Consider the following 134,081-nt stretch of genomic DNA (forward strand, 5'->3'; position numbering starts at 1 on the left):
TTTTTTTTTTTTTTTACTTGTCCTGTCCAACAGCTAGGCAGGCAGATGAGAGCTGAGAGCCTCTTGTGTTGGACATATTTTACTTTAACAAGAGGGGTTATTAATCTTCAGACAAACCAAATGTATGACTGCATAAACCCCTTTTGTAATTAAGGCCAAACTTTATTCATTTCAACCATGATTGAAAATCTTTGGTGTTGGACCGGACGGAAAAGGAAAGAAGGGAAGAAGAGGGAGGGATGTCAGAGGGGGGGGTGATAGTGAGAGGGAGGGGGTAAGACCATGAAGCAGCATAGAGCAGACAGGTTTACTGGTTGTTTATCGTTACGGTACGGTTCAAATGTAGTACAAAAAGGGCGGGGCCTGTTCACACACACTCAAACACTATCAACACACCTGCTAGCTGCAAAAAATGTTCACATGTCAACATGTACACAAAACAGATAGTGTTCACGAACGCATACCCATGCCTTTAAACCAACTAGTGTGAAATCTTTCATTCATTCAATCACGCAAACTATTAGCGTAAAGGTGAGCTAACACCTGTGCTCAGGTGAGTGTTTATGTTCTTCTAAAATGGATGGTGGAATGTGAAAAGAAGGAGGAGGAGCACCCAGCCACCCCCACACCCAGACCCCCGCCGCAGCAGCAGCGGCAGCCGGAATTCCCCCAACGCCACACGGGAACAGGCAGGGAACAACCGCCCCCCGGGCGACCAAGACCGCCACCCAGGCCAGGGCCAGCAGGACCGCCGCGAGGCCCCCACAGCCAGAGAGCAGGGAGGCGCGGAGGGAAAGAGAGCGCCGCCCCAGCCCAGCCAGGAAAGCAGCCCCCCCGCCGCGCCGGAAGAGCCCAACGCAGGGCCCCACCGGAGAAGGACGCCCACAGCACCAGACGAGCACCCCACCACCACCCAGGAGTTCCGGGCATCCCCCTGCCCCAACCCCAGGTGCGAGCCAGGACCCCCCAAGGGAGACCCGCTCAGCACTCCAGGCAGCCACCCACCCGGCCCACGGTTGGTCCAGGGAGGAGCAAGGCAGGGGCCCGCCGCCCCCTCCCAGGAGGGGGGAACCCCGGGGAAAAAAGGGCGGCCCACAAGGGGTGTTATAAATATGGCCCGACCAGGCTCGGCCATGTTGGAAGTTTGGCGGGGCCCAGCGCTCAGGGGCAAGGACCAGGACCCACCCCCCAGGGACACGAACACCCCCGGCTCAGGTGTAATATGAACCCCCCCACCGTGCGGAGAGAGCACCGCCGGGCCCAGGGAGCCGGCACCCAAGGGACACGGCCGCCATCGCCAAGGGGCCCGCACCCCCCACCAGGGAAGGGGTAGGGGACAGATGGACCCAGGTCCCACCTTCCTTGCAAAATGTGTGTGCGTGTATGTGTGTTTGAGAGGGTGTGTGTGTGCATGTGTGTGTGTTTATGTTGGAATGTATATATTGAAGGGGGAGGGGTGTGTGTACTAAGGGGGGTGCAGTTAAAATTGGCGAGTAGGGCACTAAGGGGACATCTCCTGATTACTCACAGTGATGTCCCCTCACCCTCCCCACCAAGGGGCCCTAAATGTCTAAGGTGTGGTTAAAATTGGCGGGTAGGGTGCCAGGAGGACATCTGCTGCTTGCTTGCAGTGATGTCCAAGCACCCCCCCTACCAAGGACCCAGTGACGTGCAGTCAGGAGAGGCAGGTGAGGCTGTGCCTCACCTGTCATGGGAAGAAAAGAGAAAAATAAATTCAATTATTATTATATTTAAGTTCAGTAATTTGTGCTTTGCAGTCATTTTCCATTTAAATGTATCATTTTTGGGTGTTTTTTCTTTTCAAAATCGCTGAATTTCCGCATTTGCCGTTCAGATACTAAGAAGTGACGTGCGATGAGGCAGCAGCCCGCTGAGCCTCACCTTGGATTGCGCAATACCTATGCAGTCAGACGGTACTGCTGTCTCTCTGTATGTCGGTTCAATCACTTGTACTCTATGAGCTGAGTTTACATAATTTAACAGAGGTATATGATGTACAGTGTTTGTTTTTATAAATAACTGAGGGACGTGTTTCTTGTGCTGAGCGCTAAACGCCGGCAAAAAAGCAACTGGGTGAGGCCAGAAGTTCCCGTGCCTCAAGTTAGGGGGCGCCGGTGAGCCCTGAGATTATGACGCTAAAAATAATAGAAGAAGTGATAGCAAGCGGCAAGTCATTTTCTTCAGAAGGAGCGGCATATGGGCTTTATTTACAAGTAAAGGTAAGACGATAATAAGGTTTGTGCTTTTTTCTATGCTGCAGTTTGTATATGAAAAAACATGTTGAAATGATATTTTAAACAAAACACGTTAACTGTTGTCAATTAAATGGTGAATAAGTTACTCAGTATGGTTCATATGTTTGTAAATATGATTGATGACGTCAGTGCCTCACCATCCATTAACCTCACCGCACGTCACTGCAAGGACCCTACATGTCTAAGGTGCAAATAAAACCGAAAGAGGGGGGGCCCACTCCATACGGCAACCATAGGAGGGGGACCACTGCCAAGTAGCCCCCCCCCCCAAGGCGCATCGCAGGCTAGACCCCCCACCCCCTCACCCTAATATGAGGTTATATGAGGAAGGGGGTAAGTTGGGGACAGCTGGTAGACTGTCCCCCGGTGGTCAAACAGCCGTCCCCCAGCCCCCCCTCAGCAAAGGGGCCAGGGCCACCCAGCCCAGGGGCCCCACCCCCGGAGGCGCCGACACCCCAGGCCCGGCACCACCCACCCCACAAAGAGAGAGAGGAGCCAGAAAGCGTCGCCCCCCCCGGAGCAAGCCCAGGCCCCCACCCCCAGACGCCGGCCCTAGAGGAGCTCTGGTCAGGCCTTGACGGGACCGAGGAGGCCAAACGGCCAAAATTATAAATTTTACAAAGAAAAAGCCAGTAAGAAGAGAACAGCAACGATAAGAAATCTATAAAAACTTTATTCTTTGGTGAATTTCTTATGGGATCACAGCTAACCTGAACTAAAACTGAAGCAGGCTGTGTCCTTAAAAAACAGAAAAATCTTCAAATAAATAAAGTAAAAAAGGTCGGAGTGAACATTTGTCCTGAGATTTCATCTGAGGCAACTTTGAGGCAAACTGTTTCAGAATGTGAGTACAGACTCCAAATTCAGATCGGATCCTTTCATGTCCAAAAGCAGGATGTTGTTGCCTATCAACAGGAAACACCTCATCCCATAGCATTGAAAGTCTGAAAAGTCTGAAAGTGCATCTACTGTGGGGAGAACCTCCTGTGTCATGGTAAATACGATTAACATTTTCAAGTTCAGTTCCAGGTTTGGCTTTTGTGACTCAAGAGTCACGATCAACTCAAGGAAATCCTAAGCTCCTCCTCCCTCAGGCTGCGGTCCAACCTCTGTGTCTCAGACTCCAGGACAGACGGGATTGGTAGACGGGTCACAGCAGACAGCGAATCATTGAGGTCCCGTCTTAGTGAGAGCAGCCATTGGCTGTTTCTGGATGACTGCTGGATAAACTCCGCCTTCTGCTGCTGGTCCATAGCTAAAGAAAGACGAAGCTGACTAACCTGGGGAGGGAGGGGCACAGCGACATCATCAGTTTAGTTGAGTCAACGCCTGGACTGATCTTCTGCACATGCTCACCTGCTCCTCCAGCTCCTTCACTTTGCTGCGCAGACGATCTTCTTCTGTGGCATTAGCGCACACCTGAGCGGACATAAACATACACACATGACAAACAACCACACAAAGACACATCATTTCAGTAAAGCTCACTCTGACACACCTGTTCCACCTGAGATCCTCTGCTGTCTGTCAGCTGCTGGCTGAGCCTCCCACGCTCCAGCTCCACCTGAGGAACACCAGACAAAGTTAACTTAAGATCACATTTCTGACAAAAGCATAAAAATATGATCTTTAAAAATGCTTCTTTGTGTGTACCTGTCTCAGGGTGTCTCTCAGAAAGTCTCTGTCTTTCTTCAGTCTGTCTTTTTGCTTTTCTAGATTCAAGTTCTTCTTCTGCAGTCGTGTCCGTTGGAGCTCCAGTTCAGCCACCAGTCTCTGCAGGACCTCCAGTCTGCCCCCTACAGTCTGGAAACCCACATTTCACACACCCGTGACAATTCCATCACAGCCACTTTTTCTCCTCTCTCAAATGACAAATCAATAACCTCTCCTGGGTTAGGCTCCGCCCCCGTGCTCTGCTCCACCTGGGTGGCGACGTTTTTCAGCTGCGCCTCAGTTTGTTCCAGAGCCAATCGGAGCTGATTTCTGTCTTCCTGCAGCTCCTGGACTCTGAGAGTCAAACTGTCCACCTGCTCACAGGACAGACTTCATCTGAAACAGTTCTGGTGCTCAAACTCATGAGAGCAGGAAGACCTGGAACCTTACCTGAGCCTCCCTCTGCTGGAGCTGCCTCCTGATCTCCTCCTGCTTCACCTTAAAGTAGACAGACATGAGCAGCTTCTCTATGAGAACACACAGTACCTCTGTGTTAACACGAACCTCCCCTCTTTCCTCTTGGCTGCCTCTGCTCCTCTGCTCCCCCGAATCCTCTCTGTCAGCAATCGTGAAAGTTTTCTGCTCCTCCAACAAGGCTCTGTTCCGGCTAAGCTCCATTCTCGCCTCCTCCAGCTCCCTCAAACTGTCCTGAAGCTTGGACCTCGACTCCTTCAGTAGCTCCCCTTGCGTCTGTATTTCTGTGTAAAGAGTGCTTTGCATCGTCCCCTTCTGCCGTTCTACTTCCTTCACTTTGCTCCTCCACCACTCCTCAGCCTCCCTCCTCCTCTCATCTGCCCTATCTAGCTCCTCTGCCATCTCCGTCCTTCTTCTCTCCAGGGCTTTGACCCTGGCTCTCAGCTCCTCCAGCTCCTCTTGCCTCTCTTCCATCTGCAGGTTCTCCTGTCGAACCCTCCCCATCTCCTTCTTCTTCTCCTCCAGTGTGCTCCTCAGCAGTTCTCCTTCTGCATGGCTTTCCTGATTGATACAAGTAGAAGATAACAAGAAAAAAGATCTGGAGTTTGGTGCTTCTAGATCAGACTAACAAGTGGGGGATTACAAGTATCTAAATACTCGGATATTCACAATTTGTTTTAGAAAAAACGGGTACAAATATTTGCGACGTCTGATTTTCAAAGTTTATGAATATCGTAGAGTCTATTAAAATACACTTCAGGCAATGTATCAGTATTTGTTGTTCTAAAATTGCAGAATAATGTTGGATTTTAAATGTTGTTTCTCTTTCGGCTTTTCCCATCAGGGGTCGCCACAGCGAACGAGTCGCATGGTAAACTTGGCAATGTTTTACGCCGGATGCCCTTCCTGACGCAACCCTCTCAAAGCAACCGGGCTTGGGACCGGCACAGAAGTAGAGAAGGGAACAGGGAGCAGCCCGGAGTCGAACCCAGGTTTCACGGACGGAAGGCGCCGCATAATTAACTGTTTCTGGAAATAAAAATAAAGTCTCAAAGGTTCTTATTTTCAAAATAAAACTATTAAGTGTTTTTTGTAGATAAAAAAAAGTGAGACTGAAGTTCAGTTTACTGAAATAAGTTTTATAAAAACATGTTTTGTTTTTAATTTAATCAACAATTTTGGTTAAAGAAATTATGATGAATATGAATTTAAGAATATAACCAACATCTTGTGATAAATTATGTGATGTCATGTCCTCCTGACTCCCAGCAATGCAAATTTGTCCCCAGTAGAGGACATTTCTAAACCTGAATATCTCCCAACCACTGCATAATAATGAATTAACCCCTTTTGGTATTTATAGAGGACATTTGGTGCTTTTTTAATGGTACCAAAAGTGAAGGGGTGGGACTCTGGGAATTGCCGTTTTTGGTACATTTATATAAAAAGAAAAAAAAAAAGACTGGACAACATTGATTTTCTCTGGTAGTCTGAAGGTTAAGATGATTAAATACATATCATTATTAGAGTCTGGGTGTCGTCCTTGACAGTCCATTATCCTGTCAGTCTCACATCAACAGCATTACTCGGTCTTTCATTTACACAATATTAATTGTCTCCGCCCCTCCCTCACTGTCCAATCCGCTTCCATCTTGGTTCATAGTCTGGTCACTTCTCTCCTTGACTATTGCAATGCACTTCTCTGTGGCCTCTCTGATAAACTTCAATTGGTCCAGAATTCAGCTGCCTCCATCATCAGCAGAACTCCTTCCTTCCATCACATCACTCCCGTTCTCCAGCAGCTGCAATGGTTTCCAGTAGTTTTCAGGATTCAATTAAAACCTCTTCTCTACACGTTCAAAGCCTCCATAACCGAGCTCCTTCTTATCTTTCTGATCTCCTCCATATTAACACTCTCTCTCGCTCTCTCCAGTCTTCTTCTCTTCAGCTCACCGTACTGAGCCGTGCCTTCAGCTCCCCAACTCTGGAACCACCCCAGACCTCTGTAACATTGAGTCCTTTTCAATTTTTAAATCCAGGCTCAAAATCTGTTTAAATGTGCTTTTCCAAAATCACAATTTTTCATCTTCTGTAATCGGATTTTGTTAATTATCTCAACTTATTGTCATTTTGTGATTTTATTGTGTTTTACTTTTGAATCTGTGCAGTGTTCTTGAGTGTTTTAAATAAAATGCATGATTATTATTTTCATACGACCAGTAAAAAGACACATGCATCAACCATTCAAAAATAATGTACTGAATAGAAGGATCCGTGGTTCGATCTGTGAATTGTGGATCTTGATTCAAACTAGAACGCCACCTAGTTACCGATCCACATATACTTTGTTTATAAGACAGCAGGAGAAACGGTACCTGGAGGAGAACTTTCAGCAAGTCCATCTCCTTGAGCGCCACCTGCAGGCCTTCTCTCATCTGCTGCTTCTCCACCTCTACTCGCTCCTTGCTGATACTCAGCTCTGACACCTGAAGGAAAGTTTACAGTTAGTTTCACTCTAAAAAAAACTTCTGCCTCAAAGAAATCCTACAGAAGAGGCTAAAAAGTGATCAAAAACAGAATTAAATCCTTGGCAAACTTTCATCAAAGTTGTGATCTTGTGGTTCGTTAAGCCACTAGGGCTGCTGTTTCCAAGTTTACCTGACTCTGAAGGGAGCTCAGACTGTGAGACATCTGCTCCAAGCTGTGCTGCACTCTTCTTAGATCTTCCTGCACCTCCTCCTTCTTCATGCACTCCTCCTTCACCTCTCCTTCAAGCACAGTGACATCCTCTCTCCTCTTCTTCAGCTCCTCCACTGTCTCCAATTTCTCCCTGTGTTCCCTTTGCAGCTCCTCCTTTAGAGCGGCCAACTCTATCTCAGTCTTCTCTCTTGTTTGTTTTTCTGTCTCCTCCCTCTTCTTGGTGCTGCTGAACTCCTCCTCTATTTTCTGTCTTAGCAATCCAGCCTCTTCACTCCTCTTTTTCATCTCATCTTGAAGGTCCTTTTTTTCTCTTTGTTCCTTTTCTAGCTCCTCTCTAAGTATGTAGATCTCCTTTCTGCTCCTCTGCAGCTCCTCTTGAGCCTCATCTTTCTGCCTCTGTAGCTCCTGGGTGTCATTTCTGCTCATCATATCGTTAGTTCTCCACTCTTCCTCTTTCTTTAAATGTTTCTGGTGCACCTCCTTTAACACGGTCATTTTCTCCTGTGTCTCCTCATTCTCTTTTTGCTTTTGTTTCACCTCCTCTTGGAGATAAATCATTTCGCTTTTTAATGATTGGAGTTTTTCCTGCACCTCCTCATTGTCTTCTTGCTTTTGTTTCACCTCCTCCTGGAGATAAATCATTTCCCTCTTCAATGATTGCAGTTTTTCCTGCACCTCCTCATTCTCTTCTTGCTTTTGTTTCACCTCCTCTTGGAGATAAATCATTTCCCTCTTCAATGATTGCAGTTTTTCCTGCACCTCCTCATTCTCTTCTTGCTTTTGTTTCACCTCCTCTTGGAGATAAATCATTTCCCTTTTCAATGATTTTAGCTTTTCCTGCGCCTCCTCACATTCCCTTTGTACATTAAATGCCTCCTCTTTCTTTTCATTGAGCTCCTTGCTTGCAGTGATCCTCTGCCTCTGCACCTCCTCTTGGAGTTCTGTCACTTCTTTTTCCCTTTTCATTAACTGCAGTAAAAGGTCCTCCTTCTCCTCCTCAAGCTTTTTAACCCTGGTCTTCCCTTTTTCCTCCAACAGTAGATACCGATTTCTTTCACTCTCCAATGTTTTTCTATCCATCTTTTTCACCTCCTCAAGTTTTTCCTCCTGACTTCTAAGCAAATCCCTGCACTCATCTATTTCTCTCTCTTTTTCTTTTAGTTTGTCCTCCAGACTGCTCCTCTCTTTCCTTACTCTCCACAACTGCTCCTTCTCTGCTTTGATCTCGTCCTCCATCTCTCTCAAATTGCTACTCAGCATCATCTTCTCCTCTTCCATTCTTCTCACAGTTTCTCCCAGCTCCCTCTCTTTGTTTTCACTTTTTACCAGGTTGTCCTTCAATGTTTTTAACTCCTCTCCAGCCTTTGCCAGAGCCTCCCTATCTTTATCTCCAACTGCCTGCATCAGTCTCACCTCCTTCTCTAACCTGGTGTTCTCTTCCTCCACCTCGACCAGCTTGTTTTCCAGCCTTCTCCTCCTTTCTTTCTCTGTTTTACTCAAAGCCTCCTGCTCTTTCCACTCCTCTTCTTTTTCTTCAAGCATTGCTTTCAGCTGGTTCACCTCCTCATTTCTCCCCTTCAGGATTTCTTTGAGTTTTGCCACCTCCTTCACACTTTGTTCTGCTTGCTCCTGCCAGTCCTTCACCTCCTCCTGCAGTCTGTCATGGGCCTTCTGCCTTTCTGTGCTTCTTCTTTTTGCTCCCAGGTTAACAGCCTGGGCCTCCTGCAATTGTTTGATCAAGGAGCAGATCCTGTCTTCTCTTTCTTCTCGTCCTTTTTCCTCCTGCTTCAAAAGTTCCCGGTTTTCTCTAAGCAGCACCTCCAGGTGTTCCTCCCTCGCCTCTTTTTTTTTCAGTTTGTCAGAAGTTTCCTGGAGCTCTCTCTCTGCTTCCGCCTCCCGCTCCTTCACCAACCTCAGCCGCCCCCTCAGGTTCTCCATTTCCTCCTCCCTTTCTCGTACTGCACATATCTGTTTCTCCAGGCTGCGCTCCCTCCTCTGCACCTCCTCCCTCAGCTCCTCACTCTCCTCCTGAGCCACACTTAGTTTTACCTTCATCAGTTCCACCTCTCCAACTTTCTCTTGTAGCCTCTCCAGCACCTCCATTTTTTCATTTTGCAGTTTCTCTATTTGTCGCTTCTCTGACTTTCTGTGCTCCTGGAGGGAAGAGTTTTCTCCCCTTAGTCTGTTTATCTCATTCTGGCTCTCCTCATCATTTGACCTCCATCTCTCCTCTTGCTCCTGTGCTTTTCTCTTCATTTGGTGCACCTCCTTATCTATTTCTTCCTTCTCTCTTTCTAATTTCTCTATTCTGTCACAGAGAGCTTCAGTCTCCCCATCTCTTTGCACCTCCTCGTCTTTCCTTTTCGCCTCCTCCTCCAGCAGTCTGACCTCAGTACTCTTTGCCTCCTCCAGCAGAATCTTCTTTTCCTCTTCCAAGCCAACTATTCTCTCATTTAGGAAGCTGACTTGGGTAGCTCGTTGTGTCACCTCCTCCTTCAGTCTCTCCACCTGTTGTCCCTTTTCTTCCAGCTCCTCTTCCATCCTTTCAGTGCGTGTCTTCAGGGCTTCCAGCTCCCCGTCTCTCAGCCTTAATTCCTCCCTCAGTGTCTCTCGTTCTCTTTGGCACATCTTTTTCTCCTCTTCCTTTTCTGCCTTTCTTCTCCTCAGCTCCTGCACCTCTTCCGTCAGTCTCTGCAGGTCTTCCTGCAGCACCTCCTTCTCGCCCTCACTTCTCTCTCTGCTGGCTGTCTCTCTCTGCAGCTCCCCTCTCAGACATTTGATTTCACCTTCAGACAGACACAAACGCAGCCGTCACTGACACCATTCCACATTTGGTCACTCACGAGGAGCGTGGGTGCACCTCCCTCATTTTCTAGTAGATGAACAGACAGACCCTGTAAGGTGAGCTTGGCCTCCTGCAGCGCATGGAGGCGAGTGCTCAGCTGACAGCGGTCCACCTCGACCTGGGAGAGGAGCTGCTGCTGCTGGCTGAGCTGCAGCTGCAGGGACACTGACAGAGGCCTGCAACAAAAACCGTCTGTGTGAGCAGAACCAGAACACAAATGGACTGGACAGTTTTCAGTGCTTGGACAGGTAGAATTCAGCACCTGAGCTCATGCAGCTCCTCCTCCAGCTGCGCCCGCTGTCTATGCTCATTCTGGAGCTCCTCCTGCCGGCTCCTGCTCTCCCTTTGCTGCTCCTCCTGCTGCCAATTCAGAATCCTAACCTCCTGTTTCGCCTGTTGCAACTCCTCCTGCAACTCCTTCAGCTCCTGGCACAGCGAGACGTGATGAGAGCGAAGCTAAAAGCAAAAACACAACAAAGTTTTAGTAAATCTTCTCTTTTGACAGATGGAAAACATCCAGGGATAAAGGACAAAAGAATATAATGAATTTTCAATTCATTATTACATTATAAAGTCCAACTTTACACTAAAAATACATTTTTGTAAAGCTACATGGCAAAACTTTCTCCTGTTTCACTTTATTTTTTATTAAAGACAGGTGTGTAATGACTCTACAAAGCTCTTATGACAGCTGCAGCTGTTCTTCGTTACCTCCTCCAGCTGTTGTTCACCACTTGTTCTCTCCTCCTCCAATAGCTGAAGCTCTCTCTCCTTTCTCTCCAGGTTTTTCTCAGCCTCCACCTGCTGCTCTTTCAGCTGACGGATGACGTCGGCATCCTGATCCCTCTGCAGTCTGAACGGTGGTCACAGTGGGATCATGGATCAATCATCAGAAATTTGTGGACGGCTTAACTCACCTGAGAGGTCTGACGTCTCTCTGCAGACAGGTGAACTCTGAACTCACAGCTTGCAGCTGCGATTGGCTCTCTGACAGTTTGCCTTCCAGCTTTAAGAACACACGTGAGGCAGACAGACAGTTAATATGGAGCTTCAGATGACTGCTCAGACGCCTCTGAGCCAGGCTTACCTGCAGCAGCTGCTGGTTCAGTGCTCTCTTGTCTGAGGCCAGAGCAGAGTTAAGAGCAGAAACCTTCTTCAAAGCATCTCGACTCTCCTCCAGATCCCGCCTCAGCAGGCTTTCTGAGGATGAGAGGCGGAGTATGCTTCCCCTGCACTGAGGAGGTCACACATGGAGGGCGGGGCCAAAACTGTCATGACAGGAGCAGCCCGATGACACACAGCCATTTCTGAATCTAAGAAAATGGCTTACCTGCTGTAGGGCATCCCTAGAGCCTGCTGCCTCTTCCTCTGCTTTCTGCCTGTCCAGCTGTTCTCTCTCCAGCGCCCCCTGCAGGTCAACATTAAAAAGGATTTTCCTTCACTTGAGATAGCGAAACAAACTTTGATCAATTTTTGTAAAACTTCTGAGAAGTGTCCATCAAAGCCAGACTGTTTAGTTTAAATATGATGATAGATATTGAAAATCACAGAAGGAATGTCAAAAAGGAAGGTTGCCTCCACAAGAAGATAATATATATGTTTTTTGAGAGGTTGACATGAACCCGTTACCAACGGAGCTTTAGCTCCAATTTCGACATTCTCTCCACTATTCTAACTAGGGCTGCACGATATGAGGAAAACTTGCGATATGCGATATTAGTGATCAATATTGCGATAACGATAAATTTGCGGTAAATAAACAAATAGAAAAATAAACAAAAACATCATTCCCATTTCATTGCAACAGTTTAAAAATTATACTCCAAATGACCCTCATCGACATGGGGGACAAACATCTAACATAATAGGCCTCCATCTGATTGGTCAACAATGGGAAGGCGTCCATCTGATTGGTCAAAGCATAAAGGGATTTATTTGATTCGTTAAATGCTTCAAGCTGCTAGAAGATTGTTTTAACACATTTTGGGTTTGCGATTTATTGCGATATTCGCCGTCTTTTGCGATATGCATATTGCAGAGCTGGATATTGCAATAACGATAAATTTGCGGTATATTGTGCAGGCCTAATTCTAACTCTTCAACTATTGAGCATTTAACACAACAATTCCAGTAGATTCTGAAGCAGAGAAAGGAAACTTTGAGCGGATATTCAACACTTTACAGTAGTGGAATGTTCATGTAATCAACATAAACCAACTATTTGTGTTGCAAAGAATACCGCCGTAATTAACACTTGATATGAAAAGCGGCTTTTCTCCGCATCAGAATCAGCTGATTCTGATACTGTCAGCGTAAACATTTTAAGGGTTACAGTATGTCAAAAAGCGTGTTATTTATGTTAATAAATGCAGCATTTAGAGGGAGGCTGTGTGGTGGTGTAGAGGTAAGGACCCCTTGCCACACTGAACGGGTCCTTTCTGTGAGGAGTTTGGATGTTCTCCTCATGCATTTGTGGGTTTTCTCCAGGATCTCCAGCTTCCAGCCCAAACCCAAACGCATGCCTTATAGGTTTAATGATGACTGATTATTGTCTCTTCATCGTGAATGTGATTTATGGCCCTGCAAACTGTCTTGGGTGTACACCGCCGTCACCCATAAGATAGACACATTTAGCGTATATGAGAACTGGACTGAGTGAGGGATGTCATCCATGGAAAATTCCTCCTCAAACGACGTAAAGTCAATTCAATCGCCGTTTTTAATTTACTTTAAAAATCACTGTTCTACTGATTTGTGTGAAACTTTTTCAAAAATCCTGCGGTTCATAGGGAACAGCAGTTCTGCCAGGTTTTACCTTCAGACTGAGGAGCTCCATCTGGTGCAGATGTTCTCTCTCCGTCAGCTGGACACTTTCTAGGAGCTCCGCCTCCACCCTGAAACAAGGAGGACATGGTGAGGAGAACACACACAGAAGGAATGAGGGTGGGTGGTGCTGCAGAGTACCGTCGATGTGAGTCTGTTTCCAGTTGCAGATTCTTCTCTTCCTCTCTGTCTCTCTCTCTCCTCAGTCTGTGGTTCTCTCTCTTCACCTCCTCCTCTCTTCTTTGCACCTCCTCCAGCTGCAAGCGGAGGGAGCTGGAGACCTTTTTCTCGCTGTGTTAGACACACAAACATGTAGCAGTGACTGTGGGACGGGATGTGCTGCAGCCCACTGTGTGTTTGTTCACCTGCTGAGGACGCTCTGTGTGTGCGTGAGCTCCTGCTGTGTGTGTTGTGAGCGTGCCAGAAGCTGCTGGTGGTCGTCCTGAAGCTGCTTCACCTGCAGCTGCAAGCTGGTTCTCACCTCACCGAGACGTCGCAGGTTTAGCTCCGCCCCCTGACGTGAACACAGACAGACGATTGGAGCTCTGTGCGAATCAGAGCTACAGCAGAGGTCAGCGTTTCTGACCTGCAGCTCCTCGCTCCTCCTCAGCAGGACGCTTTCCGCCTGTGAGAGCACAGCCAGCATGGAGGACAAATCCGCCCGCAGGACGTCTTCTGGGGAGGTGCTCGCTGGCCGACTTCTGCTGCTGACGACTCTGGCCTGAAAACAATAACTATGAGTTTTGACGCCCTATGTGGGCAAAATGTTCAACTGCAGTAGGACTTCAATGAGTATATGTTCCAGAAAAATCAATTAGTATTTCCATTTATTACTGATTTACATGGGCTGCACAGTGGTGCAGTGGTTAGCACTCTTGCCTCACAGCAAGAAGGCCCTGGTTCAAGTCCTGGCTTGACCAAAAGCATGCTTCATAGGTTAATTGGTCAACCTAAATTGTGTGAATGTGAGAGTGCATGGGTGTTATTGCGGACGCTCTACCCTGCGACAGACTGGCGAACTGTACAGGATTTCCCCTGCTTATACCCAAAAGTGGCCGGGATAAGCTCCGGCAGCTCCGTGACCCCGAAAGGGAAAAAAATGGATTAGAAAATGGATGGACCTCAGCCAGATCTTCAGTTCTTCTACATGGCTTGTGTGTGAAGTAATTAGCACTGTATTGATAAACTGGAGAGAAGTCAGCAGCTGCTACCATTATATTATTTATAAATATAGTAGAGTATGGTCAAAAGTCAAAAGTGAGCGGCTGAGTAGCTCGGTTGGTAAGGTGAAAGACTACCACCCAGGGAACCAGGGTTCGATTGAACAATGATAACATTGGTAATGGGGCAATTACCAAATCAATGGCGAGCAATTAACATCCCCCAGTGGGGGCCCTTGGGCAAGACCCTTAATGCTACTGCCTCCCGGCTATCCTCCCGGCTTTATTTATCCCCCATTGTGGGATAAATAAAGTATCAATTATTATTATTATTAAGTACACATCAGTCAATGTAATTACTGCACTAAAATTGCAGAAAAATATTTAATTTAAAGTATTTAAACTGTCTAAACATCTTTTGTGTTTAATGGGTACGGTGACAAAACCATTTCTTTCAAAGTCTTTTTTTTTTTGTCTGTTATGTTGATTCTAATCTATTGTTCAAATAAAAGGTATTCAGTGTTGACCTTTGGCAACAAACAAACATTATCGTAAGAATCTTGGTTTGATCTGTGAATCAAATCAGATCACCACCAAAGTAACAATGCACAGCCCTACTTTGTGTTCATCTTTACATCCAAAGCTCCTTTTTTCCGTTGTGTATTGTATGGACACTCATTTATAAATAGAGTTTTTTGAGATTGATTAGCAAACGGAGCTAAGAGGGGTTAAGATCAAACGGACTCACCAGTCTGATCACAGCCTGACTGACAGACTGGAGTCTCCTTGCAGTTTCTTGATGTCTTTCCACCTCCCTCTCCTTCTCCTCTCTCTCATCCTGCAGTGAGCGAGCAAGCTCCACAGTCCTACCAGAGAGAGAGGGACGGAGAGGAGATGAAGGAGGAGCAAAGTCACCACCTCTACGAGCCTCCCAATAAACGCTCACCTCTGCTGCAAAGCTTCAGTCTTTTCATAGAGCTTAGGCTCAGAACCTTCTCCCTCCTCCTCTTTGAGTTCTAGCTCCCCCATGGAGAAGGATCCCTGAGTGGAGCAGGAGTCTGGAGGAGGAGGAGGGAGGATCAGTGTTGAGGATAGAGGAGGAGAACTGGATGGTGGGGAAGGAAGAGGCAGCAAAGTTGAAGACAAAGGCTTGTGAAGAGCCGCCAGGCTCTGGGTGGAGCAGACAGAGTCACAGCTGGAGAGGAGTGTTGAGGAGAGACGGGAAAACTCGGCCCTGAGCTCCCACAGGTCTCTGCGGACAAAAACAGTCGACGTTTAACCCCCACAGCCTGCAGAGGGTGGACGCTCCACCTGGTTAAACATTGGTCGGGACGGAGTTGACCTGTCGGCAGCTGTTTTCACGCTGTGACATTGTCTCCTCAGAGCCACCACGGATCTCCAAACTGACAGCCAGTTGTTCTGCTGCTGACCCACGTGACCCCGCTGATCCTAAACCGAAAAAAAATATATCTCTGAACGGGTCAGTGTGAAGAGGTAATGAGGAGGTAATAAAACAATCCAAAGACCTCTTTCTCTCTCTGCCAATCAGTTTCTCTTTGCTCCGCCTTCTCCGTGGATCTGATCCAATCAGCTGTCAGTCTGTGGAGTTCCTCCTTAAGCTCCTGGTTGAACTTCTCAGATTGGCTGAGCTGCTCCCGCAGAAGAGAGTTGGTGTCAGCCAGACTTACGGACCTGCAGGGAAATCAGAGTCGATGATGATCCACATCGTTTGGACCTCGGTTTCCCCACATCTGCAGCTCTCAGACCTGTGCTGCTCCTCCTCCAGCCTGATGAGGGCGCTTTCCAGAGAGTTGCTATGTTCATCCCGGACCCCCTGCCATTCAATAAACCAAAGGGGGTTAGCTGAATTTCTGCAGAAGGCCAGAACCACAAACGACCAAACTGACCTCCATGTGGAGCGTCTTCCTCCGTTCATCTTGCAACTGCAGGTCCAAATGCTGGCACTGATCTCTGTACTCCAGAACCTGCACACACATCCACCACCCTCTTTACAGAACACAGAGGCCCAGCAGCAAACAGGTTCAGAACAAGTCAAATATCACAGCCTCCTCTGCTCCACAGCACCTCTTGTGGCCCTACCTTGTTCTGCAGCCGATGTATCAGCAGTGCCTGCCTGGCCTCTCTCTCCCTGCCCTCCCTAAGCTGCTTCTTCCACCTCCTCTGCTCCTCCTCCTCCTCAAGTGACAGGCCAAGTGACGGATGTATGGTCTGACGGAGCTGCAAATGCAAGAAAAGCTTTAAGATTTTCTAACGATCGTGTGATTTCAACCTGCTTCTCCTCACCCTCACCCTGTCCTGCAGAGCTCGGGTTCTGGACTCCAACTCCTCCCGCTCCGCTCGACTCTCTGCCAGCTCCTCCTGCAGACGGCATACCTCCCGCTCGAGCTCCTCCTTCTGCTGCTGCCAGCCAATCAGCAACCCAGAATCCATGCTGGCTGAGACAGGTGTAACATTAGGAAAAGAATCCAGTAAAGATCCAACATGTTTGCAAAATCCCGCCATTCAAATAGAAACAAGTCAGCTTCAGTAAACAATTAAAAAACAGGTTTGAAATAAATTTGGTCATCAAATTGGACGACAGTAAAAACACCAGTAGGTGTAAATTCACCTATAAATTCTGGAAGAACATCCACAAAATCACCACCTATTCCAATTTTAATGAAATTCAACATAAAATAAAAACAATTTTGGTTTTTGTAATTTTAATCAAAAAGATCAAGATGTTTTCATATTTATAAATTTGTTTTTATAACTAAGTTTCATGTACATAAGAAAATTGGTTGACAAAAAGCCTGACTAAAAATAGAAATTTAGCGATATTTGAAAGTAATCTCTTCAAAAACCACATAGGCTGAAAAAACGAACGACATCTGTAAATTATAAGGAAAAGTTACATAAACTACACTTTTTTTCTTATTTCTTAGTTTTTCTTTCTCTTCCCATCTTGCAAAGTATTAACAATAAATCTGTCTTGAATTTATTTTTTGAAATGTATTGTATGCAGGATTTTTCTCCAAACATTTAATTACAGTTATGTTTTTAAAAAAAAAAGTTGTTAAAGCACCCCTTTAACGTGACATCCTCTTGTTTTAAAGTTAACTTGATCCTGAAGGTGGAATGTGATTTATGTGACTGCATTGGTGACGTCACATAAAGGGGAGGGGTCACTGATACCATTAGGATTATCGATTACTTCAGAATCAGAAATACTTTATTTTTATTTTTATTTTTTATCTTTTTTACTTTATTGATCCCATACTTGTTAAATGTGTTTGTCACCATAGCAACTGACAGCAGAGGGGGAAAAAAGACTAAGAATAATATAAAAAAATACTTATAAAGTAAAACGTTAATATATTAGATAAGTACACACCCACGCAAATAATAAAAAAATACTTCCGAAACATTTGTTTACCCCTTTTGACTGTATAAGACAACGATTTACTCTTTTTTTTTTTTAATAGTTTTTTAACCAGAATGAAAATATTAACCACAGGACTAATGGCACTTGGTGAAAGTGCTGCCTGTGTGACTCATGAAAAACATCAGTCATGTGCTGCTTGATTGAGTGCAGCCTTCCACTCCCCGTGGACCATAACGCACGGTGTGGGATTATTGGTATAATCCACAGTTGAGATATTACAAGTTCTACAGCTTCAAACGGCTGTTGCTACGCAACAGGGTGTAGGAAACAGGATAACTAAGTTAGCTAGTTTTCACAGTGTGTTGTCGTGGTAACCTTCCCTCATGCGTGAACTCATACGCGATTTTAAACCCACCTGACCAGGTGTTCCAACGTCAGATAAGGCGCTTATCCTCGACACTTATCTGGAGGTCTAGCAGCGCCAAAAGAACCGCTCAGGCACAGAAACAGAACCACTACTAAAGCGTAATTTTAACACTCGACCCACCACCACCGAACCGAGGACATTGCTGCACGAGCCGGGCTCAACCAATCAATGTTGCGTCAATAAGTTAGACAAATCAACGGACAAACCGACTTCAAGGCTGGGCGAGCCTGCCTGTTCTTCTGTCACGAGCGTAACTTAAAAGAGAAAAGAAAACGACAAAAAAAAAACCAGAGGAAAAAATAGAAAGCGCTCCGCGCGCTCAAAGCATCGTAACGTTCAAAACGTTATACTTTTTACGATCACGTGACCACTAACTATAGAGCACCCCAGGCTTCACAGCGACACCTGCTGGTGGAAGGACCTAAAAGCTCTGATCACAACGGTAAAAAAAAAGCCATTATGCTTAACTAATAAATATTTGTCCTTACATTTTTTTCTGTTTGTTGTTGTTGCAAAAAATACAAAAAATGAAAGTATTTCTATAGTTAATATCGGCATTTATACAAACATTTAAAGTAAAAAATGCTTTTATGAAAATTGTTGAAAAGAAAAGTTTAGATGCACTTTATTCACTAATAAGGTATCTTTTTTAAAACACGTCACAAAACAAATATTAACTTTTGTAGGACAGTAAAACAAAAAGAAATGTGACACACAACATTAACAGGTGATTTACTGATTTCATGACACCTTTCCGATCACATTAGTGTTTTTTAGTTTTCAACATACAGATGTACAACATGTAAACAAAACTAACTAACTAAAAATAAATCTTATTTAAAATAAATCTTTTTACATATTCTACACATAGAGGAAGAATAGTGTGAATTGTTTCATGTTTTACTATGCGATATAATCTATTTATGACTTGACAGCAGGACACAGTAGATAAATAGTTCAAGATGCTTATAAAAAATATACATTTAAGTAAAAACTACAAACAACTTAAGCTATTGAAATTTGTAATGTTTAAAGAATATAAAAGACAACATAGTATCAAATAAAAAAAAATTAAAATAAAGTTTGAAAAACCCCTTCTATTCAAATCACAGCACATAAAAGCACTAACGGGGTCATCTTGAAAATCCCCTCTTATACAAACAAACATATTTTACAAAATAAATAAAACAAGCTATGTTTTGGCTTTTGGTTAGAAGACCTAAAACCACTCAAAACCTTCGTTAAAGACTAATTTTCCAGATATGTTACTTAACAGGACACATCCATTGACAAACTTCAACAAAAGCCAATAGAATAAAAAAAAAGATTAAAAAAAAACGTAGCATTTTTCTTCTGTTGAAACCTGTGAATGTTAAAGGTCGAAAGACTTAACATCTCAATGTCTAAGTCAAAAGTGCAAATTTCAGCTAAAGGAGCAACATGACGGTGTTGCAGAGCGACAGCCCCAAAGCATCACTGCTCTAGAGCAGATCTGCATGGAGTAATGGACCAGCAACAGTTTGTGAAGACTAACAGAAGTCGTTTTACTGCCGTCATTGCCAACATGGAGTATAAAACAAAGTATTAAGTTGAGCTTTTGTTATTGACCAAATACTTCTTTTCCCCCATAATTTACCAATAAATTCTTTAAAAATCAAACTATGTGATTTTCTGAACGTTTTTTCTCATTTTGTCTCTCATAGTTAAGGCATACCTGTGATGAAAATTACAGGCCTATTATCTTTTTAAGTGGGAGAACTTGCCCAGCTGATGACTGACTAAATATTTTTTTACTTTTTTTTCATCAACTCCTGTTGCTGTAGAAATCAGAGAAAATGTGCTGAAAATGGCAACAGGTGACAAGGATCTTTGGTGCATTTTCACCAGCTGGTTGCTGTTATGGTTAACTACCTGGTTCATCTAAGTCAAATGAGTTTCTCTACTCCTTCACAGGAGTCGTTAGCAAAGTGCAAATTGTTGAAATAAAGTTTCTGTTAAAAAAAAGTCCTCGTGGAGGGCTCTGCATGCATTTTTGCATGGAGAGAAGAGAACTGTAGATCCAGAAGGCCACGAAAAAAAGTCAGGTTGAGGATGGGGTCAGTATGTCCGGAGTCGGAACACCTTGCTCAGGCGGGACGTGGCGCTGGAGTAGATGAGGAAGGAGCCTTCATCTGTGCGGAAGTGCTCCCAGTCTCTGCAGCCGAACGTGGGGAGACTGTGGACAGGGACAAAGCCCTCGTAACCCTGCCACCTGCAAAAGGCACACGGCAACAGTCACGCAGGCTCGGCAGGCACCTGTAGGTTGGAATGAATGCCACACACCTGTAGATAATGCTGTTCAGAGAGTAGGAGCTGCCGTCATGAGAGTTTGCAACAACCAAGAACTTCTCGTCTCCAATGATGAAGAACTCCCAGTCCAGAGCACTAGGGACACAAACAACCAGGCAAACAACTATGTGGATTATTATAGAAAAACATTAAAAATAAAGACAAAAATGCAGACAAAAACAAAAGAAAGATTGATAATCTATCATTATGTACATTTTTATTCTCTCCTCCCCCACTATGTTGGTTCCAGCAACCCAGTGACCCCGACAGGCATTAGCAGGTTCTGAAAACGGATGATGGACCATCAGCACTTCAGTTGAAAAAAGACCAGCAGGTGTCAGCATTGACTCAACATGAGCATCATAAGGGGGCAGCTGAATATCCACAAACAGACTTTAGGCACAAGAACTAACATTTTTATGAATATGTCCATTTAGCTACACTTGTAATCTAAATTCCTGTCATGGTGATACACAAAAGATAAAAGAAAATAAACATTCAGGGAAGATTGATGTTTGTTTTACTTAGCTTTCTCTAGAAATGTGCCAAATAGCTTCAAAATTCACTTCTTGAGTCTGAATCTTGTCATTAATGTCAGACACAGACCGTGTCTCCGAGTTCAAAGCCTTCTGGACCAGTTTCTAGGGCAGGGGTGTTTTTCTATTTTTTTTTAAAGAAATCCTGCCTTATTTGCTGCTGCTTACTTGGATCAGGTGTGTTTAGCCAGTAAAGGAACTTCATTGGCAGGTTATTTGGAAAACATGTTGGCCTGTGTTCTAGGATCTTAAACAAGTTAACATCTCGTCTGGATGTCAGCAAATTATTTGTCTATTTGGATTTTAAATTGTTTTCTTTGAAGACTATTCAGGAGTTAAATTAAAACAAAAAAGAAGATGTGCAGTGCTGTCCATCCATCCATTCATTTTCAAAACTCCCTGATTCCCTTTTCTGTGTCATGAGGTTGCTGGAGCCTATCCCAGTCACTGCCAGGTGGATTCACCTGTGTAATTTATTTTTAATACATTTTTTGCACAAACATGCCTTGTTCCTGTCAACATTTGCACAATTTTCACATTCACAGTAAGTTTAACCACAGAACCAGCTGAGCAGCCTCCACTGGACCCATGGGGATTGTTTAAGGACAGCACAAAGGTGAGGTAAGTAGGCACTGGTGGGTACCTAACCAAACCGGAGTTTAATCAGCGACCATCCAACTAGACGATTCTGTCACTTAACACTACAATTTGGATACTTTCTTGGGTTAAAATACATTTTACCGGATGAAGATTCTTAATTCTGAAGGCATGTCATCTCAAACTAAGTTTTCTCTGAGAACCAAACATGGTTTTTATGTTTTTTCCACTGTCCATACATATTCATCCAATTCATCCAACTTAGTAAAAACACTGCTGATTATACAGAAAGAGCAGTTGCAGTCTACAATCCTCAATTTTTCTTATCCTCAGGACCTGGGGTTCATCATTTTGCACAAAGCGTGTATATTTTCTGTCCCTTCAACCTCTGCTGAAGTTGTGCAGCCTCTACAGTGAGAACGTGCTGTGAACCTCTTTGAGTGAGCACGGAGCTGGAGCTTGGTGGGATCACCTGTGAGTGAGGATCTCCTGGAAGCGGATAAAGGTCTGGGTCAGTGAGTTGAGCTCGTACACTGTGGAGTTGAGACTGTACAAACTCTGGCCCGTGTCTGCAAACTTGTGGCTGTTGGCGACCACGAGGAAGAACCTGCCGTCAATCTGGAACGCCTCCCAGTCTGTGGCTCCGACTGTCTGCAGGAGGAGGAGGAGGAGGAGCAGAACCGAAAGATCAGAGCAAGGAGCTCGAGCTGTAAAAACAGTTCGCTGATGAACTGATCAATGGAAAAATCATTGATGAGAAGACAAAAGGAAACTTGGTAAAATATTACAGAGATTCAGTTGTGGGTTTTTGCGCATTTGAAGTAAGAATCAAAGAACTTTACCTACGGAATCAGGAGTTATCTTCCACGGCATCTTTATAAACTGCATGTAGTCACGATCAAGTATAACCTGTCTGTGGTCCAATGTCACACCGTCACCGTGAGGACTAGTATCTTTAAAGACCGACACCAGTAAAAATAGTGTTTTGGGTGTTTTTAATATGTTCTTGTGGCATTTCTCTGATGATGGAAGACATGTATTAAGAAAATTAACTTCAAAAATTGCATTTCTGAGTATTTATCTATTCAAACGGTTGTGAATCAGGAGCAGACAAAAACGTACTATTTGGAAAAGGGCATGTTTATTAAATGGAAATATGAGTGAGGGGCTGTAAACTAGGAGGACAGCATGTAAAGAGAGAGTAAAGGTGAGAGAAAGGAAATCCCTCCCACGACTCAGAGGCAAATTTCTAATAAACTCCTGACATTCTGCAGAAACTATGTTCTAAAAAACACCTTTTTTTATTTACCGTAGTCTAAAAACAGCATAATTATTATTAACAGACCACTGTGATGATCAGAGAGGTTCTTTGAGTTTTTTCTTTTTATGTCTTAAAAATATATGCTTATTTTCTCAGATTATGGGAGGTTGAACAGTTTCGTTTTTAGTTCCTGTTGACCAGGTCTTCTGCCATGACTGGAGATACAAATGCTGAGTAAAAAGAGGCAAGTGGATGAAAAGGAGGAGAAAATGGGGAGGTTGCAGAGGTGGGTCACCGTTTAAACGCAAAAGTATAAAAAAACAAACAAACATGGATCTCCTATCACATGAATGGCACTTACAACACCTAGCATCTTGCTCAGTGGAGGTTGAGATTTGAACCTCTTCTCATTCACTTAGAAAACAAGGATCTTAACCCAGTGAGCCACCAAATCTTCAGCTGTAACTTGGTTAAGTTAAAATCTTTGAAGTTCTACTGAAATCCTCTCCTACATCTCAGGATGTTTTCCATCAAGGTCAAGAGCAGAGGTAAATAGGAGAGGAGGGAATATTTTTGGAGAGTCTGCAGGTGAGCGGACGTGTTGATGCTGCTGTCTGGTGAAATTAAAGGTCCAGGAGTTTCATGAAGAGCTTTAACATGGTTTTGTGGTTTTTTAAAAGCAATAAAGGACTTTCTGAAGCTGGAAACCCCCAGTCACACTCAGTAATTATTTTGCGGGTTTCCTGTGCTTTACTATACATATTTTAATTCATATGAAGCTGATTTTAAGCTTCTGCTTTCATGTAGTTGCAATAAGTTTTAGCAAGTTTGTTAAAGAAAAACTAATGATGTGAGGTCCAGAACAGGGTCTCTAGCCTCTGAAAAAAGTACAACTTTTCTTTAATTCTTCTTCTTCCAGTGTTATAACAAGTTTACTTTATACTAGCGACTTACAATGCTCTACATCTGTTACATTGACTGTATCTGAGAACTGGATTGAGTGAGTGCGATGTCACCCATAGAATACGAGTTATTTCCAGCTCTAACCAAATAAAGTCAACTCAGTCAGCATTTTTTCCCAATAGTGACGCTGCCATGTTGGAGCCAAACTTCTTCTGTAAGCAGCGATTGGTTTAAGTCAGTCTGAGTCAACTTTTCTATGGCAACCACACTCCCCAATAAGGAGTGAGCTTGTTTAAAGTCCACACCCCTAAGACTTGAAACTGGGCTACAAGAAATCTGTCAAATGTTTCAAATGTTGGATGTGGGGGCCAGTGGGCACCACCTACTTTTATGGTCAGTTATCAACTTGAATAACCTGCACTAAAGAATAAATATTAAAAAAATGAGAATTATCAAGAACATGTTTAAAAAAAAAGGTGGCAGAGCAATAACAGTTATTTTGACAAATATCAAATTTGTGCGTCATGGGCGTCGAGTTTTAATGTTAAGTTAATGTACAGATGTGATCTGAGGTCCTGTGGTGCAATCCTTGCGTCAGGCATGGGGCGTCAGTCCAACAGCAGCTCAATTTTAGCGTCTAGTTTCGGGCCCGTGATGTTTTCAAGGACTTGACCAGCGGGTAGAATACAACTCCAATAGATCGATGCATTCTCAACTTGAACTTCCAGCAATTTTCTTATATCGGCTACCTTTGGGCAAAGGCAGGGTACACCCAGGACAAGTCGCCAGCCTGTCTATGAAAGCCACTGCAGCATTTGGAGGCAGACTGCTTGGATCTCGTGAGCCTTGAGATATAATAAATGATAAAGACCTCTAGTTTTAATCTTATTTTTATATTTCCCTCTTGGACAAATGCGGGACAACAAGTCTTCAAACTGGGTCACAGAGACATGGAAACACTACCGAAGCGGCTGTCATTCAGAAGCAGCTTCCACTTCAGGAGTGAAGCTCAACATACTGGGAGAGTGTCTGAATGATCTCATGAACCCAGACACGGAGACATGATGACAGATGCTTTTGTAGAGCTTTTAAAAATAAAAAAAGAATGATCTCTCACCCACCCATCATAAACTACCAACCCATCTGTCCATTCATCTGGAGCACAGGGGTCAAATTTCTGGCCTCAAGGGCTGGTGTCCTACATGTTTTCCATTGTAGTTTCTTAATAGCAAAAACACATCTGATCTAGGTAATAAGCTGCATGTGTGTGTGTGTGTGTGGGGGGGGGGGTATCTAAAGAAATTGGAAAATTTCCTTGAGGCCTAGAGTCTTACACATCTGAACTACAAGGATTGTTCTGACTTACAGTTTGTTGATGGTGCAAAGGTAAATAAATACAATTCTAATCTACTCCAGATCCACAAAGACAACATGCCACATACCGTGATGTTTTGGAAGCTCTTGAAGTGGCCATCCAACCAGACGTATATAGTGGAGCTGATAGTTGTAGTCCGACCATCAAAGGTATTGGCTACCACCAGAAAGTGGTACGGTCCAACGGTAAAAAACTCCCAATCAAATGCTCCAGTTGTTTGAAGAGTTTGGTTCACCTCAAAGAGCTAGGCAGAGAAAGCAAAGATCAAGCAACTGGACAGGTTGAGAGCTGGATAATTCTTAACCCGAGCTTAACAGAGAAGTTTTCAAGACAAGAAAAAGTAGAAAAATATGGGATCGAAATGACAGTCAACAGAAAAACTGAAGGATTCATGACAAAAATATTGGAAATATGACTAAAATTACATTAGGACGGTAGAAAATCATGAAAAAAAGAAAGATGGACTCTACCTTTGTGTCAGGGTTCCACCTGTAGATCACACTGTGGATGTTGTAGTTGAAGTCTCTGGCTGAAGACACAAAGAGGCAAATGTTTTTATGATCCACATGATCACAGATTTTGGATCCCCCTTTGAGATTGGTCAGAATACCAGTGTGTCAAAATGGATTCAAAATGAATCTCAGGAGTCTTCAGATCTTACATCAATGCTGCCATGGCAACATCTAGCTATCATTCCAACCAGATACTGTAAACTGATGATCTGAATTTCATAGCTTTTATTCACTAGCCTGACTGACCAGATTGAAAAGATTTCTCCAACTGTTAAATCCACAGGCATTACTGTCAGAGCAGGAAGGATTTGCAAGCCCACAATGCTGTTAAACACATATAAACATGGCTAAGTAAAACCTTTTTAGACTGTATGACAACTGAATGTTTGGCAGCCACCCAGTGTCCTGTTGCAACACAGGGCAAGGAGAAATATCAGTTCATCAATGGAGGGATCTACAAAACCGCAGGAGCATGGCAGAGGTTACCAAGGTGTCTAAAATAACGAGGGGATGTTCGCCTCCTTTTGGTATGATAACAATGCCAAAGCCCATGCTTGACACATCTGGTTTGCAAATCATATTTCAGCATTTTATCAAAACCTGTGCCGGTCTTCGAATGGACTGAATCTAGTAGCGTCTCTGGCATTAAAGGGTCCTTGAGATGATGTCTCACAGCCACTACGTATATTTTGAGCTTATAAGATGGTCCAGGAGAATACTAGATTCTGATTGGCTGCTGGGTGTGCATTAAAAAGTGATATCCCACAAGATAACCGCACGGTGAAAAAGAAGCTCCGGTCACCTAGCTTAAATGTTTTGTATCATTGCGCCGGCTTCTTTAAAACAATCTTTTGCTTCATCATTTGGACAAAAACAAGCGCTAAGAGGTGAATTTTCTCTCTGAACTGATGCCTTATCGGAAAGATCAGCATATATACATCGCATTTATCACCGTGTCTTGACTGCAGCGGTGGTGCGGCGCGACGCGGAAATAGTCAGAGCAGAAAAAAAATCTAAAACGTGATGAGTCTGACAATCTTGTAGATTTGAATGACGGTGGAACTGTTTTCCTGTAACAGCAAGTTTAAAATGATTTGAGGCCTCACTTTTTGTCTGGCATCATGAGTTGTTCCTATAAAACACAAGTGGTGACTCCTTTCAGGCCAATTCTGTCTGTTCAGTGGCCCCTTTTTGGTCCTGTTTGAGGGCTTTTATTGCCTGATTTGAACACTGAAAGATGGTGGACTGCATGACAAGCTGTGAACACATCTTAGATGTGATCACAGTCCACCTGCATTCCTTCCCCTCAGATCTGAAACTATCGCTTCGGATCAGTAAGAGTGTTTTAATCTTCACAGGAAAAACACACCCATCAGTGTGGGATCAGCGCAGGTGTAGATGTGTTTGAAGTGTTCGAGTCGAGCTGCGGCAGGACGACGGTCCAGGACAGACAAGCTCCCCGGTGCATCAAAGTGAGCATAAAACCACAAGTCTGTGCCATCAAAAGCTCTAGTTTAAATGCTCTGAACCAACAAACCCACCACAAAACCAAGAGCAGTTCTGATCCTAACAGCTCTGGAGTAATTAACAGCATCAGGCTGCAGCCTTTGCTCATGGTGACTCATGTTTGTTCTCTAAAACACTCGTAAAAGTTTAAGTGTTTTACCAGCAGATGCCTGTGGTTATGGATACCCTCTTCCTTTCAAAATGATGCATTACGATCATCAAAATAAGAGTCTCTACCTCTATGATTGGCCACCACCAGGAAGCTATTGTTGTGGATCTGGAAAGCCTCCCAGTCTTGAGCTCCATGAGTCTCCAGAGCCTGATAACGGACGAAACGCCGCCGCCTCTTGTTCCACCGATAGATGACGGACAGCTCAGGCTCCACTTCCCTCAAGTCTGCCACCACCAGGAAAGTCTGACAGACAACACAGCAAACCATCTGTTTGAGAACATTTACCCTTATGTGTTTAATCAAGAAACATTTAAACATCTCCAGGACTGTCTTGGTTCCAGAGCCACAAATTCTCACCTTACCAAAAAGTGCTGCATAAATAGTAAAATACTTTTTAAAGATAAAAATAAATAATCTGCTTGAAATATAAAAATCCTGAATGGACTTCTTTAAATACTTTGAAAGCCTATTGGTTATACAATTTACACTACTAATAGGGTAAGTGAGGGTGAAGTAGGTGAGACACACGCACATAGTACAGATTTCTTCAAGTCTTCCGAATCCTGCGCAGTGTGCACGGAGCCTGTTAGTGCTGTTCACGTGGGACAGTAAAAACGTGCTCCTTGGATGCAGTCTTGATGGTTTACTTTGGTTTGGAATTTAGGATGGATAAATCCTCATCTCTGCTAAAGAATCTTTCTTTGCATTCTTTGTAAGGAGCCCCCTGGTTTCGGTCTGTTTCTTGGACTGCCAGAGGTTTAGGACCAAAACCCCAAAATGAACAAACGGCAAACCTAAAATTACGTTGTTGTTTTTTTGTCAATAGTTATTGAATGGAATTGTGGATGTAATTTTTAAGATTTGAGGGGTAAACCTAGAAAAAAATTCTATTTATGTGGATAAGTAATCAGCTCCAAATACCGGTAGCCTTATATGGTACAGCTGTGCGGGCTGAATTTCTAAGGCCCTACACGAGCTTTTTGGAAGAAAGACGGTATTTTTTTAGGAGGGTGTTACTGCATAAATGCGTCACCAACAACTGCAAACAAAACACAAAGTTGATGAGTTGTTTTGAAATCTTTTGACCCCAGTCGTCAGGTAACAAACCAAAGTCAATAGACCCACCAAAAAAACCACAGAAAGACGCAAAAATGTCAGCGAGTCAACCTTTACAAAGACTCACAAAGGAACAAGGTGCCACAGACGTCAACAGAGAACAAACACCTGAGAAGGTGTGTGTGTCCAACAAAGTCTGAACTGGACCAAAGGTTTGAGCTTTTCATGGACCCGCTCATCATACATCATCCAGCGTGTGGGTCAAACCTTTTCCAGAGTCATTTTCTCTCTAAGCTGATGTCATTTTCTGCTGCCTTCCTGCCTGGCTCAGTACCTACAGAGCTTTATGGTAACACCTGTGTGTTGTGCCTGAGTAAACAAAAACTACACAATGTGAACACAAGGCTTCAAAACGAAGAGTAGACTCCACCTCAGATATGTTTGTTCCTTCTGCTCTAAGCACCTTTTCAACGTTCATCTGTCCTCAGAGCAGATGGCCTCAAGGGGTCCAATCAGACACTTGGCTCCACCCCTCACATCTGCAGGTCATCTAAGAGGTTTGTCTCACAGCTTTGTGCTTCTACAGTGAAAACGCTGTTGTGTAAAGTTGGGCAGACATGGGGGACTATATCTCTAAGTTGATGATTTCAAATCCTTCTATCTTGATTATAAGTCAAGCATTTTATATTAAACATGATGTAATTACAGATATGAAGAGATTTTGCTATATACAACTCATGCTTGAGATTTGGTTAGTGTTGTTCTGGTGTATGAAACTTGTGCTTAAACCTGAATGGCTTTTTTTTCCTTTTGCACAAACAGTCAGTCTACAGTTCTTTCTGAGGTTAGAACTCCCGACCATCACCAAACATCACCGGACTTTCCAGTGACAGCTCGTCCTCTCATTTTGTGCACTGAGTACTGCTCACCTTGTCATCAATGGTAAAGTGCTTCCAGGCTCTGGCCTCCTGAGTGCTGATGTTCTGGTAAAAGTGGAACGAGCCGTTTTTCCATCTAAAGATACCTGATCCGAGCCTGGAGTCCCTGCAGGAGGAGAAATGAAGGTCACTAATGAGACGGGATCAGAAATGACCATGACACCTGCTGGAGATGATTGCCCGTGCCTTTACACAAAATACTTTGATTACCTTTTTGAGTTGGAAAGTACTGTCAACTGATGAGGCAAATGCCAAGTCTTCCCCTTCCATTTCTGAATTTATTGCAAACCAGCTAGCACTCAATGACTGTATATGGCAACTGGACTGAGTACGTGTGACGTCACCCACAGAAAACGGATTACTTCAGGCTCAAATCAAATGAAGCCAATTCAGTGAACATATGTTTGTTATCCCCATGTTCTGATTTATTTATACAGGTCAGTGGCTTATTAAGTATTTTTTTAAGTATTAGTACTTATTGGCAGCCGCCATGAACAGGCCTTCAGATGGGATGGAGAAGACCTCGATGTCTAAGGTTTTGGAGCGAGTGTACAGGTCCTCGTAATCCTCCACGTAGTCCAGACGCTCTTTACCTGTCAAGTCAATTCAGGACAAGAAGACAGATGAAGCTGAAACAGCTTGTAACCATAAAAACATATTTTAAATGAACGTCAGGGAACAGCATCATATACTTTATGCTTCAGGCATATCATAATGTAAAATAGTCACAGTTGATCTGTTAAACGCTGTTCAGACTCACTCTGCAGCAGCGTTTTCCACATCAGCCCGTCACAGATGAACAGACCCTTGCTTTGGGTGTTGAACCACAGCTGGCCATGTTCTCGTTTTGAACATGGAGGATGGTCTCCCACTGTCACTCGAGTTTCAGCTTCTGGTGCACAACACCAGAAACATTAGTGAGCATTCAAAACAAGAAACAGATAGAGGTTAAAAAAAAATTCATTCAACAGACGTCAACAGGAGCTAACATTTAACCCTCCTGTTATGTTCATTTGTGAGGACCAGAGATGATGTTCCTGGGTCAATTTGACCTGGTGCATGTTTTATTAATTAAAAAATGTCAGACCCAAAAAATCCTAACAAGCAGTGTGAATATTTCATAACTAACTTCATTACTAATTATTCTATCAAAACTTAGTGAAATGGTGTTCCTTACCTCTAACAGGTAGTCATTCAATTATTAGATAATTCACTCGTTTTTCTTAAAAACATACATGCTCAAACTTTTTATTAATTTTTCACTACTGTATTGATTTAGAAAGACTAACATATAAAATACAATAGTTTTACATAACATTGAAACATAATCTTGAAATTTTGTTTTACATACATTCACTGTGAACCAGAAAAAAACAAAATCACAATACAACAGACAAGCAATTGCAATATGAAGTTGTGTGTGTGTGTGTGTAGATATACACAGCACAACAGTGACCAGTCATCACATTGTGCTTTGTACAAATTCATTTTGAACATTTCGCACAGGTCATGCTTGTCTTGACCTGGATCCTGTCTGCGGCTCGACTCGACCCCCGACCGTCCCTCCAACTCCATCTGGATGAAGCTCGTCTGCTGGACTTTATTTATGTAGTTGTAGATTTAGATAAATTAATTCTTCTCTATAGGTTCTGGTAAATCGCCTGTCCGTCCTGGGGGAGGATCCCTCCTTCATGTGGCACCCCTGAGGTTTTTTCTTTTTTTTCCGGAATCCATTTTTTTTTAGGAGTTTTTCCTTACTGCGAAGGGGGGTCTAAGGGCAGGGATCCCAGTTTAGTTTAGTCTGTTTGTTAGTTCAATTTAGTATTCTCCTATTGAATTCTATGTATTCATGATCCTTTTGATTTTATGTTTTACATTTTCAATTACCGATATGAATCCCATTGAGACGACTGTTGTTGTCAATTTACAAAATTGAATTGAATTGAATTGACATGGTCACATGAGTCTATGCCATCCTAGTGGGCCCTGGCACTGTCTTTATGATGTTTTCTGCAGACAAGTTTGTCTGACGCATATTTGGGGATGAAGACCAATGTACTTCACCATTCTTTGATATGAATGTCTTGCTTGGAGGAACAGGAATAGCATTTCCCTCATCTGGTTCAAAATCAGAATCATTAGAATCAGAATTTAGCTCAAGATAGTCTTCTTTTGATCATGATTAGTGATGACTTCCAGAGCCTCCTGGACTGTCATCTTTCTGTTTCTGCTAATAATAATAAGACAGCTTTGTACCTCCAGTTTGACTGCCGGGTCAAATTGACCCAAACAGTATCTATGTGATATAAACATGCAGGGGGGGTTGCATATATGTGAGATGAACCATTTTCATAATATATGTTGAATACGCTAATTAAGGCAAGCAAAAGAATTTTCATGCTGAAAAAATACTTTTAACTATTTTTCCTAGATGTTCAAACTTTAAAACGGGTCAATTTGACCCACAACATAACAGGAGGGTTAAAGTTAATGTTATGAAGGAATTTTTTTGTTGATTGAAAAGCTGAGAGAGCAACGTCCATCCATCCGACCAGCCACTCGTCCATCCATCCAACGCATCCGGGACTGGGTTGCAGGGTGAGCAGCCCAAGCAAACCCTGTGGCGTTCCCAGGCCAGTAGTTTCAGCAGCACTAGGACGTGCCTGGAACACCTCCCCTGGGAGGTGTCCAGAAGGCATTCAGATCAGATGCCAGAGCCACCTCAGCTGGCTCCTCTACTCAAAGCACTTTCCGGGGGGTGAACGAACTTCTCACCCTTTCTCTAAGGGAGTGCCCAGCCACCCTACGGAGGAAGCTCGTTTCAGCCGCTTGTATTTGGGACCTTGTTATTTCTGTCATGACCCAGAGCTCGTGACCATAGGTGAGTGTTGGAACCCAGATCGACCGGTAAATGGAGAGCTTTACTTTTCTGGCTCAGCTCTCTCTTCACCACATCGGACAGGTACAGCAACTGCATAACCACGAATCATTTAAGACTGACGATAAAAATTCATTTCTTTAATCAAATTCATTACGTCCCTTGAGGTGGCTGTCTGACCCCCCACGGGTATCAACAATCCAAAAATCCACAGAACTTGTGGGCAGACCCCACGAGAGTAAAGGTTTTTTCATCTGGTCGAAGGACAGCATGACATAAAGGGCAGACCAGAACACAAACCCCTACTACTAATGGTCACTATGACAACCATCCGTCCTGAAACTGCTGGTGTGTAAACCAAAAGGTCCTAAAGAGGTAACAGTGAGCTCACACACAAACAGAAGCTGCAGAGGCCTGTCAGTCATAAACAAACAACTCTTCATCCTGTCAGTGTGCAGCTCAGGTTACAGAGTCACTGATGCCATCACAGCACAGCGTTTAAACAGGAAACAAGTAAAAATAGAGGTGGAAGTGAGACTCTGTTCCTCGGTTAAAAACCACAGAAGTTCATGAATAGACTCGTCATCCTCACCGTATGGATAAAGCGGTCCCTGGCCGTCCGGCTGGAGAGGTGTGGACTTCAGGACATGTGGAACGGACAGCTCAGCCAGACTGGGTTCAGAGTTGGGGCACAGTCTTGGTCTGGCGTCCGAACCTGGTAGCAGGACCAGCTGCCGCAGCAGACCCTGCAGACAGCTGAACCATGATGAACTAGCCGGACTGTGAGATGCTTCTGATTCAGAGCACAAACTCACAGTGAAGCGGCCTCTCCACTGGCCCCTGCTGCCGATGAAGAACCTTGAACCTTTGGTACTGAGAGCGCTGGGAAACGACTGGATCTGTTTACTGGGAGACAGGAACACTGTTATTAATTTCCAAATCATGGAGAAACATATCATCTTCAACATCTTCATGAGTGGATTTACCGGAAATGGACGAAAAAAGAGATGCAATCAGAAAACCCAAATCCTGATCCAGTTTTTTCAGAAGTGGAATCAAACAGAGTTAAAAGCATCGCTGTTTTATCAGTTACTCACATCTCCAGAGGCGGCCTGCAGTCGATGGTCAGCGTGGCATGCTGTCCGGTGACAGCAAGAACCACAGTGTGCCACCTGTTATCGTCTAAGTTGATGTCCCTAAAGGTCACTCTGCTCCGCCTACCAAGACCTGGAGACATGATCACCAGATGGAGGTGGTTCTCAGAGACACGTAACCCAAGCAGCAGCAAATCTGGGCCCTCCTTCACCATGGAGAAGATGTATTCACTTGTCTGTGAACAGAGAGAACATGATCAGGTTCCACCTGACAGGACAGGACTGGATCAGGATCTTCTTGAATTTCAGTTCACCTTGTGTTTCAATCTTAAGATCTTCAGGGTGGCAACCAAGGAGAACTCAGCTGGAAAATAGTTACAGTTGGTGAAAATCTGTGAAGCGGGGAAACTCGTGGCTGTGGCCATGGTGCCAGTCAGCCTGAACCCTCTGGATCCTCTGGACTGAACCATCTGCAGCTGGAAGGACATGGCTTCCATTATCTATCCATGGCTCCCCAATCTATTTCCCACCTTTCCTGTGCTTTACCTGTGTAGGCAGGGATTGTCCTGGACTTGCCAGAGCTCTGGATAGCAGATCAAGCGGCAGCAGGTCTGTGAACCAAATGCACTTTGTTTTTAGGATGTTGCGTCAACACTAGCTTAAATCCCCAAATTTCAAAAAAAAAAAACACAGCAGGAACAACTGGCGTGTCTACCCTGAGGCTGGAAGGTTGTGAGTTCAAATCCACAATCAAGTCATACCAAAGACTCTAAAAATGGGACCCAAAGCCATTCTGCTTGACACTGCATTTGGGGAGTTGGATTGTGGTGGGTAAACCGCCAGATGGTTCCCAAGCGCAGCTGTGTCTGCAGCTCACCTCTACCCTAGGGGATGGGTCAAATGTGGAGAACAAATTTTACACAGGTGAGAAAACTAAGGTAAAATGCTCTACAAAGAGTCACTCCAGGAGTATATCAGTGATTTGTGTGGTCTCATTCTTTTCATTATTTCTACATGCCTTCATCAATAGACTACATTTTCTTGAAGTAGATGTTCATTTAGTACATTTTCATTTTTATGGTAACTAGATGAGAAGACAGAGTTTTTTTTGTTATTTAGGCTCCTCCTCCACCCTGTGACAGACTGACGACCTGTCCATGGTGTACCATGCCTTTGCCCAACACTAGCTGGGATAGGCTCTAGCAACCCCCTGGTTCCCCAGAGAGATTCAGAAGATGGATGGATGGATCACCTCTCATGGATCCAACTACCTTCTTTCTTTAGGAGGCATCTTTACCTCCAAGGCTTGGACTCTACCTCAGTGGGAACTCTATTGATGTATTTGCTCCAGTTGCAGTTGTTTCTGAGTTTGTTTGAGTTAATCCTGCAATACATTTTAAAAAGTCTTTGCCTTGTTTCTTTTCATTTTGGCCTCAGTTAGTTAGAGGACTTCTGATTTGGTCCCTGTTATCTTGATTCATTTCTTTCTAAGCCCTCTGATAAGACATTTACTGAAATTTGCATCAGTGTGAACAAAGTCAGATTAAAGTTAAGCAACCGTTTTTTTGTTTTTTGGTTTCGCTGTGATCATATGCTCAAATAAAATCAAAGAAAAGCTGATAGAGCCACAGTTGGATCTTATTCTTTACATTTCTGCATCATCCAAAGTGTCAAAACAGCAGTTATGGTGTTTGTTTCATAAACACACAGCTGTTTTGTGTTTATCGACTCTGAAGTCTGAATTCGATACCAACACTTGCAGATTAAAGATATTAGATGTTTTGGGTTTTAACAGTGATAATGTCTACAAAACAAAGCAAATACTTTGATAATATACGCCAACTTTCCCTGTGGATCCTGGACTCTAGACTAACAGAAACAGCAGGATACAGAACGACATCCATGATTAAAACACAGGTTGTTGTGAAATCTTGTCACATTAGACAGAGAGCTAAAAATAAAGACTGATCAGATGTGATGGTGGTTATCTCTCACTAATTTCAGATCCCTGAAAGCGTGCACTTGTCGAGGTGAAGTCGCCACAAGCACGAAAAGAAAATGAGGTGCAAATGACTCTTGCTCCCATGAATAAAGCGAGCTGCATGTCTGTCATGCAGACTTTTATCAGCTCAACTTTGTTTTATGACATTATCAACTCAGCAGCGCACAATTTCCTTCATCTGTGGCTGCAGTCTTGATCTAAAATTAGACTAAGAGCTAGATTTAGTTTCACCCTCCTGTCATCAGAGTTGCATTATGTCCACAGGAACCACAGGACCACTAGCTTCAGCCTGTTCTGCACGTAAGGTAAATGAGGAACTCCAGAGGAACACTGCAAATGTTAACAGATAAATGTAAAATATAAATTATTATTACGGTCACTAAATTATGTCTTTGTGGCAACTCATTCTATTAACTGCTTAATAGCTTGTAATTGTGTGGAACAATACATAAGGATTAACGCGGCTAATAGCGAGAACAGAGAAATGAAGAAGACTCTCACATATTTTAAAGGCAGTGATTAACTTATGGAACCAACATACAATTTTCCGTTTTATCTATAATATGATTCTAAATTTAAGTTTTATTTTGTAAAACCACTGGATTCTCTCCACCACATCGAACTCATTCTTGACGCGTGTCAAGTCATTCGGTCATTTGTTGAAAATCCATCCACTACTTTCTTAAAGTGGCTGCACTTACCACCAAACTAAAAACCCCAAGCTATTAAATTTGCCAAAAATTAAACGTTTTTAGAAAGGTTCTTTTGGCCGAAAAAAGCAAGTGGGGAAACAGAAGCGGAGCCGTCAACTTCACAATAAAAGAAAGCTGCATTTAACAGACAAAAGCCAGGAGAATTACTCCACATATGGATCTATTGCAACAGTCGTTCCAATTGACCATAATAAGGAAGCATGATATTCAGTAATGTCTAATGTTACGAGGATGTTGCTAATAGAGTTGCCCAAAGCTCGATATAAGTTTGTATTTAAATTCAGAAAATAACAGTTTTAGTGATTGGTCGGATGAGGCTGAAGTTGGTGTCTAGTTTTGAAGATTTTGAAGTTTTATGGTTCCCACACAAAATCTGGTGAACAAATGGAGTTTAAAGCAGCTGCAGATATTTTACAGAAAATGAAAATAAACTTTCCCCTTAAAATATGTCTAAGAAGACTGTCATTCATCCGGGTAGATTTCATCATAATAGCAGTAGGTTTAAAAGTTAAAGGAAACTGGATGCCCCCACTTCAGCTTCGTACAGGCTGGTCCGTGAGAAGATTGCCCGACATAAAACTGGTCTGTGGCCTGAAACAGGTCTGGGACCACTGATCTATTGGATCGAATGAAGAGTTGTTTATAAAGTTGCACAAAAGTGCTTGTGAAAAAGGTCACAAAGTAACTTACAAAGTGTTTTATCAAGTAGTAAAACAAGTAAAAAGTATTATAAGAGCTTAAATTCAAAGTAACTTTTTTGATGAAGTAGTTCTAAAAGTAGCATACGGCGAAGCTTAAGGGGTAACATGTAAAACCTTACTGATATAGAGAGGCTTACAAAATAGGTTTGCAAATATTTGTAACCTTGAGCTTGTAAAACAGTTTTTAATGACATTTATTTATTACGGGTAGCATTCCTCCTCTAAACCTGCTGAATACTTTTGATGGTCACAGGGCTGCTGGAGCCTATCCCAACAACTGATGGGGGAAGGCGGGGTAAACCCTGGATAGGTTGCCAGCCTGTTGCAGGGCTACATGGGGTAACATAGACTAAAAGTTGGAATGGCCTAGTGGATAAGTGCATCTCGAGAAATTGGAAGATCATGAAAAATGTATTTTTGTCAGTCTTTTCAAAAAGTGGAAGTTGAATACGTTGAAAAATGTCAATCCTTTGTTGTTGTTGTTGTTTCTTTGATGATTATGGCACACAAATAAGGAGAACCTGAAATTTTGTGTACTAAAAAAGAATATTTTAAATCAGACAAATTAAAAAAATTATGGTTTTAATCTAAAAACAAAAAAAACGTCTATTTGGCATTACATCAATTATAGTAGTTAGTTACAGTAGTTCGAAGGGTGTGTGTTATCCCAACTGAGAGACCCTTTAAAGATTTAGGAAATACTGTTTTTTTGTTTGTTAATTCCAACTGAAAGTATTTTTTACAAATTACACAACGGTCTATTCAAACTCAATTCCCTTTGTTTTGTGTCGTTTCTATTAAGGCTTTATACCATCATCCTCAACTGTGTCCCTGATGTTGAAATCCTGAGATGTGTTTGATATTATACCTGCTAATTTTCTCAGTGCCAGTTGTGCTTTGTTATTAAAACTAAAACTGGTTTGACTTTGAGTCGCCAACTGAGGCCCACAATTGGATTCTCCACGTGTTTGCCACCATGACACTGGTGAACATACAGAACATTGCATGAAGGATTCGTGTTTATTTTGTCTTGAAAGGCAAACTAAGTTCATTAAGCTAACATTTTTCTCCAATTTGAGGGTAAAAGTCTAACATACGAGGGATGAGGACTGACGATCAATTCAGAATTAATGAAGAATAACAGGTGATGATGAATTTTGCTTAGCTTCTTTCTGATTATGGGATGTACAGTTAGATGAGAGAAGGATAAAAAGCTAATAAACATTACTCAACACTATCTACTGATTTGGCAGAACTGTATCATCATGGAGTGAGATGGGTCAGAGGTTTACTATAATTTTGAGATTAGAGATCAAATATTAAAGAAGATGCAAGGGAGTTCTGTGTTTCTAATCGGCATCGGTTTTAGCTGGAATTCCCCTTAAAGCTCCTCTGAGGCCTTTCTGTGTGTTTTGTCGCAGCAGCAGATCAGTGGAGGATGAATGGAGGGAGGAGGCAGCAGGTTCAGAAGCAGATCTCACATTTCAAAGACTAAAATCATGGAAGCACAAAGCAGCAAAGACGTCTGAAGTGAACGGAACAAACTGGGATGTCACCTTCAGCTTGTCAGACAGGTACAGGGAGGTACCGGGCTGAGCACAAAACACCATCTGCTGGGTTTACTGTGATAAAAACAGTCTTCAGTAAAGGTGTAGTGATGAGCACCTGTTCTTTTATTATTAACTCCAGTTTAGACAGATAAAAACAAATACAGATATAGAACTAAGTAACATAGAATGTCAACCTGAGAGCTAGATCCGCTCCTTTTTATCATGTTTTTCCAGGACATGCTCACATTGACGACTCTTTTCTGAGTCCAAAAGGTAGTTCTCAAAGGAGGTAAACAATAATGAATCATAAACAGAAAAATGTGGTCTCTAAACAGCTGTTAATCCACAAACTGAAGAGATAGTACAATGTTAAGATAACGCAATTCAAAGTTTGAAATGAAGACGTTCGTTAGTCTGTAGAAGGATGCTGAAGTCCTTGTACCTGTGCAGGGTCTCCAGCTGTGGCTTTGGACCGGGACAGTGAGCAACACCCCGGTGAGGAGCAGAGGATAACACGACATCCCTGTTGTATGCAGTGAATGCTTTTTGGACCGCATCAGCATCATCTTCCTGACAACCTGAGGCACAAATAAGACCATGGCTTTGGGATCCTACGTGATCTCCCTGGAAAAAAAAAAAAAAAAAGGGAACAGATAAAATTCACCCTGCTGACGCTGCAACATTAAAAAGTCTGAAATAAAGAAATAGGAGTCTTTGTCATGTCTTTTAAATCTAGATTTTTTTGCCGTCTCTTCCCATGAACAAAACATGCACAAGCATAAAAACACAAGCTGTTTTTTTTCCTCATAGAGTGAATGTGATGATTCAAAACTCTCACCTCAACCCCAGAAACCTAGAGGTTCTTCCTGGGACCAGAGTACCAAGAATATGGATGTGATTTGTAGTAGAAAAAAAATCAGCCAAAACATTTCTAAGAGATTTATCATTTTGTTTACCTGGACAATGAAAGAGGTGCCAATAAAAAGTGTGAATGATTTTGTCATTATTTCAGCAGATTCTGCATGCAATTATACCCCGAAGCTTCTTATGTGGTTGCCAGAGAGCACCAATTGCCTGCTTCATCTCAGTAATGTGGGAGTTAGTGATAGTTTCATGCAGGAAAGGGTTTGGTAAAGATTTAAGAAAATGCAAAATTCAACAAGATCATGAAAGTTTGTTATTCTGTTGTATTTCTGGAGACTCCAGGCAGAGTGTGTCTGTGATCTCGCTTAAGTTATATAATGAAATTGACATCAAACCTGGTCAGAAGGTGATCCAGATGCTGAGGAGGGTCCAGCTCTGGTTTAGGGTTGGTTTTTGAATCCACATGCAACGTCCGGTAAGAAAAAAGTGTGTCTCTCGTTTCAAATTCTTCTGGACCCTATTTGTATGTTTGAAAAAAAAGTTTTATTGCAGGAGGCGAAATTTATTTGTTTTGTTTTAGAAACTATTTTTACTTGGATCCGCTTCCAAAGAAAATTCTGCCAGTTTGTGCCTCTGAGGTCAGAATAAAATCTACACAAATCACAGCTTCTTAAACTTCAAGATTTCCTCCCAAAATCTGTTGAATCTGATTTTTTTTTGTCTTTTCCGTTTGTGCTGCTGGTTTCTGCGTTTAAAAGTCCACCTGTCGTGCTCATCTCTCTCTCTGTCAAAATCTCTTTTCCCTGCAGGTGAGTGTCGCCCGGGAGAGCAAGCGTTTACCTGCAGGCTCGCTAGCCCACATTTAAACATAAAAGAGTGGGAGGGGATGCAGAGGAGGAGGAGGAGGAGGGAAGGGCGGGAGAGCTGCCTCACCTGAAAACAATTTCATTCAATAAAACCTCCATTTAGTCTCAAAGTTAAAAATGTCTTGATAACGCTCAGAGCAGGAGGCAACTCTGATTGACAGATGAGAAATAACCCCTTCACAGGAAAATGTGGCAATAAATCTATAAATAAACTGAGACTTATTACGCATTTAGGATGTGATGATCAGGGTGGTGAGGTAAATCCAAAAACAATCCAAAAGGGAAATCCAAATCAAACAAAGGCCAAAAAACGTCATAAATCCACAGACAAGTCCAGGTCCAAAAACAGAAAAATTACCAACCTGCCAAGTTTGTTTTTAGAGACCCACTCCAATAAAAATAGTGTTTTTAACACATTCCTGTGGCCTTTTTCTCACAATTGAGGAGATAGATAAACAAAATTAAGCTTAAAATTGCATTTCTGAGTATTGATGTTCAAATCTCTGCAGACAACAAAAAGGCCATTGGAAAAAGCTTGTAGTAGGCACAGCTACAATCAGGCCAAAGCTCCCTGCTCTGCTCCATTCTGATGCGTCCACTTGCAGACAAATAGACCCACGTTCGTGTTTGCTTTCCTCATCTGAGCTGGAATCTGGATTAAAACTGCACGGCTGGATAGCTCTGATATTGCTCGCCATTTTTGGGGAGCTGGGCCGTAAGCTAGCGAGAGAGTGTGTAAACAGACCCGCCCACAACTCACAAGTGAATTTCTAATGAGTCACTGCCGCTCTGCAGAAACTATGTTTTAGAAAACAACATAATTATAATTAAAAGACCACTGGAAACGCTTCAAAAATAGAAAAAAAGAGGACTCTTCTTTATTGACTGGGTAGGCAAAATACAAAACCCCTAAACGGACACAGAAGTTGAAAAAATTAGTACTGGTGTGCACAAGAAAGACCCAACCAGGTGTGTGTCCTCTGAAGCTGCTGGAAAAGTAGCAGGATCAGGAGAATTTCTGGTCAAATGGCTCTTTTTGCTTTTGCAAAAATAATGAAAAAGCCCTGATGGGACACAAATATCTGTGTAGTTCTAAAGCTACTTTCTTTGCAGAATTTTAGTGCCACGTGTCTTTTTCTGAGATCCAATCAGAACCAGACCTGAAGGTAATAAGCTCTCCTGACAGTCCAAGTAATCCAGAGGTCTCAGGCCGCAGAGACTGAATGCGACGTGTTTGTTCTGTAGACATGTCTGTTCTTGTCACAAACTAATGTCACATTTGTGGGGGATTTGGGTGGACGTTCAGAAATGATAAATGGAGCACTAGGAGGAGGACAACAGCGAAGAGACAAAGGGAAGAAGCAAAGGATTAATCTGCGACTGTGGCACAAAGGAGACCTGTATGCACAAAAAAAAATATATATAATAATATATATATATAAAAATATATATATATATATATATATATATATATATATATATATATATATATATATATATATATATATACACACACATGCATGTGCTGTGTGTTAATCAAATCTTTACTCAAAATTCTTGCAACGACCTATATTTTTTTTAAAGTGGACCCCAGGAAGAAGTTTTTACATTGGTAAAGACTAATAGGGATAAACAAATATGCAATCAGTTTTTACACAAAAAAATTCAACACAACACAACACCTTTCTGTGTGGAGTTTGCATGTTCTCCCCGTGCATGTGTGGGTTCTCTCCGGGATGTCCGGCTTCCTCCAACCGTCCAAAAACATGCTTCATAGGTTAATTGGTTAATCTAAATTGTCCTTAGGTGTGAGAGTGAATGGGTGTGTGATTGTGGATATTCTACCCTGCGACAGACTGGCGACCTCTCCAGGGCATCCCCTGCCTTCGCCCAAGTGGCCGGGATAGGCTCCGGCAGCCCCGTGACCCCGAAAGGGAATAAACGGTATGGAAAATGAATGAATGAATGAACAACACAACAAAAAATGTCACAACAGCTAAATCTATAGATCTCTTTTGCCGGCCATGACTACAAGCTTGCTTTATTACATCACCATGGCAACCATCTAAAATTCCTAAACAACCACAATTACCTTTGTCCAATTTCTAGACAAATTAAATTATTAATTTAAAAAAAATGGCTTACAAGTAACAATTGGCAGTTCAAGTGGGCGTGTTTTATAAAAACTAGTTGTTCCAGCCTTTGATTGCGTACATTATTGTGCTTTCTATCAGGTTTGAAAAGACAATCCAACTAGAATTTATAATAATCTCTGATTCTGAATTTGTAAAGTAGTTTTTCTTTTGAACTAGTCACATTTTTCATTGCTGTGAAGCTTTTCTGTTAAATACATTTTGATGGTGAGACAAGCTGAATGTGTTTAGGCCTCAAAATGCATCCACTTAAAGTTTAACCTCACATCAACTTCAAAAGACGGGTTTAGTGAACTGCTACCATGACAGATGACTTGACTGAATGACAACAGGTGAGGTGAAAATGTCAGATGTGGTACGTTTGTGATGATAAAATACTCCTTTTTACAGAGTATCTGAGTAGGACTTTAAAATCTTTACTTTCTTACTGCAAGGGCTCAACATCACCTTAGTTAGATACAATGAATCTAGAAAACCCAGTTTTACTAGCTTCCCAAAGGGGGAACATCTTCTCCAGGATCATGGAGGCTGCTGGTTATACCAGCTAGGCTTGGGTAGCTGAAGCCCCATTAATCACCGAGGAGCTTTTCCAGCAGCAGACTCGGGTCTGTTTGCCGAGTGAAATCCGTTTGGGGCCTTTGTCTCTGGCAGAGCCGAGATAACTGCAGACGGGAGAAGCACCTCTGATCCCAGGCTTTCAGATCCCTCAAATCCCAGTTTAAACAAGACACTGGATCCAGTCCAGCAGGCAGAGACGGCACTGAACTCAGACACCTCCGGAGTCACATAGCACCGTGTGAGTCAGACAGTCAAAGCTCATATAGAGCAGGATTTACAAAAGTCCGACAGGGTGTCTTCATGTTTGAATTAAATAAGGGAAACACTTAAGTAAAATATAAATACTCAATTGTTTGTTGATGATGTGCTTTTATTCCCTTGTTTGTTTTTCATGATTTCTGATGCATTCAGCTCATCACAGCAGCAACTGGCTTGAATTTTGGAGAGCTCATGTCTTCATTCATTTCATTAAAGGCTGTATGTTGTTACCTCAAGTCTTTTCTAGTCGGTTTGAATAATTAAACAGCTCAGAATTCGCGGACATTTTAACTGAAAACCTATAATAGTTCCAAACTGTAAATGTTTTTATTGTTTATTTATATAGTCATCCATTGAGTAAATGAATACCTTTTTTTTCCACATTTTTAAAATGCATTTACAGAACAAAAGTGTATTTTTGTATTTTCTTGTTCTGTCCAAGTCCCATCTTTCTTTACAAATGTCATTTTCTGTTATTTCTTATAATTAAAAAATATAATAAATCAACAAAAGACTGAAAAGATTCTCTAAATTTGAATCTTTTGAGTTTGATCTCATCTTGTAATCTTAAATCTAATTAGATTATTGACAATTTCTTGGGAAAAAACCTTCTTGGAAAAGACAGTAAATCACAAGTCTTTATGGGATAAAATGTAGAAACTTCTTTTCTGTTGGGGATTATAGGTTTAAGTGCATAATTTTGGTATAAGCCATAAATTAAGCGATTATTTGGGTATTTCCTTAAATTAGTTGGTTCAGATCTGCTGCTCATCAGGAAAAGCTCAAGATTCCAGGAAATATCTGATATTTTTAAATGTTTTTCTTTTATTTTGTAGATCTCTTCGTGGCAAACTCCTGCTAACATGTCTGAGGATTTAAGATTTAAACTTAAACCTGTAATCCCTGGGAAGTCCTGTGCTTCACTGTCTTTTCCACGTTTTCCTTCTTCTTTTTTTTAACAAATAAAAAAAGTCTCAAATAATTGAATTCATTATTAAAGGTAAATTTAAAAACTATGGGACCAAAAAATTCAGCTCAGATCAGATTTTAATGGACCTTTAGATTTACTTTACTTTTATGGAGTCCTCCTTCTATATATATATGAATTTGAGCTTCATGTGCACTAAGATTTACTTAACTACTTTACGATTTACTATACTCTTAGATCACGAGTGGGTCGGTCGCTGGTGCGGACAGATTCCTAGAATATAATTTCTTCACAACTGCATCCAGGCTGGTTTCTGTTTCTAATACGTTTTAACCTTTTCTATGGGTCCTTTTGGCTTTCATTATGTTGGGTGCTGGGAGCATTATGTATTTTTTTATAATTTTATTTTTAATTTCATGCCTGTGAAGCACTTTGCGTTAGTATGTAAAGTGCTTTAATGTACAGATACAGTTTGATTTGATTCTTGCTGTAAAAGTTGTTAATTCAAGTCACACTCTGATCAACATTTGATTCCTTTTGCTTCCAGTGGTTTTTTAATTACCACTTTGCTGGTTTTAATCAAAATCGTGTTGTTTTCTAGGACATAGTTTCTGCAGAGTGTCTGTAGTTTATTAGCAAATCACCTCTGAGTTGGGGGCGGGACTGTTGGCGAGGAGTAAGCCTGTGCTCATGTCCCATCATCCCTTTGTTTACATTCTCTCCCGCGAGCCCATCACCAACCCCAACCCAACCAGTGCGACAAAAATGGCAAGTATTATTGGAGCTATCCAGACGTACAGTTTTAGGCCAGATTCCAGCTCGGACGAGGAAAACGAAGGATCTATTTGTTTGCAAGTGGATGCATCAGAATGCAGTGAAGCAGGGAGCTTTAGACCAACTGATTATAGTATTTATGTAACAACTACAAGCTTTTTCAAAGGACATCTTTATCATCTGCTTCTGAGTCAGCACAAAATGGATAAAGAAATACTTGCAACAAGTTTTCTTTAAATAAACTGTAATCCTAGTAAGATTACTCAAAGGTCTAAAATCTTAGTTGTGCTTGAAAGCTAAACACCTGACTTTAAGAAACTGTGACTTACAGATCAACCTTCAGACAGGGTTTGAGGAGAATCTGAAGGATCCAGAACTTTGAAGAGTCTTGTGTTGTCTTGTCTTCCTCTTTGCTCACCTCCTTCCTGGTTGACTGAAGTTATGCAGCGATTCACGGCTGCAGATTCCCACACTTCCTCACATTTTGCAGAGAGTAAACCAACATAACAAGCACCTCACTCTTTCATTGCCTTTATTGATCTATTTGTGAAATCAGACAAATCCACAGGAGACGTTGCAGCAGAGCTACGACGGCCCGGCTGTGAAAGCCCAACTGCGCATCGTGAGGATCCTGCGTCACGAAGACAGACAGTCTAAAAAGTCCGAAGAAGTCCAACGCCGCTGTGACCACTAAAGCAAGAGTCTGGGGGAGGAGACTAGCAGAGGAGGTAAGAAGACATGCAGTGTACGGCTGCTGACGCGCCTTGACGAGCACCCTCCCATCAGTCTGTCCATGTCAGCGGCTCTGTGTGCTGGTGGTTTCCATGGTGATGGTCTTTCACCGACAGACGCCCTGACGAGACGTCCTCCTCATAAACCCAGAGACCTGCGGACGATCTTCTGAGCCAGTTTGTTGAACTGCTCTCTGTCCTCGCGCCACATTTTCGAGGCATCGACGTTGGCGCCGCTCTCATCGTTGGGCTCTGAGGACGACAGGTTGAATCTGTGAATGGCGCCGAGTCCCTGCTGGTGTCAGACGCAAACGAGTTCCATACCTGCCAGCATGCTGACCACGGAGAGCAGGATCTTCTCCACGCTCTGGACTGGACTCCACCTTTCGGCGCTGCTCTCGTAACCCATGGGATCGTCACCCGGGGCGTGGAGGATAGAGATGCACACCCGTCCGTCGGGATAGACTGGGGCGGGGGAGGAGAACGCTTTAGTTCACCGGTTCTAGCTTCTCTGAACTCTTAGCAACTTTTTTTTTAAACTGCTAAATGGGATTATATTTCATTTCGTATCGTCTTTTATTTTTTTACACTCTCTCCCGTTAGCTTACAGCCCCTCACAACCCCAAGCTGAGAGGTGCAACAAATATGGTGAAAAATGTTGGATGTTTCCCGCCGAACAGTTTTAAGGACGTTCATGGATCTAGTCGTCCAGAAGTGTGTGCATTGGAAGAGAGTGGAGCAGTGAGACTTTAGCCTGCCCCTTGGAGTTTCTACATCACAACTGAGAGCGTTTTTGTTTTGTCATCTGCTCCTGATTTACCATGATTTAAATTAATAAATACTAAGAAAGGCAGTTACAAGCTTCGATGCTCTATGTCCTCTATCACAAGAAAAATGCAACAAAAACATTTTAAAAACACCAAAACCACATATTCTATTGGAGTGGGTCTTTAATCTGATCCTGTTTGGACCCCCTCCCCGTGCAGGGGGTTTCAGGGCGCTGCCGCTCGGTCCAGCTGCAGGAAATCTCCTCTGAAAACCGAGCCGCTGTTATCGGCAGCTTCCGTTTCATCTTTAACAGTTGCAGCGTGGAGTTCGGCTCAGGGCCATGCTGGTGAAGATGAGCGACAAGCACTTCGTCTTCTCATCAGCACTGAGCGCGCTCAGAGCGCTCGTGTCCTGACATCACGGCTTCGGCCCCACTAATCAGAGAGCGGTAAAAACACGCCAACAGCAACAAGCTCTGGAGCGTGCCGAGACAAGTCTGCAGACGGGCTAAGACACAAGACGTGTGTGTGAGTGGAGGTGTGTGTGTGTGTGTGCGTGTGTGAGTGTAGGGGTGTGTGTGTGCGTGTGTGAGTGGAGGTTTTAAGATCCAAATTTCAGTTTTCCTGAGTCATCAAGAAGATGAAATCAAACGTTGCTCCATCACAGATACTTAAAGCGGTCGCAGGTTTGTGCGCTCAACATCTGTTGCCATGGTGACGAAAGCAGGCACAAAGCCGTGGGCGGACTCACTGTTGGGGTGAAACATGTCACAGGTGAACCTCATCTTGGGAGGACTGAGAGGATAATCGGAGGGGAAGCTGAGGACAGCGGGGAACACTCCGCCTTCGAAACACGTGTCTTCGGGGCCCCTGAAACACAAACGCACATGCGGCGGTGAGAGCCTCACAACGCCAAACACCAAGAAAACGCAACAACGACACTGGAGGCTAACCCATCGCCTGGAGAAGCTTCAAACTCCGTGAAACACCAGAGAGCGAGGACTTGTGGAGAGGATCCTACAGACCTTGTAGTTGGATCCTCCTGCTGCTACTGTATTCCTCATGGCGTAATAAAAACGAACAGCAAGAAAATCAGCAACAAGTCTCAGAAGACCGTGTTGGGATAAAATAGAGTCTCCACTATTTTCTGGTCTTTGTTGTGGAAATGTTGAGAGCTTTTCTCCACCAGCTGATCTTTCAGGGTATGTCTAGACTAGGAAAATCCTTTGTTCCGGATCGAGTCCTGAACCCTGCGTTTGGTCTGTATTCAGACTGGCATCAAGCGGACCATTCTGCTCCGGACCAAAGCTTTGGTACGGCAGAGGCACGCTGCAAGGCAGGTCACTGGCAAGGAGGCGTGGCGCGCGAGGATATTAGCAACTGCAGTGATGAGGAGACGTCGGGTATGAAGTGATTTTGACATATGGTTTGTTGGGAAAACAGTGAGAAGCAAAGTGGATCACATTAAATGATGAGCCTGCATTCATCCGACCACATTTCAATGAGTTGCTGTGTCTCATCGTTGTGGTTTTATGTCAGATTTTTAAGAGAATTCTGTTTCGGGAAACAGAATGAAGCATGCAAGAAAAGCATGGAAGAAGTGATCTTCGCCTGTGTTACAGCATACGTTCTGACAAATAAACAGTTGGACCTTTTTTTCTGTTTGATGACACGGCAATCGTTGCTTCATATTTGTCCACAGCTCATCCGTTGCTTCAGTCCTACTCTGTTTACGTCGGCTACGGTGGCCGTTTTGGTCCTGTTGTTGTGCTTTGGGAATGGATTGTATTTAGACTGAGTGTGAACCGGAGCTCAGTCTGATTGGAAATGGACCGAGACCACCTCGTCAGATGGGTCCGAGAGTGGTTCCTGGTCCCGGACCAGAGTCCTCTATGATGCATTCATACTGATAATTGGGGTAAATGAACTCTGGTTTACTTAAGGCGAACCAAAACAAATGTGTCCGGTCTGAATACAACCTTAGACGGACTAAATGATGTTGGTCTTTTCTGTCCTTCATTACCATCAGTTTTTCATTTTTGACTCATAGCTCAGTGGTTGTTTCATGGCTCAGAGGACCCGAGTTGGAATCCGTGTGTCCTCCAAAGTGTCTGTGGAAAGATGTCCTTCAGGATAGGCTGGCAGTCAGACTTCAGGTATCCGAGGTTAAAGAAGACAGTTCAAGTCTGAAGGCCAGATTAATGACACGTTGACTGTACAGGTTGTTGGTGCCGGAAGCGGTGAGATCCGGTTTCAGGTGACATGGAGAGAGAGGTTTGGAGAAGCTCTCCTGAAGATCAGTGGAAGAGCAAACCGCTGCTGCGTTTAATCTGCACCCGTTTGCGTTCACCAAAGTGGAAGTAAAGCTTGCCGATGTTATCAGAGATCCTCTAACGGACGCAGAATCGCAGCAGACAGAAAGTTTCTGACGGAGCGATAAGCTGAGCTCTGGAGGACCTTTGCATATCTGACCTCATCTCAGATCTCGCCTGTCCTCCTTCCCTGATCTGATCTGCAGGTTATTTCTGACTCGGACTCCCAGCTGACGCAGCACTTCGTCTTCTGGCCTGAAGCTCCATGCAGACAATCTTTGGACAAGTTCTCAGAGTTCTTTTGCCCTCAAGGAGGATGGTAGATGCTAGCTCTAGTCCGATCACGTCTCCTCCTGTTTGGATGTGTAACAACAGGTAATGACAGAGCGTGGGGAGTGACATCAACAGGCAAGCAGCAGCTTCAATTGAAGGGCAGTCGACGAGTCATTGTCCCGCCGGCGCTGATCGCCGCTGATGACTTCACTTCTGTTCAGATCGCAGCTCTGAGCCGACATCAAACACCCAAACGTTCTGCTTTTAAATGGAAACTAACACGAAGCTCGGGAGCTCCTCCTCCAGCAGCAGCATCCGGAGCACACCGAGACATTAAAAAATAAAAATCACAGACATAAAACGATGAGAGGCGGAAAAAGCAAAATCCTGTCAGATCATCCCCGTCTCCAACTGTGCTTCTTTGGTTCACATGTTCTGATTCAGCAAAGAAAAGAGCTTTAACGTTCCTTAATTTTCCCCTTTAGAACACGATGATGAGGGGAGACAAAACTCCCACAATCCTCTGCGGTCAGAGCTTTAGGGAGAAAGATGGAATAAATGCTCGGGTCTTTTTACGCAGTTTATTAACTTTCTTTCTGCCAAAATATGCAAATTCTGATTAATTAGGAAACAGAAATTATCATTTTAATTTATATGAACAAATAAAAGGGCGTTAAAATAAATGAACAAATATATAACCTGAGTTAGAACAGCAGCACTTTAAAATACACATTTAAAGAGTAATGTTTTCCTAGGTTTTTCTTATATATTGATGCATGTGACTCTTCTAATGTGTGGCTCTGCAGGGCCCACGGATGGCGAGCAGCGCTGCCTGCTGGTGACAGTGAGACAAAGCTGCAGATTGTAGAAGATGGACCAGGTCAGCATGAACCGGTGCAGTTCTAATGACAGTCAGTTCTTTTGTGGGACTCAAACTGAAGATAAGATGAGACGCAGCTGCCACCGTTGTGGACTCACATCTGAAAACCACTTTTCAGACAAGTCCAGTGTTGTAGGCAATCTATCAAGTACAGTTTAGGCTGTTTGTGAGATCTGGGCCGTGTTAGAGGAACTGTTGTTGAACTGTTGTTGAACTGTTGTTGAACTACTTGTTTAATCTTTTGGTTTTTGCGCTTCTTAAATCATATGGATTAATTTGAAACCAGGAGGGAATAAAGGTTTTTTTAAAAAGTCAGGAAAATTTGTGTGTTCTGGATGAAAGGTGAAGTCCTGTTACCATGGAGATACTGAGTCGGTACTCACATGATGAGCGCCTCCCACTCAAAGAAGTTCTCCTCATTGGCCGGACCTGCAGAACCAACAGAACTCGGGTCAGGAGTTTGTTCCTGTTCCGTCATAAAATGCTGTATTTTCTTTGGAAGAGCCGCTAAGTGATTCAAGCAACAGCATATTTTAGCAACGTTTGAAGCTTTGTTCTAAATGTGTGCACCGATTTGTTGTTTCTTTGTAGGACTGAGAAGAGTTAACACTTAAAAAAAACAAAAAACAATGGTTAAATATAATGCATTTCTTTCCTAAACAGCATTTTCTAAAATAATGTTCAGTAACCTATTTCAAATTCAAAAAATTGGAAGGAAAAAACGTGGCCTGATCACCGTGCTTATATTTGACGCTACATTCACACTAGGCATGTGTTGCATGTTCAAGAACACGCTATATACGGTTTCATGAACACGCATTCAGCCCACAGTGTTTGTTGCTACCTGATCCGACCACACATGCACAAATATTACCTCCTTGTGACCAACAATGCAACAGTTAGGCAATTTCTTTTATTTTTATCACAAACTATAATTGTCTCTCGAACTGATTCATCTGTGAGATGTAAAATCATTTTTACTCACTTTCTGAAGCATAGAAACCCAATAATATCACCCGTCACATAAAAATGAGCAGATGTACCGTTTCTATTGAGATAAAACTGAAATAAGTTGCAATTTTACTGCACCAACAATGGAATAAATCCATATTTTGGGGAATATTTAGATGTTTTTGTTTTTCCAACATCTTTTCTTCTGATGCTTTACTCCTCAAAAATCTTTTAATCTTGATTTTGAAAGGGTAAATCAGTCGAACGAGCAGATCTGGGTTGTGTTTTTGCGGCTCACCTGCGACGATGCCTTCAGGCGGGTTCAGCGTCAGCTCTGAAACACAGATCAGAGAAGGACGCGTTATCTCTAAATCGCCTTTCAACCACAGAGGCAGTTCTAAGTATTTACAGAAAGCTTTGGCAGCATTACAGACACACAAAAAAGTAAAGAAACAGCAGATGGTGCAGCAGGTGAAACAAAGGGAGCAGAAAAGAGCGAAGTTACAGGGCAGGACCACGCCCCAACCAGCTGAAACGCTTATTTTCCGTCCACCCCACCCCCCGCATATTCATCGCAGTTTATTCACCCACCCAGAATCCAATCACTCATCCCATCTCAAAGTCCCAGCCTTCCTCTGCCATTCTTCATGCCAACAAGTCTACTGTAAAGGTTAATATCCTCTACTTAGGTGTGGCTTTTGCAGTGAATTCAGTTTAAGTTGGAGTTTTTTGGGAAGCTGCATCCATCTGTATGCAGCACAGCTTAAAGAGCCTGAACTACCGAGGCAGTTTTATGTCTTAAAATCTCTCTGCTATCGTCTTTTGTGCTAGTTTGATCATAATGATGCTGTTTTTGACCAAAAAAAAAAAACGTGTCATTTTTAGAGCTGCTGTAGTTTATTACAAATTCGTCACCTAGTTGTGGGCGGGACCGTTGGCACCAAGCAACCTGCCCCTCAATCCCGTCCCCACTGCCGAGAGCTTGGAGCAGGGACTTTGTATTTCCTACGCCACAAATACACTCTTTTTGTTGTCTGCTCCAGATTCCAAACAATTTGAATAAAATACGAAGAAATTGAATTCTAAGCTTAACTTTCTTTTCATATGTCTTCCAATATCAGAAAAATGCCACAAGAACATGTTAAAAACACCAAAAACACATTTTCTTTTAATCGGAGCTGCTGGTTTTTTAGGTGCTCACATGGCTGAGGAGAAATGACAGTAGTTTGTCGGTAAAAAACAAAGATTGTACGATTGTGGAGGTATACGGCAAACTAATAAGAGCGTTGCAAATATGCATGAGCGCTATAAGAACAAAAAGAAACACACATTTTATGATTGCAACTTCTAGAAACGATGTTAACGTAAATAACAGCACCTTCTCAGATGAATCTCATTTGAAAAAAAGGTTTATTTGCATTTGATTCCTAATAATCTAAGTTACAAATGATTGGTTGATCTATAATTGGACACAATGACAATGAAAAGGGGTCGTCCCTGTTGATTTTCTTGCTTATTAATCGCCAAGATTACAGCATTATTGAACCATCACAATGAAAAATACTAAGAAGACTTTATTTATAAAGCACTTTTTACAAATAAAACCAAAGTGCTGTACTATGTGCAAGGTGAATGCAATAAAAATAAATAAATAAGAGACAATAACACAAATACAAGGTAGGTAGTTACAAAATTACCTTAAAGCTTGTCTCCATAAAAAATCTCTTTAGAAGCTTTTAAAGACGAGCAGCAGAATCAGTAACTGCTTACAACCAATCATGCTTTTATAATGGGTTTAGGGAGAGGGCTTTTCTACCTAGTAGATGTAAAAACCTGCAAAGTTCTGGGTTTCTGAAGGAACTTTGTTTATTTCTGCAGGTGATCATATAAATGAGTGAAAATTATTCTTGTACTTGTGATTTTTTAATTGTTTTAATTAAAGACAAATTGACTTATCCAGTAACTGAAACTATTATATATATATATATACTGTGTATATATATATATATATATATATATATATATATATATATATATATATATATATATATATATATATATATATATATATATATATATATATATATATATATATAGTTAAAACAATAATCAAAACTGTCATCTGAATCGATCACTGATTGATGTGTAGCTGTGCTCAGCAGCTGTTTTATGCTAACATGCTAACATGCTAAAAACAACACCGAAAGCGTCGCAGCAAAGCTGTAAAACTCCCCGGTAGGATTTGAGTGCCTTCTTCATGGGTTGATTATCAGATCCAACTGAATTAAGAGACGAGTCTCCAGTGGATCCCTGTCGTTTATGTTGTGCAGTTAAAATAGGCTAAAGTTACATAATATCGAAGAAGCTTCTGGATCATCATGGAGGCGCACGATCGATGACGATCCACAAAATAAATTAATACCTAAAACATATAGATGTTCATGTTGTCGTGTGTTCAAGGCTAGGCCGAATCACTCTAGTAGTTGGTCTGTTAATATGTAGCTGAAAATGAATAGCGTCTATTATATTAGTCTCACTCCAAAAACCAATGCACAATTAAAAAAACGCGTTTTTTTAACGAAGTTTCGTCTCCTCACCGGCGATAGAACTACGCGGTTATTCCCGGACCGCCGGTCTCGAAAAGTTACTCACGTTTATATTCGGCCATGAGCCTCTTCAATGCGGTGCCGGCCATGGTCTTTACCGGAAATAATCCAAACAAAAACAAGAAAACAAAACCTGTTCGGCGTGGAACTTCCACCACCTCAACGGACCCCCAATGGTCCTGCTGAGCATGCGCGCACGATACGTCTGAGTTATTGCGGGTGCCGCTAGGGGTGTTGCGAGTTAGCGCCCTCTTCTGGTCTGGCGTAAAAGTCACAAAAAAGTATGGAAATAAATTAGCCTGAAAAAAACAAAAACAGAGAAATATCTGAAACTTTTTTTTTAAGTCCAAGGCCAGAGACAAAGGAGTTTTAGAGCCACCACTACAGAAAAACAAATAAAAAAGAAGAATATGTGAGTGTAAAGTTGTAAGAGGATGAGAAACAAAATCCATGTTTTATGCAAATAAAGTCTAAAATTATAAAATTACATGTCAAATTTTACCAACATTAAGTTTTACATGTCTGACTTTAAAAGTTGTGATTTTGCAAGGAAAAAGTCATGGTATTTTTTTTAACTTGGAAAAAAAGGGAAAGCAGAATTCTCAACATTCTTGAGCAGTGCAATGTACGTCAGATTTCTATGACGGAGTCGTAGGGTCACCATAAAAGAAGGAAAATAAAAAAAGAATACAAGAATAAATTTGGAAAATTGTTGGAAAACTTAATATATTAAAAAAAAAGCAATTTACAAGAATAGATTTGTAAATTGAAAAATGTAAATGTTACATTTAGCTTTAAATTATTTCAACAAAAACAATCGAACAATCAGTTTAATTCATGTTGCCTACCATTAAGAGAACTCCAATGGACATCCGCTTTTTGTTTGTAAAAATACAATTTTAATTTCATGACGCTGTAACTTAATTTTGAAATAAAACATAACTTTTCTCCTGTAAAATTCAAATAATAAATGTATAATCTTATTTTCATAGAATGTTTTCCTCATAATTTTACAACTCATTCCCTTAAAATTTGGGCATTTTCCTTTACGTGTTAAGACTTTTTCCTCATAATTCTATGATTTATTGTCATAAAAGTTAAATTTTCCCCCCATAAGTTTACAACCTTATTCTTATGAGATTTTTGCACATTTTTTAAAATTTTACTTTTCTTATAACTCTACATCTTTTTATCTTTTCAAACTTTTTATCCCCCCCCCCCGAATTGTTTGATTTGATTCACATGATTATATGACTTTATCTTCGTAAAAATTTGTTCCTTTTTTTCTCAGAATTTTATATTTTCTCAAAATCTTACAATTTTTACCCTTGCAAGATATATACTTTTTCCTCATAATTTTATGTCTGTGCTTCTTTAAAATTTTGACTTTTATCTAATAATTTTATGACTATAATATACATTTATTTGGGTAAAATTTCAACTTTTTCATATAATAGTATTACTTTTAATTGTATTAAAAGCATATAATTGTATGTTCCATTTTATTCTCATATGAAACATATTTTGTAGTGACTATCACTCTTTTGTAATTGAGAAACTAAGATACATAAAACCAGTCTTGGTTGTAAATTTGTTATCTATCTATCTATCTATCTATCTATCTATCTATCTATCTATCTATCTATCTATCTATCTATCTATCTATCTATCTATCTATCTATCTATCTATCTATCTATCTATCTATCTATCTATCTATATCTATCTATATCTATCTATATCTATATCTATATCTATATCTATATCTATATCTATATCTATATCTATATCTATATATATATCTATATATATATATATATATATATATATATATATATATATATATATATATATATATACATTTTTTTTCTAAATGGTACCATTTTGCCATCGACGGGTTTCCATACAAACTAGACCTTTACGCGCAGGGAAGTTTCGTTTTGTTGTAATTCCCCGCCTCTTGTTGATCAACGCTACCAGGAAATTACAGACGCTTGGCTTTCTTCTGAACGGGGACACGTTAGCTTTTGTCTCCAGGCTGAAGGAACATGTTACAGACTGACAGCATGTGGAGATGCGTGTGCGCGCTCGTCCTGACCTTTCCTGCTTACTCCACAGGTAACTCCAGACTCACTATCCAGTTGTGATTATTTTTTGAATGAGCGTTGATGGGGAACTATAACGCTTTACAGGATTCGCTGCTGCGTGGTTTCGTGTATTGAGATCAGTTCTACGGAGATTGAATGTATGTTTCTCACCACGCAGCGGTGTCTGGAGTCCTCAACAGTCCCACAAACGTCCAGCTGACGTCGACAAACATGGATCTGGTTCTGAAGTGGGATCCACCTGCAGGAGCCCCCAGGGACCTCGTCTACACAACTGAGTTAATTTTAAGGTAAGAAAAGCAGCATTTTCCGGTCAAATTCAGGAAAACAAAAGCATCAATCTGAAACTTTTCTGATGCGTAAAATGACCCATTTTCCAGGAAATGGATCCAGCCAAAAATACAGTCTGATTCATAAGCTTTGTTAACCCACACAGCAATGAAACCTGAGGCTGACTAAAAGCCAGCTGGCTGCATCAGCATCATGAACTCAAAGAAGAGAAGTCTGACCACAGACTCATTATAATAATAGATTTGTGTTCTTGTTCTATGATCCAACAATTGTCTATTGTTCCCTGAAGTAAAACATTCCTGATTAAGTGTTTATCAAAGAGGAAATTCGGTCTTAATCTGTCTAAAATGTTCAAAGCGTCTCCAAAAACAAAGCACCATTGTTCAATTGTGCGCTAACATATTTATTTATTTCCCATTTGCAAAATACAAGAGTGATAAAAGAAAAATACTAAACAACTTTTTAAATAATTACAGTTATTATTTCTAAAAAAAAATTTAAAAAAAAGCAGTTTAAGCATGTTGGAAAAAGAGTGGGAGGAAGCTGACCCTAGTTTTTATATACTTACAATACACTCTTCATGATTATGTTTACATCAACTCTATAGTTCAATTTTATTTATATAGCCTAATTTTATCTTTCTGGTAAAGGAAAAACTCCTAAAAAAAAAGGAATTCCGGAAAAAAAAGAAGAAACCTCCATGGTGTCCCAGTGTTAGGACACTGTTTGTGCTGTTTCCACTCATGCATTATGTTTGAAACCACAGGAAGCCTCTTATGGACTCCAAACCAGGCTGCGTGAACACCTCCGCTCTGCAATGTGACCTGACCCACTTGGTTGTCAGCATCTATGGGAGGTACACCGGCAGGGTGAAGGCCCAGCTGGGTGCGCAGAGCTCAGCGTGGGCCAGCAGTGACGACTTTCTGCTGGACAAGCAGAGTGAGTGGATGTTATTCCCTTCGTGTTCTTCTGCAGATCCAAACTTCTGATCCAAACACTGATGGTAGTCGTCTTTGCTGATTTGTATGGGTAAACCCCCCCGTTTGGAAATCATCATGTTGTTCCAACAGCAACAACGAACCTTCAGGAACAACCAGCGTGTTTTCTCAAACAAACATTCCTTTAAAAGCCCAATGCCATGCAAAATCAATTTTTGGAATTTTTAAGTATTATATTGCTCATTCCGTACAAAGAGAAACCCCAAAGTGGTATTTTGATCTATTCACGCATTTCTGAGAACCATTCGTCTTCTAAACCTCCTGGAGCCTATCCTGGCCGCTCGTGGGGGAGGGCAGGGAACACCCTGGACAGGTTACCAGTGTGTTGCAGGGCCACAAATCACACACCCACACCTAGGGACAAGTTTGAGTAACCAACAACCCTATGAAGCATGTTTTTGGACTGTGGGAGGAAGCCAGAGTCCCCGGGAAGAACATGCAAACTCCACACAGAAAGGTCTTCCAGCCGGGAGCCGGCCTTCTTGCTGTGCAAAAGTTCAGATTTTGTTTGTTTCCATGGGCGAAATGCAGACACGCTGCAGAGGCCGGCTCTGGGTTGACGTGATGAAACGGGCGACACCCACAAGGACTGAAAGGCTCCACAGAGATCGAGTCGTTTTAGCCGAAATTTAGAAACACGATTATTAAATTATTGTGTTTTTAAACTTTGTTTTTGCTGTAGTGTACCCAGTTTCATGGTTTTTATGAGATCACTTAAATGTAATTTTAGCATTTCTACATGTCCATGTTGCTTTAAGGTTCCTTATGATCTCCATTTTAACATTATATATTTTATTCTTTTCCCTTCTTCGTTTGAACTCCAGTGTTTTCCTCACGAGGATCCTCCACACCAGAGACTACTCCTTCTCCATTTACAGGGTGGTCGCGCTGGGATCTTTGGGGTCTGGCTAATAAGAAGGGTGTCCTCATGAGTGTAGGGGTGGGGGGTTGGAGCTGGTGTGGACCATTGACTGTAGACGGTATATGAGAACTGGACTGAGTGACTGTGACGTCACCCATACAAAATGTCTTAAATCCAGCTCCAACGAATTCAAAACAATTTCTTCGTAGTGAAGCACTGATTGGACCGAGTCGGTCTGAGTTTCTATGGCAACCACTCTCACCAATCAGAAGTAAGCTTTTTGGAAGTCCACACCCCTACCACTTGAAAGTAGGCAAATGATATCTGCCAATCAAAGGTTTTGAATGTTGGATGTGGGGTCCGGTCCAGCAGGCTCAACCTACTTTTATTGAGGCATCTGATTGGTCAATTTATAACTTGAATAAGTTGAATTACAGAAAAAGAAAGAATGGTTATTCTGACAAATAGAATGACTGAGTAATAGCGGTTTATTTCTCCTTGGAAGTCTATGGCATTTGAGTTTCCAGACTTCCTGAACGCCAGTGACAAGGAGTCACTCAGTCCAGTTTTCATACACAATCAACAGCGTGGACAGATTTCTGTTCTTATTCCTATTTATGTCATTTTGTGTTTCCACAGTGTGGGTATGTGGGGGTTGAGAGCAATATACACTTTATGTGTCTTTAGTTTATATTTTTTACGTGAAGGACTTTGTTTTGTTTGGGTTTTCTTTTAGCTTGAACTAGATTTTCTTATTCTTAAAAGAGCTCCTTTTCACCATTGTATGAAAAGTTCTTTATAAATAAAGTTTGATTTGATGATTCTTGTTCGGAAGGATAAAAATGCAATTTAACAAACTAGTTTATTTAAGTTTCAGTTTTTTTCTTTACTCGCTACTATAAAAGTATGAGTTTCCGTCACTTTTTAAATAAAAAAGTGCATATTCTGCTGCACTACTCTTTTAATAATTTTTTGTTTTTTCAGCCTCCATCGGTCCTCCAAACGTCTCTCTGTATTCAAATGGAGCCAAACTGGAAGTCAGCATTACAGATCCGGTTTTTGTGCATTCAAGCCTGAGAGAGATCTACTATTATGCCACCTACAACATCACCTACTGGAAGAAGGACAGGATGAAAGAGGTGCCATTCGTTGTAGATAATTCTTCCACTTCTAAATGTTTTTGTGGTTTTTATTCATACGAGTGAGAAAAGATAAAAACTGACCAAGAACAGCATGAAAGCTTTTACTGTTAGGGTGCAGACGGACCTCCCATCAGGTCGGTTCTGACCCGACCCTTCTGACCTCCTTTTCTTTAGCTCAAACACATCAGTGGCTTACAGCAGAACCGAGTGGTTCTACACTCCCTGGATCCTTCGACCGAGTACTGCGTCCAGGTCCAGATCATTGCCAGCACGGCCCAGAAACCGAGCACTCCCAGCATCGTCCACTGCGCCAGAACCCCCAGCGGTAATCATCTCATCAAACTGCGGGATCGTTGTTTTAAAGAAACGTGAAGATTGTTATGTTTAGGAAAACATTTCCGAAATGGAAAACAAATACATTCTTAAAGGGCCTATATCATGATTTTCTTAAGCCTTTCAATTCAATTCAGTTTTATTTATATAACCCAATATTACAACAATTGTCGTCTCAATAGGTTTCATACCGGTAATTCAGAGTAAACAACATTCCTACCCGGAAGTAAGACGACTCGGTCTCTGAGGCGCCGCCTTTCGTTTCATGATGTCAACCTAGAGTCGGCCTCTGCAGCGTGTCTCCATCTCACCCCCGAACAACATCCAAACTTTTGCAAAGATGGATGTGCGTTTTGTTCATTTAAAAAGACAGCATTTTTGACAAACACAGCTAGCTCATTGGAGAAAATGGGTGTGTCTGTTAGCCTGGGGGGCGGTGTAGGTACCAAAACCATTCGGCCTTCAACAACCGTTCGGGGTCCTTCGACTAGTGCTGACGTCACATTATGTGATTGGCTGTCTGTTTGTCCGATGACGTGTCAGATAGTGATTGGTCTGGACAAATTACGATACTACCATAGAAGAAGATATTATGCGGTCCGTTATAAACAATTAGAGCTCCAACATGGAGCGAGATTAAAAAAGGTGCTTTTATTACTACGATTATTACTAATTGCATTGCAGCCGAACAGAGTGTGTTCCCAATCCTTCTCTGGACCGCACACTGTAACAAAGCATCTTCCCTGCCTGTGAACGCGAAGCTACGAAACTCCAGCTGCTCTGATCAGAGACACGGTTCGCTTGTGTGGAGCAGCAGGTTCATTCTAACAGCCACAGATCTTTTTACAAAGTGGGTTTTGGCAAAATCTCTCTATAAACACTACAAAAAATAATGTCAGACATATCTTAAGAAAAAGGAAAAAGAAAGGAAAATAAATTTAGGTTACAAAAGGAACCATGAAATGAAAATATGTAGAGCCCGGGCAGATTTCCATGTTACGTAGTTTGTCCAAGTGGGGTTACCGTAGTGTGACGTTGTCCTCAGTCGAAAGGACCCCGAACGGTTATTGCAGGCCGAATGGTTACGGTACCTACACCGGCAGCACAGACTCCTACTTGAAGATGATGTTCCTCACTTTGTGACATCCCAAATACTGCTTTGGTTGTTTTTTTTTCGGGGGAATGATCATTATAACACACTTAAAAGCTTAAAAGTTGATTTTTACATGATATAGGCCCTTTAACAAAGGAAATCCAATATAAGGAAATATCTCCAAAGCAAAACAGTGTCCTGTTTACTTTTTTTCCCAACTGATATTGTTTAAAATACTCACTTCAATCATCTTTAAGCCTTTTTTATTAAACCATTTTCAGTGGTCCTTTAATTAGAATTATGTAGTTTTAGCCAAAATTCAAAAAATCTATGTCATAGTTTCTGCAGAGCAGGAATAGTTCATTAAAAATTTGCTTCTGAGTCGGCAGGGATGCCAACAGTTCCTTCCTCGTAGCTCAAAGTTCGGAGCAGGGAGCTTGTGGCTCTCCCAGCGTAATTTCTACGTCACAAAAAATATGTTCTTTTTCAAACTGCATTTTTTCGTCTGCTCCTGTTTCACAATAATTTGAATCAGGAAAAAATGCATTTTTCACCATTTTCCTCAAAGTGGGTCTTTGAGAAAAGGTGGGACGATGTCTTAAAGGTCAGCATTTGGACGTCCTGAGGAGGACGCCATGGCTCTCAGCTAAGAAATGAATCATTTGGTTTAACTGCTTATTCAGTCGAATTCTTTGAAGAGTTTTGTGATGAGACGTCTAACCGAGTCCTAGAACGCATTCAGGAAATGCGTTCATCGGCTCCTCCTGCTCGCTGATCTCTGTTGAGAATATTCTCCCTCCATCCTCCTCCCTCTGTTTCAGAGAAAGAGCCCCCGTGGGTGGCAGTAGTGGTGGCGCTTTTCATCTTGGCAGGAGTTTTGACTCTGGTTGTGTTTGTGGTGCGTCACTGGAGAAGCTTGTCCCACTTTCTTTGCCCAAAATATGCAATTCCGGAGCACTTTAAGGAGGTGTGGATACAGTTTTTTTATTTTTTTTTCACCACAGTTGTTCAACATGAAGGATTTGTCTTACAGATCACATAAGAGGTTTACAGGAAAACGTCTTTTCTCTCATTCAGTCTCTTCTGGCTCCACCCAAGTCCTCCTTGTACCTGGTGATGCAGACCTCTCAGCCCGTGGAGGAATTCAGTGACCAGATCAGCGTTGTGATGTGCAGCAGGACAGAGGAGGACGGCAGCAAAAAGCCTGCTGAGGAGAAGAGATGAGAGCCGTTTGTCTCAGTCTGTTTGTTGTTGAGACGCTCTATTCCCCGTAGAGGGTGCTACTGAGCAGCTACGTGCGTAAGCAGTTAGAAGTTTTTCCAAAAAAAAAAAAAAAAAGCTGCTGAGCTTGTAAAAAAAGAAAAAAACAATGCTTCTGACATGCAAACGGAAGGACACACGTTCTACATTCTGCATGAGGAGAAGATCTTGATGAAAGGCTTTTATTGTTTTTGATTAAGGCAGAATTTTAAGCTAAATTGCTACAGCTCTTATGTTAAGAACGTTTTGTTATTTTTTGGAATACTTTTTGGGTATTCAATGTTTATTTAAATTGACTTGTGAAGAAGTCTGCAAACTGCGGTTCCTCTTATTTTTTAATGAAGCATAAAAAAATAAACCATTTCTGAAGGTACCAAAATGTTTCACAGCCATCTTTTTCAAGAGTTTTTGAAATTGTTAACTTATTCATCAAAGCAAATGTTTTTTGAGTGTGTCTTGTTAATAATTAGAATCAAATCTATATGATACGAAATTATAGATAAGACGAACATAAATAATAATACAAAAACAAAAAAAGGAGCAGAAACTTATAGCTTATTAAAGTCTGCCCCTTAAAAAACATAATTTTACTAAAATAATAATATTATAAAAACACCCAAACAATCATAACCATTATTATCAATTTACAATAATAATGATAGTAACAATAGCATTTACATATATTACTTCACATGTTTATTACCATTGCAATTTTGGGTTGATATTGACATCCTTATAATTAGCTAGTATTTATCCTTGATTTGTGCCAATACCATATGCTTATAACTATGTATAAACATTGTGTGGTAAAACCAAATGGGTTTAATGGCAAAAAAGAGCTCTACGGATCCAATACTCACTTTTAGGATTGAGAAAGAGAAGGTCAGAGGAAGAGGAAGACCACAGAGGAGGCTTATGGATGCAGTGAAGGAAGACATAAAGGTAGCTGGTGTTACAGTAGAGGATGCAGACGACAGGGTTAGATGGAGGGAGCTGATTCGCTGTGGAGACCGCTGAAATAAAAAAAATGTAAAAAAAGGAGAAGTTTTTGTTGAAACCCCAGACTATCACAATTTTCTGCGCACATGGACACACAAAATCCCCTACGGTTGGTTTGTTCCAAATGGTAATTTAAATGTTCTCCTTCCTCTGAGATTATGTGGATTTTCTCCCTCTACAAATAGTTTCTTCATTTCTATTTCCTCAAACTAAATAAGTAATTATGTGCTTTGTATGATGTTACTGTTTGATACTGATAAAAGACCCTGGAGTTTTAATGTTTTTAACTGAATAAAGAGTTGATTGGTATGCTCTAAGTCAGGCATGTCTAAAGTTCGCCCAGTGGGCCAAATGAGTTCACATTTCCCCGCGCTCCTGTTATACAATCAGTATCAAACAGCACTTCCTAAAAACTCTACAGTTTCTTGATAGTGATTGCTTAAATTCAGTCATTAGCCGTTGTAATGGGTGGCAACACTGTTCCAGAACCCTTCTGTTGCACTGTCGAGCTCATTTTTAGAATATCGACTGTAAATATTGAAAGGTAGAGTTGAGAGTGAGAGAATTGGGGGCATTCCATTTGACTTTGAGAGACAGAGGAAATAGGAGCGGGGTTTGAATTTATTTAATAAGCCTGTGGCAACAGCACCGATGGGTCTGACATCGCTCAGTTAAAGTCTTTTGAGAGGAGGGAAGAGTGACGTGAACATGAGCGGAGAGCCTTAAGGGCCAAATGAATAGAAAGGATTGGTTTGTTTCTCTGGTCAAAACAACAGGGGTTTGTACTTCTGAAAAAGATAACTATTTTCCTGCTCACATGATTTACATTTAGAAAGTCACAGTGAGAATTTAACAGTGAATAATATGTAACATGTTGTCTGAACTCAAGCTTTATTGTTGTCAATTTTTTTTCTTTTTTTCCGACTTTTTTTCTTTATTTTACTTTGCTTTGATTTATGTTCTTCAATTACAAAATTGACTAAATTTTCGGATGAAAACGTCTTTACTTAGATTTCCGTTAAATGTAAAGACATTAAAACTCTCCCATTGTAAAACAATCAAACAAATTTGACAGTTTGTTGTCATTTAAAATCAACGTAAAGTTTCAAAGAATGCAGGCTGATTGGTCGACCCTCTCACAGAATCTGACCCTCCTTACAAAAGGTTTGGACAGCCCTGATCTAAGTCTCCTACTTTGTGGATGATCCGGACTTCTTTGTTTTTTTGACATGTATAGCGGATGCACTGTAGATTCCTAACCCCCCCTCCCCAATACTTTATCCAGCAGGTGTTATAGAATATATTTTTATAAGACTAAATGAAAGCGTTTCTATGTAAATTTGGTACTTTAAGTGAACAAGAATTGACCTCCGTAATGCCTTTCTGCATCCAGCTACAGACACCCAACTGCAGCCCTCATGACACATCTGATCAACCAATGAGAGTCTGAGCCTGCATTTGCAGCAGGGCATCAAAAGTAACTGTCCAGATATTACCAAGAAGAGACATTTAACGCAAAAGAAAACACAAAAACCAAAACAAAATGGTCCTCATAAAAATCCCCTGGGTTTCTCAATGGAAATATTGGTTCGATCCATCAAGCTGATTCATTCTCTTCATACTCTAATTTTTTTCTAAATGAGCCTTTATTAAATATTGTTAACCTTAAAACATGTTTTTTCTTTATTTTCTTAAGCTTAATTTCCCGATTCAAAGACCAGGGAATTAACATTAACTTCTATTTTAGCAGGATTTTTATAAATCACCTGGATTTTCAGTTTGATAAATTAACCTTTAAAGTTGAAACTACTGTCACCCAATGCTTCAAAAATATTTCCATTATTTTCTTTTTCTTTAGTGTTTCTCCCATTTTCCCGCTAAACTTTATTGATTGAAGATAAATAACTTCCAAGCTGAACTCGTAAGGTTTTGACCCGGCCCGGGTTCTTGTTCTCTTCCCTTCGGTCTTTTTCTCTATCATCTTCTTTTCTGCCACCAATGTCAGACCAGGAATGTGTGGATCTGGTCAAACTGCAACGGCTTCACCGTGGTCTCCTCCTCTCCTCCACGCCTCGCTTCCTCCTCTGACAAGTTATCAGGTGGAATGATCCATCACATGAATGAGTGCCGGGGAGCGGCCCTGATAAAATTCAAGGTTACAGTTATAAGCGCTCCAGACTCAAAAGACACCTTGTTCAGATCCTCTGTTTCTCACAATAAATAATCAAGTCTGTCCGTTTCTTGGAGACATTTCTGTCTCATTTCACTCCTCCTCCTCATGGGTTTTCCCAAACAGCAGATGTGACCAAGGAAAAAACATAGAAAGGTCAGAGTCTCAATCTATGCATGTGTAGACATTTGTTTTTGCTTTTCCTATTAAGATTCCTGGAAAATTAGATCCACGACTGGCCTGGTCCTCTCTCTGGATCCAACGGTCCAGAATGGTCCAGTTCTTTTTTCTTTCAGTTGGGCAGCAAAACGGGTGTTGGGACATTTGAGAGCTGTTCCCATTCCTTTTAAAGATGAAAAAACAACTTAAGGGCCATCCTTTTTCCAGAGAATATAAGTCACAGGAGCCACAAGATAGATAAAGAAAAGGGGGATAATGAAGAAGATACCATCATCGCTCCTGAGTAGAAGTCGCACTTTTGGGGGGAAAATTGTGCACCGTTTCTAAACAAATACACCAAGTTTTTAGCCTCATTGCTGCATTATTCGTTCCTTACTATTGTCTGGTATTGTCCCATCACTTTTTGAAGCGGTAACTGTTGAACCAATCCTAAAAACTGGTTTAGTCCAATAGTTTTCGTAGTTTCCTTCCAATTTCTAACCTTCCCTTCATCTCCAAAATTCTAGAGAAAATATTTACCTCCTGACTTTATGATCACTTAAAACAAAATAACCTTCCGGAACCTTTTCAGTCTGGTTTCCGCCCCTCACACAGCACTGAAACTGCTCTGCTGAAGTTCACGAACAGCCTTTTCATTGTAAGTGATTCTGACCTCTTCATCATTCTCATCCTCCTCAATCTGAGTGTAGCCTTTGATACCATATCTCACTCAATCCTCGTCCAAAGGCTCTCCTCCCACTGCACCACCTCCACTTCCCTCCGTTGGTTCCAAGCCCTACCTCTCAGGCCACACCCAATTCATTCAGCTTAAATCATTTAAATCTCAGCCTTCTTCTGTCTCTTCTGGTGTGCCCCAACGTTCTGACCTTGGTCCTCTTCTTTTCACCACTTACCTCCTAACCCTTGGCAATACTTTCCGTAAATGTAATAAAAAGTTTATTTGTTTTGCAGATGACACCCAGCTCTGTTTATCCAGCAAACCTGACTCCTCTCTTCCACTCTTTGCCCGTCCTTCCTGCTTATCTGAAATCAAAAACTGGTTCACCTTAAACTTTCTGAAACTCAATAGTGATAAAATCAAACTACATCTTGTCGGTTCCAAACCCTCTCCAAAGCTTTGCTCTTTCCACTGACTCATCTTCAGTCTCCCCCTCCCCGCAGGTGAAGAGTCTGGGTGTCATCCTGGATAGTTCATTATCTATTCAGTGTTTTATTAATAACACTGCTCTGTTTGCCCATTTTCATTTACGTCACCTTCGCCCCTCCCTCACCGTACACTCGGCTTCTATTCTAAACACTTCCCGCTCAAAAAAACCCTGAATAAGCTCCAACTGGTCCAGAACTCAGCTGCCTGCGTTGTCTCCAGAACCCCCTCCTTCAGTGATATCACCCCGGTTTTCCACCAGCTGCACTGGCTTCCCAAAACCTCCAGAATCCAATTCAAAGTCCTGCTGTTCACCTTTAAGGCCCTCCGTAACCCGGCTTATTCTTATCTTTCCGACCTACTACATATCAATACTCCCTCCCTTTCTCTTCTGTCCTCCTCTCTGTTCCAACTTGCTACCATGATTTGATTTTTGAACTTCCTGACCTTTGTTTTGTACAGTGTCCTTGAGTTACACGAAAGGCGCATTTAAATAAAACAGTAATTCCTTGACACATTTCAGACCTGGAATGTGTTTAAAAAAAAAGAAACTTCAGCAAACCAAACAGGTTTTACTTAACAACGAGGATTCAATTCAAACAAAGTGAATCAGCACTCAGGCTGGTAGAAGAGCATTCTGTGAATGAGTCAGACTATGTCAGAAATGTCTTAAGCTCCTAATCTCTTGTTGAAAAGCCAGTGAAAATTTAGTTTCTTCATTGAGCAGGTGTTGGCACAAAATTGGACACAACAGCGGTTTTGCTCCATGCAGGTATAAAAACAAACCACATTGACTCTACAAATGTCAAAACAGGATTTAAAACAACTTTTCTGTCTTGATTTTATGTAACACGTCTACTCCACTGCGACAGGGAGAAGAGAATTTAAGCAAGAGGGTTAAAGGTCAGACTCCCACAGATGGCCTTTACTTCTAGTATAAAAACTGAAGATCTTACCTTTTGAGTTTATTAAACATAAAACATGTAGATTCACTGAGTTTGATAGAATCTCTCTTAAATCTCTCTTAGAATCTCTCTTAAAGAACTTTTCCTATGAAAAGCTTGTATTTGGTGTTTTTAACATGTTCGTGTGCAATTTTTCTGATGATGGAGGATTTATGTAAAGAAAATTAGGCAATCCTGAGTTATTTATGTTCAACTCATAGTGAATCAGTAGCAGACAAAAAAAAAAGGCTGTTTGAAAAAGAGCGTATTTGTGTTGTAGAAAATATGCTGGGCGGGCCACAAGCTCCATACTCTGAAACTCAGTAAATGGCAAAGTGAGAAGGAAAGGGAAAGGGAAAATGAAAGGGATATGAGCTACTGAACAACTGCCACTCTGCAGAAACAACGTCCTAGAAAATTACATTGTTTTTTTTTTTATTTTGGCTAGAAAAGACATAATCATTATTCCTAAAAAAAAACAAACAAACACTGGGAACGCTTTGAAAGATTAAAAGATGCTTGGAGTGGAAGCTTAAAGGGGGTGTTACGTTACTGTCTTCTGACAACTCATTTGAAGACAACTAAAGATAAAACTTAGTATAAAAAAAACAAAATTATTTGGGAAAATTTCAAAGAAAAAAATAATAAAAAACAGAAAAGAAGAATAAAAACAAAATTTGGGCTAGAAGGAGTTTGAACCACTTCATTTCAGATACTCCAATGAAAAAACATGATTCTAAAAATTGTGTTTTTTTTAAAATAAAGATAAATGTAAATATATTTTATTTTAAAGAGTAATATTCTTCGTAAAAACGCGATTAAAAAAGCAGATTAAAAAAAATCTGATTTGGATTTGGGCGCAGGTTCAGTTCTATCCAGTAGGGGGCAGTAACGCGCGATCGATCATTTTGCACCAAGTGTAAAAACAAACAGAAGAAGTTGAGTTCCCTTCAGCATTTCGAGGCGACACCAACAGTCAGAGGAACCGAGCCGACGCCGAATTCAGCAGGAGGATGAGAACCTCCGGACGGGCAGTTTGTTGAGCTTTAGCGCGTCGATCCCCGCAAAGGAGTCCGTCATGATCGCCGTTTTCCTGGTCTGCCTTCTGTCGTGGTGCCGCAGCAGCGCTGGTCAGTAGTACTAGTCCTGTCATACTTTCACTTTCTTCTGCTCTTCTTATATAACTTTAAACTTTACATTTTTATTCCAATCGTGATGAATCATAATCTGGTGTTTTGTTGATTTCGAGCTCGCTCCTTTTTAATTACACATTTTAATGACATTCTAACTACTAACTAGTCCGAGCGGCGCCACATTGCATTTACAACAACAAACTTTTTCAATCTCGAGTCCTAAGGATCGTGTTTGTTTTTAAAACGATTCTAAACCCATTTAAACTTTAATTTAAGGAGTAATTTGATTAAAAAAGAAATGGAGAGATGGGATCGGTAAGGAGCCGAAAGAGCGAAACAGAAACAAAGAATTTGTTCGACGATCATGACGCTTCGTTTTCCCTTCAGGACAAAAACATTAAAGATCGGTGTCAAGGTTTATCTATTCTCTTTATTACTAATAATCTTTACTACTAGTAATCTTTATTACAACCATATTACCACATTTATATACTCTTTGAGATTCAGAAAATGCAGAAACTACTTTTAGTTTAAATCGAGAAGTCCCGCGCAGGAAAGGTTCAACATTGTTATTATTGTTGTTTTTCTGGAAAACCTCGACTTGGGTTTAAAAACGAACCGTTTGTTTAAAATATATATTTATTTCCTTTAACACTGGATTTATTAATAATTAAATAAATATACATATGTATTTCCTTTAACACTGGATTTATTAATAATTAAATAAATATACATATTTATTTCCTTTAACACTGGATTTGTTAATAAGTGAAATAAATATATATATTTATTTCACTTATTAACAAATCCAGTGTTAACTGGAGTTTAGTAACAGGATAGGTGGTATTTAGGTAGTTTTAGTATAAATAAAAATGTGGACTCGGATGTTTTTTCAGAAGTCAGTCCCATCAAGATTGAAGAGGTTAAAGGAAACCTTTTTCACAAATTTAAAATATCGTGGAAACATGTTTTCATTTCACTCACTCTAAAAAAATCTCTTTTGTAGACTGTAGATTCAGGCCCCACTGTTTCATTCATATCCAGTTTGTTTGATTTTACCTCATAAAACCAGAACATGTAAATACTGTGGTGAAAACATTGTTTACTTCTCAGTTTAAAAAAAAAAATGGGGACAGATTATGATCCCCTCAAATCATTCCAAATAAAGTATACATATCAAAGTGATTAGTCCATCTTCAATACTTCAGTGGTCTGGGCCGGGGGCCCGGTCCAGCTGGAAGATGACATCTGCATCTTCATCCAGCAGAGAATCAGAATCCTCTAGAACATTCTCCTAGACTGTTGCAGTCATCTTGGATAGAAGAAAGCAGAGTTTACCAACACCAGCTCTAGACACTGGACACCAAATTATGACAGACTGTGCAGATTTCAGTCCGGACCTCCAGCAGCTTGGGTTCTGCTCCTCCCACACATTTTCGCCAAACCATTGGACCTTGATTCCCAAATGAAAGACTTTGATCAGAAAACAGGACCTTGGACCACTGGCCAACAGTCCAGCCCTTCTTCTCCTTGGCCCAGTTGAGAGGTTTCCTCCGTTTGGACCAGGCTCAGAAGTGGTTTGACCCAAGGAGCCGATAGTTTTAGTCCATCTGGGTTTTGAAGTGGTTCCTCCTCCTCATTCCACTCTTTCTGGATGTTGATGGTCCACTGAAGCCCGCAGTCGTCTTTATTCTCCTGCCACGTGGTTCTCCTGCATTAGACTTTCTATTGATCTACTTGGACGCATCCCTCCATGAACAGCCAGCCTCTTCAGTTCTGAACATTTGTAGCTTAACCAGACTATGGAGGGGATCAATAGCTGTGGTCACAGATTCCAAATGTCTTTGATCAGATCAAGGATCAGATTCCATGGGCCATGAAAAACTTGATCCAGTTATATCAAACGTTTACATAATACGCCGCGCTTGCCATCAGAATAAATCTTTTCGACATGCGCAGAGCTATCTAAAATACCGAAACAGGCAACAGAAGAAGAAATGGCGAGTTCTGTTCTACACAAAGAGCCAGATGATCTTCTAAACATGCTTTTATTATTATTATTATTATTACTTTTAAGTGACTGTTCGCTCATAAGTTTCTAAATCCATGCGGCCATAAGTAAAGCTTTATTCTTGATCAGCTAAAGTTGTGGCTAAAATGTGGAACGGTCATTCTGAGTCTTGAATGCAATAAACTCAATGAAAAAAGCCTTTTATGATCTTTCATATCCCTAACTACTCAGTGTCATTCCTGGTCCTGTTGGGCTGAACACATGTGAAATGATAGACACCAGGTTACACTTATTGTGTTTGTGTTTTTTTTTTCCAGATTTCACTTATTGGTTGGCAGACATTGAGAAAACTAGAAGCTGATCTTTTTTTTTTTTTTCCACCTTCCACCTTTTTTTCCTCTCAGCAGTCCTGCAGGAGCACAAACTGAGTCATCCATTCACAGTTTCAGGGCTGGAGCTAATTTTCCACCTCAGAGTTACACTGAAACTCCACATTACAAGTTTGTACAGTTTCTGACTTTGAAGCAGTAAAATCCTGTTAACAGCTGCTGTCTAAAGATAAACCTGACAGGATGGCATCGGGTGTGTCGCCTATAAATATCTCAGACTTTGATAAAAGTCAAAAGCTTTCCTCACAAGAGTTACAACATCTGACTGGCTTTGGTCAGTCGGTGGAGGCATCATGATACGGGCCAGTGTATCTTCTTGTCATCGCACTCATGACAGCCTAGCGGACTTTGTTGTCCCTTGGTTCTCTAGAAACTTCAACAAAGCAGAAACTGGCTTGTTAAAGCCGTCAGGCTGCTGGTGGTCGGGGCGATGAAGACCAGGAAGCTGGTTGTCGGTTGAAGGTGCAGAACATTTGCTTCAGGTGTTACAAACAAGAACCCCTGCTGGTTAAATCATGTGCGTTGGTCCTAAGTTTTCAGGACAACTTTATCTCTTCAGAGGAGCATTCAAAAATCATTATAAAGGTTATAACTTTGGAAGTTCAGGACCGCATTCCTCAGAAACTGAGTCACAGAGAAACATGTTTCATAACCTCCTGAGCAGGACTCTTACCGTACACACCTGCAGGCATTCGGGACAAACGCACCTTGAGTTCTTACTTCCTCTTTTCTTAAAATAACCTTTTTTTTCCTTCACATGTCTTTACTCTGCAAACCCGCAAGGTTTTTCTTTTTGTCTTAAGTATTTTTGTGTTGAACAGCCGGTTTGCTTCTCAAAAGAGGAACTGATCAACGTTCACAATTAGACACAATGACTACAAGTTTCTGCTTTCTATTTTATTTTCATGTAAATTTAGTTTTATTACCAAACTTGATGAGCACAGATGTACGGTGGAGGAAATAAGACTTTGATTCCTTGCTGCACAGTCAGTCATCTGAATTGAACAATGAGAGATTTAAAAAAAAAACAACTCTAGAAATTGACTCCAAAGAATTGATATACATTAATCTGCATTTTATTGATGGAAATTTGTATTTGAAGCCTCTTGCCAGAAAGACTCGGTACTCTGTGGAAAACCCTTATAAGCAGCACAGAGATTCTTCTATAGTTGTTGAGCAGGTTTTTGCACATCAGGAGGAATTTTGCTTCCTCTTCTTTACAAACGACTTCTTAAAAAAAAGGAGGGGGGGAGAAGTAAGGAGGTGGGATAATATTGTATGTGAACGAGCGATGGTGCAATCCAGGACCTGTCTGTGCCAAAAGCGTCTCTGTAGCCCGAACGATGAACTCCGGACTGCTTCCTTATTATCTGCCCAGGGACTTTACATCCGCCATTGTGGTCACCGTTTACATTCCCCCATCAGCTGATGCAGACGCAGCTGCTGACATCATCAGCAACACTATCTCCCTGCTGGAGAATCGACAACCAAATGAATATAGAGTAATCACTTCAACCATGTTGACTTGGATGGGACTCTTTCTGAATGGACACAGTATGTGGACTGTCCCACCTGTGAAAACAAAACCCTAGATCTGCTGTATGCTAATCCTGGCCGGCATCAGTTCACCATTTGACAGCACATGGCTCCGCCTTTCCTCCCATCCACTGACTGCAGTAGTAGACCCCCCCCCCCCCCCCTAGCATAATGTTTCCAACTCTTTGCTTGACAGTGGGGATAGGTCATTGTGTTATACCCCTTTGAATGTCTAGGGGCCCAGAGGAGCATAAAATAAAATAAATGTTTTTGCTCTCACTTCAACAGAAACCAACAAGATTGTCACCATGAAAAATAACAAATTTATTAACAAATTGATAATTAACAATCCATAAAAACTTAAAAGGTGAAGCAAAAAGGCTTTCAGGGTGAACCAAGGCCAAAATAACAAACAAATCCACACATAACTCAAATCTGAAATCTTACCTGTGAATGAAAGAAAATGGAAAATAATGACAAAACACTAACCTGTCTAGACTAACATTAACAGGAGGAAAGCATCTGTATAAGAAAATGACAGTTCACCACTACAGCTTCACTTAAACACAACCACACTAAACAAAAGACTACACAAAGTGGGCCTGGACACAAAACATCACAAACTATAAAACAAGTGGAGAAGAGCGTAAGTAAGTGGTAAATGGCATATAAATGGCAAATGGACAAAGTGCTTTACAGTCACAGACCCATTCACCCACACATTCACACACTGATGGCGTCTCTGCTGCCAAACACAGGCGCCCGCCTACCACCAGAGGCAAGGTGGGGTTCCGTGCCTTGCCCAAGGACACTTTGACTCATGGGCGTGCAAGGCGGAAGTCGAACTTGCAAACTTACGATCATGGGTCGACCGCCCTACCGCTGCACCACGGCCGCCCCCAAAGCTCCCTTCTCACAGGCCGGAGGTCCACACAGTTCTTTTAAAGGCTGCCTCCATCGGCATGGGTCCAATGGGAGCCAGAGCCTTCCAGCACCACACCTGGAATCAATCAGACAGACAGACAAAGATCCACAAAAAGACAGAGGTCCCATTTTGATGGAAATGCAAAATAAAAGATATGGCTACAGCCTTAACACATTGGCAGCTTTTCTCTTCCTCCAAACACGGCAGGTTGAAGCCATAGAGCTCCACTTTGGTCTCATCTGACCACAGTACCTCCTTCCTAATTACCCAAATCATGAAGGTGTTCATCGACAAACATCAGGTGGGCCTACACATGTGTCTTCTTAAGGGTTACGGTAAAAACACTACGGTTTTCAAGGTGACTGCTTCAGCTCCTGCGTTTTAGGCCAATGACTCACTGTTCTCATGATCATGGAAACCCCACCAGGTGAGATCTGGTTTGGAGCCCCATATCTATAGGTGGATTTATAATCATGTTGCACCAACAGTTGTCATGGTAACCCTCAGCTTCTTGCTGATGGTTTTGTAGTCTATTCCGGTCTTGTGCAGGTTTACAAGCTTCTCCCTTAAATCCACTGAAAGCTCTTTAGTCTTTCCCATGATGGAGAGTTTGGAGTCTGACTGATGGACAGATTCTGTGGACAGGTGTCTCTTCTACAGGTGATTAGTTAAAGCAGCTGTCTTCAGTTCAATTTAATGGTTAAGGCCTGTTCACACCGGGACGAATTTCGCCAGCGATTTTCGCCGACGTTTAACGCCTCGTGACTAAACAAAGGGCACCAATGAGAGTGTGCACACCGACGCGAAAAAACGCCACGCGTTAAAGCGTCAAAAAAAAAAAAAAGCCTCGGGTTCGTTTTTTTTTTCGACGCGTCGCGTCGAAATCTACTCGACCAATGAGAATGGCGCTTTTGCTCACGTGTCTGGAGCTTCTGAAGTTACAGTAAAACACAACTTGGGGGCGCTCAAACACAAAACTGCCTTGCTGAGCACACATACCAGCGAAGAAAATAGACGCCAAGTAGCGTCTACACAGCCGCGAAGCAATAATGACGGACATTCTAAAATATCCCCGAACCAAGCACCAGTTGGAGCTACTGGTGCTTGAAATATTCATGTTTTCTTTGTTTGATTCTGACAAGCATGTAAATACTTGCTCTCTTCTTCTGAGTGAAAAGCGACTTTAAGAAGCGTAAAGTTGCGCAGCGCCACCTTGTGTACAGGAGTATTTCTGTTTTACATTAAGCGCCATCTAATGTCAGGGAATGAAATTGCATGTTCACTCCACTCATCGTCAGCGAAAATCGCCTGGGTGTGAACACAAAAAACGTGGCGAAAAACGCTGGCGAATAACGCCTGGCGAATATTCGTCCCGGTGTGTACGGGCCTTAATGGTTACTAGGGGTTCAAATACCTATTTTCCCTCAATGAAATGCAAATAACATTTATAGAACTTCTTTCAAGTGGATTTCTTGATCTCCTGTCTTTAACGGTTCAAATGAACCGATCATTAAGGTGACAAACTGTCAGTGTATTTGTAGAATACATTTTTCTCACCTATAACACAGAACTGTTTCATGACAAACACTTATTACTTTCTTTACTTTTTGGGGGGTGTATTTGAACTCGACATAGTATTTTTTTCAAGTTGGGATGTCATGTAAACAAACTAAACTCTTACTTTGTCTTTTCTTCTTCACTTCACACAAACCTGCTTTTCTGTATTTTTCCCATGGATTTTCTTGGTTTGAAGTTTCGCTTTCTTCATTTCATTTTTATGTTGTTTTCCTCTTTTGTAGTTGAATTTGCCTCATGTTTCTCATTTATTTTCTTTCCCAGTCTTCCTGTTAATTGTAGCAGTTTGAATAGTTGGATGGCCTCCCACTGTTTCACCTTTGTTGCTGTTCTTCCTGTCAAAAGGCGGCAGATGCTTTTCACCGTATTCTTTCATTTTGTTTCCCTCGTCTTCCTCACAAAGAAACGTGTCTTTGAGTCCCAGGGTTGATGTTCTTTTGTGTGTTTGTTTGTTTTCCTGCAGTGGCGACAGCGCTGCCCCCCCCACAAGACCTGACTATGGTGGCCATCAACACTAATTACACTTTAAGGTGGAACTACAAGCAGAGCGCTGCCTTGCCCAACCAGGTCACCTTCACCACAGAGTTTATCTCGTAAGTGACACATGTGCACAGACACACCAGAAACCACGCGGTAACATCCTTCATCTTTTGACATTTGGGATTTCAGATCATAAATGAGGGTTGTTTCTTTTGACTCAGAGGTTCCTCGACTGTTGTAGATTTTACTTGTAGATTTATTGCATTTCAGTGTATTTATAATCTTTTGCCATTTAATTTTTGTGTTTGTTCTCAAAGCTTTTGCATTTCTGCAAAGCTCTTTGAATTAGCTGTGAGCACATAAGATGCTCTGCAAATAAATTGGCCTCATTCTTTTGTATTTTCAGACGGATCCCTCATGGCCGTTGTAGAGGGCACTGTTGTTTCTGTGGATTTTGTTGTTCCACTATGTTTCTATGTTGCAACTATAGACTGTATATAAGAACTGGAGCGAGTGAGTGTGATGTCACCCGTTGAAAATGTCTTACAACAAAATTAAGTCAAACATAAATAAAAGCACAACTTTACTTTTACTCTTCTTGGCAGCCATTCGTCTGTCTACATGTGTCTGCAGCCTAATCCAAAATGCATTGACCTTTACACCAAGTTTCCATTAGTATGAAAATCCCATAGACTTAATTTGTGTTTCTCTGGTTTCCCCCACAGGAAGTACATGCTGACAATCAAAAAGAAGCCCCCGGTTTGGAAACCGGCATGTAAAGAGTCACCGGAGCACTCCTGTGAACTCACAAGCTTCGACTTGTATTATTTCAGCATTTACAAACTCCGGGTGCGAGCCAGTGTCAACGGCAATCACTCTGCTTGGGCATTTAAGGAGTTCTGTCCTGATAAAGACAGTAAGAGTTGTTTAATTGCAGCATACATGAAGCCTTCAGAGCGCCACAAACCACTGAAACAGGAGACAAAGCTTTTGAGAAATGAGACGATGCAGAAATTGTTTCAACTTCAGAAGCAAACAATACTGGTTAAGTGTTACTTCAACACTTTACCAGTATTGTGTGCTTCTGAAGGTGAAGCAATGTCCCGTATTTCCACTCTAGAAGAGCGTTCAGCGAAAAAGGTTGATTTCCAATGGTCCGTCTGTTGGGTTTCAGTGACACGGAGAAGTAGAACGCTTTATTTAAACAATCGGCAGCCCGTGTCCACCCACAAAGGCAGTTGTGACCAAGGCCTTAACTGATTGCATGGGAAAAGTGGTTGAGAAGTTTACTGCAAACAATGATAATTGTTGTATATGTATTCAGTACAATATATAATGTAAGCGTATTGCACGACTGTCCAACAAAGTGTAAGACCCAAGTATAAAAACATTACCGGTAGGTATAAAAAGAAAAAAAAGTAACTAAGTATATAACTAAGAAATGTCATAAATATAGGACAATATAAACTGCTATACAGCATATACAGCAACAAGGTCACAAAGCATATGAGAGTGTATAAAGTAACAATACTGTGCAGAGATGGTGTAGAGTACTGCAGTTTCCTGTTTAGAATCAGCTGAGGTAGAACAGTATGCTGTGTGGCGGGTGAGTCCAGAAAGAACAGGTAGTATGTGTTCTGGTTGAAGGCCAGAATGGCCTGCGGGAAAGAACTCCTCATCCTATTTGAAACGTTTCCCTGCGCTCAACAGAGAGAAGAGTCTAGAGCCTCTTCAGTAAAGACTAAACTGAAGGAGCTCAGTATAGACCATATTGAAGTAAAGACTATACTGAGCTACTTCACTGTAGTCTTTACTTTGGTGCAGCGTCAATGCTGTAAGTTAAGGGTGTCAAACTCCAGGCCATGCAGGGCCAGTATCCTACATGTTTTCCAATCAACCTGCCATGAAAGCTCCTTATTATCTAAAAACACATGATCCAGGTAATCGGCATTAGATAAGGCAGAGTTTCTGTAAAAAAACAACCACAGGAGGCTGTCCCTCGATGCTTGGAGTTTGACACCTCATGCTGTAGACGATCTCCAGGTCAGGGAGCTCGATGCTCTCAATGGGGCAGGTGTGGAATGTCTTTAGAACCTTTGAGGGCAATTTAAAGTCCTTTCAGGCATCGGAAAGGAGAAACTGAGGACATTTAACCAACCTTTTTTATCCAAAATGACTAGCTGATCCTATTTACGATCAGGAGATATGTGGGGTCAGCTGTCTTCCCCAAGAACAAAAAGACTATCGCCTGGAATCTGGACGCTGTAACAGCTGAGCTACGTAAAACAGAAAGCTCTGAAAAAAACAGATGAACAAGTTTAGAAAAGTTAATTCATTTGATGACTTTAATATTTCCTTGCCCGTTGCCCGCCCAGAAGTCTTATCTTGTATTTGTCTCTCCAGCTGGAATTGGCCCTCCCTCCTCCGTGAAACTGACCCTTGCTGGATATAGCCTGGAGGTTTCCATTGTTGACCCCTTGACCAGCACCAACAGCTCCATGAAAGATTATATGGCGGACTTGTCCTACAACATTTGTTACTGGGAACGGCATGAAGATGAGGAGGTTTGGAACACATGTTGACATAAATGCACAAAAAGATGGGTTTTTTTTTTAGATCTTTGTGCAGAAACTCTGCAGGTTGCTGTTTTCATTCTACTTCCTCTTTTTTACCGACAGCTGCATGAACCTTCACTTGCATGTTTGTTGGTTTGAACTCGTGCAGCAAAGAGTCGCGTGTTTCCTGTCTGTGCCACAGATTGTTGTGCTTTTGTGCTGGCAATTGTGAGTCACCTGTGGTTAGAAGAAGCAAGCAGGAAGTCTGTGTGTGTGGTTCACGTGAAGATTTTTACTAAAACTAACTTAAAAAATGTCCCTCAGGCTTTGATCATGGAAACCATCTCCACCAACTCAAATGTGGTGGCTTTATCTGGCCTGAAGCCTCTGACCTGGTACTGTGTCAGGGTCCAGTCATACACCAAATACTACAACCGTTCCAGCAGCTTCACCTCGCCGCTCTGCATGAAGAATGACGGTGAGACCTTCATCCAACTCCTCCTCTGTTTTAATTCACTGAAAGCTTCCTGAAACCCGTCTTTCCATCGCAGAAAAGCTCGCTGTCAGAAATGCCCAAAATTTGCACAAAATATGAACATTTTGGAAAGATTATACTCAAAGCAGATGCCTTGTTGCATTAGGTTGATCATTCTGTGATGAAAAAGTCCCTTTTTACATCCAATCTTAAAGATCATTTTTGATTTTTGCTACTTTTCATTATGATTATTGAAAAGAAAAATATAACAATGTAATTCAATCTTTCCACTGTTTGTGCTTGGATCAGCTGAGTGACAGCAGCCTTGCTCCTCCGCACGCCCTCGTCCAGTCACAACTTTGTTCTTCAGCGAAGAACTTATAGCTACTTCAGGACAATGGTGGTTAAAATGCCCCTTGAAATTGGAAACACGGGTCACTTAAAATCCACTCCAAACATCTATTGTCAAAACATTTCCAGTGGTCTTTTTTTATTATGTTTATGCTGTTTTTAGCCAAAATCTAAAACCTGTCATTTTCTAGGACATAGTTTCTGCAGAGCAGCAGGAGTTCATTAGGAGATCCATTTGATCTGAAGAACTCAGTCTTGCGTTATAAGGTTTACTCCAGGTCTGAGTTTGTGGCAAAAAACTTGAAGAAAGAAAAATAAATTAAACGATCTAGTTTAAGAATGAGTGAAAAGGGGAAACTGTTTTATGTGATTTTTCTCGTGTTTTTTTTTTATTAAAAATGGACAGAATATGGAAATTTCTCTTTATTTTTTTAGTGAAAATCACAAATAAAATGTCCTGTTGCAAAGTGAACTGTTTTGCTTTATTGGGTGATGAAGATCATGTCGTGCTGAATCTCATCAAAGATGAAGAGAATTGAACATGTAGTAATGTAAAGCAACGTTCAGAGCGTTCTACAGCGTGCTGAACGCAGGTTATTGTTGTTTACACTAAAGATTTTATTTTACTACTATATACTAGCGCATGTGAGCCACCTACAGTTAGAAGAGGTTGAAATTAATGACCGTGTTTGTGTGGTTGTGTGTGTGTCAGGACATGCTCCTTGCTGGCAGATCTTGCTAATCTTCATGGCTTTCCTGGTCATCGTCGTCCCTCTCGTGGTGCTTTTGGCCGTCGGCTCCTTCAGATGCAGCCGATTTTGGAAGTCGGTGTTTCACCCGGAGTTGCCCTCCTTCCTCATAGAGGTACTCCCGCCCCCACCAGCTCCTCCTGTTTTCAGGAGGATGTGATTTATCCGAAAAACAAAGAAAACAAAGTTCTGCTTTTTTTCTTCTTCCTCAGTCTCGCCGCGACTCGACCGGAGGGAGAAGTCCCCAGCTCATCACCATGAGTATTGAGTCGGAACGGCTGTGTGACAACATGACAGTCTGCCCGAAGTCCTCAGTGCTGGAAACGCTCAGTCTGCTTAAGGAGTCAGCAGCGCCCCCTTTAGGCCTGAACCCAGATAGCAGGTCACTTAAAGTATTACATATTTGTTTTTAAAAAAAAGAAGAAAAGTGTTGTCTTTTAGCTTAGCCTCAGTTCAATTACATGATCACAAAGATCTGAAAGACTGAGATTTATCTCCTCAGTCTTCATTACATTCATTTAAAACATTCATTCATATTTATTAAAAGTGTTCTGAAAGCTATCTGCAGATAGAAGTGTCCTACACACTTACCTGTAGTCATCTAATCTTATATTTAGATATATTTTTTTATTAATTTTTTTTAATTTACTAATTATATAAATACTGCAATCTTACATCCATCAGTTCAGAAGATTTAAACCAACAACTACAGCCTAGTGTGTGTACACCAATGTGAAACATGTAATTGGAAGCAGGCCTGTTGAGGAGAAACATGCAAACTTCACATAGAAAGGCCCCAGCCAGGATTCAAACCAGGTTCTTCTTGCTGTAGGGTGAGAGAGCTAACCACTACCCCACCGTGTCCAACTAGTAATCACAAGACTCTACCGTCCAAGTAGCAAACATATCTGTTGAGATTTACCTATGGTTAAAAAACTATTATCAAAACAGCAATCCAACAAATATATTTCTGTTTAGATGTTTAACTTTTCACATAACTGAATAAAATGATGGTAAAAAGTTTCATTTCTATTATTATTAGAAAGAGCTTAAAAACATTTTCTTATCTTCTGCTGTGTCTACTTACTGTTCAGAGGTAACGTTCTTAACGTATAGAATTGCCTTTACACATATATATTAGAAAAAAAGTGAGCTCAGAGAATCACAATGATTGAAACATGTTTGACTGGGAATTGTTTTATGTTTTACATCTAGTAAATGTATAAAAAAGACTAATGTCTACAGGAAGATGTGTTGTAGACCTCTATATGCACATCTCTCTCAGAACACTATGGTAGATGAGGTGTCCATTATACATCGACAGTACAGTAGATGACTATTAGACATCTTGTGTCTGGTGGGAAGAAACTACCCAAATGGCTTGTTTACAAAGTGCAAGGCATGATGGGACCGCAACGCAATTAGCTGTGGGAAAGTCGTCTGCTAGAGATCCAAACAATGATGTGCAATAGGAATGGAATTGATTATAATGCTCATCTGTAGCTGTAAGCATATATAAACCAAATCAGTATCTCCTTAAAAGCTGTAAGAAAATAACTAAAATCAAATCACAAAGTGAAACAAAGGAGCAGCTTAAATCCGTCAAAGTAAAAGATGTAACAATTTTTAAGATGACTTCTAAAAAAAAATTTCAGAGGTTTGTGTTCATGAGATCTTCCTCGGCTGCAGTAAAAGTACAAAAATGTCTTGAATGTGAGTGAAGAAAAAGTAAGTGAACCTGGTTCTGTGTGTTTCAGAGTCCTCCGTCAGAGCAGCAACAACAGCAGCAGCAGCAGCACAGACTCTGGAGTTTACTCCACAGCCGGCACATCCGGCACCCTGCAGCTCAGCGGTGTTCCAGCCATCACAGCCGGTGTCAACAGCGCCGTAGACTTTCTGCCGGTGGAACTCAAGGACATAGAGGCGGGGCTTCACACGTGCTTCATCAATGCAGACGAGGGCATCAGTGAAAGCTGAGGAGAAAACTGTTCCACACAGAAGAAGAAGGCTGAGACATATACTCTATAAGAAGCAACTCTTTGCTCCCTCCTGTAAATAAAATCCCAGAATGCACTGCTATGGCCAGAGTCCAATCTGAAAAAAGACAGCATTCAAAGCTGTCTGTGTCACGTCTAAATTTCTGCATACACGTTAGATTTCTGCAGCTTTAGGAACTTCACGTTTATCTACAGTTTTCATGCCTCTGAAGCTTCGGCCTGATAAGAAACTCACTTATCTGCAAGTTCTTGTGAACCGCTCCATGAAGCCATGAGGACGCCAGCAGCAGCTGTGCCACCTGAAAATGGTTCAGTCCGAAGACCTGAAGCTGAACAAGCACGGCCTTTTTGCATCAGAAGAACCTGCTCCATGATGTACAAATCTCAAGAATCTCGCTCTTTCACATTTCTATTCTAATATGTGAAAGTCTTGCTGTCATATAAATCCAGCCAGGCACAAATTATGAATTTCTCCTTCTTGATCAAGCTTCAAACGACTAGCATTTCCGTGTTTTGAGAAGGTCACTGCCAAGTCTGATTCCCGGATTGGCCAAAGTTCAACTGGTTTAATTTTGAAGGCTTGTTCAAAGGCTGCATGTTTTGTACGTAGAGCCTGAAAACGTACTTACAAACTTCCGTCGCAAGACATGAATGAAAGAACTTTGAAATTGGATGCCCAAAATGGTCATATACTCACGTTTACATAGACTTTTCATAGGAAGTGGCTGCTTGGACACCTATTTCCGAGTTTGGTGTGAATGTTCCATTAACGTAGTTGTGCTCTAACGGCTGCTTCAGCAGTCTTCCTCACATCACCCTCATCTTAAACTTTATCGCACTATCTGCACTCCTCCACTTTAGAGTGGTTCTCCTATTGTTCAGCAGGCCTGACAGACAAAAACATATTTAGATGTAGGGGCAGGGGTCCGTTGCTGTGCAGAAATTAAATGTGTTTTTCTGCTTTGTAAATGTTTTCTTTTTCTCAGTGATCATGAAAAGCCCATGTCATTTTAACACGTTTCGAAAAAAAAGTGTCATGTTTAGTGATCGTCTTTTGGACCTGGTTCTTCTCTTTTTATGTTTTATAAACTTTATGTGATTCTTATTTAGCTTTTTTGTTAAATTTTGTAAAAATTCTAGTGTTTCTGTATCAAAAAATAAAAAAACTGAGCCGGCCTGCAAGTGTTGAAGCCTAATTGAAACTATTAATTTTTTAATGCGCATTTACAAAAGAAAAGTTTGAGTTTGGTGGGGTTTTTTTTTTAGGTTTTTCCCATTTCATTAAATCTATGTGTAATATGCTCCCTCCCCTCAGCAACACACCCGCTGAACCGTCAACTCTGGTCATTGGCTCTTCTCTAGTTAGACACGTGGAGCTCCCTGCGGCTACAGTTAGGTGTTTTCCGGGGGCCAGAGTTGGCGACATTGAGGGAAACATTAGTGTTGTGTTGTTCAAATCAACAGTCTTTTAGTTCAGTTTTATCTTGCGTTATTTGACACATTTGTTTCAATCTCCCAGCCAGCTCACCTCCTTTTCTTCTCCTTCTCTTGCTCTCTCTGTGTCTGTCTCGCAATATTTCAGGAACTTTGACTATACTACATTTTCCTATAATAAACAAATCACGCTGTTGTCAAACTAAAACAAAAATACTTTTTCAAATACCGTTGTAATAAATCTTGTCAATAAATGAGAACGTGTATATGTTGTTTTTTTACCCAAGTCTCTGTATCTGATGGGCTTTTTGATAGCCTGGCCCTTCCTGGTAATAATGACAAATGCAGAGGGGTCACGTTCTGGTGGGATCTCAACTGTTGGAGCAGTCCCAGCATCCACTGCCTCATGATGGTTTGGATCACTGCTGGCCGATGAAGGCTCGGGGATGTCAAAGTCAACCTCCAGGGGTGTCTTACGAAGATGTTTGACATCCCTGATCACTTTAGATTCATCCTCTGTGTTGACCAGTTCAAAGGAGTTGTCGGCTGTGTTTTTCAGCAGTACGCAACGAGTCTGTCTGAATTTTGGATCCAGCTATCCATTTTCCGTACTCACAATGTAAACTATATCACCTACTTTAAAATTGTGCTCGTTTGCTCTGCTGGTCTGGGCAGCATAGTGTTTCATTTTTGGTTTTGACATCTGTTGATTTCTCCTTTTCTGGTCGATCTTCGATCTTCTTTTTCAAGATTTGGACATTTAGTGCATTTGTCTCTTCCAAATATTAACATGGCTGGTGTTTCTCCTGACGCTCTGTGAGGTGTTTAACAATATGCCACTACCAGTTTTGGGAGTTCCTCTTTCCATGTCTTTCCCTCATAATAGCTTGCCCTGAATGCTTTCTTTAGGTGGTGTATGTGAAACCGTGCCACTTTACCATTGCTCTGTGGAAAATAAAGTGATGCTCTGATGTGTTTAATTTCACATGACTTTAGAAATGACTCTAAAACCTGTCCTACAAACGGCCTGCCATTGTCAGTAACAGCCTCTAGGGGATAGCCAAATCTAGCAAATATCTTTGTCAGTTCTGTAACCATAGTAGCTGAAGATATGTCTGAAATAACTACAGTCTCCAGAAATGATGTATAGTAGTCTATCACAGTCAGTGTGTGCTGGTTTTTGGATAGGGACTACCAGATCCATACCAATCTTAGTCCATGGTCTCTGGGGTAGTTTCTAGTGGTTGGAGGGGTTAGTCTTCATATAGTGGCTGGTTGAGAACACAGGTGGAGCAGTTTCTGACCAGTCTCTCTACACCTAAGTCCATGTTGGGCCTGTAGAATTAACTCCTAAGATATTGTTTGGTACAAGCCACCACTTGATGAGTCTCGTGCCCAATCCTCAGTGCTTGTCTTACCATTTCTCTGGGTAGCACTATACTGTGTCCTCTCAGTGGGAGTCCATCATATGTTCACAACTCTCTCGTACACCTGTTATATGACTGCAGATCCACGGGAACTGAGTCTGGCCATTTTCCTGTCTCAACAAGTTTATTTAGTTGTTTCAGTGTACCATCCTCTGCTGTTTGCTGCTTTATGTCCTGAATGCTCATAGCTTGTACCCCTTGCATTGTCAATAACAATGCGGTCTACATATGTTTCCAAATACTCGTTATACTCAGTCTCAGGTAAAGGAAGTTGTGAAGGTAAGTCGGCAACATTGGACATTCCGACTACCGGTATTTGTTCTATCTTGATTTGATATGATTTTATTGATTTATTTCAAGTATCGTAGTCAAAGCAATAAAGAATTTACACGTATTTATCAAACTCATTACAGAAATGATCAAATGCATAGATTAAAAAGACAGAACACAAAACAAAAATGTCACTTAAATCACATTTGCTTAATTAAACACAGTGATCATTAACTGAAGTATAAGTAGAGTTTGACTTATTGCTTGAAAAGGAGTGGGAAGAAGCAAGCTTATATAATCCCACCCCTACTGAGTTCATTCATTTGATAGTTCTACAATGTTTTAAATCCGGTTCTGATCAGATAGATTCCGTTGAAGTAACAAAATCCAGTGCCTATTAATGATTGATGATCTTCAGAAAACATTTATTTCATGATTTCAGTAAACAGTATCTTGTAGTCATATGGGTGTAGTCTCAACCCAAATCTCTGTATTCATGGAGGTGTCAGCGTTACCTTTCTGGGTTGAACATTTAAATGAGAGGTTTGTGGTCTGTTTGAAAAGTAAACTTGCCTCCCCACAAGTAAGTTCTAAAATGTCCCACAGACCTGAAGCTTCATGTTCCATTTCAGAAAAGCGCCATTCAGTTGGACGACTTGCATAAACTACTGTTTGGTTGTTCTGTCCATCTAGCAAAACTGTCCATCTGGTAGTCCCTAGCAAAACTGCACTTAGTCCTAATGGGCTTGCATCACTAGTAACTATTGTAGGTTCAAAATATGCCAGGCATGGATCACTCACCAACGCTTCTTTCATTGCTTGGAATGAGCTCTCTGCTTCACTAGTCCATTCCCACATGTCCCTTTCTAGTCAGATTCCGTAGTGGTTCTGATGAGTTTGCATAGTTCAGTATGAATTTAGGAATCCAAAGGTGCCGTGGATCAGCTGAAAAATTTCAGACCTGAGTGCTATGTAAATGGCTTCAACCTTTTTGGGTCTGGTTTGATGCCCTCCGCAGTGATTCATCTATTACTTCATTTATTTTCCAATCTATTTTTTCCCTTTCTGGGTCACTGGGCTGCCGGTGCCTATCCCGGCCACTTGCGGGTGAAGGCAGGGGACACCCGGACAGGTCGACAGTCTGTGGCAGGGCATAAATACACTTGTCTCTGTTGAGGGTTAGAACTCAACAGAGACTCGTACTGCTCCTGCTCCTACACTTGGTTGTAGACCCTACCTCTGGTCAGTCTCGCGCCCCCAGTCATCCCCCAACCCCATCTGGATGAACCCCATCTGCTTGACTATTTGAACAAGTAGTTGTAGAATTGGATAAGCTAGCTCTTCTCTTAGAGTTCTGGTACATTGCCTGTCTGTTCTGGGGTAGGATCCCTCCTTAATGAGGACATCCCTGCTGTTTCTTCTTTTTTCCCTCGAATCCGTCATTCTTAGGGGTTTTTCCATACAGAGGAGGGTCTAAGGGCAGGAATGCTAACTTTCGCTTAGTCTGTTTAGTTTAGTTTAGTTTAGCCATTACCTATTGAATTCTATGACTTCATGTTCATTATGATTTTATGTATATTATACAATTACCGGTATGAAGCCCATTGAGACCACTATTTTTTGTCATGAATTCAGCTCATAATATTTAAATTGCTGTTTTTAACTGTTAACTTATTTTGTGTTTATGGAGTTTTATTGTTGTATTTTTATGTTTTTACATACTTTTGTACTGTGAGGCAACCTTGAGTGTCCATAAAGGCGCCATATAAATAAAAATTATTATTATTACTATTGTTGTAATATTGGGCCACATAAATAAAATTGAATTGAATTAAAACAAACTGTACACAATTGATGATTTTGGCAACAGCTGGTTTAATGACACAGCTTTTCCTTTTCTACAATAAAAAAGTACCATTAAATGAAAAAAATCAACCAAATAAAATATAAGTTATATTTATTTGGCCTAGTACCAAAAATCGGTTGGTTGGTGGTTAAAATTTCATTTGTTTTCTTCCTATCAGTTTTCATCGGAGTGGGTCTTCAAGCTCTCCCAACACGGAGACAAATAAAAAAATAAGGAGATGGAGGTGATGACTAACAAGAAGCATCAGGTTGGTTACCTGAAACCAGGTGTCACATGCTGAGACGGAAAAAAGCAAATTAAAAGCACTAAAACAGGGTTCTAAAAAAGGGAAGAAACTCCTTTATCAATAGAAACTATGCAACAACGTCGGAACAATCTTACTTTTTGGCATCTTTAAAGTTAAACGTTAAAGATGTTTCCTTTAAATTCATAGATTTCAACACTTGGAAAAAGTGAACAAGAATACTGCAGTGACCTATTTAGAATTTTCAATTCCTCTATTTGTCAAAGCATTGTATTCATACAAACAATTACAGACAGAAAAGAACGTCCCATTTCAATTTCCTTATGAGCCCAACAGTCCCATTGATTGCCTCTTCCCAGTTTCCATGGAGACTGAGAGGAGCTGTGTTTTAAACGGCACAAACAAGCACGTTGGAAAAGTTTGCAGAACTGAATCTGCAAATAATGGAAAAAACTATATATTTCCACTTAATGCGTTCAACTGCAAAACCCTTTCTGTCCTTTTTTCTTGTCAAAGCTAAAAGGGTATTAATAAGCTACAGCTTCTGTCTATCTCCTCTCCTAACATGTCATTTTCTTGAGTTCTATCAAATGAATACTCTTTTTTTAATTTTCCTTAAAAGAAAAAGATTACATGACGGAATTGATTATTATTGTTATCAGTGAGGGTAATATTGATTTACTTGTTGTGGATTCTATAACATGTTTGAAATAAATGAACTAAACTCAAATAAACCGAAAACAGACGTCAATAGTTTTTAGTGAAAATAAAGGTTAAAAAAAGTATTTATTTTAAGTCATTAAAGTATGCGTGAACAACAGCTATTGATTACAGTTTGCAGTTTTTATACGGCTTTATGGAGGTTTTTGTTTTTTAATTATACACACAATAAGAATATAAATAGAAATGGATGGTTGTCATGCAAACACACAACACTGCACGATACTTTCACTTCCCCTTTGCATTGCTCGTCATTTCTGCTGCCAGAAATTGCTGAAGTGCAGCAGGGTGCACTTTGAAGGCTTCTTAATCGGTTTGTATAAAAAGTGTTTATATGCAGACCTATTTGACTAAAATGCTTTATTTACTGATTGTAGTGTATTGCAACAGACGGGCTATTTGTGATGACGTCATCAGGGAGTTGTAAAAAGGGCGAGAGAGAAATAAAAAGCATGGTGACTGCTATCCAGAGTCCGGTGAATAATTCAGAGTGAATTTAAAGGAGAAACACTACAAATGGCGACGAGGATGGGATCCTGCTTGTGGTGAAAACGGAAATAAAGTTTCAAGATAGAAGTAACGATCCCAAGAAGACGGATAAGTGAGTGAAATGGCGCTAAACTTACCCGCGGTCGCTCCCTTTGATGTGCTCAGCGATTCAGCTAACGTCGGCGTTCGCTGGCAGAAATGGCTAAGTAGTTTTAAACTCTATTTAGCTGCGTCAGGAGTCCGTGAGGATGCGCGGAAAAGAGCTTTACTGCTTCACTTGTCGGGAGCGGAAGTTCAAGACATCTTCTTTACTCTGGATGATGCTGGGAATGACGACAGCTATGAAGCTGCGGTTAACAAGTTGAATGCCTATTTCACACCACAAAAGAATATTCCTTACGAGAGGCACGTGTTCAGACAAGCAGAGCAGTCACAAGGAGAGTCAATGGACAGTTTTGTGAGCAGATTAAAAAAACTGGCAGCCACTTGTGAATTCGGAGACAACAGAGATGATTTCATTCGTGATCAAGTGATTGACAAGTGCACATCAAACACCTTACGCAGAAGGTTGTTACGTGAGAAAGATCTAAAACTTGCAGGACTATTAGAAATTGCAAGAACTATGGAAACAGCAGATCAACAGGCCGCAAGAATGGAAAAACTAACAGTAAATGCAGTGGAGAGGAAAAGTTACAAAAAAGCAGACCAAATGAGTAAACCCAAAATGCCCACCACTCAAAGGCAGGAAGGTGGTGAACACAGAATAAAATGTTTCAGGTGTGGAAGATCAGGGCACTTAAGTCGAGAGTGCACTATAACAAAAAACAAAAAGTGTAACAACTGTGGAAAAGAAGGACATTTTGCAAAAATGTGTAAAACAAAGATGACACATAAAGTTAACAGAGTTGTCACCATTGAAACTCAGAGGGAACACAGTGATAGTGAAGAGGATCATGTGTTTACAATCAAAGACTGTGACGCAGAAGGAACTCTGACAGTATTAATAAATGAACAACCAGTAAAAATGCTCATAGATTCTGGAGCTTCATGTAATATTGTCACAGAATGCATTTTTCAACTGTTAAAATCAAAAAGCAATATTGAGCTGCAGAACCCAGTGAAGAAAGTTTATCCTTTTGGATCAAAGAAAGCGCTCCATGTTAAAGGTGTTTTTTCTGCTACATTCAGAGCTAATGAGATGTCAGAAGCCGTCACTGCACTGATCCAAGTTGTGCAAGAAGCACAAATTTGTGTATTAGGCAGACAAACTGCTATGAAGTTGGGACTTCTACACATTGGCCCATTTGAACAGGTGAACTCAGTTCAGCAAAAAGATGTTGCAATTTTCATTTCGGAGCTTGAGCACAAGTACAAAGACTGTTTTCAGGGTTTGGGGAAGCTCAAAGACTTCCAACTGAAACTGCATATAGATAAAAGTGTGCAGCCAGTTGCTCAGCCTGTTCGGAGAGTTCCTTTTAGCTTAAGGAAGCAAGTGGAGGAAAAGCTAAAACAACTTGAAGATGCTGATGTAATTGAGAGAGTAAATGGACCGACCCCATGGGTCTCACCCTTGGTTGTTGTGCATGGAAAAAAGGAGCCCAGACTTTGTGTGGATATGCGCAGGGCAAATGAGGCCATAATACGAGAAAGACACCCCATCCCCATTATAGATGAAATCTTGGAGAATATGACAGGAGCCACAATGTTTTCGAAGTTAGACCTGAAATGGGGATATCATCAAATAGAGCTGGAACCAGAATCCAGGTCTATAACCACTTTTGTCACACACACAGGGCTGTGGCGCTATAAAAGACTGATGTTTGGCATTTCATCCGCACCTGAGATATACCAACACATCATTGGACAGGTACTCCAAGGCATTCCCGGAGTACACAACATATCGGATGACATCATTGTCTCAGGGGAAACCATGCAGCAACATGACGAGAGATTACACCAAGTGCTGCAGCGACTCAAAGAGAATCACCTGACAGTCAACAGAAAGAAATGTCAATTTCAAATGACACAGCTGGAATTCATGGGTCACGTCTTATCCAAAAACGGAATTGGAGCAGCCCAGTCAAAGATTGAAGCGGTAGAAAACACACGACGACCAACAAATGCTGCAGAAGTCAGAAGTTTCTTAGGACTTGTGAACTATTGTGGCAGATTCATTCCTGGTCTAGCAACAACCTCAGAGCCACTAAGAAAACTCACAAGGCAATCTTACAAGTGGACATGGGGTTCTGAGCAGGAAACTGCATTTGTTGAGTTAAAAAGGCAGTTGACCAGTTCTCATGTAATGGCATATTTCAGACAAGAGGCAGAAACGCATGTGATTGTTGATGCTAGCCCTGTTGGATTAGGAGCAATTTTGAGTCAACAGCAAAGAGATGGAACATTCAGACCTGTTTACTATGCGAGTCGAGCTTTGTCTGATGTGGAGCGGCGCTACTCCCAAACTGAAAAAGAAGCTCTGGCTATTGTGTGGGCATGTGAGAAATTTCACGTGTTTCTATACGGAAAGGACTTTGTCTTGGTCACCGACCATAAACCCCTGGAAACCATTTACTCACCAAAATCCAAACCACCAGCAAGGATTGAAAGATGGGCTCTGCGGCTGCAACCCTACAGTTTTAAAGTTCTGTATAAACCAGGACCACAGAATTCTGCTGATTCATTGTCACGGCTAACAGTCAACCACCCTGTGCAACGTGGAACTATGGAGGACCATGTATACTGGGTGGCTCACCATGCAGTGCCGCACGCTTTCACTCCACAACAAATGGAGGATTTGTCAGCAGCCGACCCCACGTTGAATATTGTGCGCAGCTGTATAGAAACTGGTGACTGGAAGAAATGTGACCCAGCCTACCAAACTGTTAAAACGGAACTGTGCACGGTTGGCAAAATAGTGATGAGAGGGTCTCGAATTGTGATTCCTTTAGCAGCACAAAGACAGACGTTGATGCTAGCACACGAAGGACATCAAGGGATAGTGAAGACAAAGCAAAGACTGAGAACCAAAGTTTGGTGGCCTGGAATTGATCGAGAAGTAGAAGACCTGGTGAGATCATGTCATGCTTGTCAAATCAATACTTCTACTTCGCAGGATGTCCCTACTGTTAGGACGGAGCTTCCAGCAAAACCGTGGCAGATGCTTGCTATGGACATGTGTGGACCATTTCCATCAGGACATTACCTGCTGGTAGTAACAGACTACTACTCCAGATGGGTGAGTGCGGACGTTCTTCAGAACCCTACGTCTATGAACATAACCAACTGTATGAAACATTTATTTGCCACTCATGGTCTCCCTGAAAGTATTGTAACAGACAATGGCACGCCATTCATCTCAAAAGAATTTAAGCTGTATCTACAGGAAAATGGAATCTCACATCGCCGTATCACTCCATATTGGCCTCAAGCTAATGGAGAGGTCGAGAGACAGAACAAAACACTTTGTAAGGCTATACGTGCTGCTCATGCTGAAGGAAAGGATTGGCGGGCCGAGCTGGATGTTTTTCTGTTGGCCTATCGTAGCACTCCTCATTGCGTCACAGGCCGCAGCCCAGCTGAACTCCTGTTCAACCGTAAAATCAGGACCAAACTTCCAGAACTCTCACATCTCCAACAAACTCCAACGACAGATGATGCTGCTGTTCGGAGGACCGATGCTCTGAGGAAGGAGAAAGGACGTTCAGACGCAGACAAACACAGAAAAGCTAAAGAAAGTTCAGTGAAACAAGGGGACAGAGTACTGTTACGTCAGCAAAAGCAGAACAAACTGTCAACACCGTTTGAACCTGAACCCTACACTGTCATCAGCCGAAAAGGTCCATCAGTATGGCTGGAGAAAGACGGGAAAAAGAAGATGAGACATGTATCACACGTGAAGTTATGGGTTGAGCCTGAACAGGACACTTCTATGCTTTATGATGGGGCTGAACCTATTACATCAATGCCTGATCCACCGCAGCAGCAGGAAGGTCGACCTCAAAGAGTCAAGAAAGCTCCGACACATCTTAAGGACTTTGTCACATAAACAAACAAAGCCACAAAAGGGGCAGAATAAACCCCGGCGTTGTTGAATGGAAGGGTAGTCCACCCCTCTCCATTTATAAAAGGAAAGAAAAAAAATTGTTTAAGCAGATTGTTTTAAGTAGAATGTGCATTGTTCTGGATGGAAGTTAAGTGGTGAAGCATATTTTAAGTTAAGTACTAAAGATTGCATTTCAGATGTAAAACGGAACTTATTTTGTGAAGTCAGTTAAACTTGAGACAAGATATGTTTATTGGGAGTATTTCATTTCATGTTATGACCGATGTTTACAAGTTTAGTATAAGAGGCTAACTCATTTTCTGTTACTGTTTGTAGCACAAGTCATCTGAGAAAAGGAGGGATGTAGTGTATTGCAACAGACGGGCTATTTGTGATGACGTCATCAGGGAGTTGTAAAAAGGGCGAGAGAGAAATAAAAAGCATGGTGACTGCTATCCAGAGTCCGGTGAATAATTCAGAGTGAATTTAAAGGAGAAACACTACACTGATGTTGGCTCAGTTGTGTGTAAGACTGGTGCATGGAAAACCAGGGTTTGTTTCCCAGGAGATGTAATAAGCTTCATGAAGCTAAACTGCATAACAATGTTGGGGGCTCAAGCCCTTATGCTGGTCCCCAGCCTGGATAAAACACAGGGTTGTGTTAGGAATGGCATTTGGCGTAAAACTCTCTGCCAAACCACCTGTGTGACTCAGTGAAAGCTGATGGTGTAGTGACTATTGAAGAGATATGCCAAAAATAATTATGGATTCGATTTATCTGCGCTTTTCCAGACGCTCAAAACGTTTACGATGTGTCCATTATTCGCTCACTCTTCAGAGGCGGCTGCCAGTTTGCGCCTACGGTCCCTCTGACCATCACCAGGACATTCACACGAGTTCACGCACCAGTGGTGGCCACATTGGAGGCAGGGAGGGTGAAGTGTCTTGCCCAAGGATGACAGTTGACTGGGGATCGAACCGCCGACCCTTTGATCGTTTTACGACCTGCTCAACCACCTGAGCCACTGCCCCCCTCCAAGAGGAGAACAACTTTATTCATCGATTAATCAATTTTATTTTTAGACATTTGTGGTTTACGATGAACTGGCCTTGGATTCCACTGGGATCATCTTTTGATCTATTGTAAAAGCACTGCCTTTAAATTATGCATTTTTTTAGCGGAAAAAAAAAGGTTTTCTAGGACATAGTTTTTGCAGATCGGCAGTAGTTCGTTAGAAATTCACCTCTAAGTTGCGAGCCGGAATGCCCCATTGCTGAGAGCTCTCTGTTTACACGCTCCCCTGCTAGCTTGGCGAGCAATATTGGAGCTATCCAGCAGTACAGTTCTGAGCCCGATACCAGCTCAGACAAAAACAAAAACATACATTTGTCTGCAAGTGGATGCATCAACATGGAGTGGAACCGGGAGCCAAGCACATTTCCTAAATTGGATTCTAAATGGTTTATTTCAAGCAATCAAAGCAGAAATTATACTAAAATAAGACAAACAAGATATATTTGAATCCATCCAAAGATACATCAAACTGAGGATCAAAAAAATGATTGCAAATTACACTTAAGTTCAAATACACTAGTAAATAGTTCAATTATTGCTCTTAAACAGAAACACATTTGCTATTTTGCATGTAGTTATAATTTATAATTATCCAAATCCTAACTTCTGATCAGTCATTTATACTATACCAACACAGATTTGGGTTATGAGAGATCCACGAGTATTTAAAATCACATGACAAGCTGTACTAGATAATGATTTTGTAAATAGTCAATATTGATTATGTTGTCAGATTTTTGTTATTTGAAAAACATTTCCATACAAAAGCAGGATGATTCAAAACGTGAATTTTACAATTTGCATATTTGATCATTAATTTTTTTACTCATTCTTTTATTTGTTCATTTTATGTATTTTAGTTTTATAGACCTCACAAATAAGGTCTTTTTCTAACTGTATTTTTTAATCTGCTCTTGATTCACAACAATTTGAATAAAGAAATATTCAGAAATGCAATTTGGGCTTAATTTTCTCATTTTATGTCCTCCGTCATCAGAAAAATGCCACAAGGAAATAAAAAAAAAACAACAAAAAAAACCCAGTAGTCATCAGAGTGGGTCTTTAAACAAATTCAACTAGATGTACCAGATGAGACATCAACATTTCGAAGAGACTGTAAACTGCCTTTGAAAGAAGCTTGGTGGGAAACAATGCAAGGTATTTATTTGTTAGAGTTTACTTTATGTAGCAGGAGGTAGCTTTTCTCAGCTGCTGTGAGGACCTTTAGGATCGCTGTTTATCACAGAGGAACTTTAAAGTAACTCTAGGAAAAAAGTATCTTCTTTTCCCCAAAACAAATATCATCAAACTTTTATTTCAGACTCAGGTGGTCCATAGGAAGAAAAGAGAATAAAATAAAACATAAGATACAAATACAGTATTTATAATAAAAAGTAAAAAGATATAACTTAAAAAGAGTATAATCGCTGTATCCAGTGTTTCCTTAGGGCAGAAGTGTAGCGGCATGAGCTTCTTTTGGGATCAGTCAGAGACATGATAATTGAGTTCTTAGATTTGTCCAGGCGTTCCATGAGGCTGTATGTAAGCTTACGCAGTAGAGCTTCACAGGTGGGGATGTGAGCGTCCACAAACAGCTGACTGGCTCTGTACCACCTGGGCACCTGTAGCAGAAGCCTAAAAGCATCATTATAGGCCACTAAGAATTTGTGGAATGTCCCACGTCCATAGTTCCACCAAAGAGGGGCCGTATACAGAGGAGTGCAGTAAGCTCTGAACAGCGAACACTTCACTTGAAGAGAACATGCACTGAATTTTCTCATCAGCATATTTGCCTGAGCATAGAGTTTACAGTACTGTCTCTGAATGTCTCTATCATCCCTCCAATCGTCAGTAATGAAATGTCCAAGATATTTGATAGATGATGTTTGTTCCAGAGGCGTTCCACAAAGCTTAAAAACAGGACAGTTTACATTTCTGTCGTCTTTGGTCCTTACGATCATTACTTTGCTTTTGGAGGGATTGTATTTTATGTCAAAGTCTCTGCCATAGTCAGAACAAACTTTTAAAAGTGTTTGTAACCCAGCACTGTAGGGGCTAAAAATGACAAGGTCATCAGCATACATAAGATGATTAAAGGTTTGACATCCAACAACACATCCAGTTTTGCACAGATTCAGATTAGTGGATAGGTCATGAATATACACATTGAATAGAAATGGAGAGAGGATCCCCCCCCTGTTGAACTCCATTGCTTACATAAAAAGGCTCTGATAAGACATTGCCCCATTTGACTACCATTGTTTGATTAGCATACCAGAAAGCCAGGAGTCGTACAAGATATTTGGGCACTCCTCGATTAATTAGCTTCTGAAAAAGCTTGAGGTGGTTGACCCTGTCAAAAGCCTTAGTGGCATCAATAAAACACAGAAATACAGATGTATTCAGATGCAGGTATTTCCCAACTATTTCCTGTAACGCGTAGATACACATATCAGTGCCGAGGCTTTTTTTAAAACCAAATTGGTTCTCACTTGTTAAAAGATGCACTTCGAGTCTAGTCAATAAAACATATTCTAAAATTTTTGAAATGTTGCTGGAAAGGGCAATCGGTCTGTAGTTCGACAGACTATTTAAACTGGCGGTCTTGTCTTTGATGACGGGAATTAATACAACTGAGAGAATTGAATCAGGCAGGACTCCATGGGTTAAAAAGCCAGTGAAACACATGGCCAGCAGGGGCAGTAATTTAAAACTTGAATATTTTAAATGCTCGACTGTGATGTCATCAAGACCACATGCTTTGCCTTCTTTTATCTTTGAAATTGCATCTTGAATCTCACTTGCACGAATAACCATTGTGTCTGTAAAATCCACATTGTCAATAGAAACTGCATGACTTTTTACCGAATTAAGCAGGTCAGAATAATGCTTACGCCATAAATCAGCAATGTTATCAGCACCACATACACCTTCAATGTTGGATGGCAATGAAGTTTTACGATTATTCATAGGATTAACCTCCTTCCAGAATTTATGGTAATCATTATTTTGTAGACCTCTGGCCAGAGAGTCTGCTCTCATCATGTTTTCTTGCCTTTTGATAATGCGAAGTGAATATTTGAATCTAGCAGTAGTCATTTTCTTGCTCTCAAACAAGGCACCTTGACGAGGCTTCCCAGCTTCATGCCAGAGTCTGAAAGCGTCCCTGGCTGCAGCGTGATGTTCAGCTACAAAGTCCAACCAAATTGGTTCTCACTTGTTAAAAGATGCACTTCGAGTCGAGTCAATAAAACATATACATTTCGGATTCTAATATACCCTCTTTTGCGTTTTTTTTTTAATTAAAAAAAAAAAAACAGTATTTATTCATTGTTTATTGCTTTAGGCTCGAATTTTTTTCCCTTTATTTTATTGTCAGTTTTAAAAAATTATAATTATTATTAGAATTGCCTTTTTTCCCCACAGCCCTCTCCCCCTTCCGTAGAATTTGACAGAACTATCCCTTTAAAAAGTCTTCGCAGGGGAACAGTCCATTTCTCTAAAAAAGGGGGAACTCCCGCACTCCTTCACCGGATGAAATAGAGAAAAGAAGAACAGAAAAAAGCTCTGAACAACAGCAGTGACTGCTTTTGAGTCCTAGTTAACAAGGAGACATACAAATCTCCTAGAACCGACATTCATTTCATACATTCTTAATTGCTATGGAGCTTTCCTATTTATAGCATCAGCTGTTGCACTCCAAAGATTAGCTGCTCGGCGTGTATTCGGCAGATGTGGGCAGCACAGTCCCGGTTGAAGGGCGGTGGTGGTTTAAAGCCGAGGACGACGGCGAGGAGGAGGAAGATGTTGGCGTGAGAACGTCTCTGGATCGGCGTGGAAAAGAAGCTCGTGAAGGTAAGCGACCTCAGTTCAGCGAGGCTAGCTTGTTTAAAACGAGCCGCGTGCAGAGTATTTTTTTTGTTTTATGCTAACTTCGAAATGAAGCAAATCCGTTACTCAGGCTCTACTACTGACGTTTTCTTTTGCCCTCAAACCCACTCGGGCCTCGGCAGACTGTGACAAAAATCCCCCGTGGGCACGAGAGAAAAAGATAAATACAATTAATCAACGCCCCCCTCAAAAATACGCGTTTGTTTTCAACATTAATGGGAGAAATAGGATAAATAGTCACCCGCAGTTTTGTGCTAAAAAAAGCAGGAATTGTGGAGAAGATGAAGCAGATTCTTCTGCGTCAAATAGCATGATGATGTCGTTCAGGAGAGCCGCAATTTTTATGGTTAATCACCATTAAAGGAAGTCAATGGGAGGCTTGACTTAAGCTTCACCCAAAAAAGCGACATTAGGCTAGGACCCCAACCATGTTGTTGTTTTTTTTTACCAACAGGTTGCAGGTTTGACGGCCTGCTGGCATTATCCTATTAATTAAGATGATCAGCCCTGCTCTGGAGAAAACGCTTCCTTTGTATATATACAAAAAGCAGATTTTTTTTCATTTATGGTTTATACTTGATGCACGACATGGTATCCAGTAAAAATAATTATAGCATCAAGTACTCGGTGTGCGCATGTGCAGTAGTCACATCACAGGTAGGGTAAAGTCACGTGAAGCAATGGGACATATTTGTTGGAATTCTTGGATGAGCTTAATTATTTCCTAAACAAAATAAAAAAAACATCAATATGCTGTTAAAAAAGGGAGATGTATTTCTGTGATTTTTGAGGATGATGTCCTGCTTACAGAGACTGAAAACTGCACGGCAATGCTTAAAAATTTAAGTTTGACCATTTAAGTCCAGGTAGGTTCTGTTAAAAGTGTTAAAGTCTTGTCTGATTATCTTTTGATCTATTTGGTCAAGCGTTCCCAGTGGTCTTTTATTTATGACTATGCTAAAAAAACTGTGTTGTTTTCTAGGACTTCGTTTCCGCAGAGCAGCTATAGTTCATTAGAAATGCACCCACGAGTCGTGGGCGGGACTTTCTTTCACTCTCAGCTACTGAGAGCTCTCTGTTTACATGTTGTCCTACTAGCTTGCAGCAGGTGCAACATAAATGGCGAGGGATATCGTAGCTCTCCAGCCGTACAGCCGGTCGAGGAAAACAAAGGCCTACGTGGATCTATTTGTCTGCAAGTGGGTGCATTGGAATAGAGCGGCGCAGGAAGCCTTTTTCATAACGAAATGCTCAGAAATGCAATTTTAGCTGTATTCATGTATGTCCTTTATCAGTAGAAACATACCTTAAGAACATGTTAAAAACACCAAAAAGACCATTTTCATCGATGAAGGTTATTAAAGTGAGGCTCTGTTCAAAGTTTTCTCTAAAACATCATCATTCAGAATCAAATAATTACAGGCAGCAATATATTTGATTTGTTCTTAGAATCAGGTGGATAAAGTCTGGTTAAGTAAAGACCTTATTTATTCGTTTTTGACATTAATGTAGGGTTGACTAACTTGTGGTTGCGATGGACTCTACGACAGGAAGGAAGTTATTCTGTCTTGTATCTTTGAGTGTGCAGGACAACTGAAAGTCAAAAATGATCTGATCATGGGGGGAGTTATTTTGTTTGCTCCCATGCAGGTTAGATGGTCCCTTTCCTCCAATCGGCTGTCTGTTCCGCTGGAACTGAAGCCACAGGGCTCTGCAGAGGCCAGGCGCACAGTTTGTGTTGTGCTGTTGGGCAGTGCACACTTCTTTGGTGAGGGAAATCCTGACGCGCCCTGCAGGGTTGTGACCTGACTTGGCTTTAGCATGGCTGCCCGGTGAATGACGTGAGTTGTGTACAGCTGGTACAGTCACAGGTAGATGGATTCTCCTCGGGGTCTACTATACTCTTAAGACACAAAGAGGTTCTTGCATCTATAAAAAAACGCTTTGCTGTACAGATTCTGAGTCTGTGGACTGTTTGACATCCATCCAGTTGACCTAAAGATGGTGTTTCATAAAAAACAAAAAAGGTTGAGACACTCCCAGCCTTGCCTGGCTGGGTGACTTCTGCAGACTAACTGAACGACTGGTTGGCTTTGAAAAGGAAGGAAGCCTTTTTCCTTCCCTCCATTGTGGCGAGCGGGACGGGATGGACTTCAGCCAGCTGACAGCTGTTTCCTGCTGGATGGAAGAGGAATGGTGCGTGGGTGGGGGTGTCGTGTGAGTGCTAAGTGAGTGTGTGGCTTTTTTTGTTGTCAGATTTGAACTTCAAACACGAGGTTCTTTGTGGGACAGAGGAGAAAGTTTTAGCGTCATTCCAAGCATTTCCTTTACATTTGAACACTTTTAAAATGGGCTAAGAGATGATCGGAGTGGGTCTTGAACCAACAGATCCCTGTTCATGTTCTTTTCTGTAATGTTAGACATCAGAAATCTCTATCAAATGTCTTATTTTGTTGTAACTTTTGCACCCAGATCCAAATCTGACATTCATGTGAAGATTGCTGCATTCAGCCTTTAAAGAATCCATTTCTACACCAGGGTTTGTGTGGTTCACGTTTGACCTCATGGCCTGACATTCTCCCATAGGACATCTGGTTAAGTGCAGATTTCATAGTTATTGCAGGTCACACAGCGGTCCCAGACCATTACACTTCTACTACTGTTTTGAACTGTTTTCTGAAATGCTGTGTTGGTTGGACCTGAGAATGGAAACTTTTGGGATCCTGTTTCCAATCTTTTTGGTTGGTCAGTCACAGGCTAAGGCAAAGCTTTGTTTTGTGCAGTTGTGTTAACCAGGGTTACTAAAATAAACTAATATTTTAATAACACAGGTTGTCGTTCCCCTTAAAATGTTGTGCATTATAGAGCAACCAAACAGTTATTTTATTGTTTTGTTTTTGTATTCTGATCTTGTGTTTTTATAGAATGAGTGTACCCTGAAAAAATGTTTTGGACAATAGGTTAGTGTCTGCATGTGTCAGTTAATTTCTTTTTAGGATGTCCCTGCCTCCGTTTGTACAGTGTTTTACTTACGGGGCGGCCGTGGTGCAGCGGTAGGGCGGTCGTAAGATTGCAGGTTGGATTACCGCCTTGCACGCCCATGAGTCGATGTGTCCTTGGGCAAGACACTGAACTCCACCTTGCCTCTGGTGGGAGGTTGGAGGCGGTGTTCGGCAGCGAAGCCGCCACCAGTGTGTGAATGTGTGTGTGTGACTGGGTGAATGGGTCGGTGACTGTAAAGCTCTTTGGGCCTTGTAGGTCGAAAAGCGCTATATAAGTATACGCCATTTACCATTTACTTAACTAGCCTTTGTAATACAACGTTGGTATTATTGATTAGGCATGTTGCCTTTGCTGTTGACAAGTTGGCAGGTTTGCCGATTGGATCCACAGTAAGGCTATTGGTTTATTTTTGCTTTCACTTTTGTAATTTCATGAGTTCTTGATTTACATCTGCTTTTCAAGCTGGAATGTGTGGCTGATAATAAACAGAATAAATTAAAGAGCCACTCTGATTTAAAAATGTTTTTTTTGGTGTTTTTTTTTTTTTTACATGTTTTTGTGGCATTTTTCTGATGATGGAGGACCTATATAAAGATAATTAAGCGTAAAATTTCCTTTCTGAGCATTTCTTTATTCAAATCACTGTGAATCAGAAGCAGATGCAGTAAAGCAGTTGGAAAAAGCTTGTAGATGTGACCTAGAGGCGACTACGGCAAGCCACAAGCTCCCTGCTCCATTCTAATGCATCCACTTGTAAACAACTAGATCTTTGGGATCTGGCTCAAAACTTTACGGGTAGCTCCAATATTTCTCGCCATTTTTGTTGCAGTGGTTTTGTTAAGTTGGGGATGTGAGGGGGTGTAAGCTGGTGGGAGAGACTGTAAACTGATGGAAGATCTGAAGAAAGGGCAGGGTTACTCCATTTATTCCACGCCAACAGTCCCGCCGTCAACTTTTCCAGTTTCAAATGAACTATTGCTGTTCCGCATAAACTATGTCCTAGAAAACAACAGACGTTATTTGATTCTTGGTTAAAAACAGCATTATGATAAAAGACCACTGGGAATGCTTTTACTATAGATATAAGGTGATTGGAGTCAGACTTTACAACGTTTGACCAAATGTAATGATAATCTCTGGTCCAGTTTAAGTGCTAAAGTTGGGGGCGGGTTTGACCGTGACTCCTGCTGTTTCATCACCATGGTGATCAAAAATCCCACACCGTCACAGCTCTAGTTGACTTCTCCAGTACCGATAGCAGAACCGTCTAGGTGAGATATTAACGATACTGTGGTCTTGAAGAATGTTGCCCCGGGGATCGTTCAATACAGGGGATCGGTACCCGTAGGAAAGGGGCATGGTGGAGAACAGTCACCGAAGCGGTCGCTTTGCATATCGCCAAAGACATGGGACCCATATATACAGTGGCGAAGACGGGGTTTATAATTTAATTAAAACCTTAGACCCCAGATATGAGCTGTATTGTTAATCCTTTAGAAAATGGTGCTACTCTGAAGGTGAATGTTTGTCTCCTTTTAGTCTAGACTACAAAGAAAAACACAGCTGGGACTTTGATTCCAAGAATGTTAATTTATTTATTATTTATCCCAGAAATGGGGGTTACATTTGTGTTGCGTTTGATTAAATAAAAGCAAAATTAGCTTTAAGTTGTCTGCTGTTTGTACTTAGTGCTTTCCTTCAGTAGGGGGGGGGGGCTCTGGAAAAAATCGGAAATTGAACGTGAGCCCCAACAAGATGATGGTTTCTGCAAAGAGTAAAGAAGAGCCCCTCAAATGTCCTCTTGGGAGCTAAATATCCCAATGATTGAGGTATCATTACTCACTGGCGGAGCTGGTTCCACTCGGTGCTACAAGATGTATTTAAAACATAAAGAAGGCAGCTTGCTGTTTTTAAAAAGTTGAGCTGTGGAAGGGATACAGTAGAGCTACAAACTTGTGTGGCTCTCTGTTTTTTTTTTACTGTTCTGTTATCCTTATGCCGGCTCTGTTACATGATGCTGGGGAGCCAACTGTCCTGGTCTGACCCTTCCAGATGATTCTGTTGTGGGAATAAAAACTGCGTGTGAATTTTTGTACAACTTAAAATCCTCCTGATTTACAAAGGCCTCTACAAATCTCACACTTCACAGGGCTGTTTATCCTTATTTCAAAAAGGCCACAATTACAAGCCACAGGAATCCATCCTGCGGTCGTACTGAACTAAAAACGAGGAATGTCATGCATGTCGTCTGGAATTCTTTGCATAGAATATGTAACCAGTTTGTATCTCTGGTTTCTTGCAGCATCTTTGTGTATTTTTGCCTTCTGCATCTTGGCAGACTGGCTGTTAACACAAAAGCAGCGAGGCGCTAATGCTGGCAACAAAACGCTGCTTTGTTTTCTGTAACTCTAAAAGTGTTTTACAAAAACACTGTCTTTACTGCAAAGCAATTAGCCTTTTTTTTAAAAGCACGTTTGAATCTCAAATACTACAAAAATTTTAGTTAATCATTAACATGTGTTAGAAAATGTTAGCATGAATCATTTGTTTTACAAACGTTAGCTTTTATATTTATTTGGCACATACATTTACTTTAAAATTGTTTTCCCGGGTACCCGGTTTTGGACCAGAACAGTTTTCCTGTTTCTGTTGGATGGTGGTGAGGGGGATGAAACACGTCGGCACATTTTGGTTTGGTTCGCTTTCGTATTGCTCTTTTAAGAGTAGATGTAATGGTAGTAGGGCTGCACGATTTGAGGAAAAGTCGCGATTTGCGATATTTGTGATCAATATTGCGATGACAATATAACATGCAATATATGAACAAATAGCAAAACGACTAAAAACATTTCCATTTCACTGCAACAGTTTAATTTAAATAAGTCAACATAACTTGAATTATACTCCACATGACCCTCGTCTATATAGGAGGCGAACATCTAACATAAAGGGGCTCCATCCAAATGGTCAACAACGTGAAGGGCTCCATCCGATTGGTCAAATGCATAAATGGATTTATTTGATTTTTTTTAAATACTTCAAGCTGCCCAAAGATCTTTTTTTAGCACATTTACGGTAATCATTTATTGACATTTGTGCCGTCTTTTGCGAAATGCGTATTGCACAGCTTGATATAACGATAAATTTGCGGTTTATTGTGCAGGCCTAAATGGCGAGAAATACAGTTTCACTGGTTTGGTCCATATCAGATATCAAGTGAGCTTTCACATTGCACTTTTGAGAGTAGACTGAACCACCAGGAAGTGCCACAGTTGAAACAGAACTCCAGTTTCACTGATGTTGTCCATATCAGAGATGAAGCAAGCTTCACATCCGCCCAGGAAGGGTTATTCCAAGAAAAAAACTGTTTTTGGCACAAATTGAGTCTGACATTTGTTCATCACTGATCTTTTTCCAAATATTGTCATAAACATATCAATTAACTTAAAAATGGCGGGTAAAAATGGAAAAATTACTGTTTTTTCTTTTTTCTTTTCTTTAGTCATGTTGTAGGGTTTGCTATATTATTATAATTATTATGCTTTTATTTTGTAGAGTCGACTCTTTCCTTGTATTTGGAAAGAATTCACCTAACCTTACAATGGCATTTCTGAGATTCTGAATGGGGGACCCATAAACGCCATCCTTCACATTATTAATGGGAGCATTAAATGCTTTTTTTAAATGCTTTTTTTTAAAGCTTTTATATGGTTACCATGGTGATGAGATGGCAGCTGCAGCAACAAAAGAGAAGGGGGTAAAAAAAAAGCCTTAACTCCTCTCTCTGTTTCCCGTTTCCCTTCTCATTGTCCTTTTTAAAAAGCCAGGTGCGTCTCATCAGCCACCTACTAGCCTACTTCCACATCGTTACCGGCGCCGTAGAGGTAACCATGGCGATGAGCGCAGTGCCAAGTGACAACTTGCCAACCTACAAGCTGGTTGTGGTGGGGGATGGAGGTGTCGGTAAAAGTGCTTTAACCATCCAGTTTTTCCAGAAGATCTTTGTGCCAGACTATGATCCCACCATCGAGGACTCTTACCTTAAACACACAGAGATCGATGGACAGTGGGCCATACTTGATGGTGAGTTTTCCTCCTTTTCAATTCAATTTTATTTGTTTAGCCCAAATTCACGACAGTCTCAATGGGCTTCGTACCGGTAGTTGTAAGGTAAATGTACAATCAAAAAGGATCATAAATGCATAGAATTCAATAGGATAACACTAAAACTTTAACTAAACAGACTAAACTAAACTGGCATCCCTGCACTTAGACCCTCCTTCGAAGAAACCTCAGGGGTGTCCATATGAAGGAGGGATCCTCCCCCAGGACAGACAGGCGGTGTACCAGAACTCATAGAGAAGAACTAACTTATCTAACTCTACAACTACATATTTAAAGTCCAGCAGATGATCTTCATCCAATTCAAGTTGGGGGACGGCTGGGGGCACGAGACCAGCCAGATACAGGATCCACACCCAGGTATAGGAGCAGGAGCAGAGCTAGCCAGAGACGAGGTACACAGTCAGGTACAGGAGCATGGATGAGCCAACTGGAATCTGGAAGCACTCCCGCCCACCAGGAGGAGAGAGGGAAAGAGGGAGAGAACATGAATCGCACTACACCAAACAGAGGGAACTAAATGATGAATAATGATCAAGAATAGAGAAGAGAAGGAGGGTAGAAGTAGATGAGAAAAGAGGACAGAACCCCAGTGCACCATAGTTACCCCAGCTTAAACTTCTAGCGGCCTACTAACAACTTTATTGTTAAGTTTAAACACATTAACATTAAGTTAAGTAATCTCAGAACACTAGCTAGTCTGACAATAAGCCTCTCCAAAGAGGAATGTTTTCAGCCTAACTTTGAATGTAGAAACTGAGTCGGCCTCTCTTCCATGAGCTGGGAGCTTATTCCATAAAACAGGGTCTTGTTGACTAAAGGCTCTACCTCCAACTGTGCTTTTACTAATTCTAGGAACCACAAGCAGTCCTGCATTTTGGGAGCAAAGTGTTCTGTTTGGTTGGTAAGGGACTATGAGGTCTTTAATATAGGACGGGGCCATGGGGCATTTTAAACTTGATTCTAGAATCAACTGGGAGCCTTTTGTTCAAACTCAAATTGATATTTGAGTTAGGTTTTTCATTGCAGCATTTTTAGTTTTAGTTTTAGAGACGACATTTGGTTAAAACTACCGCAAAGAAGAAAAAAAAAGAGAAAATAAGTATTAAATTGATAGAAAAGCAGGAGAGTGATGCAGCCCGCTGGACAAGTGAACTCGTATTTCTTTTCCATCCCTTTTTAATCTAAGGTCCACTTTGTCCTGCATGAAAATTCCAAGGCACACCAACAACCAGAAATGTAAAAAAAAAAAGGTCTTACTCTTAATAATAAGGCTCTTTTTTAATATTATTATATAATATACAACTAGTTGTTGTACAGTGAAGCATTAATTTAATTATATAGTCTATATTGACAATATGCAGTCATTTATATCAAAGTATCCCAAGAAAAGAATTGGATTAGGGGAAGAAAAAGTACTTTATGATCTTTTTAATTAATATTTCTGTCTACTCTGAGCAACCTGGATGAGCACAGAGCTGATATCCTGGCGTTGGTAAATGCTTTCTAGACCAACTGAATGAAATGGAGCAATTTCTCATGGCCCACTATTGCACCGCGGCACTCTGGTTGAAGAACGCTGGTCTATAGCATCATGGCAAAGCCTGGTTTTAAAGGTCTACCCTGTCATACTTCATCCTATACCGTGGTCTGGGTGAAAACTCAATTCTGATTGGCTGCAGGTTCTCCATCAAACAGTAATATTTGACACTTTTATAATACAACCTCAGACCAAATAGCCTGAATGTTCTGTATTAAAGTGCAGGCCTAGACCCCAGTTTGTAACCAAAACAACAATCTGTTCATGATCAGAGTGAATGGTGGGTATTTCTTGGAATACAGCGATCTAGGAACTACTTGTTTGAAACAAACTTTTTTTTAACAAATATTCACCAGTTTCCTCAGATGATTAGTTCTCATACACCAGCTACAGTGGAGCAAAGCTGTAGGTTCTGTGGCTGACACCACTACAATGCATCACATCACGTATCAAATGATCTTCTTGTGGAAAACAATTAAAAAATAACAAGACTAGAGTTTTTCCATTATTCCTTTTCTAAGTGACTTTCTTAGTTTTCTATTAACATCTAAAATAAAGATACCCTAATATCCTTAGTGCGCTTGAACAGTCATTTTTCCAGTACTCTGTACTGTTTAGTCAGAAAAAGTATGGCTCTGTGGCCTAGTGGGGGAGTGTCTGCCCTGAGACTAGGAGGTCATGGGCTTAAAACCATGGTTGGGTAATAATACTGTAAATATGTCACCCAACGCCTCCATTGATGGGTTAGACCACCTAAATGGTCCCCCAGGGGAGGGGGCAAATGGGAAGAAGTCATTTGCCACCCTCAGGTGTGTGACATTTAAAGATCTGCTTAGATGAAGCTTAAAGCGGAATATGCTGATGCTAAAGTTGGGATAAAGGACTGATGGGTTTGCTTCCCCTCAGTGCTGGACACGGCAGGCCAGGAGGAGTTCAGCGCCATGAGGGAGCAGTACATGAGGACGGGGGACGGCTTCCTCATCGTCTTTTCCGTCACGGACAAGGCCAGCTTTGAGCACGTGGACCGGTTCCATCAGCTCATCCTGCGGGTCAAAGACAGGTACTGTGCAACAGCTTTGAGACAGAAAGGACCACGGTTCGTTCACCCGTTTATACCATTGACTGTATCTGAGAACTGGACCCAGTGAAAGTGACATCACCCAAAGGAAATGGCTCTAATGAAATGAAGTCAGTTCAGTCGCTATGTTTTTTCACAATGCAGACGCCGCCATGTTGGAGACGGATGTCGGCGCTAATCTGTAATTGGTCTGGGTCGTTCTGAGTCAACATTTCTATGGCAACCTATCAGAACTGAGCTTGTTGGAAGTCCACACCTCTTCCACTTCAAAATGGACTAAACAAAATCTGTCAAACATTTGGAAAGTTGAACCTGGGGGCCAGCAGGCACCAAATTCTTTTGAGGAATCTGACTGGTCAGTTTAAAACTTGAATAACTTGCAAGAACATGTTAATAAATGTAGCAGCGAAAGAATGGTTATTCTGACCAACAGGTGTGTATTTCTCTATGGGTTTTCACTTCCTGTTTGGAACACCAGGTGTGTGGGGGGGGGGGGGGTCCTTCAGTCTAGTTCCCATTTACAGTCAGTGGTTTTGTAACAAAGAGTAAGACTTCCTGTTTGAGGCTAGAGGCTGACTCAAACCAGGTCAGGTATCCCCAAAAAACCCTCCTGTCTCACTAATTATACTCATTAAAAGCTTTCTGCCTCTGTGGCTGTGTGGAACAGAGCTCTTCTGGGGTGAATCTCACCTTTTTGTTTAAGTGTAAGATTAAAAGTGTCACTCATGGAAGAACCTGACAGGTGACGGTCAAATCCTCTGCTTTATAACGGCAATTCTTGGGGCTCTTAATAACCATCACCTGGCTTCAGACCACATCTCTTGTTAGTGTTTATGAAGGTTTACAGCACCATGTAGGAATTCCCACAGTAAGTTTGTAAACTGTTGGGCGTTCTAAAAGAAAGATCTTTGAGACTTTACAGTCTGACATTCACGGCGCTTCTATTTCACGGGACTTTGATGTCTGCACAATCATGCTGTGCCTTGTTCCCAAAATAAGAGCCATTTGTGAAATTTAACACCTTTCAGTAACATTACGTTTCCAGTTTGTGCAGCCCAGGATGAATGTTAACTGATACTGCACGTCAACTGGGTTTATTAAAAAAGGATTTTTATAGGAAATGAAGACCATTTTCCAAAATGTTTGACCTTTTTTATCTCAGAGAGGCCTTCCCCATGGTGCTGGTGGCTAACAAGGTGGACTTGGTGCATTTACGAAAGGTCACCGCAGAGCAGGGCCACGAGATGGCTGCAAAACACAACGTAAGTTTGACCTTTGACCTTTTAGAGTTCCAGCAGATTCATTACGTTACAGGTTTGCACTGAAGAATCTGCAGACGAATAAAAGTAATTTATTTTCTGAAATCTGACATTTTTCATTTCATTCTCAGAAGCAGACGACTTAATTGCTGTATTTGTTTCTTTAAACACTTTAAGTTTTATTGTTCCAGATAGTAGTAGTCTATAAAGTTAAATCTCTATCCTTGTTTTACTGATAGGTTTCAAGAACTTTTAGATTTAGCTTCATTTCTTTTCCTGCTAACATGGGATTAATATTAGTGTCTGTCTGTTTGTCAATTCTAATGTAGAAAACTGTTTCATCAGATGATTTCAGACATTTCTGTATTATTCCCAGATAACCTACATTGAAACCAGTGCCAAGGATCCTCCGATGAACGTGGACAAAGCCTTCCATGAACTGGTCCGAGTTATAAGGTGACTTCTTCATCTTTGCATCCTTTCTGGTTTGTGAGTCGTACACTCTGAGTAAAAGAAACTCTGGGATAGATATATTTTAGCACAGCTTTACGAAAAAAATCATTTTCTTTGATGTTAAAGTTATGGAAGCAGATTAAATTCGCTCCAAGGAAATTGTAATTGTTTCTCTGGATAGTTTTTTTCCGGCATAAATTGTGTAGAACTACAAACTCAGCAGGTGTGTTCTGTTGAACTGATCGCTTCGGTTGTAATTCATTTTCTCCATCACTACAAACAAAAATGAATTGTTCATCCAGGAAAACAGACATGTTGTGGCTTCTGGTCAGTTTCTTATTGCCGATCAACTTGTAGTTTTTAAACTATCTCAGGAAAGATAAAAATATTTAGAAAAACGTGTTAACCTAGTTCAAAAAACCCACTTATTTTAAAAAAACAAACTTTAAAAAAAACAAAAGGTGGCGATTTTTCCATTTTTGACTGAATGCAACAGGCTTCCATAGATACGACGGAGTATTAGGGCCACCAAAAAAAAAAAAAAAAAAAGTAAAATTACGACATTTTATCTCGTAAATTTACGAGAAAAAAGTCATAGATTAACAAGGAGAAAACACCGAAGTTGTCCGTTTATCGAAGCATCGCTTGAAGATGAAAGATGTGGAGCCTTTTGTGAAGCTTTATTTCCAGGTTTATAATAGGTTTGAAACAAACAGTTTCTGAACCTTTGGCGACTCAAAATCAGATTGTCAGTGGAGCCGGTTTTCTGGGGTTCAGTGTCAGTAAAGCGGAGTTTCATATGTAAAATAAGGAGCTCAGAGACACGTTTGGGTGCAGTGGATCGCTGCAGCTTTTATTCTCCTTTTCATTCACAAACCCTGAAGTTCATCTGTCACCTTACGTCATGAACCTGTCATCAGATCCGAACACCAATGCGGAAGTAAACGTCCCGTTATATCATTAAACAACAAAGATGAATGAAAATAGTCTATTATATTAGCAGTAGAACGTTGAAAATGCCAAAAAAGTGATCCTCCTCCTCAGACGGAAGCGTCACACAAACGTAGAGATCTTGTTTTTGGTGGAGGAAGAAAGGATTGAAGTGGAAAGCTGCAGGGACACGGATGGCTTCATCGGGCTGCAGGGATCCTGCAAACCAACCATCAATAAATAAAACTTTAATAAATTGTAAATCAAACAAATGAGCTTCCAGATATTTGGAGCGTTCAAGCTCATTCAGCTCACCTGTTCAACAAAGTTTAGTCGGTCTGCTCTGCTGCTGCACGGCGTTCACCTGCTGCTCTGCATGCTCACTTCCACTTAATATCGTAAATTTACGAGTTTTTTTCTCATAAATTTATGACTTAAAATCTTGTAAAATTACGAGTTTTTTCTCATAAATTTACGAGTTTTTATCTCCTAAATTTAGGTGATTAAAAACTCGTAATTTTACTTTTTTTTTTTTTTTGGTGGCCCTAATACTCCGTCGTACATAGAAAGTACAGTCATAAAAATACTTAAACACCCCGTGAGGTTCTTTCCAAGGCCTGTGGCTCTCATGCTGAAAGGCTGACTAAGGAAAGAAACATCCCAGATCCATTTCCTGTCTGCGTTGGTCATCTCAGAAAAATGGGCTTTTAGGACATACTGTAAGTTGACTCATATCCTCTTAATTGTGGCTGGCTCTGGGGAACAAACAATATGAACCAGCAAAGCTGAATCAACACCACCCTCTTGTTGTCAAACTTAAGATTGCATATTTTTTTATTAAGGGCTGGGGCACAGAATTAGGGGTCTGTATTGGGAAGAGTCTGGTGATATGATTTAACCGGAACACATTTTGTTTATTTTTTATTTTCATTTTTTTCTAATACGACCTAGAAAAAAACTTTAATACGTCTTCCATTGTAATAAAATTGTCATTCTGTTTATTTAATGATCACAACGTTAAGCACTGCAACTGTATCTCATATAAAAGTTGCTTTTACTTAGGGAAATTTGTAGTGCTTTTATTTTGGTAACTTAAAATCTAGAAAGGTAAGAGTCAACATTCTCTGATTTCCACAACAAACTATATTTTGAGTCTAAGAAAAAAAATGAATGTGCCTGAACCAATAGTATGATTGAGTGAATAAAGTGCTGTTTATTTCCAATATTGCTAACTGTAGCTTCTCCAGTACTCTTTTCACACACGATTTCATCTTCAGGGTGGATCTTCCCCCAGCAGTCATCACACATGACCCGTGTGGCGATGAGAAACATCTGCGTGCTCTCACTCCTGTTCACCATGCTTTATGAGCAGTTGGCCTTGCATGCAGGCTTTAGTTTGTTACTTTGTTAAGGACGCTCAAACTACAGAAAGTATCATCAAGAGCTGGTTGAGGATTTGTCACACCTGTAGAGAGGTGAGGCATCGTCTGTCCCAAACCCCTTTTTTTTTTTTAAGTGGAACGATCCCTTCTGAGAGAAATGACCTGTAAGTGAAGGAAGAATGCTGGACTTCTGCAAATTGAAAAGGAAGTGCATCCAGCCATTTTCCCTGAAAGTTTAATTCAATCCCACAATTCTTTGCAGTCACAACATTTGAACAGAAGAAACGCTGTTTAGAATAAAGCTACGGTCACATATGCTAAAATGCCAACGTGCGGCCACCTAAATGACCTAAATCGTTTTTTAGCTAATGCGACAGGTAGCCACACGGTGGCGTTTCTAATCGGGCTGCGACAATCGCAATTTTTCGGCCGCAGAGGTTTGAAGAAGTTGTTGAGATGAAACGGCGACTGGGCCATTTGTTGACATGGGTCAGCCACTGCCCTCACACATTTAGAGGGAGACCGGTGGCAGGAACTGTCGGCATTTATGACCACGCCAACCAGTAGCGGTTTTAGGCACGGGCCATACGGGCGATCGCCCGGGGCGGAAAAATGACGGAGGGGCGGCGCCAGCGGCTCAGCTCTTGTAAAATACTTTATGCATCACTATTGGTTTACTTATATCACAGAGTTTGTAACAGCCTGAAACCTGGCGGCGCCCCCGCCCCGCAGCTGCGCTCTCTCCTGTCTTTGAGAAGTAGACGCAAATGTGTGTGAGAAGGAGAAGGGAGGGGGCGCGGCGTGAAAAAGGAGAAGGGAGGGGGCGCGGGGTGAAGAAGGAGAAGGGAGGGGGCGCGGGGTGAAGGGTGCAGCCTGAGAGGTGAGCACGGAGCGCAAAACGCATGCGCAAACCTGGCTGGATCTTCTTCCAGGGGGGCAACGGTCGCGGGCCGCGGCTCAGTGCTTGATGAAAAAATAAAAATAAAAATTGCGCCGCCATGTAGCGAATTGGCGCCCCTGGGTGCAGCTGCACGTGCTCCTTCTGGAAATGTATGACGAACGGGGGGGGGGCTGCGGGTATAAAAAAGGTATAAAAAAATCATGCTTTTTTGGTTATTTTTGTGTGAAATGCCCAAATAAAAAATGGGAAAACAAAAAAAATTCTTCACTTAGATGACAGTTGGTTTAGTCGACAGACTTGATACCTATGTCAGGACATTTATGCTAAATGCAAAAACATCTGAAATATGGAGAAAAAAGGTCAAAGCTGGTGCCCAATTTAGAAAGAAAAGAGAAGAAGAGGAGAAAAGAGACAAAGAAAAGGGTATTATCGCATAGCTAGATGCACGTTTTCTAAATTCGAATGCTACCTGCCCTACAACAACAACAACGTTGCAGAGGAAAAATCTCTTGTTTGGTCTATCATGACCAAAACTGAAGTAGGCCCAAATATTGCAAATAACGTCATTTTTAAGATATTTATTCTTAAATGTTTGCTCTGCCTTAACTTGTAACATTAGTTATGATTCGTGTGTGTGTCTGCTCTGCTGTAACACAAAGTTTTTGTTGTGTTTTATTGTTGTATATTAGTTCATAATGTTAAATAAGCTGTGATGGTAGCATGCTGCTGCTGCTGCTGCTGCTGCTGCTGCTGCTGCTGCTGCTGCTGCTGCAGCTGCTGCTGCTGCTGCTGCTGCTGCTGCTGCTGCTGCTGCTGCTGCTGCTGCTGCTGCTGTTAGCTTTTCAAAACTCCAGTTGATCAAGTCATACCTGAGATCACCAATGTCTCAGGAGCAACTCACTAACCTGCTGTTGTTAGTATCAATCATTCAGGGGGGGAGCAGATTTCATATGATGACGTTATTGACAAGCTTGCATCAGGAAGGCCACAAAGGTTAGGTTTTAGTTAGTGTTTTCTGTTCTTAGTGCTGCAGTTACATTTATTCTAGTGTATTATTTGTGTGATTTGTAGTTTATAATATTTATTTCAGATTATTTGTGTTTATTAAATATTTCCTAACTGTATTTTCAGTTACAATAAATGGACAAAGTGACTCTATTGGGGGGGGGGGGGGGCGCCAGAGGAGGGTCTCGCCCGGGGAGTAATTCAGGGTAGAACCGCCACTGACGCCAACCATTGTCAGGAAAACGTTGGGCGGCGGCAGAATCTTCAAGATTAGCGGCCGCTGTTGTATATGTGACCATAGATTAAATACAGAAAAATATGGAGGCATAGGGATTATTATTATTTTTATTATGGTTAGTTGTTGCAGCAGAAATATTTGAACTGATCTTAAGATTTTAACCTAAATATTTTCATTTTGTCCAGAAGTTCTTGTGTATTATTTTTGACACGACTAAAGCCTGCTTTTTCTGTTCCACTTTAGTACATCAGTAGTTCATGGCGGGTAAAGTGGCGCCTCATCCTGTCTGCTTTCGTGTCCAAAAAAAAAAAAAAGATTACGTTGATTTTTATTTTATTTTAATTTTTTTTTACATTAGCAGACCTCCCCTCTGCCGGGAAAGGAGATGAGACGGACTTCCCCACTTCTGTGAGCTTAAACGTTCACGAGCTCATCTCTAAACGGGTGGAGGGGTTTCCTGCATTTGTAGTCTTACAGCGTCATCATTCCCGTAGGTGCAGATGTGCGAGTTAATTTCTGTAAGACCCACTCCAATGAGAATTGTGTTTTTGCTGTTTTTAAACATGCTCTTGTAGCACTTTTCTGATGATGGAGGTCAAATATTACTTTAAGTCCTAGTGTCAGAATATTCCCAGGTGCGGATGTATGAACACGTTTCTCAAAACCCCAATCATGCACATCATGAACTCCAGAACACGCTCTGAAGTTTGTTCTAACTAGCTGCTGCTTCACAGCAAAGGAACCAGCGCTTCTCAACCCTCAGGAACAAACTCTTCCTGTTTACCCACAATCCCTCCCTTCCTGCAGCAAACTGGGATCTGCCAGATGTTTGATCGCTTTTAATTGAATTCTTTCACACGTGACTCTGCTTCCTTTCTCTGGATCTGCAGGCAACAGGTTCCAGAGCGAAACCAGAAGAAGAAGAAGAAGAAGATGAAGTGGAGGGCAGAGCGGTCCACGGGTTCCCACAGGTTCCACTGCTCCATCTTGTGACCTGTCCTGGCCTGTGAATCGCCTACGGCAAACACACACACAAACTGACCCACACACCCACACAGGGACACAACTTTGGATGTCAGGGACCCACTCCACAGCAGTGGTTTTGTACCGGTGCACAAAAGACAACGAGGGGGAGGCGGGCGACGACGACGATGATGGATCCAAAGCGATGAAGACTGCAGCCTCCCTCCTCACGGAGGTCCATCTGTGTTCAAGCCAATCTTCTCAATCAATTGTAATTTTTTAAAAACTTATTAAGAAGCGAGCGGCACAAAAGGGAGAGGTGCCAAAACGAGAAACTCTCGTTGGGGGGGGGGGGGAGTTGCATCTTGTCATTTTCTAGACGATCGTTTCTGCTACTGTTGAGTTTTTGTGGAACATTTTTCTGAAGGTTCGAGGACACGTCTGGATGAGATGGCACTGACTTTGATGTCACATGGAGCGGAAGTGCACCGATACTCCAGTTTGGGAATGTGAGGTGGGAACAAGTCAAAGACATGTAGTTTGTGGCCATAAAAACGGCAGTTTTCCACGTAGAACGTTAAGGAGAATCATGGAAGTATCTGTAACAGGTTTTAAGAGCCATGTTTACGCTTTGGGGTCGTTTTCCCTGCATGGATGCGGCACCAAAACCACTCTGCACCCTTTTCAGAGTTGGGGAAACTTAGCCGATCATGAGCAGTTCTGTACGAGTCCAAGTACGTCCTGCTTTTACAGGCTCCGTCGCTACTTTCCATATTTTTGATACGTTTATGAAAACGGTTTTTAGGTGTCCGTGTGGACAAAATCCCTGCTGTTTCACAGAGGACCACGGAGGCGTTGATGAAGATGAGGGATGGTGGTGGCCGCAGAAGCCCGTCTGCTCTGGCTGCAAACCAAAATCCACGTGATGTCACTTTACTTCAATCCAGGGACTTTTCCCACTTTGAAGAATTCAGTACTGTCCGACAATTCCCGGGAATCTGCCAGAGCTGCCGGAGCGTGAGGCTTACCGGCAGCTTCTTTGTTTGAAGTCCTCACTTTGGAATTCTGTGTTTGTTTGTTTGTTTGCTAGTGGTGAAGTGGATGGGAATGTACAATTTCTTAAATGGCGAGTACTGTTATCAGCCTGAGCTTGGGTGGACGACTCTCCAGTCTGGACTCTTGAAGGAAGACATTTTTGCACTTTTGAAACCCCTTTTTCTGACTTTCCTATCGGCACGTTTTCTCTCAGATCTGTGAGCGAGCTGCAGGGCAAAAGGAAAACCGTGTGAATGCGAACGGACGGAGTGAAGCCGGCTGGTTGGAGCCGAGCGTCCTCGCAGTGTCGGGAAGAAAGGTTTGATGCTAACTGAGTTGAAGGAGCACAGTGTTAAATCCAATCTACTGATGAAGGAAGCCTTAGAGTTAAAATACTGATTTTGAAGAAACAAACTGGATGGTCGGTGAGGAAATGATACTAAAAAAAAATGTATATTGAGAATGTTGCATCGTGAGTGTTTGATACCATTTTTGTATTCTTGATATTTTGCTTCTCTTTCAAAACTGAATAATTTATTATTGTATTACCTCAGTTTGTTCCAGGCCTGGACAAAGAAAAATAAATAAATATCAATTTGAAATATTTTTTCCCCCTGCAGCTCTAAGGCCTTTTGGCTTTTAAAGGGCCTATATAATGCTGTATCTAATTTTCTGAGCCTTTAAATGTATCATAATGTTAATTCCTCACAAAAAACAACCCCAAAGCTGTTTTTTTTCCTCTCCATTCACACATATTCCTCTAAAAACCTGCGCTCTGAGCACCAATCCCCTCCCAATGCATGAAAACGAGCGACGTCTCACATTGTGACGTAGATGAGTGAGGAACCGCCCCTTCCAGGAAGAGTCTGCGCTAATGCAACACCCACTTTCTCAGCGGAGCCAGCGGTGATCGTCAAAAACGCTTTTGGTTCACATGCAGAATGTGCCCATCCATCTTTGCAAAAGTCCCCGTTGGGTTTTGGCGGGAGAAACGCAGACACGCCGCTGAGGCCCACTCTAGGTTGACGTCATGAAACTCAGGAAAATAACTAATATTTGATCAAATATGTACTTCGTTGTGCCAAAGGTAATATCATGTGCATGGATATCGTTTACTATAAAAGGCTTGAGAATAGCATGATATAGGCCCTTTATGAACCACAGCTGTTAGCACTGGACCACGATGAAGGGACAGTTTTGATCCTCAGCTTTGTAGGAGCTCCAACATTTCAGGATAAAAAGAAACCTTCTCTTCAAAATTGTTCTCTGCATATTTCTGTAAATGAATCGGGTTGAGCTAGAAGGAAAAAAAACCCCAACAAAGAGATTTTAGTTTGTTCTGAACCAACAAATCTGCTCGGTTTGGGCTCGAAGCTGCTGATGAAAACACTAAATCCTGAGGAGACCAAGTGTTGAAGGAGAATCTAGATCCTGTAAATGTGAACCTAAAGGGACAATCTTGTTCAGAGGGGCCCTTGCTTTTTATTACTGGAGCATGAGAAATGCTGACTTTTTAGAATTCGTGATCCAAAAGTAATATGCAATTCTTAGTTGACAATTCAGCAAATTTATGCAAGTGGTAGGCCCCGCCCTGACGAGAGTCTGACAGTTAGCATTTCAAGGTGAATTTGACTCGGATAAATGCTTACACCTGGGGGAGACTATTCTGACACAAACCCCCCCCCCCCCCATGGAAAATTACAATGCAATAGATTTTAAGTTCCCATCAATTGAGTGTGAAGCAAACCGTGGATTGAAATGTCCTTTGGAAATATTGCATAGTAAAAAGCAAACTGCATTTTGAAAATGAAAGGTCAGATTGCATATCAAATTGTAAATTGTGAAATGCATTTGAATTTTGGCATAAACGACCTATAACTCAAAATGCAATTGATGATGTTTTTATTTATTGTTTATTTTTAAAATTGTCATATTGAGTTGTGATTTTTTTATTCTATTGAATTCTGATTTTCAAAATGTATTTTCATATTCCAAGTCTGAATTGCATATTACTTTGATTTATGCCTGAAACAACTTCCGTATAAAAGGGATTTAAGGGGTGTAAAGGGTTTTTGCTAACTTCATTTCCTGGAAGGAGCAAAAAAAGGAACTTCAGTTCAAATGTCTGCTTCTTTTTTATTATTTTTTATTTTTATTCGAGGTTACGTTTGGTTCCCTTTTGGCAGGTTGTGTCGGGTTTTGCTTTGTGAAACTGAGGAGCTAGACGAGGCTTGAAGACTGTGGCCTTTCTAATCGAAGCTTCTAGCCTCAGGGCTGAAAATTTTTCAATAAAAGAAAAATGATTGTGTCTGTACTCGCTCGTGTTGTTTATGTTTGGCCACGGCTAATGGGATGTCAGGAGTCTCGGCTGATCAGTCGTGGCGAACATGCTTGCTGCTGGAGAGGCCACTTGCTTGTTCAGCAGCAGCTCCCCTCATTAATCTTCAGAGCCGTCAGGGTCCATGGGGTCCGGCTCTGCGCGATGCTGAAAGCTTCATCTTTGCCTCATCGATTTCAGGCCCGTTGGGGAAAAAGGCGCACGCGGCCTCTGCTGCGGCGCCATAATTGATTCACATCCATGTTCTTGTTGGGATGAAATTGGTGAGCAGCGCTTGGCTGGAGTCATGGGCTACTAGATAAATGTAATTCTCACCAAAAAAAACAAAAAAAGGATGAAATTTATGCATTTGAGTGGTGAAGATTTAAAATCTAATAGCATCAGTTCTAAATGCGCAAAGGATGGAGAGAAAAAGCTAATTTAAATGCTAAATTGATCTTAATGTAATAATCTTTATGTATATTATAATGTAGAAATTTGCAAAGCTCATTTGCTCTGTATATAAACTGTGTCCCAACTTTTACCAGCAAGGTACAGCAGCTAGATGCAATGTAAAGTTTTCACCACAAGAGGGCAGCACTGTACAGGATTTGACAAATGGACTCATTGAATTTTCGTTTCAAAAATAACATATTTAGTGCATCTTAAGTTTCTGTTAGAGTACATAAAAGTCGTACAGTATAAAAGCTGCATAGTATAAAAAGCTATACTGCTCAGCCATTATTTATAAAATTCAAAGGCCTGTTAGACATGACTATGATTCAACTTTTGAGTGAATGTGCTAAACCAACGTTTTTCTATAGACTGTTTTCTCTCTGTTTTTGATCAGATTACACTATAGGACAAAAATATACGTTTTTTTAAATAAATATGTGCTGAAGAAATCGAGTACAGATTGTAACACAAGTCCTGCTATATCATGAGCCTCTGGTGACTCGGAAAGACTCGCTCTCCTAAAAATTGTGTTTTTAACATTTTTTCTCGTGGCATTTTTTTTCTGATGATGGAGGACATGCATTAAGAAAATTAAGCTTAAAATTGCATTTCTGAGTATTTTTTTTTTTTAATCGTTGTAAAGCTGATGAAAAAATGCTGTTTGGGAAAGATCAAATCTGTAAAAGACAAAAAAATTGGAAGGTCAAAAGGTCCCTGCAACAAGGAGGGGAAGGGGGGACGGACTTGTTCCGAAGCGAATTTCTAATGAACTACCGCTGCTCTGGGAATGATGTCCTGGAAAATCGCAGGTTTTTGGTTTTTTGCAAAACAAAAACAAAAAAAAGGCATAATTAAAAGACCCCCGGGAGGTGTCCATTATCACAAATCAACAGAGGACGCAGAAGCCTGACAAAAAAATGTCACTTCTGCAGAGGTGCTATTCAGAAAGTAATGTGAATGTGGAAAAAAAGAAAAAGAAAACACTGAATAGAAACACGCACAACAGTAGGTGCTGTAAAGGAGGTGGGATCATTCGAGGTTTCTCTTCAAAGCATTTCTTTTCCAGCGCACTGCCTTGTTTTATCTATTTTAAACTCTTGTTTTTATTTTAATGTGTTTGACACAAAGAAAATTGAAATTGTAGCCTAAACTGTCCAGCACAAAGCGGAGGACAGTTACTTCCGTTTCGTTTGGAACGGGACGTTTCTTTAAGTGATCTCACACTAGCTTTGTCCGGTTTTCATTTACAGTCAATGTTTCAGACTCAAACTGTTTGGTTACCTGTAGGTCTGTCAAGTGTCTCGCCCTAAATCATTCCCATGGCAAGGATCGACCCCACCCTCACCTCAACCTTCAGTCACGCTTGTTTATGTGAATGCAGTCAGGTTTAACCCTTCTGCTATCCTAGGCACTTTGACATTGGGAGTTGGGTCATCTAGACCCACTAGACAGTGCTCTGAACCTTTTTGTTTTGTGATCCTCACTGGTGTCCATGGATTACATGAAATCTTTCCACCTTTATCCACCTTTGTCATGGTAGGGAGAACACGTCAATGGTCATCTTGACCCCATAGGACAGCACATTAAACAACATTTATACCCAACAACGGCAGGAGTGAGGATTGCGTTTTTGTCTCCGGTCTGAACCACCGAATGGTTTCTGAGCTGTGACGGTAACCCACCTCTTCCTCAGGGGGGCATCTACTGCCAAGAAAGTCCCCGTCTGTCCTTGTCTGTCTAAGAAAACATATTCACACCTGCTTTCTAAAGTTGCTTTTTGATATTAATATTTGGACTCACCGATTGGATTGTGGCAAACGCCAACATGTCCAAAGTTTGCATTTGAAAGGGTTCGTCGCACAAATGAGAAGATAAACCCTCCTCTGTCTTTGCACATGTGCCACGAAACCCCCAAATATGTGTTTGTGAGTTACTGTATACAACTAAAAGTAAAGTTTTCTTCTTGAACACCGCTCATTTGAAAGGAAATAAGCAGCTTGGAGGAAGACCTGAGCAGAATGAAGATGCTGGATCCATCCTGACCAGAGATAAAACCCAGAGAATGACAACCTTTTGTTTGTTTGTCTGATCAAATCCTTCCTGACTGACTAATCACCACACCGCTGCAGATCCCAGTGGTGCCGAGAGGCGAATGTCGAGCTCCTTCAGTCCCTCCAAGCTAAACCTGCATTTAGTTCCACTAGTAATTCAACACATTTTTATTCTCTCAACTCTGCAACCCCATTCATCATATTGCTGCTTCTGTGGCCCACTGACATCTCTAATTATGTAGTTGCCAGGTGCTTTGTCTGTCCTTTGCCCGGCAGTCTGGCTGAAGCTCATCGACTGGAAGCGTCCTCAGCTGCAGACTCCTATACCTGTCTGCTCTCCCTCCCAGTAAGTAGCCATTTAATGGGAATGCAGAGTTGCAGAGCAAAGGGCTGTGCATTTCAAACGTGGAGCCGTCAGCCTTTAAAGAGCATAGATCACTGAAAGGACTGGGAGGAATTGATGACAGAATGGTCTGTGGATGGATTTGAACATTCAAAAGCAGCACAGAGTTAAACGTAGACGCTTCGAGTCGTCCATATAGGAGATTGTGTGAATGCTAATGTGGTTTTATCTCACTCCAGAGTCCCCCTGCTGTCACTTCTGCTAACCTCCTTGCTGGACGGACAAACAGATAGAAATTAAGACAGAGTTAGAGGAGAGGAAGTGCAGCTAACAAAGAAGAAGCTGAAAATGACAGGAGGAGTGATGACTATCGATCGCTCTGGCTAATGACCGGGACACAAGAGGCAGCAATCACAGCAGGACGGAAGGTTTGACTTTAGATATTCCTACTGGATGCTGGCCGTGATCCATCTCCTCTCTGCCTTTGAGGAGATGAAAGCACCGTCAGGCTGACAGGATGAAAATCACACAAAAAAAAAAGGAGAGAGGCCAGGAAAGTGAGAATATCAAGGGAAATGTGTCTTTACATCTTGCAGGTCGCAGTGCCAGACATCCATCACTCAAACTATTGTTTTTATGACTCAATGAGGCATGCATTTTGCTGGATTAAAACTAAAAATATTAGTATAATGTAATGCATAAGAAGTGCAGAAAGAAAAGGTGGACTTTTTTGGGGGGGGGGCAGAAGTATGTTTATTTGAGCTTTTTCTCAATTTTTTATTACAGCCAGCACAGTTATTTTCCTCACTGTTAGAAGGACAGTATACAGCTTCTAATCACTTTATATCTATATCTGTCATCTTGACCCCACAGGATAGCACAAGGGTCAAGCAAGGCGCCTAACATGGCTACGCCTCAGTCAACTTTAACCCTTGTGCTATCCAAGGCACTTTAACATTGGGAGTTGGGTCATCTAGACCCACTAGACAGTGCTCTGAACCTTTTTTCTTCAATGATTTGTGATCTTCACTGGTGTCCATGGATTACATGAAATCTTTCCACCTTTATCCACCTTTGTCATGGTAGGGAGAACACGTCAATGTAAGGGTGGGGTCATGTTAGATAGCACAAGGGTTACACTGCATGTGTGTGTTTCTGTTGTATGTCTGATCTTGTGTTCGGGTTGTACTGGAACCCATTTTCGTATGTCAGGGTAAGCTGTGCATATGAGAATAAAACCTTATCTTATAATATTAATAATGGATTGGATAGTTGACCGGGGGGGGGCTTGCTCAACCACCTGAGCTGCCGTCGCCGCCGCCCGTCATGACTAAAAAACACTTTGTAAAAGTTTGTGAGAACAGAAGATTCGATGAGTCATTCAAAGGGAAATCTGTCCGTAAAGAAATATCTTTGAAACAAGCAGCTCTGCTTTATGATGAGAACAGAACAGTGTGAGTGCAGCGTTTCTAATTCCCCCTTCTGCTCTGCTTTCAACCAACATTAGTCACAGTCTGCTGCCACTCCCTTATTTGACTCATGTGGTGTTCTTCCACCTCAGGCTGTGCACTAAGTAGTTTTGTTATTTCCACTGGTGGAATGGAGATGTGTGTAATCGTGTGTTTTTTTGACCATAGGTGGTTTAAGCCACGGTAAACACAGATCATTAAAGGAGACTGAAGTGATGATCACAATCATTAAAAATGAAACTTTTCCAAAACTTATCTCAAAGATTTGCCGCATGAGGCACTTTTTTTTGGGTAAGACTTTAAAGAAAATGCATTTTTAACTATTTCATAACGTATTAACTGACACTTTTGTTGTGCAGTACTAAGTGTTTTCATCAATGCATTTTTTTAGCATACAGCCAGTGTTTAATGTTCAAACCTATATGCACAACATTTGCCCAGAGGCAGCTGGGATAGGCTCCAGCAACCCCATGACTCCAAATGGGATTAATAAAATGGATGAGTGGTACTACAGTTAAGCAATAATAGTTGTGTCTTTTGTTGGTTCATGGATAAGTTTTGTTCCTTCGTGTTTTGCAGGATTGTTTAAATAAGGCCACACTTCTTCGGTCATCGGTCTGCCACATGGAGACTCCTGAACGGCTCTTATTCCTTTCCAGTGTTGCTCTCTGGTTGAAGAAAAGTTAAAAAAAAAGTAACTGTAAAGTTCAAAGTATGTAAGTAGTACTGTAACCTAACTCAAAGTTTATTCAACTCTTTGCCAAACAGAATTCACATGTCTTATAAGACACATTTTCTATTTTGAACAAATTGAAGTATTTCAAACGCACCTTATAGATAGAAAAATAGAATAAAGGTCACTTAATTAGCCCTAATTTCTGGCTGAGATGCACCACAGATGATAAAATAAACTTTTCTTTTTCTTTTTATCACTGTTGACATCACCCTATTTGTTGCATTGAGATGATCTAATGTGAAATTTATTTAGAAATTTATTTTGAAAGGACGCCATGTAAACTTCTGCCTAAAGTTATAAATCATTTCCCATTTTGAAAAATTAACTTTATTCTCTTTACGTTTATGTTGTATTAATGCCCATCAAAATTTTTATTTATTTTAATAGTAGCAATAACATAAATACAAAGCAACGTCCTAAAGGGTGAAATTTACTTGAATAGCCCCTTAAAAGTTGATGGTTGTAAACCCTGAATTAGCTTTAAAAAGAACCTGTTTAAGGTCATAAAAGCAGAATTTCCGTCAAATTCAAGTCAAAACGAAATTCCTTAATTTTTGAAGGAGTTCCTGTGCAAAATTAAAATTGCATTGCTTTTACTTACAATGAAGGCAACTAGATGTATGTGGAGTTTTCAGCAAATTTTGCATCGTTTATTAAAATCTGTGTGGCACCGAGCAGCCTGAGAGGTGAATTAACTGTCAACCTTTTTGCATAATTGAATGTCTCGTGTTGATTCAAAGCTCGTCTTGGGTCAGCACACCCGCTGAGATTGATATTATTAGTCAGAGCTCACAAGCAGCGGTGCAGAAAAAGGGAAGGATGAACTGTAAAGCTGTGGTCCAATTAATGTGTCAGGACCGAGTGGAGCTCTGTCCCTTGGCGCATGCAGCCCATTTTCACCACACATCCCATCAAGCGCCATGTCCAAAAAGCTGGTTTACCTGCAGTAATTGAGTTTGTTTGGGGGATATGTAGCCAACACCAACCAGCAGAGGCAGCTTTTTCCTTTTTGCTGACAGTTCTTCGCTGTCAACCAAATAGCACGACTCTGCTGACTGGTCGCCCGCTGAGCAGCAGTCAAATATGAACTAACAGTGTTTTGAGTTTTCCTCAGTGATGTCTGCTGCAATTAAACAAAAGCTAAGATGTGAGTCCTGCTTGTAGTTCTTACAGTGCAGATTGTGGAAGAACTTCCTTCATCCTTTTCCTTTCTGGTCCAAAAAAATTGTCCTTGAAGCTTAAAGCGTTGACACTTTTCAGCGTGAGACGCAAGAAAGTCCCCGAAACACTTCTAGTAAAGCAGCATTCGGTAGGAAGGAGCAGTTTTCAGTCTTTAGTTTTATTTTTCTCTTCCTATGTTTTCAGGTTTTGCTATTCCAGCTTCTCCTCCTTCAGTAGCCTCCTAAGTTAGTCATAGATTCCCTGTTTTCTCCCACTTCACCTCCAAATCTTCCGTTTTCTGATTTTGCCTCGTGTTAGGTTTCATTTGTGACTTTTTGGATCGTATTGTCTGCTCCATTTTCCAACTCTTCAACATTTAGCAGTAATCCAAGAAGATGTAAAGGATGTTGGGCGAAGGCAGTGTGAACACTGAACATGTCGGCAGTCTGTTGCAGGGTCACAGACTCACATTCACAACTGAGACTCACCAATTAACCTATGAAACATACTTTTGGACAGTGGGAGAAAACCTACACATGCATGAGGAGAACGAGGAGAACATGCACTTCCAGCGTATTTTCGGCGTCATCTGCATCATCATATTTTCATCTGCTCCTGATTCACAACAATGTGAATACAGAAATACTCAGAAATGCAAATTGGAACTTAATTTTCTTTAGATAGGTGCTTCATCTGAAAAATGCAACAAAAATATGTTAAAAATACAAAAAACACTATTTATGGATGAACGGGTAGAGGTTCTCTAATCAACCTCCCCCAGCCAGATTATGACCAAACTCTGCCTGCTGGAAAGAAAACGGATTAATCCTTAGTAATGTGAGTTTTAAGCTTTTTATTTTTTATTTTTTACTACGTGAGAGTTTACTCCAATAATTTACCTTTAAAACTGCTTTTTGTCTCAATGCTTGATTTTAATAATTTATTTAGTAAACTCCGCTATTTAAAAAAAATATTAATTTACATTTTGTATTTTATGGTACATAATAATTCCATAATGAACCAGAGGCTGTCCGAAAGACTCAATTCAAGAGGCCTTTTTTTATTTTTTTCCTGCAAAAACCACAAATTGAGATTAAGCCATTTTTATGTTTTATCAAAAAGATCAAAAGTGTACAGATAAAAGAAAAATAATAACATTTTTTTTATTTAAAGTATAGGCGAAGATCCACTAAAATGTGAAAGAATTCCAAGGATTTATTCCAGGGGTTATCACACAATTGTGTCATTGCTCTTGTTTCGCTTCTTTTAAACCAAACAAAACATTTCCAAAGCAAAAAACTTTTTGAAAACTTTACGTTAAATTTTAAATCCTAAATATGGATGGGCATCATTTCTATGTCATTGTAAGCAACGGTGAATGACAAACAAAGCGGTGGGTGCAGAGAACATAGAGAGTTAACTCATTCTGCAGCTGGTTGCTTTACATGCGTCTCCACAGTTCTAGTTAAACTTCATTCTCACAGCATCTGCAGAGTTGAGAGTGTCAGTACTTTGCATGCAAAGCTGTTTGGAGCCAGGCTGCAGTTGAGTCACAGACACCGCTGCTCCCAACACCTCCTTCCCAGCCTTCATCCTTTGTTCTGTCAGGTCGAGGTTCGCCGAGCGAGTCCAGAGTGAACGTGGATGCGTGGAGCCCGCATGGGAAAGGGTCACAGATGGAAAGCAAGATCTGTTTTTGTCCAGCGCTGATAACATATTGATTTTTAGAAGAGAGTTTGCTGAACTCACTTAGCTATTTTGGTCGAACCAGCAATGAATCAGATCAGTGCAATAGGCGGTCAAAGTTTTTTTTTGCCTACCTGAAAAATAGTCTTTTGCAAGAATGTGCTGCATGATGTACTGGTGATTCTATCATATGGTGTCCTTACGCTACAGTCTAGTCATTAGTAAAATGCTCCTAACTGCCTGCTCAATATGTTAGTGCCTGTATCTCCACTCAAACCGTGTTTAATGGCCTGAAATACAATAGTCAAGCTCCATGCAAGGAGCACACACTTATGTGAATTGCACCTACTGGCAGCTTTCAGCACAGCTGCGTCTTGCCTATTTCACCTAACTTGCTCTTGAGAGTTGTGTTTGCCCACAGAGAAAAAACTCTGCAGGAACAATTTTGCTTAATGCTGTGTGAACGCCAACCTCGGCATGGTGCGCTCAAGCGACCACTTCCAGCGAAAGGTCTATGTAAACGTGCGTAAATGCCAGATTGAAAAAGTCTCCGATTCACTCATCTCTACGCACGTTTTTAAGTCCGTGTTTGTGCAAAACACAGAACCATTGAATGGGTGTTGAAAGTCAAACCAGTTGAACTTTGACCAATCAGGGACTCTGATTTGGTGATGATGATGATGGTGATGATGGCTTCCTTTCATTCACTCAAGTGCCAACCGTTTGAAAATCGATCACGGAGGAGAAATTGACAATTGTAGTTGGTGTCCGACCAGAATTGTACAACAAAGAATTTCACATTTCAGAATAAAGATTGTGAAAGGAAAAGCCTGGAGCGAGTTTTGCAAGATTTGGACCACTTCCACATTTAGCACCAAGCCTCTTCCAAATGTGAGTGCATGGCTAATATCAGTTAGCGACAGGCCAGCGTGAACACCAGTAACCCTTGTGCTATCCTATGCACTAACGTTGGGAGTTGGGTCATCTAGACCCACTAGACAGTGCTCTGAACCTTTTTTCTTCAATGATTTGTGATCTTCACTGGTGTCCATGGATTACATGAAATCCTCTTCACCTTTATCCACCTTTGTCATGGTAGGGAGAAGATGACAATGTAAGGGGGGGGTCATATGATAGCACAAGGGTTAAAAGTGCGTTCAGCACGTTTTTGAACAAGTGTCAAATGTCCAGTGTATATATAGCATTGTCCAAGACCTTGATATCTTGTGCGGGCCACCTCTTTACAGGTTTGAGCATTTTTTCACCTCGTATCCATCCATAAGGCGGTTGTAGCAAAGGCATATAGTTAAAAAAATGCCTGCAATCGTCTCCACGTTTGTGGAAAAATGTAGAAACATGTAAGACGGAGTTAGATTCAACCCAATGTCAACAAAACATAAACACTAAGAAATCTTCAATAGGCAAATAGAAGTAAAGAGTGTTAATTACAGCTCTTGTGAGCGGTTAGTGGAATAGCTACGCTGCCCAACATTAACAGGTCATTGGGGCATTTTTTTGCTACAATTTTCTGACTAATAGCTTTGAAATTATTCCTCTCTCATGACTTTCTTCACCCCAACGCAACGTCTAAATCCTTCTATAAATCCCAAAGTAAAACTTTGAGGGAAAAAAAAGAGAAACAATATTTTCCCCATGAGAAGAAAATGCTTCCAGTTCTGATGCAATTCAATTCAATTCAATTCAATTTTATTTGTACAGCCCAAAATCACAACAACAGTCGTCTCGATGGGCTTCGAAGTAAAACATGAAATCAAAAGTATCACGAATACAAAGAGTTCAATAGAAAAATACTAAAATGAACTAACAAACTGACTAAGCTATACTGGCATCCCTGCCCTTAGACCCCCCTTCGCGGTAAGGAAAAACTCCCAAAAAAAACCGGATTCCGGAAAAAACGAAGAAACCTCAGGGGTGCCCACATGAAGGAGGGATCCTCCCCCAGGACGGACAGGCGATTTACCAGAAATCTTAGAGAAGAATTAACTTATCTAAATCTACAACTACATATATAAAAGTCCAGCAGACGAGCTTCATCCAGCCGTGGTTATCGGGACAGTCAAAGGCGCGAGTCGAGCCGGAGACAGGAACCACAGCCAGGTGTAGGAGCAGGAGCAGAGACGAGGTACTCGGTCAGGTACAGAGCAGAGACGAGCCAGAGATGAGCCAGAGGCAGGATCCACAGCCAGGTGTAGGAGCAGGAGCAAAGGCGAGGTAAACGGTCAGGAACTGGAGCACGGATGAGCCAACTGGAGTCTGGAAGCACTCCCACTCCCCAGGAGGGGAGAGGAAAAGAGGGACAATACATGAATCGCACTGCACCAAACAGAGGCATGGAGAACTAAATGATGAATTATGATCAAGAATAGAGGAGAGGAAGGGTAGAAGTAAAAAAGGAAAGAGGACAGAACCCCAGTGTACCATAGTTACCCCAGCTTCAACTTCTAGCAGCCTTTTAAAAGAAATAGTTATTATTAAGTTTAATTTAAACAAACTAACATTAAGTTAAATAATCTCTGAATACTAACTAGTCTGACAATAAGCCTGTCCAAAGAGGAATGTTTTCAGTCTAGCTTTGAATGTAGAAACTGAGTCGGCCTCTCTTATATGAGCTGGGAGTTTATTCCATAAGACAGGGGCTTGGTGACTAAACGCTCTACCTCCAACCGTACTTTTACCAATTCTAGGAACCACAAGCAGTCCTGCATTTTTTTTTTTTTTTTTTTTTTTTTTTTTACCTTGTCCTGTCCAACAGCTGGGCAAACAGATGAGAGCTGAGGGCCTCTTGTGTTGGACATATTTTACTTTAACAAGAGGGGTTATTAATCTTCAGACAAACCAAAGGTATGTCTGAATAAACCCCTTTTGTAATTGAGGCCAAACTTTATTAATTTCAAACATGTTTGAAGATCTTTGGTGTTGGACCGGACGGAAAAGGAAAGAGGGGAAGAAGAGAGAGGGACGTTAGAAAGAGGGGGGGAAGGAGGGTGATAGTAGGAGGGGAAGGGGGATAAGACCATGAAGCAGCATAGAGCAACAAGTTTACTGGTTGTTAATCACCATGGTAAGGCTCAAATGCAGTACAAAAAGGGCGGAGCCTGTCCACACACACACCCAAGTGTCAAACACACCTGCTAGTTGCAAAAATGTCCATCTGTCGACATGTACACAAAACAGATAGTGCTCACACGCATACTTATGCCTTAAAACCAACTAGTGTGAAACATTTCAGTCATTCAGTCACGCAAACCGCCAGTGCAAAGGTGAGCCAACACCCGTGCTCAGGTGAGTGCTCATGTTCTTCTAATATGGATGGTGGAATGTGTAAAGAAGGAAGGAGAGCGCCCAGCCATCCCCACCCCAAGACCCCCACCGCAGCAGCAGCGGCAGCCGGAATCCCCCCCACGCCACACGGAAACCGGCAGGGAACAACCGCCGCCCGGGCGACCAAGCCCGCCACCCAGGCCAGGGCCAGCAGGACCGCCGCAAGGCCCCCCAGAGCCAGAGAGCAGGGAGGCACAGAGGGAAAGAGAGGGCCGCCCCAGCCCAACCAGGAGAACAGCCCCCCCGCCGCGCCGGGAGAGCCCAACGCAGGGCCCCACCGGAGAGGGACGCCCACAGCCCCAGATGAGCACCCCACCACCACCCAGGAGTTCCGGGCATCCCCCCGCCCCAACCCCAGGTACGAGCCAGGACCCCCCAAGGGAGACCCGCCCCGCACTCCAGGCAGCCATCCGCCCGGCCCACGGTTGGTCCAGGGAGGAGCAAGGCAGGGGCCCGCCGCCCCCGCCCAGGAGGGGGGAACCCCGGGGAAAAAAGAGGGCCCACAAGGGGTGTTGTAAATATGGCCCGACCAGGCTCGGCCACAGTTGGAAGTTAGGCGGGGCCCAGCGCTCAGGAGCAAGGACCAGAACCCACCCCCCAGGGACACCAACACCCCCGGCTCAGATGTAATGTGAACCCCCCCACCGCGCGGAGAGAGCACCGCCGGGCCCAGGAAGCCGGCACCCCGGGGACACGGCCGCCGCTGCAAAGGGGCCCGTACCCCCCACCAGGGAAGAGGCAGGGGACAGATGGTCCTAGGTCCCACCTTCCTTGCAAAATGTGTGTGCGTATATGTGTGTTTAAGAGGGTGTGTGTGTGCATGTGTGTGTGTTTATGTTGGGATGTATATATTGAGGGGGGAGGGGTGTGTGTACTAAGGGGGGTGCAGTTAAAATTGGCGGGTAGGGCACTAAGGGGACATCTCCTGATTACCTGCATTTTGCGAGCGAAGTGTTCTGATTGGTTGGTAAGGGACTATGAGGTCCTTAATATAGGACGGGGCCATTCCATGTAAGGCCTTATAGGTTAACAGGAGGATCTTGAACTTGATTCTGGAATCAACTGGGAGCCAATGGAGCGAAACTAACACAGGAGTGATGTGATCTCTTCTGCTGGTTCCAGCTAACAATCTAGCAGCTGCGTTCTGAACAAGCTGGAGACTTCTTAAGGAACTCTTAGGACACGCTGCTAACAAGGAGTTACAGTAATCCAGCCTCGACGTAACAAATGCATGGATGAGTTTTTCAGCATCACTCTTAGGAAGTATATTTCTGATCTTAGCAATATTCCGCAGGTGAAAAAAGGCAGTTCTACACGCCTGAGATATATGAGCCTTAAATGATAAATCCTGGTCAAGTAAAACCCCAAGGTTTCTAACTGTGGAATTGGGGGCTATACTTATACCATCCAGGGAGACTATCTGAGCAGACAGAGCATCTCTGAGGTTTTTAGGACCAAGTATAATGACCTCAGTTTTTTCTGGGATCAAGAGGAGGTAATTAATTGTCATCCAGGTCTTGATGTCACTGATGCAGGCGTTCAGTTTCTCTATCTGGTCATTCTGGTCAGGCTTCATGGATAAATACAACTGCGTATCGTCGGCATAACAATGAAAATTAATGCTGTGTTTCCTGATTATGTTTCCTAGGGGTAACATATAAAGCGTAAACAGGATCGGTCCCAAGACTGAGCCCTGTGGGACTCCATAGTTGACTCGAGTGCACTGAGAGGAATGGCCATTTACATTAACGAACTGATACCTATCAGACAGATAGGATTTAAACCACTGGAGAGCAGATCCTCTGATCCCTATGTCCTGCTCTAATCTATGGAGTAAAATACCGTGGTCGATAGTGTCAAAGGCAGCACTGAGGTCCAACAGGACCAGAATAGAAAGTAGTCCCTTTTCTGAGGCCAATAACAAGTCATTAGAGACTCTAACTAGTGCAGTTTCCGTACTGTGGTGAGGTCTAAGTAGTAGTAGTAGTAGCAGATTCCTGCACATCCTCACATTCTGCTGATTTCAGGTCTGCCAACTGTCAGCAGCTTCAGTGCTCCTCCTCTAAGGAGATTAAACAGAAAATGATTGCCCAAGCATGCATGCCTTAGTTTGTCATTACCTCCCGGATGATGGTGGCATGTCTGTAATTTCATTTTTCCATGCTGACAGAAAAGCCCTTTGATTATGCCAGTCAGCGAGAAACGCTGCAGGTGTTAATGCATTTTTATTTCAACCCTTGTACTTTCCTATGGGGTCAAGATGACCATTGACGTGTTCTCCCTACCATGACAAAGGTGGATAAAGGTGGAGAGGATTTCATGTAATCCATGGACACCAGTGAAGATCACAAATCATTGAAGGAAAAAGGTTCAGAGGACTGTCTAGTGGGTCTAGATGACCCAACTCCCAATGTTAAAGGGCCTAAGATAGCACAAGGGTTAAAAGGTAAAGATAGAAGTTTGCAGCACACATTTATCCAGCAGGGTTCGGTGTTGACTCCAAGTTGAGACCTGCCAGTTCAAGAAAAGCCTCAAATCCAACTGCCCAAAAAAAAAAAAATGCAAGGATGAATATGTGGCATGCCTTCACATTTAGATGATTGAAATCGGTTCAAAATAGCGTCAAAGAGGTCGTTGGGGTAAAAATGCGAGTGCTGCTGCAAAATGCCACCGACGTCTGTGACAGCGACCTTATCTCTGTGCCTCTCTCCCCGCCACTACCTGTCCTGCCACTGCATGTTGGCATTGGATGTGAATTTCAAGTGCGGGCTTGTGTGTCAGAGAGGATTGTGGGAGGGTGGGCTGCTCCGGCGAGCCCGACAGCACAGCCTGCAGGAAAATCCAAAGGAGAGCGTGTTCAGTGCAGCCCTGTGGAAAGCTTAATTCCCTGTCAACGGCAGTGTACAGTGAACACCTCTGTTGTTTCAGAGTGAAAGGGCCTCAGTTTGGGCCGAGAGATGGAAGCAACATCACAATTACCTTTAGAAATAAACATATTATTATTAGTTTTAGGCACAAACAAATCCACAAAAAACAAAAAATAAATTCTCTTAATTTCATTATAAACCATCTAAAAAGGAAAAACAAAAAAGACATTTGGCCAAGACTGACTGCTTCCATGTGATTTTAGAGAGTAGGTCAGCTTAATGCTGTCTAAGACCCACTCTGATCATCTTTTCCTCCATTTTCAGAGCGTTCCCAGTAGTCTTTTAATTATGATGATGGCGTTTTTAGCCAAAATCTAAAACCTTTGTCATTTTCTGTCTAGACCATAGTTTCCACAGAGGAGCAGTAGTAGATTTTTCTTTTTTTCTCCCCCTGCAAAAGAGTGCAGACGCTTTTTCCCCTGCTCCTGCCGCTTCCTGCTTTATTTGCTTTTTAATCATTTAATTAATCATTTTTAATTATTTTACTTCATCCACAACTCCTGGAATATCAGACTGGTCCTTTTTTGTGACTTCCACCTATACAAATCAATATTTTTACGTCTGACAAGCCAGCGACATGTCCGGAAGAGGAAGAAAAACAAACTCCCACTGTGAATGCTGTCGGATCTACCAACAAGAAATAAAAGAGCTACAAACACGGATATTTACTTTGGAAACTGAAAATGGACTTCACAAGACCCTTCCAGTAACATCGGGTGGTAAGAAGCCTGCTCTTACTACAAATGAGAAGAATAACAGTGACATAGACCTGAGTGATGTTGTGTCCTTTCCGAAACTTTGTGCGGAGGAACTCTGTGTTAAGCCAAAGCGTAAAGATGACAGAACATCCGAAATAAAGCTCACAAACAGATTTTTACCCCTAACACAATGTGATGTTAAAGAACAAAGTGAAATTGGACCACAGAATAGGAGTTATAATGTTGGAAACAAAGCACAGGCAGAAAGAAAATCTGTGCCAAACGTCAAGGTCAGAGATACGCTGCTGCTTGGACATGGCGCTATCAGTGGAGTCAGCCACAGAAGAATGCAAACTTTATGTTGCCCAAGTTCTACTGTTCCAGTGATTACAGGACTCTTATCTAAAGTCTTGTACCAAGGAGTCAAACGAATAATCATCCATGTAGGTGCTGTCGATATCAAAAAAAACAATCTGAACGTTTGAAAAAAGACTTCATCAAGTTATTTGAAGAGATTGACAAAGTAGAGGTTGAAGCATTCATCAGCGGACCTCTTCCTAACATCGATGGGGTGTCACTCAAGTTCAGCCGTCTGTTTCAGCTGAACAATTGGCTCTCCAGAGAGTGTGCTTCCAGAGGATTGCATTACATTGAGAACTTCAATACATTCTGGAAGCGAAAGGACCTATTCATGGGAAGAGGCCCACACCTGAACAGAGGTGGAGCAAGAGAGTTAGTGAAGAACCTCCTCCACGCTCTGGGGCATATAGGCCAAGGCCCTGAAAAGGCAGTAAGGAAGGACCGAGCCAGTGTCCCAGGAACCACAGCACAACGGCAACAACAACAACAACTACCTCCACCACCACCATCGGTCAAAGACTTGGATCCGGCAGCACCAGCACCACAACCACCTCCATCTAAGGACTCAGCTGCACCAGCATCACAACAACCACCGCCAGCTAAGGACCCAACCGCAGAACCACAACAACCACCAGATTTGGCCCCAGAAATACCACCGTCTGACCAGCTGTGGGCGCCCCCTGCTACATCTACTCCCAGTGAAGACTCACTTTCCTTTTCGTCCCCCCCACTTTCACCCATGGCCCTACCTAGCCATTTTGATAGCCTCATTAAGTCAGGAATTAAGATGGCTCCCCTAACACCTGTGAGCCTCACACCACACAGGAGCTCTCCTACCCCTCCAGCACTCCCTCCTTATCCTTCACCCAAAGTCCCTCCAACACGTCCTTCATCCAAAGCCCCTCCAACACGCCCCCTCCATCGTTCACCCAAATCCCGTCCAGCTCCCGCTCCTCCTGGTCCAACACCCAAACTACCCTCAACTCGACCTCCCCTGCGCGCCTCTAGACGTGCTATCCCCCAGAGCTAGGATGAAACGGGCCCCCAGTGTCCTAGGAAAGGTTATGTCAAACTGGGGCCCTGTGATGAACAGCTTCCTTCTGGTGCTATACCTGTAGTTGCACCACGTAGAATTCAAAAAAGGGCAGTTGGACTGTCCAATCAAAGAAATCTATTTGATATCCCTTGCAAGAAGGTTTCGACCAGTCCCAAGGAAACTAATCTCAAACTTGCTGCACTCAATGTCAGATCTTTATGCAACAAATCATTTTTAATCAATAATCTTATCTCTTCTTTTAATCTTGATTTTATGTTTTTAACTGAAACATGGCTTGACAAAAACACAGGAAACAGTTTTAGTCGAATCAACTCCCCCCAACTACAAACATGTATCGGAAATACGAGAAAATAAAAAGGGTGGAGGCGTTTCTGCACTGTTTAGAGATAATATTGCAACCCGCAGACTTATCATTTGGTGTGTTTTCATCATTTGAGTATGTGTCCTTTAAGATTGAGTTAAAACAAACTCCTCCCTTACTCTGCATAGTCATGTACAAACCTCCTCAGCACAGCCAAAGTTTCATTGATGATTTCACTGAAATGCTCTCAATTGTGTGCACAGACTTTGATGGTCTAGTCATTACAGGTGATTTTAATGTTCATGTTGATAATGTCAATGACAGAAATGCAAAAGAGCTCAATGCTGTCCTTGAAACCTTTGATCTAATTCAGCATGTAAGTTGCCCCACCCACAGCAGAGGGCACACTCTGGACCTGCTCATCACAAAGGGGGTTAATATTTACAATGTCAGTGTGGTTGATGTCGCCCTCTCTGATCATTTCTGTGTATTCTTTGACCTGTCTGTGTTGGGAGAGGGGAGTGGATAACTGAATCCAAGTGCAGACACAAACTGATAGAAGTTAGGTTATTTAATTTGACTTGGCAGGCAGACTGATAGGCTGGCAGGCAGACTGGAAGGCAGGCAGGCAGACTGGAAGGCAGGCAGGCAGACTGGAAGGCAGGCAGGCAGGCAGGCAGACTGGAAGGCAGGCAGGCAGGCAGGCAGACTGGAAGGCAGGCAGGCAGGCAGACTGGAAGGCAGGCAGGCAGGCAGGCAGACTGGAAGGCAGGCAGGCAGGCAGACTGGAAGGCAGGCAGGCAGGCAGACTGGAAGGCAGGCAGGCAGGCAGACTGGAAGGCAGGCAGGCAGGCAGACTGGAAGGCAGGCAGGCAGGCAGACTGGAAGGCAGGCAGGCAGGCAGACTGGAAGGCAGGCAGGCAGGCAGGCAGACTGGAAGGCAGGCTGGAAGGCAGGCAGGCAGGCAGACTGGAAAGAGATGCAAAAGTTATTTTAGTTGCTCTTGAGTGTGAAGGATTGTTCAAAGCCAAGGACTTGTTACCACAGGGTGAACAATAATCTGGCGCTGGCTGGAGATCCTCCTCAGGAATAAATAGAGTCTGTGATGGCCTGCAGGTGGGGAGGTGCTGATTGTAGAGATGAGCAGCAGGTGTTGGGCTCCAAGGAGGAGGCATGCTCAACAGAACCACAACAGTCTGTTACTCCCAAACCACCGCCTGGCCCTGCAGTTGTCCAAAGGAGACAAATAAATGAGAGCACTAGGGCACAGTTTGTAGAAATGATAAACCCTGAAAACGCCTCTGGTGCCAATGTTGATGAAATGCTGA

At 41.7% G+C, this 134,081-nt stretch overlaps 6 protein-coding genes and 1 long non-coding RNA gene across 12 annotated transcripts; 4 read left to right on the top strand and 3 right to left on the bottom strand.

The window, feature by feature from the left end:
- Window positions 1-2,929: 2,929 nt before the first annotated feature.
- On the bottom strand, window positions 2,930-18,046 carry LOC101166347 (trichohyalin). 4 transcript variants are annotated; one of them, XM_023950730.1, is made up of 28 exons: window positions 17,732-18,046; window positions 16,242-16,387; window positions 16,032-16,169; window positions 15,839-15,916; window positions 15,698-15,765; window positions 15,458-15,623; window positions 15,274-15,380; window positions 14,878-15,183; window positions 14,680-14,797; window positions 13,358-13,492; window positions 13,137-13,285; window positions 12,913-13,062; window positions 12,764-12,842; window positions 11,279-11,356; window positions 11,036-11,182; window positions 10,866-10,954; window positions 10,660-10,801; window positions 10,211-10,404; window positions 9,997-10,124; window positions 7,062-9,889; window positions 6,779-6,889; window positions 4,494-4,964; window positions 4,380-4,427; window positions 4,160-4,303; window positions 3,930-4,079; window positions 3,775-3,840; window positions 3,633-3,695; window positions 2,930-3,556 (listed from the first exon to the last, which is right to left on the bottom strand). In XM_023950730.1, the coding sequence occupies exons 2-28, from the start codon at window positions 16,380-16,382 to the stop codon at window positions 3,335-3,337; spliced, it is 6,516 nt and encodes a 2,171-aa protein (XP_023806498.1). In that variant the 5' UTR covers window positions 16,383-16,387; window positions 17,732-18,046; the 3' UTR covers window positions 2,930-3,334. The 4 variants fall into 4 exon arrangements, with proteins under 4 accessions (XP_023806498.1, XP_023806497.1, XP_023806499.1 ...); XM_023950729.1 differs by having other exon boundaries at window positions 16,236-16,383; window positions 17,732-18,022; XM_023950731.1 differs by having other exon boundaries at window positions 4,199-4,303; window positions 16,236-16,387; window positions 17,732-18,022.
- Window positions 18,047-18,381: 335 nt separating this feature from the next.
- tspear (thrombospondin type laminin G domain and EAR repeats) lies at window positions 18,382-33,682 on the bottom strand. The gene is made up of 13 exons (XM_023951185.1): window positions 33,214-33,682; window positions 32,903-33,135; window positions 32,621-32,711; window positions 32,398-32,551; window positions 29,688-29,834; window positions 29,403-29,520; window positions 28,919-29,072; window positions 26,999-27,176; window positions 25,214-25,272; window positions 24,811-24,987; window positions 21,677-21,855; window positions 20,066-20,167; window positions 18,382-19,994 (listed from the first exon to the last, which is right to left on the bottom strand). The coding sequence occupies exons 1-13, from the start codon at window positions 33,394-33,396 to the stop codon at window positions 19,841-19,843; spliced, it is 1,929 nt and encodes a 642-aa protein (XP_023806953.1). The 5' UTR covers window positions 33,397-33,682; the 3' UTR covers window positions 18,382-19,840.
- Window positions 33,683-35,150: 1,468 nt separating this feature from the next.
- On the top strand, window positions 35,151-38,511 carry LOC111946745. 2 transcript variants are annotated; one of them, XR_002872489.1, is made up of 3 exons: window positions 35,151-35,206; window positions 37,740-37,889; window positions 38,316-38,511. It is a non-coding gene; the product is annotated as an uncharacterized LOC111946745 (long non-coding RNA). The 2 variants fall into 2 exon arrangements; XR_002872490.1 differs by having other exon boundaries at window positions 35,164-35,206; window positions 37,737-37,889.
- Window positions 38,512-44,781: 6,270 nt separating this feature from the next.
- ube2g2 (ubiquitin conjugating enzyme E2 G2) lies at window positions 44,782-52,988 on the bottom strand. The gene is made up of 6 exons (XM_004081992.3): window positions 52,833-52,988; window positions 50,479-50,514; window positions 49,613-49,658; window positions 46,516-46,634; window positions 45,322-45,462; window positions 44,782-45,249 (listed from the first exon to the last, which is right to left on the bottom strand). Exons 1-6 carry the CDS (start codon window positions 52,873-52,875, stop codon window positions 45,137-45,139), a joined length of 498 nt encoding a protein of 165 aa, XP_004082040.1. The 5' UTR covers window positions 52,876-52,988; the 3' UTR covers window positions 44,782-45,136.
- Window positions 52,989-54,715: 1,727 nt separating this feature from the next.
- Window positions 54,716-61,241, top strand: LOC101166593 (interleukin-10 receptor subunit beta). The gene is made up of 7 exons (XM_023951031.1): window positions 54,716-54,902; window positions 55,050-55,179; window positions 55,947-56,119; window positions 58,025-58,179; window positions 58,357-58,507; window positions 60,430-60,575; window positions 60,686-61,241. The coding sequence occupies exons 1-7, from the start codon at window positions 54,833-54,835 to the stop codon at window positions 60,830-60,832; spliced, it is 972 nt and encodes a 323-aa protein (XP_023806799.1). The 5' UTR covers window positions 54,716-54,832; the 3' UTR covers window positions 60,833-61,241.
- Window positions 61,242-67,224: 5,983 nt separating this feature from the next.
- LOC101166837 (interferon alpha/beta receptor 1a) lies at window positions 67,225-82,170 on the top strand. Its single transcript, XM_004082020.4, has 8 exons — window positions 67,225-67,435; window positions 74,338-74,467; window positions 75,080-75,270; window positions 76,758-76,918; window positions 77,234-77,387; window positions 78,448-78,599; window positions 78,697-78,866; window positions 80,242-82,170. Exons 1-8 carry the CDS (start codon window positions 67,384-67,386, stop codon window positions 80,459-80,461), a joined length of 1,230 nt encoding a protein of 409 aa, XP_004082068.1. The 5' UTR covers window positions 67,225-67,383; the 3' UTR covers window positions 80,462-82,170.
- Window positions 82,171-95,541: 13,371 nt separating this feature from the next.
- On the top strand, window positions 95,542-116,163 carry mras (muscle RAS oncogene homolog). 2 transcript variants are annotated; one of them, XM_011489965.3, is made up of 6 exons: window positions 95,542-95,904; window positions 102,767-103,026; window positions 105,512-105,665; window positions 106,846-106,945; window positions 107,319-107,398; window positions 112,742-116,163. In XM_011489965.3, the coding sequence occupies exons 2-6, from the start codon at window positions 102,834-102,836 to the stop codon at window positions 112,842-112,844; spliced, it is 630 nt and encodes a 209-aa protein (XP_011488267.1). In that variant the 5' UTR covers window positions 95,542-95,904; window positions 102,767-102,833; the 3' UTR covers window positions 112,845-116,163. The 2 variants fall into 2 exon arrangements, with proteins under 2 accessions (XP_011488267.1, XP_004082041.1); XM_004081993.4 differs by having other exon boundaries at window positions 102,771-103,026.
- Window positions 116,164-134,081: the final 17,918 nt, after the last annotated feature.

The sequence above is a fragment of the Oryzias latipes genome, chromosome 21, assembly GCF_002234675.1.
Source record: "Oryzias latipes chromosome 21, ASM223467v1".
NCBI lineage: Eukaryota > Metazoa > Chordata > Actinopteri > Beloniformes > Adrianichthyidae > Oryzias > Oryzias latipes.

Coding starts and splice junctions, on each gene's coding strand:
- LOC101166837 (XM_004082020.4), top strand. CDS start 67,384: ATGATCGCCGTTTTCCTGGTCTGCCTTCTGTCGTGGTGCCGCAGCAGC. Junction 76,919..77,233: donor AACGGCATGAAGATGAGGAG/GTTTGGAACACA, acceptor AATGTCCCTCAG/GCTTTGATCATGGAAACCAT. Junction 78,867..80,241: donor GGCCTGAACCCAGATAGCAG/GTCACTTAAAGT, acceptor TGTGTGTTTCAG/AGTCCTCCGTCAGAGCAGCA.
- ube2g2 (XM_004081992.3), bottom strand. CDS start 52,875: ATGGCCGGCACCGCATTGAAGAGGCTCATGGCCGAATATAAAC. Junction 49,659..50,478: donor GCCTGAAGGCATCGTCGCAG/GTGAGCCGCAAA, acceptor TTGGTTCTGCAG/GTCCGGCCAATGAGGAGAAC. Junction 45,463..46,515: donor TGACATGTTTCACCCCAACA/GTGAGTCCGCCC, acceptor CCCCCGCCCCAG/TCTATCCCGACGGACGGGTG.
- LOC101166347 (XM_023950729.1), bottom strand. CDS start 16,382: ATGGATTCTGGGTTGCTGATTGGCTGGCAGCAGCAGAAGGAGGAGCTC. Junction 16,170..16,235: donor CTCTGCAGGACAGGGTGAGG/GTGAGGAGAAGC, acceptor TTGCATTTGCAG/CTCCGTCAGACCATACATCC. Junction 10,125..10,210: donor GAGGAGCTGCATGAGCTCAG/GTGCTGAATTCT, acceptor TTTTTGTTGCAG/GCCTCTGTCAGTGTCCCTGC.
- mras (XM_011489965.3), top strand. CDS start 102,834: ATGGCGATGAGCGCAGTGCCAAGTGACAACTTGCCAACCTACAAGCTG. Junction 103,027..105,511: donor ACAGTGGGCCATACTTGATG/GTGAGTTTTCCT, acceptor GCTTCCCCTCAG/TGCTGGACACGGCAGGCCAG. Junction 107,399..112,741: donor GAACTGGTCCGAGTTATAAG/GTGACTTCTTCA, acceptor CTGGATCTGCAG/GCAACAGGTTCCAGAGCGAA.
- tspear (XM_023951185.1), bottom strand. CDS start 33,396: ATGGAAGCCATGTCCTTCCAGCTGCAGATGGTTCAGTCCAGAGGATCC. Junction 32,552..32,620: donor AGTGGAGAGGCCGCTTCACT/GTGAGTTTGTGC, acceptor AGCTGTCTGCAG/GGTCTGCTGCGGCAGCTGGT. Junction 19,995..20,065: donor CTGAACAGCATTATCTACAG/GTGTGTGGCATT, acceptor TGCCTTTTGCAG/GTGGCAGGGTTACGAGGGCT.
- LOC101166593 (XM_023951031.1), top strand. CDS start 54,833: ATGTTACAGACTGACAGCATGTGGAGATGCGTGTGCGCGCTCGTCCTG. Junction 55,180..55,946: donor ACAACTGAGTTAATTTTAAG/GTAAGAAAAGCA, acceptor TTGAAACCACAG/GAAGCCTCTTATGGACTCCA. Junction 56,120..58,024: donor CTTTCTGCTGGACAAGCAGA/GTGAGTGGATGT, acceptor TTGTTTTTTCAG/CCTCCATCGGTCCTCCAAAC.